The 144,179-nt window shown below is 45.6% G+C and overlaps 2 protein-coding genes across 8 annotated transcripts; both read left to right on the forward strand.

Annotated features, from left to right (window-relative positions):
- Positions 1–8,874: 8,874 nt before the first annotated feature.
- RNF135 (ring finger protein 135) lies at positions 8,875–27,015 on the forward strand. Its single transcript, XM_056126515.1, has 5 exons — positions 8,875–9,337; positions 14,477–14,620; positions 16,727–16,847; positions 24,786–24,875; positions 26,483–27,015. Exons 1-5 carry the CDS (start codon positions 8,888–8,890, stop codon positions 27,010–27,012), a joined length of 1,335 nt encoding a protein of 444 aa, XP_055982490.1. The 5' UTR covers positions 8,875–8,887; the 3' UTR covers positions 27,013–27,015.
- Positions 27,016–40,335: 13,320 nt separating this feature from the next.
- RHOT1 (ras homolog family member T1) lies at positions 40,336–111,184 on the forward strand. Of its 7 annotated transcripts, none has more exons than XM_056126941.1 (22): positions 40,336–40,549; positions 61,581–61,635; positions 66,564–66,645; positions 68,178–68,221; positions 68,632–68,685; positions 68,837–68,889; positions 71,043–71,151; positions 71,460–71,561; positions 75,068–75,166; positions 75,906–76,014; positions 77,206–77,326; positions 78,648–78,732; positions 79,081–79,226; positions 81,325–81,425; positions 84,490–84,620; positions 87,198–87,281; positions 91,105–91,224; positions 92,644–92,846; positions 93,888–93,968; positions 95,583–95,705; positions 108,328–108,471; positions 110,063–111,184. In XM_056126941.1, the coding sequence occupies exons 2-22, from the start codon at positions 61,603–61,605 to the stop codon at positions 110,178–110,180; spliced, it is 2,142 nt and encodes a 713-aa protein (XP_055982916.1). In that variant the 5' UTR covers positions 40,336–40,549; positions 61,581–61,602; the 3' UTR covers positions 110,181–111,184. The 7 variants fall into 7 exon arrangements, with proteins under 7 accessions (XP_055982916.1, XP_055982909.1, XP_055982910.1 ...); XM_056126934.1 differs by having other exon boundaries at positions 40,344–40,549; positions 61,577–61,635; XM_056126935.1 differs by lacking the exon at positions 93,888–93,968 and having other exon boundaries at positions 40,344–40,549; positions 61,577–61,635.
- The last annotated feature ends 32,995 nt before the right edge of the window (positions 111,185–144,179 follow it).

A 144,179-nucleotide genomic window follows, 5' to 3' on the forward strand; every position in this document is an offset into this window, starting at 1 on the left:
GATGTTCACTCCTCATGAAAAGGGGTGAAAGGAAGGTAGGAATCCCTCAAAGGGACCAAGTAAGGACCCCAGAGACACATGCCTCAGGCGTGGCCCTGGGTTTGATCCCTGGCACCATGAATTCAGAGCAAACAGACCAGGGCTAGAGAGACAGAACAAGGATTAAAGGGCTTGTCTTGCCTTGGACCCATCCAAGCTCAATCCACGGCACCCCACTTGGTCCCCCTAGCTCTGCCAGGAGCGATCCCTGAGTGCAGAGCCAGGAGTAAGCCCTGAGCACAGTACCCCCCCCCCCCCCCACTGCCAACACAGCTCTAATTTATGCATCATCAGAGTTCCAGGAAAAGAAGAAAAACTGCAGACAAAAATGTATTAGAAAACATATTGAAACCTTTCTAAGTTTGGTGAAGACGGGCAGAGAGTCAGGAAACTCAGTAACTGTGAAGGTGGATTAATATAAAGAAACCCACACCAAGTGGTTATTTTCAATCCGTTGCAAATCCAAGATAAAGATACTGAAAGCAGCCAGAGGGAAAGGATACATTGCACACAAGGGAATATTGTTTCTCCTGGGAAACAAGGAAAGAATGATAGCTTTGAAGTGCTGGGAATGTGGCTGAGGGTTGGAGCACATGCCTCACGTGCTTAAGTGTGAAAGGACAGAAAAAAGACCTCTAGAGGAAAATCACTTTCAAAAATAAAGATAGCATATGCAATAAAGATAGTTAATATGCGATAAATAAACAGAAGCATCAAACAAGGAATAGAAGCAAGTTGCCACTGAATTATATCATTAAAATGTCAAATTTTTGTTTATGTATATATGTTTTGCTTTGCTGTTTTTTGCCCACATCTGGGGTGGTCTGGGGCTAATCCCAGCTCCATGCTGGGGGACTCTGTGGTGCCGGGATGGGACCTTGGCCTCTTGCAGACAAAGCAAGCACTTAGTCTGTTGTCTCTCTGGTGTTTTAATTTTACCACAATAAAAAAACACCCAAAAAGGAGGTTTTGTTCAAGGCAACAATATTTCCAGATAAACAAAGATTATCAGTCTTGCTGCAGAACTGCAATATTAAGAAATGCCTTGTAGCTGGGGCCAGAGCAATAATATAGCGTATAGCGGATAGGTCACTTGCCTTGCATGTGACCAACACAGGTTTGATCCTCGCTTTCCAAATGGTCTCACAAAAACCACCAGGAGTGATCCCTGAGTACAGAGAGAATTAAGCCCTGAGCATTGCTGGGTGTCCCCCCACCAAAACAAACAAACAAACAAACAAACAATAAAAAACCTAAATGGGGGCCAGGGATGTAGCTCAGAAAAGAAAACAAAGTTATGCTAAACAAAGTTCTTTGGGGTAAAGAGAAATTACTCCAGGTATGAAGTCTAATCTGACCTTTGGGAACAAGGAAATGTAATAGTGAGCATAAGCATATAAGTAAATATAGAAGACTATTTTACTCTTAACTTATTGGGGCCGGTGTGATAGTTCAGTGGGTAGGGCATTTGCCATGCACATGACCGACCTGGGTTCAATCCCCAGCACCTGAGATGGTCCCCTGAGCACCACCAGGAATAATTCCTGAGTGCAGAGTCAGGAGTAAGCTGAGCATCACCAAGTGTGACTTAAAAAAGAAAAAAAAATTTAATTAAGGGACCAGAGCAATAGAGCAGCAGTAAGGTGTTTGCCTTGCACATGGCTGACTGGCTTCAATCCCCGGCATCCCATATAGCTCCCTGAGCACCTCCAGGAGTGATTCCTGAGTGCAGAGCCAGGACTGATCCTTAAGCACCACCAGATGTGACTCAAAAACCAAAACAAAAAAAATTTTGATTAAGTAACTAATTTTTGTGTTGTTGGAGCTCAAACTCAGGGCGTTGATTGTGCAAGGCAAGTGCTCTGCCACTGAACTACAACTATTTTAAAACAAGAATTACATGTAGTTGTAATTTATAGCATAGTAATTGACTCACCTAGACAAAGGCAGGAAAAGAAGGACAAATTAATAAAAAAAATAATAATATGGGGGAGGGGCTAGAGAGATGGTGCATTGGGTAGGGCACTTACCTAGCTTGTTGCTAACTTGATCCTTAGCACCACATGTGGTCTCCTGAGCCCCACAAGGAGTGACCCCTGTGTGCTTCTGAGTAAGCCCTGAGTACAGCGTATGGCTCCAAGCAACACACACACAAACAAACAAAAAAGATGGGATAAATTGAAAATAGAGAGCAATTCTAAATTGCCAGAATGGATATGGATAACTCAGAGTTAGATAAGGGCTCAATTCCACCTTGTTTAGTAGGTATATTTGAAATCCAAGGACATTGATAAATTGAAGGAAAAAGCATTAAGACATAAATAGACTATATGTAGTAATTAGAAGAAGGCTAGTGGGGGCGGAATGATAGTACAGCAGACTGATAGGACAGCAGGGAGGGCATCTACCTTACATGCGTCCTACCTGGGTTCGATCCCCAGCATTCCATATGGTTCCTGGAGCACCACCAGGAACAATTCCTGAGTGCAGAACCAGGAGTAACTGCTGAGCACCTTTGGGTGTGACTCAGAAAACAAAAGAAGAAGGAGGAGAAGGAGGAGGAGGAAGAGGAAAGAGGAGGAGGAGGAAGAGGAGCAAAGATTTTTTTTAAATTGGGGAGGGGGGATACATTCAGCAGTGTTCAGGGGTTACTTCCAGTTTTTTTGCTCAGGGATTGCTCCCTCCTGTACGGGAGACCATACATGGTGTCAGTATGGAATCAAGGTTGACTGGATGCAAGGCAAAAGCACCCTATCTGCTGTACTATCTCTCTGGCACCAGTTGAAATATTTTTTGAGGCAAAGAGTATTAATAGAAATAGAGTGTTTTAATACAATGAAATGTATCACTGGTCAAAAGATAAAATGACTAGACTGGGGATAGTGCAGGCATCTAGGAGGGGCATATGGCGTGTTAGATTGGGCCCTGGTACCACATGGCCCCAGAGCAGCACCAGGAGGAGCCCTGGAGGTCCCTAAGTACCTGGGAGTGGCCCTGGTTCTCTCCAGCACTGCAGGGACTCGGAAGCCTCGCATCCTTGGTCCTAGCATTCAGTTTCCTGGGAGAGACCCCCAAGTCCTCAAGGAGCACTGTGTAGGAGGATCCTCTGCCAATAAAGATAAAAGCCATTGTTTATGTACCTAGTTTCCGAACTCCCAAGTACATAAGCAAAACTTGACAACATTTAAGAAAGAAATAGAGGCCAGGGGGCTGGAGTGATAGCACAGCAGGTAGGGCGTTTGCCTTGCACGCAACTGACCCGGGTTTGATTTCCAACATCCCATATGGTCCCCCGAGCACCACCAGGAGTAATTCCTGATTGCATGAGACAGGAGTAACCCCTGTGCATCGCCGGGTGTGACCCAAAAAGAAAAAAAAAAAAGAAGAAAGAAAGAACGAAATAGAAACCAGGATGTAAGTCAGGTCCAACACTTGTCTCGCATATGGAAATCCTGGTTTTGATCGCTGGCATCTCCCCAACACAAAAAGGAGGAAAGGAGTGGAGAAGAGAGGGAGACAAATAACCATGGAAGGGGAAGAAGGAGATCATAGGGGGGATTAGAAATATGTGTAACCAAATGATAATGAACATGGACTACATCAAAATTTAAATGATGCAAGGCCAAGGCCCTGTCTCAGGTGTAATTTGTACCTCGCATGTGTAAAAACCCTGGATTGGATCCTCAGCACTTCAAAACAAAACAAATTTAAATAACACAGTTAAAGAATTTCAGGCAGGGCCAGAATGATAGTATAGCAGGTAGGGCATTTGCCTCGGGCACAGCCGACTTGGGTTTGATCTGCAGCATCCCTGAGCACTGCCAGGAGTAATTCCTGAGTAATTCCAGGAATAATTCCTGAGTGCAGAGCCAGGAATAACCCCTGAGCGTCGCTGGGTGTGACTCAAAAAGTAGCACTATAGCACTGTAGCACTGTCCTCCCGTTGTTCATCGATTTGCTCGAGCAGGCACCAGTAACATCTCCATTGTGAGACTTGTTACTGTTTTTGGCATATCAAATATGCCATGGGGAGCTTGCCGGCTCTGCCGTGCAAGCGGATACTCTCGATAGCTTGCCGGGCTCTCCGAGAGGGATGGAGGACTCGAACCCGGGTTGACCGCATGCAAGGCAAACGCCCTACCCGATGTGCTTTTGTTCCAGACCCAAAAAGTGGGGAAAAAAAATCAAGGGCCAGAGAGACAAGGTCCAATAAGGTCTAGGTTAGGGTCCAGTAAGATCCTAGCCTGATCCCAGTTTGATCCCCAGTACTGCATCACCCAGCCAGGAGTGATCCCTGAGCACAGAGCCAGGAGTGGTGTCCAGGTGTGGTCCAGAAACTAAAGCCAATAAAAACAACAAAGAGGTTAAAAAAAAAAGTGATTACTGAGGAGATAAAGGGTTAGAGCTTGTTCTTTGCATATGGGAGGCCTAAGTTCCACCCCAATGCCATATTCTGAGTACCAGGAGCAATCTTTGAGTACCAAAAGAGAAGTACCCCAAGAGAGAGAGAGGAAAAAAAGAATTAAAGAGAAAGGCATAAGAATCAAGCTGTATTGATTTTAGTAATTACTTCTTGTTGCCAGATTATCATTGAACTTTGAATTATGATCAATGCAGGTGAGAAAATGAATTTTAAATTTTTATTAATCTGATATCATGACCATCCTGTTGTTCGTCGATTTCCTTGAGCAGGCCACAGTAACGTCTCCTTCGTCCTAGCCCTGAGATTTTTAAAAAGTGCCATATTCAAGGCTCTTTCAGACTTAGGAGAATGAGACCCATCACTGTTACTGGTATTTGGCATATTGGGTATACCACGGGGAGTTTGCCAGACTCTGCCGTGTGGGCAGGTTACATTCGTTAGCCTGCCAGGTTGTCCAAAGTAAGAATGAGATAAGATGTCTGCTGCGCTGCTCTCTTCCGGGAGCTGGGTTTTATAGTCTCTGGATCTTGGCCTCTTGGCCGTTGATGGGATTATACAGCGCCAGGGGGCCAGTTGGTGGGTGTGACCCCTGCCTACTGGAAGGTGGAGGATCTGGGTGGAGGATGCTCAGCCCCGATCCAAGCAGGCTTGGAGATCTCAGCCCCGGGACCCGCATGCCTTTGTTCCTCTGCCAGTACCTTCATGCGTGTGGAGAGTGGTCTTAGCATGGTTATGGCTGGTTCTGGAGGTCTTCGGCTGCCGGAGCTCTGGTCAGGAAGGGGAGGGAAACTCAACCCGCCCCCCTCCAAGGGGCCCCAGCGAGGACAGCTAGGCGCGGGGGCAGGAGACTCTTATATAGATTTTATTGATTTATGGTACTTAATTTTGTTGGGGCTTTTAACTTTTTGTTTATTTTTGAACACACCCAGTGATGCTCAGAGGTTACTCCTGACTCTGCCCTCAGAAATTACTTTTGGCGGACCCAGGGGTTATATGGGTTATCAGGGAACTGAAATTGGATCGGTTGTGTGCAAACTATTGCTCACCTCAGGAGGGATCTGCTCATTTTAGCCACTCAGAGACCCAAGAATTTACCCACTCCCTGGGAATCAACCCAAGGCCACACACATGAAAGAAATATGCTCTCTCACGGAACTATACATTTGGCCCCAAGAGCACACACTTTTGTGGTGGTGCTGGGGAAATCACAAATGGCTCTGCTGCTAGAAGACACTTATCAGAGGTTCCAGAAGGTATCTGTCCTTTCAGACCCCTTATGGAGGGTGCCAGAGTCTCTTCTGATTGGTCAGCTTCTAGGCACCCTGACCTTGCTCAAATCTTCTGATTGGTTACACTCAGAGTGCAGCTCACTCACTCACTTTAGTTCTCAAGTGATGGTGCCCAGGTGTTAAGCTTTCCATCTGTGTTTCTCTCTTTCTTTCTTTCTTTCTTTCTTTCTTCCTTCCTTCCTTCCTTCCTTCCTTCCTTCCTTCCTTTCTTTCTTTCTTTCTTTCTGTTTTTTGGGTCACACCCAGCGACCTAAAGGGGTTACTCCTGGCTCTGCACTCAGGAATTATTCCTGGCAGTGCTTGGGGGGCCGAATGAGAAGCTAGGGATCCAGCCTGGGTCAGCCTCGTGCAAGGCAAGTACCCTACCCGCTCCAGCTCCGGCTGGTTTTTAAGGGGTGTGTGTGAAGCGGTATCTCCCAGTTGATGTTGAGGGTCTCCTGAACACCCCACCAACAATCCTCAACGGATTAACGCAGAACCCGAGCATGCAGTGCTGTTTGGGTTCAGCGGGGATCACCCAGGGCGCACTAGCCTTGTTCGGGGGACCTTCAGAGCTACACCCGGCATATGCCTGGGATGGGGCTAAGCAGATGGGGCGGGGGGTCTAACAGGGTCTGGCACATGGTAGAAAACGACCTAGCCGCTGTACAACCTCCAGGCCCCTAAGTTTTGCCCTTAAAACACGCGGTCATCATTCATGAACTATTTCCGTCCTAGTGCTTACAGGGTAATATCGCGGACGGCCAGCAGAAAGCGCTAAGGAGAACGCAACACCGTCTGTCTGCAGATCAGGGATGTTCAAAGCCTAGGTCCCACGCTGAACTCTGGCTGAGCCTTAGAATCACCTGGGTCCGGTTTTTAAAACCTTGTGGCAAACAAGAAAATCCAGCTGTTGGCGCGGAGCGGCACAGTGATTTATTACTGGAAACTTGCTTCCCACGTTGCACATGGGAAGCCTTAGAGGAACAGGCTGAGCTCATTTGCATAAAGGACGCTGGAGTTTAATCCTATTTTCTTTTTCTGCTTTTTTTTTTTGAGCCACAATAGACTGTGTTGAGGGCTGACAGTGCTCAGGAATCAACCCTGGCAGTGCTCTGTGAACTGGGTGACTGCAGACAAGCACCCTATCTCATATACTTACTACCTTTCTAACCCTAATCCTACTCCCCTCTCCAATTTTTAAAATTTTAATATTTTTGTTTGTTGGTCACACCTGGTGATGCTCAGGGGTTACTCTCTGCACTTAGGAATCACTCTTGGATGGTGCTCAGGGGACCAAATGGGACGCTGGAAGTAGAACTTGGGCTGACTGCGCACAAGGCAAGTGCCCTACCCATTGTACTATCATCATTCTGGCCACCATCTTAATCCTATTCTCATTTCTTTTGAAGTTGGTGAGCCCTCATGGGTAGCTTATGTGAGGTGGAGAGGAGAGAGATGGCCACTTTCTCCCCATCCACTTTGGCCACCCAGGACCGGCTGAGAAAGTTCGCCATGAGCCCCTGTGCGGCATGGCCCAGAGCCCCACCAGCCCCACCAGGTGGTCGGCAAGCCACACCTGAAACCCACTTGACCTTCTTGCAAAGCAATTAATCCCCACCACCCGATTTCTTGGGGAATCATGGACTCAGGTTAGAGCGAGGAATTGCTTTTTGCAGGAAAGGAGAAGTCAGTCCTTTCACCCACGCCTCCAGGGTCTTTGTCCTTCTTACAGAAAAGAATTTCAGGATATAAGCAGAGAAGTAAAAACAACTTTTATTTGGAGGCTTTGGGGTAGGGAAAGGAGGGGGGGGAAAGGGAGAAAGTAATGTGCTCAAGAGAGAATGTGGGCTTCTCCAAAGGTAGAGAGTGCCCCTGCACACATCTCAAGAGGGGAGATGCAGGCGACACATGTGCTGAGACCACACAAGAGCTCTGTCACGTGAGGACAGAGCACTGGTAAGCGGGGAGGGTGTTTGCCGTGCACACGGCCGACTCGGGTTCAATTCCCGGCATCCCATATGGCCCCCCAAGAACCACCAGGAGTGATTCCTGAGTGCAGAGCCAGGAGTAACCCCTGAGCATCCTTGGGTGTGACCCAAAAAGGAAAAAAAAAAAGTTCTCTCGCATGGGCACAAGCACCACATGAGCTCAGGCAACATATGCACATTCTTCCTTTTTAAGAGGGTTTTCCCCAAACTGCCCCACGTGGGGCCTTCTAGCTAGGTAAGAGTCTATTGCTAGGGGTGGTTACCAAGGGTGTTAGAGAGTTGGGATGGTTTTCTTTGAAATTCCTTTGACCTTTGTTCCCCTGGCTTCTCTTAGAGGGTGTGTCTAGCCCTCTCTGCTCTGAGCTAGCTCCAGATAAATGCCCAGTCAGGTTTTAGTTGCTGTAGTCACAAGGTGGGTCTGGAGGCCCTTAGTGCTAGGTGATTGCCATGGGGGCGCTTCCCTAATCTGCCCGCCTACCTCTCTTTCTCCTAAGGGTTCTTTTTTTCTTTTTGGGTCACACCCGGTAACGCTCAGGGGTTACTACTGGCTCTGAATTACTCCTGGTGATGCTTGGAGGGCCATATGGGATGCCGGGGATCGAACCCAGGTTGGCCGCGTGCAAGGCAAATGCCCTACCTACTGTGCTATCACAGTGACCTAACCGCTCTACTAGTAGTGCTCTGGCCCCTCCTAAGGGTTCTTGAGGTTGCCTGTTAATGAGGTGGTATCAGGGAGACATCAAGTTAAAGGAAACTGGGTCCAAGGTTGGCAGATTCTTAGTGCCTGGGGCAAGCTGATTTCCTGAGGGGTGGGGGATGGAGAGGGAGGAAGAGGAAGAAAGAAAGTGAAGGGGAGAGGGAAGCGGAGAGGAAGGGGAGAGGTAGAGGGGAGGGGGAGAGGAGAGAGAAGGTGGGGTGAGGAAAAGAGAGGGGGAAGAAGGGAGGACGAGGGGTAGGGGAGAGGGAGGGAGAAAAAGGGGAAGGAAAGGGAAGGAGAAAGGGGGGAGAGAGGAGGGGAGAGACAGAGGGGAGGGAGAGGAGGGAGGAGGGGAGTGAGAGGCGAAAGAAGGGGAGAGGGAGGGGGAGGGAGAGAAGAGGGAGGGCGGGGGAGGGCGGAGCCGCCGCCGCCGCCGACTTCCCGCTTCCGCGCCGGGCGGCCCGTGGCCATGGCGGGCGTGGGCTGGGGCCCGGTGCCCGTGTGGCTGGCCGAGGAGGACCTGGGCTGCGTCATCTGCCAGGAGCTGCTCAAAGGGCCCACCACGCTGCCCTGCGGGCACAGCTTCTGCCGGGACTGCCTGCGGGAGCTGTGGGCGAAGGGGCGGGGCGCGGGGGCCCGTCCGAGCTGGTGCCCCACCTGCCGCGACGACTGGCCGGCCCCGCTGGCGCTGCGCAAGAACCCGCTGCTGCAGGAGCTCACGGACAAGTACCGCCGCGCGGGGCCCCCGCCCGCCGCGCCGCCCGCGCCGGTAGGGACGCGCCCGCCGCACGCTGCCCGCCGCCCGCTGCTGCCCGCTGCCCACGGCCCGCCGCGCCCGCGCGCGTGCCCCGCCTCCTCGCCCCCGCCGCTTCCTGCCTCCGCCCACTTGTTAGACGCCCCCTCGACCGCCTCCAGCGAAGCCGGGAAGCCCCGTCCCTCCCCGCCTCTCCCCCCCCAACGCTGCCCACCTGCTGCCCCGCGGTTTCTGGCTCGCGGCTCCTTTCCTACGCCTCCCCGGGGGGCCCTCGCTCGCTCGGAGCACGGTTTGCCACGTAGGGATCACTCCTGGACGCGCTTGGGGGACCCTAGTCGGAGGGCGCCAGGAATCAAAGCCTCCTGCGTGACAAGCGCCCTAACCGCTCTACTAGTAGTGCTCCAGCCCCGGCTTTTTTTTTTTTCTTAGCATGATCATTTCACGAATATTTTGGTTCGTTTTATATCATACGATGACACAACGACTGCATCCGTTGTTATGCTTTTTCCCGTTTTTCTGGCTGAATCATTTTGCATTGTTCCGGCATCCCCCAGTCGGGGGATTTGAATTATTTCCACCTCTTGGTTCCTGTAATATTGGACATTGATAGCTTAGTATTCCAGCCCCCTATTTTCGATTCTTTGGATAAATACTGGGCCCGCTCGAGCAAATCGATGATCAACGGGAGGGCCTTTACTTTTTACTTTTACTGGATAAATACTGAGGGCTGGAATTGCTTGGCCAGAGGGGAATTCTGTTTAGCTTAACAAGACTAGCTAAACTGTTGTTCATAGCTTGCTTTATTTATTTACTTATTTGTTTGGTGTTTGAGTCACTCCCAGCCATGCTCCAGGCTTACTCCTGACTCTGCACTTAGGGATCACTCCCGCTGGCTCAGGGGATCATATGGGATGCTGGAGATTGAACCCCAGTCAGGTTCATGCAAGGCAAGCACTCCACTAACTGTCCTATCACTCTGGCACATGTGTTCTTAATTGTAGTCCCTTTGTTTGGTGACATAGTCAAACTCTTCTTGCGAAGACTATTCCTTGTCATGCGTGTGTAGCCACTGATGTCTCTCTCTTCCTTGCTTTGGTTTAGCTAGTTGATGACAGAAATTTTCTTAATGGTAAGAACTGAAAAATAAGCAAAACGTCCTTCTCTCAAATCTCTGCAGATTTGCAACGTGCTGGGTCCCCCTTCAACACTTATCTGGGATTATACTAAGGCGAGGAGTTAGCCCAAAGTTCCACTGGGTGCAGCTCCCCCTAGGATTCATATGTACTTAAATAACATCTTTAAAGTATTTTGCTGAACTTGTATCATTTTGGTTTTGGGGTCACATCAGTGGTGCTTAGGGCTTACTCCTGGCTCTGCACTCAGGAATCGCTCCTGGCAGTGCTCAGGGGACCATATGGGATGCTGGGGGTTGAACCTTTGTTGTCCGCATGCAAGGCAAGCACTCTGTCTGCTGTAGTCTCTCTCCAGCCCCAGGGGCTTCTCTTCTTTTTTTTTTTTTTCTTTTTGGGTCACACCCGGCAATGCTCAGGGGTTACTTCTGGCTCGTGCACTCAGGAATTACTCCTGGCAGTGCTTGGGGGACCTTATGGGATGCTGGGAATCGAACCTGGATCGGCCATGTTGGCTGCATGTAAGGCAAACACCCTACCCGCTGTGCTATTGCTCCAGCCCCAGGGCTTCACTTCTTTATGCTGCTTGCACAGGTGCTCACAGGGTCATGCTCTTGACTTGCAATGTTCACGAACTTTTTGGTTATAGAGCTCAACCAGAGGTCACTGCAGTGCTCACACACCCTCCTTAAAAGTAAAAATTCCTGGCTGTGGGGCCCACACATTTTTTTAGTGGTGTTTGTCAGGCATCAGTGCCCTTTAGTTGGATAGTCACACACAATTGGGCAGAAATTACCTGGAGATCAGAAACAGCAGAGCTATCAGGATTGTGCTTGGAGCATGGGGGGTACTGGGGACTGAACTCATGGGCTTACACTTACCAGATAGGTATTTTATAAACCACTGTATTATTCCTCTAGGCCCCCACATCCCTCTTTAAAAAGAGCACGATTTGGGGCTGGAGAGATAGTACAGTGGGTAGGGCATTTGCCTTGCAAGTGGCCAACCAGGATCCCTGGAATCCCATCTGGTCCCCCAAGTCATTCCTGAGTATAGAACCAGGAATAAGCCCTGAGCATTCCTAGGTATGGCCCCATAACTAAAATAACAGATAAAATAGTGTGATTATAGTTCCTAAAGCACCTGTAATACTGGGGCCTGAGAGGTAGTGTAGGGGTTATGTTTTTTGCCTTGCATGTGGCCAACCCCAAATCAATCCCCAGCACTACCTGTGGTCCCCTAAGCACCACCAGGAGTAAGCAGAGCACCACCAGGTGTGACCCAATCACCCCTTTGCCCCCTCCTCCAATAATTTAAAAAAACCTACTGTTTTTTTTTTTAATGATGTAGGAGTACTGCTGTTTACTCAGCCATTGATTAAACTGATTGAATTGGGCATGATCTCCACATTAATTTTTTTCATTCATAATGTTAATTTTATTTATTATTATTTTCTCCCCTTTTTATTGATTCACCGTGAGATACACAGTTTTCATGTTTGAGCTTCAGCCATACAGTCATCAGACACCCATCCCTTCACCAGTGCGCATTTTCCACCACCAAAATTCCCAGTAACCCCCCCACCCGCCCCGTTCCAACTCTTCCCCTGCCTGTGTGGCAGACAATTCCCCCATACTCTCTCTCTCTACTTTGGTTACATTCGATATTTCCAGATCAGTCCCACACACCACTCAAACCTGCCGAAAAGGCAGTGCTAGACGATTTGTTTTGTATTGCTTGTTATGGGTAGAATATAATGTTCAGGAAATTCTGTTGTCATTCTCTTCCGGGAGCAGCTTTAGTTTATAGTCTCTGGATCTTGGCCTTTGATGAGATTACATGGTGTGGGCAGGGGGGGCGGGGGGACACAGTTTGTGGGTGTGACTGCCAAGCTTCTGGAAAACTGGGGGCCTATGAAGAGGAGGCCCAGTCCCTATCCTAGTGGACCTGGAGATCTCAGTCATGAGTTCTCGCTTACCTTCATGCCACTGACACTAACTGCATCTTTTGATCTCTTTCGAGATATATGGGTCTCTGAAATAAGGCCAGTAAGTGAGCTTATATAGCTGAGCCCGATGGAGGTGGCTTGTGGGTGTGGCTCTCACATACCTAACTTTTGACGGTTTAATTTCTTGGTAAACTTGGCCCCAAGTTGTTGGGGTCTGGCCAAGGCACAGCAGCAATTTTGGGGTATCTAGAAATCTGAAGGCACCATCAAGCTGCTGATGCACTCGCCCTGCAGGTACGGGTTGACCTGCTGGCAGCACCATATCCCCAAACCTACAGTTTTGAGGAATATCATAGGTTTTTAGAAAGGAATAAGATCCTGGGTCATTTGAGCTTTTGAGGTACCAGCATAAATACAAAATGAAATATGGTTATAGAGACTGGCTTATTGTGGGGTTAATGGTAACCATCTATTTCTGTGATTCCACACAAGACCCCAGTAGGAGACAGTATCAGATTCTCCCTGGGGATCGGGTTTAACCTGCCTCTGCTGAGAGTTCCTAGGTCTGAGGTGGTTGTTGCCAGAATATATAGGTGGCAGCACCTACTCCCTCTCCCCCTCAGGCAACTGAGCAGATTAAGCTCTTTAGTGGAGGGCCAGAGCCATAGTATAGGAGGCAGGCAGGGCACTTGTAGCGTATGATCCCCTAAGCGGTACTTGAGCACAGATCCCTGAGCATAGCTGGGTGTGGCCCAGAAACCAAAAACTGTTAGCTCTTTAAGTGGAATTGTTTGCACTCTGAGCAGAAAATGTCCTCACTGAGGAGGCTGTCCATATAAAGGGCTTGCATCCACGAAGTCCCTTTCTTTCTTTCTTTCTTTCTTTCTTTCTTTCTTTCTTTCTTTCTTTCTTTCTCTCTCTCTCTTTTTTTCATTATTTCTCTCTCTTTCCTTCTTTCTTTTTCTTTCTTTCTCTTTCTTTTTTTCATTATTTCTTTCTCTTTCTTTCTCTCTTATTGAATCAACATGAGATACAGTTACAAATCTTTAATTTTTGAGTTTTAGTCATACAATGATTGAACACCCATTCCTCCACCAGTGCTAATTTTCCACCACCAGTGTTCCCAGTATCTTCCCCCACCCATCCCAACCCTCCTCCTGCCTCCATGGCAGACAATTTCGCCCATACTCTGTCTCTACTTCTGGGCATTATGGTTTGCAATATAGATACTGAGAGGCTATCATGTTTAGTCCTTTATCTACTTTTAGTACACATCTCCCATCCCAAGCGATCCCACCAACCATCATTGACTTAGTGATCCCGTCTCTATTCCAGCTGCCTTCTCCCCGAGCTCATTAGGGCAGGCTTCCAACCATGGAACAATATTCCTAATCCTTGGGTCTACTGTCCTTGGGTATCAGTCTCAAATTATGTTATTTTATATTCCACAAATGAGTGAAATATATGTCTGTCCCTTCTATGTCTGTCCCTCCCTGACTCATTTCACTTAGCGTGATACTCTCCATGACCATCCACTTATAAACAAAGTCTGTTTCAAGTCTCCAAGATCCTTTCAGAAGGGGCAGTAGGGAAATCCTTCATGACTGAAGCAGGAAGGAGAGACCATCTCTTGTATAAGCCAGAGACACTTGCCTTCTCAGCCTCTGCACTGCCAAACCTCCGGGCTCTCCTCTCTCTTCCCTCAGGATCCAGGTCCTGGCTCTAAAGGGCTAGAGCATATTTTGCATTTGGAAACCCAGTGATCAAGCCCCAGCACTACGTGGGCTCTTGAGCACCATACTGGGAGCATCACCGAGTTTGCCCCACAAGGAAACAAACGTGAATAAAAAGTGATGCTCAGGGGTACTCCTGGCTCTGCACTCAGAAAAAACACACACCCCTGACAATGCTTGGGGGACAATCTGGGATGCCAGGGATTGAATTCGGAGATTGAACTCAGGTCGGCTGCATGCAAGGCACCCTCCCCGCTGTACTATTTGAGCTTAAGTCTAGACGCAGAGCAGTTGAGGGAAGCAGGTGTGGTATGGGGTTTGTCCTTGCCTTTATTCAGTGTTTACTGCTCCCCCTGGCTATCCCTAGTTGCATTTTATTGTTTCTGCTGTGCTGGGTATCAGTCTCAGGGCCTTCCCAGCGCCAAGCATGCTCTCTCCCACGAATCTTCATTCCTTGTCTCTGCTTTGCTTTTTTTTTTTTTTTTTTCCAAAGCCAGTGGCCCAGCAGAGCAATTCTACGGTCGGTCTGGAGCTGACAGAGTTGGTGGAACAGCTTATAGATATTTCCAGGAACCTTCAAAAGGAGGCACAATACCTACAACCTGGACCAGAGGATGAACCAAACCCCCTGGACGTGGTGAGCCTCCGGGGGAGGGCAAGGGGCAGCTTCCCTGGGAGCTCCAAGGATGAGCTGCTAAGTAGACTATAGACCAAACATGATGGCCACTTAATACTTCTATTGCAAACCACAACGCCTCAAAAGAGAGAAAGAGCAAAAGGCAATGCCCTGCCACGGGATGGGGTGGAGGGGACAGGGTGGGAGGTGGTGTGAGGGATGCTGGGACCATTAATGGTGGAAAATGGACACGGGTGGAGGGATGGGTCATTGTATGACTGAAACGCAAGCACGGAAGTTTGTAAGCCTGTAACTGTGCCTCATGGTAATTCACTAATTAAAAACAAAAAATTTAAAAAATTAAAAAAAGAAAAAGGATGAGCTGCTAGTGGGAAGATGCAATGTCCTAATCTCTCTCCAGTCTCTTTCCTGAGGCAGGGGCTTCAGAAAGTGAAGTGAGGAGAGAAGTTTAAGTCTGGGTTATCTCAGCTCCTATCTGGCTTATTTATTTTGTAAACCCTTATTTTATGGACTTATGGGTGGAGTGATAGCCCTACACCACTTAAGCCCTATAGTGGGTAGGGCATTTGCCTTGCACGTGGCTGACCCGGGTTCGATTCCTTCGTCCCTCTCAGAGAGCCAGGCAAGCTACCGAGAGTATCCCGCCTGCATTCCATATGCCAAAAACAGTATTCGATATGCCAAAAACAGTAACAAATCACCTCACCTCACTTTCAGTATGCCAAAAAACAGTAACAACAAGTCTCACAATGGAGACGTGACTGGTGCCTGCTCGAGCAAATCAATGAACAATGGAAGGACAGTGCTACAGTGCTATCTTATAGACTTATCTCCCCCAGCCCTAGATTTGGGTCATTACTAGTGCTCATCCCATCCCTGCAGTGCTAGGGGCATGAGCTGGGAGTGGGGATGGGACTTGAGGGTGACACTGGCACTAGGCCTTCATCTGGGGGTGTTCAATGGGCCATGCATGAGGGACTGGGGATAGAACTCAGGGACTCAGGCAGATTAAGCGAGCACTTGACTGCTTGAACCATATTCCCAGTCTTAGATTTTAAATATTTTAAATATCTTTTATTGTCTAAGAAATAAATAGTTTACATATCTCACAAGAAACTACATAGCAATTTCAAGAAAATAAATGAAAATCATCCATAATTCTACCACACATCTGCAAATAAGTAGTCTTTGATATTTTGACTATGCTCTGCAAGATTCCAGATTGCTTTAGTCTGAATTATGAGGGCCTATTTATGTTTTTAAAACTTTTGGGGGGGCCAGCACAGGGGGTACGGTGTTTGCCTTACTAGCAGGTGACCCAGGTTCAATCCCTGGCACTCCACATAGCCCCCCTGAGTCTTCTAGGAGTGATTTCTGAGTGCAGAGCCAAGAGTAAACCCTGAATACTACTGGGTATGAGCTCTCCTCCCCGCCAAATAAAAACTTTGTTAGGGAAATAAGTGGAAAATTATAGTTGCATGTAGTTGTGTGGTAGAAATGGGATGTACTATTAGATATATTCTCTCTGTGTGTCTCTTTCTCTCTTTTGGTTTTTAGGCCCCACAGAGTTGCTCAGAAATTACACGTGGTGGTGCTTTGGGGATCAGATGGGTTGCTAGGGATAAAATCTGCGTCTGCCTCATGCAAGGCAAGCACCCTATCCACTGAAGTATCGCTGTATGATGCTTTTGTTTGTTTCTGGGCCACACCTGGCAGTGCTCAGGGGTTGACTTCTGGTTCTGGTGAGCTCAGGGGACCATATGGGATGCTGGGGATTGAACCTAGGTCTCCCGCACGAAAAGAAGCACCCGACCCACTGTACTATCACCCTGGCCCCTATCTGATTCAATATTTTTCCCCCTTCTTTGGATCATACCTGATGATGCTCAGGGATTTACTCCTGGCTTTACACTCAGTAATCACTCCTGGCAGTGCTGAACATATGGATGCTGGGGATCAAACCCAGGTTGGTCACGTGCAAGGCCACTGTACTATCACTCGGTTCCCATTGATTCAACTTTAGGAGACTTTCATGTGTCGATGTTTTATGTGATGAATCAGTAAGATTTTTCTGATGGCATTGACCTTCCCTTGACCTCTCCAAAGCAAGACACTTTTGAGACACGTGGAAAGAAATTGCAGTTTTATGTGCACCAACTGGAAGAGATCCAGGGGAAATTACAAGAGAACTTCAAGCGCAAGGAGACCTTTGAAGAACAACCTGTTGGTGAGCTGTTGTTACTTGGTGGAGAAGGATTGGGGGAATAGGGTAACTTGATTTTGAACGAGTCCGGATTTCTTCCTGCATTATCCTTGTGGGGTTCCCTATGGAGTTATGAAGGTGGCAGGAGTCAGCACAAGTATTTTTGTGGCAGGATGTGGTTGGATGTGGCTGGAGGTGTGAAGTATCACTGGGCTCTTCATCCTTTGATGCTTTCTGCTAAGGCCCATAAGCCCAGAATGAACACTGAATTTGCTAACTCGTTGCTTATCTGAGTTATCTGCTAAGCAATATTTATTTTATTTTTGGGTCACCTGCCTACCATTGTTCATCGATTTGCTCAAGCGGGCCCAGTAACGTCTCCATTGTGAGACTTGTTGTTACTGTGTTTGGCATATCAAATACGTCACGGGTAGCTTGCCAGGCTTTGCCGTGCAGGTGAGATACTCTCGGTAGTTTGATGGGCTCTCCGAGAGGGGCAGAGGAATCGAACCCGGGTCACCCGGGCCAGCCGCATGCAAGACGAACACCCTACCGCTGTGCTATTGCTCCAGCCCTAGTTTAGTTTTAGTTTTTTTATTTTCTTTTTGGGTCACACCCGGTGATGCTCACAGGTTGCTCCTGGCTCTGCACTCGAATTATTCCTGGCAGTTCTTGGGGCACCAAATGAGATGCCAGAAATTGAACCCAGATAGGCCAAGTGAAAAACAATCGCCCTCTCCACAGTACTATCACTGGGCCCCCTTCAGCCTCTATTTTAGCCATTGCTTTACCAAATAAACTTTGTCATATGACTATGAGTATAGCCCATGTGAGTGACTTGGTCTCAATCATGTTAATGCATGCAAGTGTTTGAGTACAAACACTATTGACATTATTGACATTTTCTTTAATATATCTTGAAACCTTTGGAAATAGTATTTTAAGTGCTTTCTCTTTTACAGCTGCATACTATTCTTTTTTTTCTTTTTTTGGGTCACACCCGGCAAGGCACAGGGGCTACTCCTGGCTTTGCACCCAGGAATTACTCCATGGCGGTGCTCGGGGGCCCATATAGGATGCTGGGATGCTGGGAATTGAGCCCAGGTCAGCTGCATGCAAGGCAAATGCCCTACCTGCGGTACTATTGCTTCAGCCCTGCATACTAGTCTAACTTAGGACTTTGCCAACGTTTATTTACCTAGTCTTATACTGATAAATACATGTCTGTTGTCAACTGCTTTCAATTACAATGTTAAAGTCAATAACTTGTACATGTATCATTTTAAATGGGTGCAGATGAAATTTAGGTAAGAACAGGGAAATGTAAAACATACATAAAATACTGAAAATAAATAAATAGGGGATTAGAGAGATAGTACAGTGGGTAGGGCATTTGTCTCATATGTGGCTGATCTGGGTTTAATCCCTGGCACCCCTTATCATCTCTTCAACACTGCCAGGAATGATCCCTGAGTGCAGAGCCAAGAGTAAGCCCTGAGCATTGATGGTTGTTGGCCCCAATAACAAAATAAATAAACTGGAGGCCGGAATGATAGTACAGCGGATAGGACTTTTGCCTTGCACAGGGTCGACCTGGGTTCAGTCCGCAGCATCCCATATAATCCCCCAAACACCGCCAGGAGTGATTCCTGAGTGCAGAGCCAGGAGTAACCCCTGAGCATCTCTGGGTGTGACCCAAAAACCAAACAAAGAAAATTAAATTAAAATAAATAAATAAATAAACTGCTGATAAGGTTGCTGAGTCATAATATAAATTCATTTGTAATATTATTTGGTTTTGTAATTCCAGTGGTTGATCCCAGGGTCTCACAAAGGCAAAGTATGCAACTTTACCACTGAGCCACATCCATGACCCACCTCATTTGTAATTTTTGTTTTACATCACACACTTGGTGGTATTCAGGGGGTCCTTCATGGAAATATTTTGGGGACCATATGCAGTGCTGGGGATTGAATGGGGAATCTCCTGCTTACAAGGCAGGTGCTTTACCCCCTGTACTAGTTCTTTGGCCCCTCTTTGTAATTTTGTTTGTTTTTGGTTTCTGGGCCGTACCTACCTGTGCTCAGGACTCCTGGCTCTGTGCTCAGGGATTAGTCCTGGTGAGTTCAAGGGACCTCATGGGTTTTGGGGATTGAACCCAGGTTGGTGGCTTGCAAGGCAAGTATCCCACTTGCTATACTATTGCTCTGACCCCTCTCATAATTAAAATTTAAATTAACATAATTTTAATGTTTGATGCCATATTACCCACGAGGTGGGTTGTATCAGTTTACACTCTCACAAGAGAAATGTGTGTTCTCAGAGTCCGCCACCTGGGTACTCTGTCAAATGTTTTTATATGTGTGATAATCTAATGGGATGAAAAGCGATATTTGAGTATTCCATACCTTAAATTCCATACATTTAATTCCATAATATTCCATACATTTGAGTATTTCATACTTTTAATCTACATGCCTCCATGAATTATCTGTTTAAAGCTTATGTGTGGGTCCTTTGAAATTATTATTTTATATTATTATCTGTCACACCTGGCAATGCTCAGGGGCTACTCTTGGCTCTGAACTCAGGAATTTGGGGCTGGATCGATAGTACAGTGGGTAGAGCATTTGCCTTGTACGTGGCCAACCCAGGTTCGATCCCTGGCATCCCATAGGGACCCTAAGCACGGCCAGGAGTAAATCCTGAGTGCCAAAACAAGAGTAACTCCTGAGTATCACCCAGTGCAGCCCCAAAACAAAGAAATTATTCCTGGCAGTTCTCGGGGGACCTTATGGAGTGCTGGATATCAAACCCAGGTCTGATGTGTACAAGGCAAGTGCCCTACCCTCTATACTTTCTTTCCAGTCACATGTTTTGCTTTTATTTGTGTCCAGCTTTTATTTTTTAAAATAAAAGATTTGTATATCTATCCCTATTTCCTGAAACAAAGTTCCCTGTAGTCTTCAGAGGATTGTTTTTAAGACAGTTGTTTAGTTATTCCCCAGAACAGAACCTCAACAGTTGCCAACAGTCTGATTGCCTCTTCACAATGATTTTCTTTGATCCCTGTAAGTCCAGGCCACAGCTGCTGCGGAAATCACACAGCCTGAACAGAATAGTGTTTTCAAGGTGTGGCTGAGAACACTCATTGCTAAGAACAATGCAGAATTGAGGGCCCATTGCCCAGCTGCAGAGCTAGCAACTTTGAAAATAAGTCTCAAGGGGGCCAGAGAGATAGCTCATTGGGGGCCCTACCCCAAAACAAAAAGGGAGCTGAAGAGATAGTATAACAGGTAGGGCTGTTGCCTTACACGTAACCAGCAGGGATTGATCCCTGGCACCCAATATGGTCCCCTGAGCCCTGAGCATAGAGTCAAGAGTAAACCTTGGCACAACTGGGTGTGGCTTCCACCCCTCAAAAAACTGAGCAAACAAAAATTAATGGGTTGAGGGGCTGGAGTGATAGTACGGCAGGTAGGGCACTTTCCTTGCACATGGCCAATGTGCATAATTTTCAGTTGGGTTCAATCCCCAGCATCCCATATGATTCCCCAAGCACCATCAGGAGTAATTCCTGAGTGCAGAGGCAGGAGTAACCCTTGAGCATTGCTGGGTGTGACCCCCCAAAAAAGCATCCTACCCCTAAAATTATTGGGTTGAGCACAAGTTTTGCATTCAGTAAGTTCAGGTGTGATCCTCTGTAATGCATGGTCCCAAAGCACTCCAGGAGTGGCCCCTGAGCCCTGAGTCAGGAGTAGCTTCCTAGCAGCACTAAAAGAAACAAAAAAAAAAAAAAGAAAAGAAAGGATGCAGAGAGATAGTATAGAAGTTAAGGCACTTGCTTGCATGCGGCCAACCACAATTTGATTCTCGGCTTTGCACATGGTCCTCTGAGCACCACCAGAAGTGATCCCTGAGTGCAAAGTCAAGAGTAAAGTGTGAGCACCACTGGGTGTGATGCCAAAAACAAAAAAGTGAGGGCTGGAGCAATAGCACAGCGGGTAGGGTGTTTGCCTTGCATGTAGTCAACCCGGGTTCGATTTCCAGCATCCCATATGGTCCCCTAAGCACCGCCAGGGGTAATTCCTGAGTGCAGGAGTAACCCCTGTGCCCTGTGCGTCACTGGGTGTGACCCCCCAAAAAAAAGCGAAAAAAACTATCACAAACAGTTGATAAGCAATCAGCTTCATACTCAGAAAGCTGAACATTGGGGCCAGAGCAATAGTGCAGTGGATAGGGTTCTTGCCTTGCATGCTGCCAACTGGGTTCGATCCCCAGCGTCCTATACGGTCCACTGAGCACTGTCAGTTAGTGATGAGTTCAGAGCTACGAGAAACCCCTGAGTACCTCTGGGTGTGACCCAAAAAAACAAAAAGAAAGTTGAATGTAGCACAGTATTCCTCTGTAATAGTTACTAATGTTTTATTTAATAGTTACTAACATTTTATTATTTTTTTTGTAGGAGTACTGCTATTTATTCAGCCACTGATTAGCTGATTGAATTGTGCATGAACTCCACCTTACTTTTTTTTTCCACTTTTTATAATTTTATTTATTGAATCCCCGTGAGAGCAGTTACAAAGCTTTTGGATCTAAGTCTCAGTCATACAATGAAACACCCGTACCTTCACCAGTGACCATTCTCCACCACCAAAAATCCCAGTATATCCCCATCCCACACCCTCCCCCTGCCTGTGGGGCAGATGATTTCCACATTATTCTCTCTCTACTTTGATGACATTCACTATTTTGACATCAGACCCACCATTATTTGAGATTTTACACCAACACTCAGATCTGCTGAAAAGGCAACAATAGACAATTTGTGTTCTATTGCTGGTTATGAATAACATATGATGTGGTGTGGCTGTAGTAGGGCCATGTGGTTTTGAAATTCCGAAATTTTAACACTTAAATCTGGAGGGATTTCTGCCAAAAGCCACTGGGTTTCGAGATCTGCTCCTGAGTCTCTGGGATCATGGCCGTTGAGCAGCTTGATGAGGAGCCAGAGAGGCCGTTTGTGGGCGATGACTTGGGGTCTTGTTGGGGTGGGGGGGAGGACAGACCCGGCTCCCCCCTCCCCCCCATCCCGTGAGGCCCAACAAGTTTCATCACTGCGGGCCCAAGCCTGACTGCCCAATGGCCTTTGGAGGATGACAGCCACCAAGTCGCCAAGAGGGAGCAGGCGTAGGGACAACACTCTTTCCTCCCTGGGGTGGCCCGGCGACAGTAACGTACTGTGGAGTCTGGATGCATTTCTGCCAAAAGCCACTGGGTTTTGAGATTTGTTTCTGAGTCTCTGGGATCATGGCTGTTAAACAGCTTGATCAGGAGCCAGAGAGGCCATTCGTGGGCGATGACTTGGGGTCTCGTTGGGGTGGGGAGGACAAGCCCGGTTCCACCCCCATCCCGTGAGGCCCTGTGTGTCTCATCACTGGCGGCCCAAATGTGAATATCCAGTGGCCTCAGACGGATGGCGGCCACTGGGCCGCCAGGGGAACAAGCCAAGGCACGAAACCTATTCCCACCTGGGTTGGCCCAGCACCGGTAGCCTACTGCAGAGACCAGACGCATTTCTACCTAAAGCCACTGGGTTCTGAGATTCGTTTCTGAGTCTCTGGGATCATGTCCATTAAGCAATTCAATCAGGAACCAAAGAGGCCTTGCCTCCAATTATATAGCTGAGCCGGAGGTGGTTTGTGGGTGTGTTTCCCACATACCTAACTTTTGGCCGTTTACTTTCTTGGTAAACTTTGCCCCAAGTTTTTGGGGTCTGGCCAAAGGCACAGCAGCAATTTTGGGGTATCTGGAAGTCTGAAAGCACCATGAGGCTGCTGATGCACTCGCCTCACAGGTACAGATTGACCTGCTGGTGGCACCATGCCCCTGTTACTAACATTTTAATAAACATCATTCGTCATTTCCCCCCTAAGTATAGTAAAGAACCATGATCACGATCACAACCATCCTGTTGTTTGTCGATTGCCTCGAGCAGGCCCCAGTAACGTCTCCTTCATCCTAGCCCAGAGATTCAAGGCTCATTCAGGGTTAGGAGAATGAGACCCATCATTGTTACTGGTATTTGGCATATTGGGTACACCACAGGGAGTTTGCCAGACTCTGCCGTGTGGGCAGGTTACATTTGGTAGGCTGCCATTTTGTCCAAAGTAAGAATGGAATAAAGAACCAATCAAGTTTAAATTATTTTTCCCAACAATAAAAGAAATCTTGGATTAGCTAAAAAGTTAGAGGACAAAGAAGAGGAAGACAGGAAGAAAGAGAAAATTAGTAGGTCTTCCAAATATTTTTAAAAACTGTGAAGAACTGGAGATACACTACAGGGTGTAAGGCACTTGCCTTTCATTGGCAGGATCCCAGTTTGATCCCTGGCACCACATGTAGCTCACTGAGCACTGCCAGGCATGATTCCTGAGCACTAATCCAGATGTAACCTCTGAGCACCATCAGGTATTGACCCCAAACCAAATAATTTGACAAACAACTGTGATTAATGATTAACAGTAAATAAATATTGTATGAGCTCACTAGAAGAACAGTAAGAACAGTGGTACCCACTGAATTTATTATTTTCTTGAGGGGGGAACTACACTCATGGGACTCAGGGAAAACTCCTGGCTTTGTATTCAGGGATAACTCTTGGTGAGGGTGTGGGGGATGCTCGGTGGTGCTGGGGACAGAATGGGGTCAGCCACATGCAAAGCAAGTGCCCTATATCCACTGTACTATCTTTCTGTCCCACATGTGGTTTTTCTTTTTTTGCTTTTTGGGTCATACCCCAAAAGAGATGCTCAGAGGTTACTCCTGGCTCTGCACTCAGGGATTACTCCTGGCAATGCTTCGGGGACCATATGGGATGGTGGTGATCAAACCCGTGTCAGCTGTGTGTAAGACAAACATCTTACCCACTGACTATCACTCTGGTTCGTGTGGTTTCTTGAAGTAAACTCATTTGCTCATGGGACTGAAGTGTCCTGCCCAGAGTGTGTTTCATGTTTCTCAGTCAACTCTTAAGGTTCATTTATTTGGTTATCACTTTAAGATCCAAATGGGGGAAGAGGATTGGAACGACATTATGGCAGTAAGGTGCTTGCCTTGCTTGTGGCTGACCCAGGCTCAAGCCCCGGCAACCCATGTTGAGTCCTGAACCCAGCCAGGAGTGATTCCTGAGCACAGAAGCAGAGTAAGCCCTGACCATGGCTGGGTGTGACTCGGTTCCAAAAAGAAAAACAAGAAAAAAAGCAAAAACAAGTGGGGGAAGAGTGCAGACTCTGGAACTCCTTTTATGTGTTTGGCTGCTACCCAGGACCAAACAGTCACACAGTAACTGTAACGACTCAACTGTAGTAAATTGTGATGAAATTAGGAGGTTTCAACAGTTATGATGAATTTCACAATATCGCCAGGGGGTGTCACTCAAGTCATGTTTTGTTTTGTTTGTTTGTTTTTCTGGCCTTGACCGCACAGTGGGGCTGGAGTGATAGCACAGGGGGTAGGACGTTTGCCTTGCAAGCAGCCAACATGGCCAACCTGAGTTCAATTCCTCTGCCCCTCTTGGAGAGCCTGGCAAGCTACCGAGAGTATCTCGCCCGCACGGCAAAGCCTGGCAAGCTACTCGTGATGTATTTGATATGCCAAACACAGTAGCAACAAAGTCTCCGATGGAGACTGGGCCCGCTCGAGAAAATCGATGAACAACAGGAGGACAGTGACAGTGACAGTGACCGCACAGTGATCAGAGCTCCGTGCTCATGGATCACTCCTGGGGAACTTGGGGGTCCAAAGCGGGGTGGCTGGACTCAAACCCATGTTAACTGGGTGCCCCAGATAAGGAAGATCTTCCTCAAGATAAGGAAGCCCCCTATTTCCTGTACTCTGGCCCCTAATTGCTTTTTTCCGCCCTAAACTTTCTCCTCCTCTTAATTCTGTTTATTTCTCAGGGAAACTCCCAGCAACGCCATCTTCCACTTCATGTCCACTTCCTGACCAGAAGAACTCTGCACCTAAGAGGGCCTCCTGCTTTGCTCAACGTAAGTGAAGAGTGTGCCCAGCCTGCTGCAGAGAGGGGCTGCAAGAACTTGCCCATCTCTGCTGCTCACAACCCCAGTTCTCCCTCCCTAGCTCCTTACTTGCAGAACTGCTTACAAAGATAAAGGGGGAATTGGAGTGATTTTATAGCATGTAGGGGGCTTGCCTTGCATACAGTTGACCTGGGTTTGATCCCAGTCTCCCCAGAAGGCCCCCTAATCCCCACCAGGATCCACCCCCACTGGAATGTCCGACTTCTGAGGGAATAAGCCACTGGGTGTGTCCCCCCACTCAAAAACAAACAAAAGACAAAGGAGATTGGAGACACCCACCCTGCTATCTAAGTTGAAAACATGAGCACCCAGAGCTCAGGCATCCATCATGGAGCTACTGCTAACACCAACTGCCACTCCCAGTCCTGGGGAGGTACTTTGTGTTGCTGCCCCTGTCTGGACTCATTCTTGAGGGCAAGGGTCTTTGCACCTTGAATCAGCTTGCTTGGATTTGCCTCCTAGTTCCTTTGCTTTCTATTCTGCAGTCTTGCAGGAATCACACACCCTTTCGCAGGTTCTGTGTCCTATTCTAGAAGTTCAAGATAAAAGTAGTATTTCCCTCTCTCATGGAATTGTCACCAGAGTTCGATGCATAAATGGGTACCTGTGTGCCTAGAGTAGTAAGTGTTCTATGAGTGTTAGCAATTTTTTTTTTTTGCTTTGTGTCACACCCTGCGATGCACAGGTGTTACTCCTGGCTCTTCACTCAGGAATTACTCCTGGCAGTGCTCAGGGGACCATATGGGATGCTGAGACTCGAACCAGGGTCGACTGCATGCAAGGCAAACGCCCTACCCACTGTGCTATCGCTCCAGCCCCAGTGTTAGCAATTATTGACCCCCCTCATAGGAAACAGTAGAAAGATAAATCAGAAGTTTATGTTTTACTTGAAAGATCTAAATAAACTGGTCATCAATCACAATACTATTGTATTAGTAGAAGATGGCAGGTATCATCAGAGAATAGAGAAAAAAACTAAGAATCTTGGGAAGAAAATTGTTTTTTTTTTTGGGGGGGGCCACACTCAGCAGCACTAAGGGGTTAATTTGCACTCAGGAATCACTCCGGGCGGACTCAGAGATTATATAAAATGCTGAGGATGAAACCTGGGTCGGTCACATGCAAGGCTAGCACCCAGCCCGCTGTACTCTCTCTCCGGCCCCAAGAATTGATCTTTTGAGAGTTAGATAGTACAAGGGTTAGGATGCTTTCCTTACACACCAGGTTTGGTTGGGGTTTGACCCCCAACACCACCTATGCTTCCTTAAGCACTGCCAAGAGTGATCCCTGAGCACAGAGCTAGGAGTAAGCCCTGAGAACTTCCAGGTGTTGTCCAAAGATAAAGGAAATTGATTTTTTTGTTGGGTGAAATTTAGAGGGACTAAAAGAGGGTCAATGGTTGGGTAAGTAGAGAAATAAAATTAATGGAATGTTGACATTCCCATTTAATGCACTATCAGCAACACATGATCACAGCCAAGATACAAAGGTACTCTGTGAGGGCCTCTTAGCAAGTGGGTTCAAAGTTGGCAAGCTGTGTCCTTGTTTTTCCCCAGATGCCGTTCATCTAACCTTCGACTACAAGAGCCTCTGCGACTGCCTGCAGGTGTCTGAGGATGGCCGGACCCTGATGGTGTCTAAGTACCGGATGCCCTATCCCCGGGGTCCTGAGAGGTTCACAGTCTGCCAGGCGTTCTGTTCCCAGGCCTTCACGTCCGGACAGCAGTATTGGGAAGTGGATACTCAGCACTGCAGCAACTGGAGTGTCGGGGTGGCTTCTAGGGGGATGAGCCGTAATGAGACCTTGGGAAGGACCCTGGATTCCTGGTGTGTCGAGTGGAAGGGAACCAACCAGCTGTCTGGGTGGTGCATGCAAAAGCAGACAGTCCTTGGCTCAGACAGACCCAGCGTGGTGGGCATCTGGCTGGACCTGGAGGAATGTAAGCTTGCCTTCTATTCAGTAGCTGATCAGGAGAAACTTCTGTATGAATGTCCCATCTCCCCCTTATATACTCTGCACCCTGCCTTCTGGCTATATGGCTTAGAGACTGAAAAGTTCCTCACTCTAAGGCCAGTGGAAATGTAAAGATTCCTCTGGGGTCAAAACATGGTTTCTCTATCTTTCTCTCTACTTCAAAGAAGGTAGAAACTTTACTCACAACAAAACAATAAAAGGAGGATCAATCTTGGGGGCGAGGGAAATAGAACAGAAGTTTAAGGTGTATTCCTTATATGTGGCTGGCCCAGATTTGATTCCTGAACCAAAGTGGAGTAGGACTCTTGCTTTGCATGCAGCTGACCCAGGTTCGATCCCTAGTGTCCCGTATACTTCTTTGATCCTACTGATGTCGGTGGGCCCCATGGGTGGCTCATGTGAAGTAGAGAGGTGAAAGACAGTCACTTTCTCCTGATCTGCCTCTGCCATCTGGGACCCAGGGTTACTGGGTTCTTCTCTGGCCTCGCAGAAAGGAATTTCAGGAGTAGATGAGCAGTGAAATTACAGTTTTATTTGGAGGTTTTGAAGGGAAAGAGGAAAAGAAAGTGGGAGAGAGTGGAGAATAATGTGCTCAAGAGAGAACCTGCTCCAAGGGCGGAGAGAGCGCCTATACACATCCCAGCATTAGACATGAAAGTATGAAAGTACACACTTCAAAAGGGGAGATACGGGCTACATGTGTGCTCAGGCACCACATGTGCTCGGCCACGTGGGAGCCAGCAGCATATGGACTTGGGCAGCATATGTGCGCCCTTCCTTTGTTCAAGGTTGGTTTTTATAGGGTTGTTGCTAAGTGGGTAGAATTGGGTTCAGATTTTGAAACTCCTTATCTTGATATTTTGGTCCTGCTGGATCCTCTCTGTGCTGAATAATTGGATAGGGGAGAGGTCTGAGGGTTTTCAGGGGACTTCATGGGAAGTGGTCCAATCTCCTCAGGGTCTACTGAAGGTCTTATCAGGTCTTTGTTTTCCATATCCACAGGGTGGATCAGCCTTACAATTTTCCTTCCCAGAAGTTTTGTTGACCTAAGTTTCATTGCCCAGGGCCTTTCCCTGTCTACCTGCCTACATTACTACAAGGAGTGATCCCTGAGTGCAGAACCAGGAGTAAGCGCTGAATACACCGACAGATGTGGCCCAAAAACCAAAAGGGAGAAGCTGGAGCGATAGCACAGTGGGTAGGGCGTTCGATTCCCAGCATCCCATATGGTCCCCCGAGCACCACCAGGAGTAATTCCTAAGTGCAGAGCCAGGAGTAACCCCTGAGCATTGCCGGGTGTGAGCCCAAAAAAAGCAAAAAATAATTAAAAATAAAAAAATAAATTAAAAAAAGAAAAATAAAATAAAAATATAATAATAAAATAAAATAAAATAATATAATATAATAATATAATAAAATAAAAATAAAATAAAAATAAAAAGAAGAAAGAATCCAAGTTGTGGGCCAGGGAGATAGTACAGTGGGTAAAGAACTACCTTTCATGCAGCTGACCCCAGTTTAACCATTGGTACTATAAACAGGCCCCTCAGCACTGCCAGGAGCGGTCCCTGTGTGACTACAGAAGTCCCTGAGTGAGGAGAGAGGAGTATCTCTTCCTACTGCAAGAGCCAGGAGTAAAACCCTGAACACAGCTGGGTGTGCCTTAAAACAAAACCCAAAAAGAAGAATCAAAGTTGTGGGCTAGAGGTTAAGGTGTGTATCTTGTCATGTGCTGACCAGACTTGATCCCTGGAACTGCATATGTTCCCCTGAGCACCACCAGGGGTCACTCCTGAGCAAAAAGCCAGGATTAGCCTTTGAGCACTGCTTGGTTCGACATCCCCGACCCTGCTTTCCCCGCCCCCTGCCCCCAAAAAGAATTCAACTTCTGAAATTCAGGGATACATGGTAAAACGCTAATTTAGCAAACTTAGGGCCAGAGAGATAGTACAAGGGGCACTTGCTATACATGCAGCTGACCCAAATTTGATCCCTGGTACTACAAGGTTGCCTGAGCACTCTGCCTGAAGCAACCTCTGAGCACAGAGTCGGGAGTAGTCCCCCAGCATCGCCAGATTTGGCTTAATGCTCCCCACCCTCCCTAAATATTAGCAGGCTTGGGACGTTCAAATATAGCAAATTCCTGCCCTGGCTCCTAGAGATGACTTCTAAGACCTTGGCTTCTGCTGACCGATAGGTGCGCCTGTGTTTACCTAGGGCCTTTGCTGTGTGCTCTCAGCCTGACCTCTGGAGACTGGAGATCAAAGTGAGCCACATGGGTGATGAATTCTGCCTCCATGTCCAACCCTCAAAGTCCTGGACACTGAGACTTAGATGAACTTCCCTCGCTGGCAGGACATGCCCTGCATGTGGGCATATCTCCGTGCTGGGAGAATTGGGCATTCCCCGGACTCCAGTAGGAGAGGAGAATGATGTAGCCCAGTCCCTGCCCTGTGCACCTCTTTCTATTGCTGATTGTAATCCAGATCCTTTCACAATCATAAACTGCAACTCAGAGCAGAAATATCTTCGTTAGGGTCTGTGAGTCCTTCCAGTCTTCCTGGAAAGAAGTGGCTTAGTGGATCTGAGAATGGTTTTAGGGACCCCCATCTGTGAAGGGCATGTTGTCAATTACTGTGTCATGATCTGAATTGCTTGATCATGATCTGAATGGTTTTCAAAATCACATGTTTGTTCTCTCACAGTGCCTGGACCCAGGGCACAGCCTTGCTGAGGCCTTTGGTTTGGAGGGTCTCAAGCTACAAGTGAGGTATGAGCTGGTGCCACACTTGACATTTGAGATGCTGCTAGGGAAAGGTCTGCTTGCAAATGCCCGCGGGGGTTAGCAGTGATCATTTCCCCGTGGCTGTCAGCCTGAGTCCTTCTGGGAGCCAGCCTCTGTTCCTTACCACATGAGGCTTTGTAATGCCTTTGCTCTCACTACAAACAAAGAAGGCAAGAAGGGAGAGAAGTTTCCGTTCAACTCTACTTTTGTTTTAGGTGGTTTCCTTTTCTTTTTTTTTTTGCTTTTTGGGCCACACCTGGCAATGCTCAGAGTTTACTCTTGGCTCTGCACTCAGGAGTTACTCTTGGTGGTGCACGGGGGACCATTTAGGATGTCAGGGATTGAAGCACAGTTAGTCAGATACAAAGCAAGTGCCTTACCCATGTACTATCACACCAGCCTCAACTTTTTTTTTCTTGTTTGTCTTGGGGCCACACCTGGTGGTACCCAGGTTTGACTACTCTCTCTTTGCTCAGGTATTACTCCTGGTGGGGTTCGAGGGACCATATGGAATGCTGGGGATTAACTAGGTGAACCAGGCGTAAGGCAAGCCCCCTACCTGCTATGCTCTCTCAAGTTGAAGTCCAGCTTGGGACTTCAACTCTTATATGATGTAATGACTTGGACATAGAGTCACCCTCAGCAGTGGCACACTCTGGAGCAGTCCTGGGGAACCTAGGACTTCACACAAGAAAGACATGCTCTGTCACTGAGCCACACCCCCACATTTCAGAAATAGTCATCCACTTCCTTTTATTTCTTGAGCATTTTAGCACCCAAATATGCATGAGTTTCAGTTTGCCCATTAAAACAGCAATGTGCCTTTTTCTTAACGGTTTTGCTGAGATTTAATTGGCATACTATAAAAGTGTTTCATTTACATACTATTTAAAGTGTGTAAAATTTAAAGTGTGTAAATCAGTGGGGTTTTTCTTTAGTATATTTGAGTTGTGAAGCCATTGCCATAATCTAATTTTAGAGCATTTTTATCACTCCCAGAAAGAGACCTCACCCCACTGAAAGTTGGTATTTGCGGGGAGGGGCTCCCAAGTGGTGCTCAGGAGACTTGGGGGCCCTTCTGGCATCCAACTGACTTGAAGTACACAGACTGGGGACAACCCAGGCCACCCAGATGGTGCTCCAGGGCCACACCTAGTGGTGTTGGGGGTCGCGTGGAGAGCAGCCTCTAGGGCTGCATTCCATAGTGATGGTTGGAGGACCATATGGTATTGGGCACTAAAATGGGGTCTGGAGAAATAGTACAGAGGTTGAGGCACTTGACTTGGATGCTACTAACCTTAGTTTGATCCCCAGCATCACCTTTGGTCCCTGAGCACTGCTAGGAGTGATCCCTGAGTACAGAGCCAGAAGTAAAGTCTGAGCACTGCTGGGTATGGCCGCCCCTCCCAAAAAAGTATGTAAATGGGACTGACATGGTTCAAGTGGTGGAGGCCCTCAAGTCAGTCCCTGACACTGCATGGCCCCGGGAATGACAAACAGCAAAAAGTTCTTTGTAAATCGAAGCCAGGAAGTCAGGTTCATGTGTCTTAATAAAATGGTAATCCCTATGTGTACCCTGAACTGGAGGCTGGTACCAGTGTGCCCCTCTCTCTCTCTCTCTCTCTCTCTCTCTCTCTCTCTCTCTCTCTCTCTCTGTCTCTCCCTCTCACTCTCTCTACCCTCCTAGATTATTAGGTGTTAAAAACTGACTGAGGCATTCGCCTAGACTTAATCAGGGTGGAACAATAGAACAAAAGGGGAAAATATCCTTCCCGGATTTATGTCTTGTCACTTTCTCTATTTGCCTCTTGTTCTTCCCCTTTGATGTACTTGGTTCTGGGGCCGGAGAGATAGTGCAAGGGTTAAGGTACTTATCTTGTCTGCAGCCAACCTGAGTTCAATCCCCAGTATCACATAGGGTCCCCCAAGCACTGCCAGGAGTGATCTTTGAGCACAGAGATAGCAGTCGGCTCTGATCACAGCTGAGTGTCGCTCCAAACCAAAAAAACAAACAGGAATACAACAACAACAACAACAAAATTAAGGATATGTTTCTGAGAGATTAGTCTAGGGCACCAGAAAATCTCTGCCTGCCTACCTGCCTTCCCTGTTCAGTGAAAGTGCTTCAACTTTCTTTTTCACAATAGATAGACTCCAGGGAGAAAACCTTAAGGCTTTGTACCGTCTCTGGACGTAAGAGCCCAAAGGCTGCCTTAGAATCGGCTACTGTTGCACTTGGGAGATGGGACTTCCACGGAAAGAGGTTCCCTGGGTGATTCAAGTAGGTGGGGAGGAGGAGAGAGACAGCAGGGGAGTCTCCTGCTTTCTTTCTTCCTACTGGGCCACCTGGGATAGTGTGGGGAGAAAAATCTAGGGCTGATGAGTGCGTGATGAGAACCCACATGATACAGACCTGAGGTCTCACCAGTCCCACGAGTTGTTTATCAAATTGCATTTGGGTTCTGCTTCTTCTGCCCAGTGTGGGAAATAATCCCTGCCACCCGATTTCTTAGGGAAGGGGGAACTGAGGTTGCAGTGAGGAATTTCTCTTTGCAAGAAAGCCAGTCTGAAATTTTACTCAAGCTTTCCAGACCTACTGCCTTAACACACAGAAGAGAATTTTAGGAGAGGAATAGTGAAATTAAAAAAAAAAAAGTTTACTTGGGAAGGGAAGAGAAAGGAAAAGAGAGAATATGGTTTTTTTCCACAGTGGAAAAGAAAAATATACATCCCAAGCAGGGTAAAAGGTAAAAGGTAAAGGCCCTCCCATTGTTCGTCGATTTGCTCGAGCGGGCCCAGTAACGTCTCCATTGGAGACTTTGTTGTTACTGTGTCTGGCATATCGAACACATCATGGGTAGCTTGCCAGGTTCTGCCGATCCCAAGCAGGGATTCGGGCAAAAGTATCCATAGGATAAGAATAAACATATTTCAGAGGGAGATGCAAGCAAATGCATCCTACAGTAAAAAAAAAAAAAAAGTAATACACATGTCAGCCTGGCAAGCTACCCGTGATGTATTTGATATGCCAAACACAGTAACAAGAAGTCTCAAAATGGAGACGTTACTGGGCCCGCTCGAGCAAAATCAGTGAACAATGGGAGGACAGTGACAGTGACACATGTCAGGGGAAGATGTGAACAAACGTGCACCTTTTCATCTGCCAAGTTAGTTTATATACAGTTTTCCCCAAATTAACCCTCCAAAGTATGTTACTAGTATGACTGTTAAGGGGGTGAACTTATTGGTGGTCTTTGTTGCTGTCTGGGGGCCACACCCAACTGAGCTCAGGGCTTACTCCTGGCTCTGCGCTCTGGGATCACTCCTGGACGGGCTTGAGGGACCATATGGGGTGCTGGAAATCGAACCTGGGTCGGATGCATAAAAGGCAAGTGCCTTACCCACTGTCCTAGGGTTCTGATGCTTGACATTCTTAGTGTGACCTTTGGCCTAGAGATGGAGCCTCTCCTTCCAGGGAGTCCAGCCATGCCCGGGACCTGGGACTCTGCATCTCGGTTGTTTTCCAGGTCCTGGATCTTGTGTCTCATAGGTCTTTGGGCTAGTTTAGGTTCCAGACTTTTTCTCTGAATACACATTACCAGCCTCCTGTATTGGCTTGCAAGATTATCATGAGATCTTTTCTCTTTATCTTCCATAGTATTCCAGGTTCTGATACTTGATTCCACCTTCTCAAGTCATTTCAGCTTCAGCCCCTCTCCCCTCTGGCTCTCCTTTCTGGTTCAGATGCTTCTCACTTCAATTCCACTCTCTTTCTCTAGTCAGAATCTTCTCATTGTGTGAACATGAGTTTTCCGAAGCATGGAAGAGATCATTAAACCTCTCTGTTTAAAACGTTTCAAGGTTCTCCAGAGCCTATAGCAGAAATGGTCTATATTGTCTGACAATCCCCCGCTAAACTAAACGTGCTGTTCTCTGCTCTCACCTCCTATCTTTAATAGCTGTCATTTTGATGGCTGAAAAATTGTAATGGAATTATATCATGCTTAATTTAGCTGTTCTTCTACAATTGTGTTTTTGTTTTTGTGTTTGGGCCACACCAGCAATGCTCAGGGATTACTCCTGGTGGTACACAATGTATGGAATGCTGGGAATCAAACCCAGGTTGATCCCATGCAAGGCAAGTGCACTACCCACTGTACTATCTTTAAAGTCCTCCAATTGTATTTTTTCCATTGTTTTTACTACTAAGTAATGTTGCTATAAACAGAACATGTATTTATATATTTATATAAATGTACATTTCTTTTTAAAATTTATTTTCTTGGAAATTATTTAATTGTGGTATTTATTTGCAGAGTTTAGAAATGATAAATTAATTTCTATGGATTTTTGTTCTGTTTTACCAAAAGATCATGTAAACTTAAATAGCTTTCAAGCATCAGTAGTGGGCATATATAAGTCAGCAAAAGTTTTAATGTTTCTATAGTAATTAAAATTATATTAAATTCATTTTTCTTTTCAGAGTTTATTTTGGGTTGGCAGACAAGCTAATCAATTTGATCTTAGAAGGGCAATGTTACACACGTGCTAGGGGAAAAGGAAGCTCAGATACAGAAGAGAGCACCAAATAAAAGGTGTTGGGAGGATCCTCCCAGGGTGGGAGAAGCATGCTGAAAGTAGACTATAGACCAAACATGATTGCCACTCAATGCCTCTCTTGCAAAACACAGGACCCAAAAGAAGAGAGAGAACAAGGGGGAATGCCCTGCCACAGAGGCAGGGTGGGATGGGGGATGGGGGGTGGGAGGGATGCTGGGACCCGTGGTGGTGGAGGAGAATGGGCACTGGTGGAGGGATGGGTGTTCGATCATTGTATAACTGAAACCCAAGCACAAAAATTTGTAAGTCTATAACTGTACCTCATGGTGTTTCACTAATAAAAAAATAAATTAAAAAAAAAAAGAATGTTAGTCATCTAGTGAAATTCTATTTCAAAATATAGCTATTTGAAGGGCCGGAGAGGTAGTACAGTGGGTAAAGTGCTTACCTGGCATACAGCAGACCCAGGGTTCGATCCCATGTACACTGAGCACTGTTGAGTGTAGCCCCAAAACCAAAATAAATAGATAAAGCAGCTGCTCAGGATATATACATGAACTATGCATTACAAAATACGTTGCCTGGGGCCAGAGTGATAGAACAGTGGGTAAGGTGCACTTGCCTTGCACATGACAGACCCAGGTTCTGTTCCCAGCATCTCATATGATCCCCCAACAACTCCCAGGACTGTGATCCCTGAAGCTCAGAGCCAAGAATAATAAGCCCAGAGCACTGCTGGGGTAGCCCATCCCCCCCCCAAAAAAAAAGAAAGGAAGGAAGGAAGGAAAGAGAAAAAGAGAAAGGTTCTAACTACTTTATCAGTATTATTTTAATAATTCTCTAAAGAACCTCAATGAGATAGTTTCATTTTTCAGAGGGGTAAGGTAACTTGCTTACCGTTGTACAGCTAGCAAAGTCTTATAGCTGAAATATACATTCCAGAGCATACAGTCTTAACCGTTTCATAAAGAAATGCTAGCCATTCACGGAGAAGAATGTCTGGAAGCCTCAGGACCAATTATCTATTACTTGAGGGCATTTGTTTTACAATCTGTATCTGCAAGGAGCTTGAGAAAATTAAAAATAGAACTGAATGTATCCTACTCAACAGATGAGACTCTTGTCTAGAAATTTCCTTTCAACATGGTTAGTTATAATCAAATGTCTTTTAATAAGTAAATGTGGTGAGTGATGTACCTTCCGGCCAAATCACACAAACAGATTCTCTGTCCTCTAGAGACCTACTCATGTGACTGTGTAGAGGACGTGATTGTTTGAACACGGAACCAAGAGTAAGTACATTGAAAGCAAGATAAAATATGGAAGCCATTTCAAGGCATTGGCTTTCCTGCTTCACCAGAGTCAGCTTGGCAGCAAAAAGAGAAGGTTTTCTGGAAGGGACAAGAGACAAAAGTGAAGAGAGTGAAGTAAGGAATGGGAGACAAAGATGGATGCTACTCTGGGTTCAACTTGAGAGATCCAAGATAGATGGAGCAGAAACGTGGGACTGAAGCCAACCTCAGTCTTGTTTGGCCTCCTGCCCGGGTCTGTGTTTAACTCGCCAATCAGAGCCCGGCCTCTCATTCCACCCACTGCCAGTCATTAACACACACTCTATCTTCCACCCCTCAGGCCTGCCGTGTTTTCCACTGTCCTGAGTGAGACTCAGAGAAAGTTCTCGTGACAAGTCTCTCCTCAGAGAGGCAGGAAAGGTGGACCCTTCTGATCCCTGGCAGAGCACTTGGTTCAGATCTCCTAGTGTGCCCAGCACAACAGTTGAGGAGGCTTGAAGTCTGTGAGGGGAGAGCTGCTCCCTCATATTCCAGAGGAAAATTCCACCAGGACTGCCTCGATACCAATCTGTCCTCTTGGCTTTCTCCAACCTATTTTATATACAGTAATCTAGCTGTACATTCCTCACAGTGAGTCTCACTGCCAGCAGCTGCATCTTCTGGCTGATGTCTGACTGCAATATATGTGTCATTTTGTGACTCAGAAAAGCAATCATAAGTCCCTTCCTTCACAACCTATGCTATTGATCCAACATTTCGATATCACTGACCATATAACCAGACACTCTTCTAAGAGTTTTCTTGTCTCTTAACTCATTTCATCGTCACAGCAACCCCAGAGGGGTATCATTCCCTTTTGGCAGATGACACAGAGAGAGGTGGCACAATTTTTCCAATGACACACAGTAGCAAGACACAAAGCTGAGGTTTAGATGTGGGTGACTCCAGAGTTCCTGCTTTTAACCACTAAGCAAGTCTGTCTCCAGGAGAATTTGAGAGTGACCAGCTTCAGCTTTTTGCAGAAGGGCAAAAAGCTGAAGATGGAACCATAATGCCCAAAAGTAGAGAGAGAGTATGGGGAAAATTGACTGCCATAGAGGCGGGGGAGGGCGGTAGTGGGATGGGGGTGCGGATATTGGGCACATTGGTGGTGGAAAACGTGCACTGGTGGAGGGATGGGTGTTTGATCATTGTATGATTGAAACTCAAAGATGAAAGTTTTGTAATGGTATATGATTCAATTTAAAAAAAAAAGCTGAAGCTGAGGCAGGAGGCTGGAGCTTTAGAAGAAGAACTGATTAGGAAATGAAGAGGGTCTATAAAAAGAAACTGATGTGGTCTGGAAGGCACAATCAGGCATTCAGACCCCCTTCACTTTAGTTAGTGTTGGCTATTAGTACCAAGTCATTATGCTGCCAACTCAATATACTTGCTGTTGTCTCCTTTCTGTAGCCCTGAATCTGGGTTTTGGATTTTGTTTTATTTTCTCCTTTATTCAAAGAGCTTGCATGATTATCTCAGTCGTGTTCTTCCCAAATAAACTCTTCTTCCTTCTCCTTCTGTGTTTTATGATTCTGGCAAAGCTACACAGAATTACCATTGTTATCAATTGGCAATGCTGTGCAGAACTCCTGGGGACAAGATTCTCTACCAAGAATTCCTTAAAGTGGAGCTGGAGCATAATAAAATGGGTAGGGCATTTGCCTTGCATGCAGCAGACCTGGGTCTGATCCCCAGCAACCCATATGGTTCCCACCACCACCACCCCCGCCCAGCCCATCCAGGAGTAATTCTTGAGAAAAGAGTCAGGAATAAGCTCTGAGCACCTGGGGAAATGGACAGAAAACAAAGAGTTGCTTAATAATGCCCTAAGGAATTTGGGTTGGGGCTGGAGTGATAGTACAGCAGATAGGACGGTTACTTTGCACACGACCAACCTGGGTTCGATCCCCAGCATCCCATATGGCACTCTGAGCACTTCCAGGAGTAATTCCTGAATGCAGAGCCAGGAGGAACCCCTGATCATTGTCGCAGTGACCCAAAAAGCAAAATAAATAAACAAATAATAAAAATAAAATCTTTTTAAAAAAAGTTTGGCTCTATATAAAGGTGGAAAAATAAGGGGGGAAGTATGAAAGAGAAAAGATTAAAAAATATTTAAAGCATTGCATTATTTCATAGGATCCTCTACACAAGTCTATGAGGTAGAAAGCAAGAAATAAATGATAGTTTACATTTAGTAAAGGAAATTGAGGCACAGAGAGATCATGTGACTTGTGCACCAGGGCTCAAATCTTGGCTGTGCTGCCTTTTTGACAAATCATGATATTTCTTGGTCTTGCTTTTCTTACCTACAGAGTAAGGGAATTGAAATGTGTTCTCAGAAAAAAAAATCCTTCTAACAGAAACATTTCATAATATTACAGTTTGGAGGAATATTTTTCTCCAGGTAATGAAGTCTCTTGAATTTTACATTTCCATTTACCTTAACTTCACTGGGATGTGTCTGAATTATCTTCCAAGGAATAGAGGAAAGTCAGTTTTCTCACATCACAGAGTGTGTATTGGGTTTCCTACCCTATACTGATTTAACTAAAATGGAGAAGCAACTGTTATAAACAACATATTTGCCTCCAAGCCTTGGATTTCAACTTTTCCTAGAACTTGAGGATGCTGATAGCTGAGATCAGTAGAGCAGGGACTGAGTGGGCATGTGTTTGGCAAGTATCATCTAATTCTTCACAACCAACGGAACAATCATTAATGTCATGTCACAGGAAAAGGCTTGGAGAAACAAAAAATCTAAGTGAGGTTCCCATAACTCTTAAGTGATGAACTCTGGATTCACACTCAGGCAATTTTGTTTGTTTGTTTTTGGACTGACTTCAGGCAGGTATTAGAACTGTCCCCATGGTTTACAGAGTCTCCTGCCCCCATGCCAGGCTGTCCTCACCGGGGCCCCATGGAGGAGTGCGGGTTGAGTTTCCCTCTCCGCCCTGAGCAGAGCCCCAGCAGCTGAAGACCTCCGGGACCCAGCCACAGCCATGCCGAGACAACTGTCTACACGCTCGGGCGAGTCTCACACATGAGGGAACCAGCAGAGGAACCCAGGTGTGCGGGACCGGGGGCTGAGATCTCCAAGATTGCTTGGTTCGGGACTGGGCCTCCTCCACCCAGATCCTCAATCTTCCAGTAGCTAGACAGTTACACCCACCAATTGCCGTGTAACCCCATCAATGGCCAGGATCCAGAGACTATAAAACCAAGCTCCTGGAAGCGCGTGGCTGCAACCTCTTATTCTTTAGTTCTCACTCTCAGAGAACCCCGCAGGCTACAAAGAGTATCCTGCCCGCATATATGTCTGACTGGGAACACCTGTAAAGGTGATTAGAGGCTGCCCCAAAAGCCTCCATCCCTCCGGCTAGCTACCAAGAGTATCCCGCCCATATGTCAGAGCCTGGCAAGCTACCCGTGGTGTACTCGATATGCCAAAAACTAACATGATGCTCCTCATTCCTCTGACCCTGAAAGTGCCCCCAATATGCCATCGGGCTACACTAGCACGTGACAGGGACGAATGGAGATGTTACTGGCACCCAAATTTGTTCATCAAGCAAATCGATGAACAGCGGGGTGATAGTTATAGTGATAGTTTTTTTGGACCACACTAGCTGTGCTCAGGGATGCTCCTAGCAGGGCTTCAGGGGGGGGGGGGGGCATTACATGGTACTGGGGATCAAACCACTCAGGCAAGTTGTCAGCAGTTTCTAACTACTGTGCGAGATCTCACAACTTCTAGGAGAAAGAGGGATTGGCATTATGCACATTTCTTTCCCGTTGACATTTATTATGTAATATTTAAGATAGAAAAAAAAAGGTAATTATGCAGAAATTGCCCCCTCACTGGGTACCAAACACTGTTACAGCCCTTGGAATCTAAGCAATGATTTTACAAGCTGGAAAGGTAACGGAAGCAATTAAGGCTAGTTAGAAAAATCAGGGAGTGACACTAGAGCCCGCGAGGGTACTTGTCTTGCACACAGCTTAGCTGGATTCGATCCGGGGCACCTCATCTGGTCCCTGAGCATAGAGCAAGGACTCAGATCTGAACACCGCCCCCAAACAAACAAAAACCAGCTACCTTTGTGCACGGTAGCCCTCTGGCAACCTGAGAAAAGAGAAAAGAGAAGGTCTTATTAGACCTTCCCTGATGCCACAAAGAGAGAGAAGTTACTTAGGGCGCTTCAAAGATGTGTTTACACACACGACTTTGAAAAAAAAGGGGGGGGGAGAGAACCTCATTCCTTAGAATCGTGTCAATATCACAGGCAAAATGCAGTTAGCATAGTGAGCTTTGGTTAGCCGACAGGGCTAAATCCGGGTGTAATCATGCTTCAAGCGAGTATTTCTGAAGGCTAAATCTGACAAGGTGGGGATTGTGCTGAAACAGCTAGAGGTCACTGCCCTCCTGGGGCTTATCGCTTGGTGAGTCGCCCTGAGTCACCGCCCAGCTCTGGCTCTGTGACCTTGGGCAAGAAATTCCTGTCCTTTTGCTGTTCAACACCTGGAACCAGCCAAGCGGCTGCGTGGCCCCACGAACTCCGCGATCCCGAGGAGCTTACTTCGTGAGCCCTGCTTCCCGGCGCAGAGCGGCCCGGTGGGCGAGGCTCCCCGGGCCTGCGCTGCAGCACCCGGCTCGGTGGGGGCGCTGCGCGGGCCCGGAGCGCGTTCGCGTTCGGCCGGCGCGTGTCCCTCGCGGCGCCCCGTCCGCCCCGCCGCCGCCGCCGCCGCCGCCGCCGCCGCCGCCGCGCCCGCCGAGCCGGAGGAGGCGGAGCTGGCGCTGTCCGGGCTCCGGAGCTGGGGAGGCAGCCGGGGAGGCGGCCCGGGCGGGGCGGCGAGGCAGGCTGGGCGCTCCCGGCGAGAGGAGTCCGCTCCATGCGCGCGGGCCGAGCCCGGCCCCTCCGAGCCGGCGACATGAAGAAAGACGTGCGGATCCTGCTGGTGGGAGAACGTGAGTCCGCTCGCCGGCTGGGCGCCGGCCACCGCTGCCGCCGCGGGCCTGCCGGCGCCCGGGCATCCCCGCCGCCCTCCCTCCAGGCCTCGCTCGCCCTCGGCGCGGGCCCCCCGGGCTGGCCCGCATCCGCCCGGCTCCCCGGGCCCTGCCTGCACCTCCCTCTGCCCACCCCCTCCCGGCCGTGGCCCCGTTCGCCTCGGCCCGCCCGGCCCTCCGGGGAGCCGCGGCTCCGCTCCCGGAGCCCTTTCCTCCTGGGCCTCGGCCCCGGCCAGACCCTCCTCCCGTCCTGCGTGCCCGAGATTCCCCGTCCCCCGCGGGCCAGGTGCTGGGCTGACCCACGGGGATGGCGTGAGCCGCTGCCCGGGGAGCCTAGTGGGAAGGGCGCGGAAACTCTTGGACTTGTGGGCAAGGTCAGGTTTCTCCCTCTGCCTCTGTTTCTCCCTCTCTCTCCCTCTCTCCTTCCCCACCCCGCCTCTTCTCGCAGTCATTTTTTCCCCGGGGGCATTGACATTCAAGTAGGAAGCCCTTTTCTTTTTTAGCGTGGTTTTTTTTTTTTTTTGAGTTTGCATTGGATTCGTTTCTTCATCATCACACTCTGTTCCCTCCCCCCCCCCCCCCCCCCCATGGACTCTCAGCTTCAAAGTTAAGCGACTTGTCGGAATGAATGATGCTCTTCGGGAGAGGCCTGTCGCTGGGCAGTGTTTGGTGGTCCCCAAAGCGGTCTTCACCCCGGCCTCCCGTTAGTGTTTTCTTGATCGCAGAGCTGCTCGTAGGGTCAGTGATGGGGCCAGCGCGCGCGGGGGCCCACAGGGGCGCGCACACCCCGCAGCTTTGTAGATTTCTCCTTTCCCAGCCAACCCCTGGGGAAGCCCGCGCTGGCTCGGGGACGGAACAGTGGGGACTTCTTGACAGCGCTGTGCAAGTTACATGACTCAAGCGGTAGGGCTAAAATAAGAAGAAAGTGGGCTGAGCAGGATGCTATTGTTTGTTTTCGAGGTACAGTTGTTAGTGCTCTGCATTGCTCTCTTGAAGTTTCTATTCTAATCATCCAGTCCGTTCTAGAAAGACCCCTCCGCTTCCCTAGGATGGTGCCCACCCGGAGGGAAACCCTTTGTGAGTTTGAGTCTCAATAACTGTACTTTTTTTTTTTTTTTTTTTTGGTTCTGGGCCATACCTGGTGGAGGTGTTGAAGACTTCCTCCTGGGTCCGTACTCAGGGATCAGCTCTCATGGCGCTGGGGCAACTATGGGGTGCCGGGAATCACTCCTGGGCCTGCTTCGTGCAAAACAAGGGCCCGGCCAGATGTACTATCCAGCCCTGTAACTGTATCCTAATCTGAATTTTGCTGGACTTCCTTGACAAAGTTGGGGGTGGGGGGGGTGTTATTTAACATATGATTCATGCCAGAGCAGTGGGAGCATGGTAGTGAAAGTGAGTAGATTATCAGCCTTTTTTTTTTTTTTTGACTTTTTGGGTCATACCCAGTGATGCTCAGGGGTTACTCCTGGCTCTGCACTCAGGAATTACTCCTGGCAATGCTCAGGGGATCATATGGGATGCTGGTCAGTGAACCTGGGTCAGCTCAGTGCAAGGCAAACGCCTTACCTGCTTTACTATTGCTCCAGTCCCAATAACCAGCTTTTTAAAAAACATTATATTTGGGCTTAGAGCCATCACACAGTGGACACGGTTCGAACCCTGACACCCTTATTGTTCTGTAGTCTCACCAGATGTAGGAGCTCAAAGTTAGGAGTAAGCCCTGAGAGCCACTGGGGTGTGGCCTAATTACCCCCACCCCCCCAAAAAAAAAGTCCTGATTATATTTATCTGTGTCATAAAATAGTCCTATAATAATTTTAATATTTTTAAAGACAATAGTTTTACATTTGTTTTTAAATTTGAATGTAGGAAGCAGTTATATATAATCACTTTGTAAAACATGTAAATAGAAATACTATATATCTGCTAAATATATATTTAGTTTTTGGTGGTGGACTGGTTTGGGCCGTACCCCAGTAGTACTCAGGGTTTACTCCTGGCTCTGAACTCACATATCACTCTTCCTGCTGGGGATGGAACTTGGGTAGGAAAGCACCCCACCTGCTGAATTCTTGCCACCTGCCCCTAGGATGTTAAAGTTAAGATGTTATTGGTGCCTGGGATGATGTAGGGTCCTTGCCTTGCATGCAGCTGACCCAGATTTGATCATCAACAGATAGGGTCTCCCAAACCTTGACAGGAGTGAATCCAGAGCACCTCTGGCTGTGGTCCCAGAACAACAACAAAAAGGTAAAAGATTGTTGGAGATACAGTATGCTGTGTAAGGTACCTCCTTTGCACACAGCCAACCCCCATTGGATCCTCACACCTCATGTGGTCCCTCCGAGCACTTCTAGGAGTGATCCCTGAGCTCAGAGCCATGAGTAAGCCCTGAGCACTGCTAAGTGTGACACATAAACCAGAATAAAAAAATGGAAATGTTAACAGAATTACTTATTTAGATATACAGGAAAGAGTTCATAATTTGTTAGAAAAATTACAAACTGTCCCGCATTTTCTAAAATGAAAATTTTTACTTAATGTGTCCAAATTTGTCTTTTTCATTTTTTATTTTGCTCTTTGGTTCACAACTGGTGATGCTCAGGGGTTACTCCTGGCCCTGTACTTAGGAATTATTCCCGGCAGTGCTATGGGATTCTGGAGATTGAATCTGGGTTGGCTGCATGCAAGGCAAATGCTTCCCCCTCCCCCCCCACTCCCGCTGTACTATTGCTCCAGCCCCTAAATTAGTCTTTTTTATTGTGAAAGAAAGGACATGCGAAAATTTTAGGTCGTGCTTGAGCTAGAGAGATAATATAAACCTGTACACCCCTCCAAAAGAGTTATGCCAAAAGTCCAGCTATCATATGAGACTTTTCCATGTCTAAAAAATATTTTAAAGTGTTGCATTTGTTTGAAATATGCTGTATTTTATTCATTAATTTATTTTTAGCTTTTTTGGATCACACCTGATGATGCTCAGGGGTTATTCCTGGTTCTACCCTCAGGAATTACTCCTGATGGTGCTTGGGGGACCATATGGGATGCCAGGGATCGAACCCACGTCAGTTGAATGCAAGTCAAACACCCTCCCCATTGTACTATCATTTCGGTTCCTGCCGTATTATTATTTATTTGGTTCTGGTGCCCTAACTGCTAGCACTCAGGGGGCTGCTTCTGTGGTACTCAGAGGACCATGTGGTGTTGGGGACCAAACCTGGACCTCCTGCACGCAGAGCATGAACTCCAGCTGGTTGAGCTTTCTCCCTGGCTCAACTGTGTCATTTTAACATTGAGCTGTTTTGGGGGAAATGTTTGAAGCATTCCTTTTAGAGATTGAATGTAAATGTCTGACAGTAATTGTCACTCTAGTTGTTCTAAACTGACATAAATCGACAAAGACTGTGTATTGGTCTAACACGTGGATCTATCCAAAACCAGCCTTTTGGTTGTTTTATTTGGAAGGAGGCACAGGTGGTGCTCAGGAGCTACTCCCAGTGCTGTGGGCTGCTCCTGGGCCCCTGCTCAGAGGTTGCTCCCAGCTGTATTTCAGGGACCAGGTGATGCTGGGGATCAGAACCCGGCCTTCCACTTGCAAGATGTGCTCAGCCCATTGAACTATCTCCGGACTCTTAGAAGACCAGTTTTTCAGAAAAAAACAAAACAAAACAAAACAGAAAACATAGTTCCAGTAATTCGGTGGTAATTTTAAGCTGATTGGTTAACTGAGGAAAATGAGAAAGGCGAAGAGAAAGAGCATTCTTCTTTGGAATTGGATAGCCGGGTTTCTGTTTTTGTTTTTGAGGGGGAGCCACATGTGACTGTGCTTACTCCTGACTCTACTCAAGGATCTCTCCAGGCGGTTTATTTATTTATTTATTTTTGCTTTTTGGGTCACACCTGGCAATGCACAGAAGTTACTCCTGGCTCTGCACTCAGGAATTACCCCTGGCGGTGCTCAGGGGACCATATGGGATGCTGGGACTCGAACCCGGGTCGGCCGTGCAAGGCAAATGCCCTACCCGCTGTGCTATCGCTCCAGCCCCTCTCCTGGTGGTTTAAAGGATCATGTGGGGTGCCGGGTATCAATCCTGGGTCAGCTGCATGCAAGGCAAACTCCCTAGTTGCTCTACTGTCTCTGCGGCCTTCCCTTCCCTACTGCCTCTGTGGCCTGACCAGCTGGACCATCTCTGCGGCCCTCGCCTCTTTTCTCAGGATGTTTTCCTGATGCTGATGGCCTGACCCTGAAGTGGTCAGGTAGCAGCAACTTCATTCCCTGAAGCTGGAAATAGTTGTGAATTGTTTCCACAGTCTGCTGACTAAGCCTGTATTAATACTTTTTTGGGTAAAATGGATCTTTTCTGACCCACTTCTTTCTATGCTAATTGCTTAGTCTATTTAATGCTATATCAGAGAAGTTAGACTATTTATGAATTTTAAGATATTTGTTTGCAAAGAAAGCCAGAGTGTTTTAAGTATTTTTGACACCTTTATCTTAATTATTGAACATATCAAAAATCATTTACACTACCACTGAATACTCAAAAGTTGGGGCCAGAGTGATAGTACAGTGGGTAGACCACTTGCCTTGTGACACAACTGACTCAGGTTTGATACCTGGTCCCCCATTTGGCACCCCAGCACTCCCCTGAACACCACCAGGAGTGATCCCTGAGTACAGGGCCAGGAGTAACTCCTGAGCATCACTGGGACTTACCGGTTGTGACCCAAAAACTAAAACCACACACCACTGAATATGACCCCAAAACAAGAAAGTCAATCACCATTTAAAAAATAGAATTGTAAAAAATCTTTTAAAATGCCAACACGTGAGATTTAGTTTTTCAAATTATAATTTTTCAGAATCAAATTGATTGGACATAGGCCTGGAGTGATAGTAGAGTGGTTAGAGCATTTGCCTTGCATGTGGCCAACCTAGGTTTTATTCCCCCATCCCCTGTACCCCATAAGGACCCCTGAGCATCATCAGGAGTTATTCACACAGAACCAGGAGTAAGTCCTGAGCACCACCAGATGTGGCCCAAGACCAAACAAAACCTCACAGATTATTTGACCAGAATTTGTTATTAACTAGATTTTCATTTAGTCAGCTTAGAAATAACCTGTTATGATAAAATTAGATAAAATAAAATTATGATAAAAATAAAATTAAACTCGTTTCTCTAAATCATGTAGCTACGTAGAAAGAGCACACTTAGTTTAGTGAAGTCTTATTTTTGAATTAAATTGGAGGATACTGGTGTTCTGGTTGGGTTTTATTGTGAAGTGCAACTGCTACTCTCTTTGCCGTGACTCTGGCAGCTCTTTCCCAGTTTGTCTGGCTGGGATTCATTCGTTTATCATGGAAGCCTCTGCCAAACTAGTCCAAGCTCCAGGTGAATCTGGGTTTGTGTGTGTGTGTGTGTGTGAGACACCTGGCGATGCACAGGGGTTACTCCTGGCTCTGCACTCAGGAATTACCCTGGCGGTGCTCAGGGGACCACATGGGATGCTGGGAATCGAACCCGGGTCGGCCTCGTGCAAGGCAAATGCCCTACCTGCTGTGCTATTGCTCCAGCCCCTCCAGGTGAATCTGACCTGGGCTTCTGAACTATGTCTTTGGCTGGTCTCCCTGCTTTTGATTCTTTCTGTTTTTGTTTTTTCTGGGATAGCGCGAGTCATCTTAAAAAATGCTGCAGACCCTGTTACCCATTTCTAAAATTTTTGCTTTTACTGAGAATAAACTCTTAACTATTCGTGCTAGAGATCAAACCCATGGCCTTTGTCCATATGAGGCATATCCTGAGCTACTAAGCTACATGCTTGGTCCCCAAAGTCCTAACTGTTATTTATTTGTTTATTTATTTATTTTTGTTTTAGGGCCACTGATTCAGGGTGCAGGGATCACTCCTAGCAGTGCTCCGGGGACCATATGGCTTCCCAGGGATTGAACCCAGGCTGGCCACAGGCAAGGCGAACACCTATCTGCTGCACTCCTGCCCCTTATGTAATTTTTTCAGTGGAGCAAGGTGGTTTTTTTGTTTTTGTTTTTTGAGGGAAACTTGCTTAGAAAGAGATGAGAGGAGAGAAGGAAGGGAAATACGTGTTCAAGAGAAAGCACAGACTTCTCTAGAGTAGAAGTAAGCAAGCGAGATGTGTGTTCAAGGGAGAACATGGGCTTGAAGAGGAACCCCAGAATCCTGACTTAAACGTAGGCCTACCAGGTTCTTTAAAATCTGGCTCCTGCTTCAGTCTGGCTCCTGCTCTGACCTTTGTTGTTTCCTCAGAGGTGCTGACCAAGGCAGTGTTCCCACTGCCCTAAGTTTATTCACTATCCTGTCACTGGGGTTAGGGAATTTGCTTTCTGAGGCTAGGGAATTTGTCTTATTTCTATATCACTAATGCCTTGAATAGACATGACACAAACTAGGCAATCTAATAGTTGATGAGTAAATAAATCCAGCTAGTTCTGTTTATTCAAACTTTTCTGATTCCCACAACAACTAGTCTCAAGCTCTCCTTTCTTAAACCTTTTTTTTTCTTTCTTAAATCTAATGTTTATTTCGGGTATTTTTTGGGGGGACCACACCCAGCTGTACTTGCTAGAAGTTAGAATTTGAGTATGTGGCATTTAGTTTCTTGTCCCATGTCCTGAACTTTCTTTTGTCTTGGAGATTCTGTGTTCTGTCATTAAAGTAGACAAGTGACATTGCCCTTTGGTGACATTGCCCATTTCATGTCTTTGCAAGCCAGGAATTGTCCTTGCCAAAAAAAGGTCAGCTTTTCTCCTTGAAACGCCAGAGGCCATCTTAGAGATTTGAAAGGGTTGGGGAAAGAAAGACTTTTCAGGTGTAAGCTAGTATTTATTTTTTAAAAAAACTTTGCGTGATACTTTAAAAACAGTATCTCTCTCTCTCTCTCTCTCTCTCTCTCTCTCTCTCTCTCTCTCTCTCTCTCTCTCTCTCTGTGTAGCCACAGGGAACCATATGTGGTGCCAGTGATGAGCCAGACCCGTACAGGGCAAGCAACCTATGCACTGTGCTGTCACTCCGGCCCCTTGTTCAGTTTTTGTTGAAACAGTATTTGAAGATTATTTGCTCCAGTTTCAGTTATATTGAATACCTTGGTTGAAGCATCCTTGGTCCTAGACTGTTTATTCTAAGTCATCCTGATGTGTGTATTGAGACCTGTTCCTCACTTGCTTTTGAGTCCTGGTTCCAAAACTGGAGACTGGGGGGCATTAGTTTGAAGCCTGAACCCTGTTGGACGCTGGTTTGAAGGAGAGGAACAGCCTACAGCGTTTGTTTTGCAACAGTCTTTATCTTTGTATAGTTGATGGTTTTTTTTTTAAACAGAGCTCATCCGTTTCACCCAGTGCTGAAGTTTTCCACTTAAAATTATAACTCCAGCATCACTATCCTTCCTATTAATTCTCATCGTATTAATTTAGGAAGAACCAACAAGGCCTCTTAATACAGAAGCAGATAAAAACAAGAACTCTTTTCCTTTGCTGCTTGAGACAAAGGGTGTTATCATCAAGAAACACGGCCAGCGTGTTGGGAAGGTGGTCATTCCAGAGAATGTTGTTCTGCTTCATGAGTGTTAGGGATTTGTTGTCGTTGAGAGCTGGATGTTCAGAAGATGTGATGGGAAGACAAAGAAATTTTAGACAAAGACAGTTTGTTTTACCGTGATGAACTATGCTTCTCATGGATGACCTATTTAAAAGCAAGGGGCCTCAGATGGGACTATAACATGTGTCGCACTGAATCAGAGGCCTGGGGAAGACCGGGGGGATAATTGTGGCTGTGCTTTTTGTGTTTATAGTTCACTTTGATTTTGTGTCAGGCAAAATAGAGGAAACAGAGACCACTGGGAAGACCTAACAAGAGGTCATTGTCTTGACCTTTTAGTATTCATATAAAATGCATTAATATTTATATTTTATTATAAAGTTATTAAATTGTATTATAACAAGGAAGGTATATTTACATATTATTTAAACTGGTATCATAATCATACCAATTTTAGAGAAGATCTTAGAATTTTGTTTCTTTGTGGGAATCATTTTTATTTTCTGGGGCAGTTAAAAATGTGAAGTTTGTTTGTTTGTTTTTGGATGGTCACATTTTGCCATGCTCAGGGGTTACTCCTGGCCCTGCACTTAGGAATCACTCTTGGCAGTGCTCAGAGGACCATTTGGGACACCAGTGATCCAGCCTGAGTCAGCCGCGTGCAAAGCAAACGCCTTAACCACTGCACTATTGCTCTGGTCCCAAATGTGAAGTTTTTTGAGGGTCTGAGAGTGGGCTGGAGCGCATGCTTTGGGTGCAGGAGGCCCATGATTAATCTTTGGCACTGCCTGGTCCCTTGAGCACTACAGGGCGTGCCTTCCCTGCCAAAGAAAGTAGTGCCCTCCCCTCGTTCTCCCCCCATCCCCAGGACAGGAGGAGCTTCTTCACAGTGCTCAGGGAACCCAGGACCTGCTCCCTTACTCCTGTTGTTACTTGGCCCACCCGACTGCAGCTGACCTAGTGCTAGTGTGGAGTGATGTGGCAGTGCTCAGGTCCAGCTTTCTGGGGCCACCAGGGTCATACCCAGCAATGCTGGGGGAGGCAGTGCCAGGTTGGGTCACCCCCACCCATGGGCCTTTCCCCCAGAGGTTTTGTTTTTTTCCCAACTCACACCTAGCCGTGCTCAGAGATCCATGCAGTACTAGGGATAAACCGGGCCTTCCACATGATGCAAAGCATTCGAGCCCTCACCCCACTAGGGGTCTTTTGGTTTCAGGCTTATTGAAACGATTTAAAATGTAATATCTGGGCCAGAGTAATATTAAGAGGGTAAGACACGCAGCTGACCTGGGTTCAATCCCCAGCATCCACATATGTTTCCTGGGTCACCAGGAGTAACCCCTGAGCATCACCATGTGTGGCCCAAAAACCAAAACAAACAAAAAAAAAAAACCCAAACCAAGTCACTGTCACTGTTGTCCGTTGTTCATGGATTTGCTAGAGTGGGCCCAGTAACATTGTGAGATTTGTTACTGTGTTTGGCATATTGAATACATCACAGGTAGCTTGCCAGGCTTTGCTGTGCGGGCAAGATAGTCTCAGTAGCTGGGCTCTCCGAGGGGGGCAGGGGAATCGAACAAGGCGAATGCCCTACCTGCTGTGCTATTGCTCCAGTCCCCCAAACCAAGTAACATTCTAAAATGTTTTCCTTACATTTAAGTCACATTTATAGTTTACTTAAAAGGGACTAATTTTAATTTATCTGGTTTTGGGGCCACACCCTGTGGTACTCAGGACACAGTTTTAGAGTTGAATGTACTACTTTTTTGGTTGATAGCCTCGCTGGAGGTTAGGTAGGACTTAAACAAAGCAAAAAGTCAGTGAAGCTTTTATTTTTGGTCCACACTCAGTGCTCCTGATTTACTCCTGGGTCTCTGCTCAGGTGCTCAGGTCTGAACCCAGGTTAGCTGCATGCGAGGCAAGTGCCCTATCCACCATGCTATCTTTCTGGCTGAATGAAGCAATTTTTAACTAAAATATATTTATTTCATCTTTCATTAAAGTAGTTACCAGTTGACAGCTTTCCTAGAAGGAAACTAAAGTGATGCTACTGAAAATATCCCCATTTTCCCAGTTTCTGTAATCTGACTCTCTCGCTTTAATTTTGGATTTGGGGAGGAGGGGAGGGTTGGTTTTGGGACCACACCCAGCATACTCTGGGCTTACTCCAGGCCCTGTGCAAAGGGGTCACTTTTGGCATTGCTGGGGAACTGTTTGTGGTGCCTTGCTTGCCCATTACACCATCTCTCAGGCCCTGGACTTTTTTTTAAAAAGGAAGTCTCTTGGGTTTTTATGTGGGAGAGAATCATGTTGTTTTATTTTATTTGTTTTTGGACCACAACTGACTCAGGGCTTTTGAATTACTCCCAGCTCTGTGCCTGGGGCTTGCTCCTGACATTGCTTTGTGGGACCAAATGGAACTGGGGATTGGACCTGGGGCTCCCGCGTGCAAGGCATATGCTCCAGCCCTTTGAGCCACCTCCCCAGGCCCTGTGCTTTTTTGTTTTGTTTTGTTTTTGAAGAACTTGTATTACACAGTTATTTTAGAAACAGAATAATTGGATCCTTTCGTGAATGCTAAACTGCCTCAGATTCTATAAGAGACGAAGGGGAATATGGCTGAGTAAGTGAAACATCACACTCAGCCATGTTCTGTGATGTGAGTAATTCAAGTTGGATTATTCCCACTCTTTGGTGCTGCTGTCGTGCATGAGTTCGTGGTGGGAGGGAAACGAGGTGATTTAGCTATCGAGAGGCTTCCCAGCGCCGCCTGCCTTTGGGGTGTGCCCTTGCCTGTCCTCGCGCATGCCCTGTGGACACACTGGGCAGCAGGCTTGGACTTTGGAAGGAGCCTGCTGCTGCCCTGCCAGCTAGAACTGCCCTGATGACCCGACCGCTGAAGAAATCTAAATTTCCTCAGAATTTGTTGGTCTCTCTTCTGAGAATATTCTTGCAAACTCTAGGGGTTCCATGAGAAAAGCAGAAAGCGACTGAGGCCGGGAAAAGTAGTTCTGCTGAGGTTTTTCTTCCCCCCCCCCCTCTCTTTTTTTTGGGGGGTCTATCTTCCAAGTGGTGCTCAGGGAGAACAGAGATGGGGGGCAGGGGGTTGTGACCTAGTATTAGTTCGGTGCTGGGTCAGAGGATGGGGTGCTGGGGCCTCCAGGTGGCACACAGTGATGCTGACCGACCATCTGGGGATAGGGATTGGGGTCAGTCCCTACCTGGAGTCAGCTGCCTGCAAGACAAGCACCTTAAGCCCTTTATTGTCTTTTTTTCCCCCCCTAATGAGTTTTAGAAGAAATGAGAGGAGGGAAGGAGGGAGGGAAAGAGAAAGAGAGGGAGAGAGAGCGAGAGAGGGCAGAGAGATAACTCTGAGGAGAGGAGTGCATACTTGGCATGGAGCAGGGTTCCAGGTTTTTTGTTTGGACCACACCTGGCTATGCTCAGGGGTCACTCCTGGCCCTGCGCTGGGGATCAGTCCTGGGTCAGCCGCGTGCAAGGCCTTGCTCACTGTACTATTGCTTGGGCTCCAGGACTCAGCTGTACGAAAGACATTCCCTGCCCTTGTTGAGTTTCCTGTAAGTGACAGTGAAATTCTGTTCCTTAGTCTTTTGAGGTACTGGAGTGATAGCACAGCAGGCAGGACGTTTGCCTTGCATGTGGCTGACCTGGGTTCGATTCCTCCATCCCTCTCAGAGAGCCAGGCAAGTTACCGAGAGTATCCCGCCTGCATGGCAGAGCCTGCCAAGCTCCCCGTGGCATATTCGATATGCCAAAAACAGTAACAAGTCTCACCATGGAGACATTACTGGTGCCCGCTCGAGCAAATCGATAAACAGCGGGAGGACAGTGCTACAGTGCTACAGTCTTTTGGGAGATTCACGCAATAACTGGTAGGGAAGGACAGGTTTTCACCAAGGGTGCATCAGCAGTCCTTGTCCAGGTATTCTTCATTGCTGCAGTGCTGAGAGTCTCACGCCTGGCCATGCTGCATGCGTTTTCAGCTGGGACGCTTTCCAGGGTGCCCCTGTGTTGCTTGGTGCTGTGGAACTTGCACTCATACCTGGCTCCTGTTTGGTGAGCTGGAGCTTGTTGTGGCGAGGGAGCGGGTCGCAAGGACAGAGCTGCTGGATGATGGATGGTTGGTGCATTCGGGCAGCGCTGGTGGGTCCTCCTCACACCTCATGCTCGCACGGCCAGCTCATTGGAAGCACATGTCTTAATTGACTATGCATTTCCTTCTAGCGTCCAAAGCATGAGCTTTTTCATGACTCTTTTGAGACTTCTGGGAATAATTCCATCCTTTTTTCTTGCCCTTTCCTACACCCTTTTCCTTTTGGGGGAGGTGTTATTGGACCACTGCCAGAGGTGCTGGGGGACTGTTCTGGGTTCTGAACTTGGGGGATCCTGTAGTGCCAGTGGTTGATTGAACTGGAGTTAGCTGCATACAGAGCAAGTGTTCTCTCTCTCTCTCTCTCTCTCTCTCTCTCTCTCTCTCTCTCTCTCTCTCTGTCTCTCTCCATTTCCACACCCCTTTCCCTCCATTTTTTGGTACTGGAAACTCCAGTGGGAGGTGGAATACTTCTTCCTGACCGGATGCAAATTCAAGACTGCCCACAGCTTCTGCTGGTTCAGTTAATTCACTAGAATAATTCACAGAACTTGGAGCCACAGAGATGGTACAGCAGGGAGGATGCCTGCTTGCCTGGCATGTAGCTCACTTGGGATCGATTCTGGGCACTACTTTGTTGTTCCTTGAGTCCCATCAGAGGTGACCTCCAGGTGTTAGCCCAAAATCAAACCAAAAAAGGAAAAAAGCCCCACAGAACTCAGGAAAATGCTATGCTGAAGGATTATTTAAATGAACAACCACGTGAAGAGGTACCTAGAGCCAAGTCTAGAAGGAGAGCTCTGGGCCACAGGACCGACCTCTTTCTTCCTCCTTCCTTCCTTTTGCAGTACCTGGGATGGAACCCTGGGCCTCACACATGCAAGATGTGCTTTAATCACTGAACACAGGATAAAGTGCTTTTGTCCCCGTGAAGTTAGGAGGTGCCACCTTCCCAGTGCGTAGATATGTCACCAAGCTAGATGCACTGCTGCGCTTTGATTCTAGAGCTTTCATGTGGGGCCTCAGAGCACATAGGCAACGTTGTTTAAATCACTGGACACACAGTTGAGCTGAGTCTGGCAGCCTCCCTTCTCCCTGGAAGCTGTGGGATGGAGCTGAAATTTCCAACTCTTGCCCACGTTACTGATTTTTCTGGCAGCCAGGTTCCATCCTGATTTGATCTTGGCCCTCCACCGGCTCAGTGAGTCACCTTGTTAAGGTAAACTGAGGATGATTGAAGAGGCTCCCTGAGGAGAACAAAAGACACTCCCATCACTCAGGAAATTCTAAGGGATCTGTGCCCAGAGCTGGGGGAAAACCACAGGCATTTTTGGTTACCTCACACCTACTTTTAATATCAGCAATTGGCAATTTCAACTTTTTTTTTCCCCTTAGAAGCAAGATGAGCAGAAACATTTCAGAATTTTTGTTTTAAAATTTACTTTTTGTTTTGTGTTTGGGGGCCATGCCTGGTGGTGCTCAGGGCTCCCTCCAGGCTCTGTACTCGGGAGCATATGTGGTGGGAATCGAACCAAGGTCAAATGAGTATTGCGGGCAAGCGCCTTACCCTCTGGCCCCGTTTATTTACTTTGAAAATGTCCTACACCCCTCCATTGCATTGTCATGATCAGGGGTCACTCATGGGCCCAGCTGCGCTGCGATATCAGCACAAGATGTTGTGGGGCTTGCACACCCAGCTGCCTGCTCACTGAGCTGGTGCTCACACATGCTCGCCTGAGGTCTCTGCTCCTGGCCATGGCGCTCGGTGCTTCCTGGGCATCGCACCCCTTTTTGTAGTGCTTATGTAAGCCTCACTGTGGTGAGGTGGAAAATTACTCGTGATGCCAGGGATTGTAGAGCTGCCAGGATTGCCTCAGGTGCACGTGGATCATAGGCACTTGAGGTCATGACCTAGGCCCTAGATTTTTTTTCCTTTTTTTAATGGTGCCAGCTGATGATCAAACTAGGGTCAGCTGCATGCAAGGCAAAGCTCCTTACCTCCTGTACTATTTCTCTACCCTGTTCCCCTCACGGTTTATAGTTTTTTTTGGGGGGGGGGGGAGCATACCCAGGAGTGCTCAGGACTTACTCCTGACTCTGTGCTCGGGGATTATTCTTGGCATTGCTTGGGGGACCATCAGGGGTGCCAGGGATCAAATCTTGGTCAGCTCTGTGCAAGCCGGTGCCTTACCTGTTGTATCCCCTCCCCAGCTCCATTCCACAGTTTATTTATCCACTTCTCTGTTGTCGGGCATTTATATCAAATTCGCGGCACAAGAGTAGTTTAGGGAGCTGGCGTGATAACACACCGGGTAGGGCGTGTGCCTTGCATGTGGCCAACCCAGGTTCGATCCCCAGCATCCCCTATGGTCCCCTGAGCACCGCCAGGAGTAATTCCTGAGTGCAGAGCCAGGAGTAACCCCTGAGCATCGCCGGGTGTGACCCAAAAAGCAAAAAAAAAAAAGAAAAGAAAAGAAAGTAGTTTTGAAGAGGACAGGGTGGGGGCTGTAGAAGTCCCAGCATGGCTTTAGGGATGAGTTAGAATTTGAGAGGTAAAGGTAAAGGTAAAGGCCCTCCCGTTGATCGTCGATTTGCTCGAGCGGGCCCAGTAACGTCTCCATTGGAGACTTTGTTGTTACTGTGTCTGGCATATCGAATACTCTCGGTAGCTTGCCGGGCTCTCCGAGAGGGGAGGAGGAATCGAACTCGGGTCGGCCATGTTGGCCGCTTGTAAGGTGAACGCCCTACCCGCTATGCTATCGCTCCAGCCCGGAATTTGAGAGATGGTTAATATTTAGAAAAGTAGGCTGGGTAACCTATATATGATTTCTTTTCCTCTTTTGGTTTTTGGACCATGTCTGGTGGTGCTTGGGGATACTGTGGAACAATAGTGGAATCCATGAACTTTTACTTTAATATGAATTTGAAGAGAAAGTTTTTTCTTTTTTTTTTTTTTGGTTTTGAAGCCACACCCACCGATGCTCAATGGTTACTCCTGTCTACACTCAGGCATTACTCCTGGCAGGGCTCGGGGGACCATAGGGGGTGCTGGGAATGGAACCTGGGTTCGCTCTGATCCTAGAAAATTTTTTCTTATAGTATATTGGAAAGTAAGGTGAACTTAAGGAAAAGAAAACAACCCTCTCAGCTGTTGCAGTAACACTTGCTTTAGGCAAGATTGTGAGTGACTGCTGAGTGTGTTAGGCAGAGGTTTGATGACAAGTATTGTCAAATATTGTGGAAATACTTGAGCCATCTGCACATAGTCTCAAAGTATCTTCTCACAAGATACATACATACTTATTCATTAAAATGGGGAAACGATGAACTATCCAGTGAAGGCACCTAGTGGACACTACCCCCTCCAGGTGATGACAACTAACTTGGCTGCTCATGGGACAATCTGATAGCCTCTCCTTTTTGCTCTCACACGCTGAGAAGGACGCTGTTGCTTCTGTGTATTCCTGCCCAAAATGTGTAAGAGAATTGAGGAGCCTCTTCATACTGAATGAGATCCAGAAGATACAGCAGGGGTGAGGGAGGTAGATAGCTCAGAGGGCTGGGCCTGTCATCTTCAACCCCCAGCACTGCCTGGTCTCCCAGAGCACCTCAGGGTGCTGAGTTGGTGGTCGCAGCAGCACTGGGTCCAAGCTCCTCTGCCTTGCAGGCCTGAGCACTGGCCTCAACACTGCACCCTTCAGGCCTGTAATGCTGGCAGTTTCTCGATTTTGGAGGCCACACCTGGTGGAGCTCAGGGCTTTACTCTTAGCTCTGCACTTAGGGATCACTCCTGGTGGGGCTTGGATATAGACTGCCTGGGATTGAACGTGGGTCAGTCACACGCAAGCCAAGCACCTTACCCGTTGGATTATCTCTCGCCCCTAGAAGTACTCTTTTCTTTTTATTTATTTTTTTGGTCACACTTGGCGATGCTCAGGACTTACTCCTGTCTCTACACTCAGGAATTACTCCTGGTGGGCTCAGGGAATCATGTGGGATGCCAGGGATCGAACCCGGGTTGGCCGCGTGCAGACTTTTTACCCACTGGACTATTGCTCTGGCCCCCTCCAGCATTGTTCTTGTATCTTGACAGTTAATGTGTCATATAAAATCATCATGTTTTTTTCCTCTATCTTGTTAAATACTCAGCTTCTCAAAGACAAATGCTATGCCTGAAGCTTACTCTCTGATATGTTCTTTTTAGGCTGGTGGTGGGGGCTGAGAGGGTGCACGGCACACCCATCTCAATGCTCAGGTGGCTCGTGGCAGAGCTTAGGGGAATATATATGGAGCCATTGACAGAACTCAGGCCTCCTGCATGCACTCTCGCCCATTGAGCTAGCTCTCTAGGACCCTCAAATGGTTAGGATGTCTTGTTTGTTTGGGGGCCACACCAGGCAATGCTCAGGGTAACTTGTGGTTCTTTACTTGGGAAATATTCCTGGTGGTACTTGGGGGTTCAAATGGGATGCTGGGTATTGAACCTGGGCAAGCTGCTTGCAAGACAAGCGCCCTGCCTGGTGCATTATCTTTCCAGCCCCTCAAATGGTTTTAAAAACTGCATGTATGTGTAGAGAGAGGGGGTATGACAATGTAAGTGTGGCAAAATGTTAATGTGAGAAATCTGGCTAGAGGATAGACATGCGTTCTTTGTTCTGTTTGTGCAGTTTAACAGTAAATCTGAAATTTTCTCAAAATAAGCTTAAAAATTGAGTCAGAACTGTTAGATTCATCACCAGTGAATCCACGACTGTTTTAACAAACTTACATACTATTTGTACGGCCAGTGCTTCTCTTCAGTTCCTTGTTTAATAAGGGGGAGGTTTGGTAACATTCACTGGCGTGCAGAAGCTACTGCTGACAGTGCTCGGGGCACTCTGCAGTGCCAGGGAAGGAACCCAGGTCTCCAGTCTGCAGGGTATGTGCTCTCAGCCCAACACAATATATAGACAAGTGTAGACACACATTTACATGGGTGTGATTATTTACCTACATAGACACAGTCATACATTTACATGGACATTTATCCTACATCGACAGTCATACATTTACATGGATTTTATCCTACATAGACACAGTCATACATTTACATGGACATTTATTTTTCTTACACAGACATACATTTACATAGACATTTATCCTGCATAAGCACAAATGTGCATTTACATAGACATTTGTCCTACATAGACATATCTCATAGACATTTAATTATCCTGTGTAGACAGAGACATCATTTACATAGACATATTTATTTATCCTACACAGACATACACTTATATAGATATTTATCTTACATAGACACGGACATACATTTACATAGAATTTATTTATCCTACACAGACATACATTTTTATAGATGTTTACTTTTCCCACACAGAGGCATCATTTACATAGATATTCGTCCTATCCTACGCAGTCACCGGCTCATTTTACGTAGACATTTACTTGTCCCACACAGATGCAGACACATCTGCCTATCCTCCGTAGACACAGACATCATTTACATTGGTGTTTGTTTGACCCTCCCTCTGTGGTTCCAGCTGCATGCGTACTTGGCTGAGGTGTGTGCACATGCTCGCGCTCTTCATTAAGGCACCCAAGTGGTGTTTTGTGGGCCCGCTCACATGATTGTCATCAGAGAGCACTTCCCTGGCCATGGCATTTCCACATCTCTTGAAGTGACGGTGCTTGGAGGGGTTGCACCCTCTTCCCGTTTTTATTATTATTTTTTTTTACTTGAACCTCTACATGCAAAGTGTATACTCTAGTACTCTAGCCCATTGAGTTCTCTGATGGGCTTTGTATTCCCAGACATGATTGGAACTCAAGGAAATATCTTATTTTCTGCCACTTGCGAAAGGCCTTCTAAGACTGGCCAGTTGAACAGATCTGTAGAAAGGAAGAGTTCAAAGGCTCTTAAGGTCCCCAGTCTTCTCCTGCCCTGCAGGCCGGTTTAGGGGTGCAGTGCACCCTGAGGGTTGTTCCTCTCCATTGGCTGGTCCCAATGGTCTTGATTTATGTTTTCATTCACCCTTTCTGCTAGTCATTCAAGAAAGGAAAAAGAGGGGCCAGAGCCATAGTACAGTGGATAGAGAAAAGAAAAAAGAAATGTGACTCTTGGGGGCTTTGTTTCGGTGCCACACTTGGCAGGGCGTGGGGGTTCCTCCTGGCTGGGTTCCTGGGGTTCTCTCCCAGCAGGACAGGTGGATTGCTGAAGTGCTTTGAACCATCACTCCTGTCCCTGTGACTGTTTTTTTTTTTTTTTAATTTTTTGTTTGTTTGTTTTTTGTTTTGGTTTGGGGGCTATACCCAGCTATGTTCAGCACTTACTCCAGCAATGTTCGGTGCTTACTCCTGGCTCTGTGCTCAGGGATCAGTCCTGGCAGGTTCAGGGACCATAAGGGATGCCAGGTATTGAAACTGGGTTGGCTGCGTGCAAGGCAAGCTCCCTTCCCACTGTACTATAACTTCTGCCCCCTGTGCTTTTAGGCTTAGAGTTTACTTTTGAAAACTAATTAACTAATTTGCAGTTAACGTAGAGATTAATAAATAGGCAGATGGATTCTTTTCATTGAGAATCACAAAAGGATTCAGTTAATAAGCAGTATTTTTTGACAGGTATGATATGATCAAAAAATGATGGCAGTAAGAGTTTAATTTCAAAATAAAATCACCGTCCAGTGATTAAAATCAACAGTTTTTGGTCAGCTGGGACATGGTGTTCAGTGCCTGGCAACAAAGCTGTGATGCTGCTCGGGGCCTGTGGTGCTGAGGGTATTCCAGCCACCCAACGGGTGCTGGGGCCTCCAGATCAGCACCCAGCAATTTGTGGGGAAGCTTGTGGTGCGGGGAATCAGCCTGGGTCAGGAGCCACGGTGCTATCTCTTGGCCCCACCTCGAAAATATTTTTTTTAATCTATTAAAATATTGCAAGGCAGGTTTGGCTTCCCTCCCCTCCCAATTTTTTTTTTCCTTTTTGGGTCACACCCGGCGATGCACGGGGTGGGGGGAGGGGATTACTTCTGGCTCATGCACTCAGGAATTACTCCTGGCGATGCTCGGGAGACCATATGGGATGCTGGGGATCGAACCCAGGTCGGCTGCATGACAGGCAAATGCTCTACCCTCTATGCTGTTGCTCCAGGCCCCCCACCCTTTTTTTTATTTTTGGAAAAATTTTTAGAAAATATTGCAAGGTTGGGGCCAGAGAGATACTCTGTGTGTGTGTGTGTGTGTGTGTGTGTGTGTGTGTGTGTACTCTTAGTAGTTTGGGTGAGGGGCATACCCTTAAAGCAGTTTGGGATGCGGGGACACCTGGCAAATGCTCAGGGATTACTCCTGACTTTGTGCTCAAGCACGTTACCTGCTGTATGTAGAATTGAAGGACATGTTTTACTTACAGGAGCCCTGGGTTTGATCCTCAGCACTATTTGGTCTCCTGAACACCAAACAGGAGACAAAAAAAAAAAAAAGCCCAGACAGATAATCATTGCAGCATTGTTTGTAAAAGGAAAACTTGAGCAATTTTTATTGTTATAATTATAGTTAATAAATAATTGGGCCAGAGTGATAGCATAGCGGGTAGGGTGTTTGCCTTGCACACAGCCGACCCAGGTTCGATTCCTTCGCCCCTCTCAGAGAGCCAGGCAAGCTACCGAGAGTATTCCGCCCTCATAGCAAAGCCTGGCAAGCTACCCATGATGTATTTGATATGCCAAAAACAGTAACAACAACAAGTCTCACAATGGAGACATTACTGGTGCCGACACAAGCAAATCGATAAACAATGAGAGGACAGTGCTACAGTGGACAGTGCTACAGTGCTAATAAATAATTGTGGTCAGTAAAAATAATTGAGGTTAATAAATTCTGACACATCATACAAAGAATCCTTAGACAACTATAGCACTGTAGAACTGTCCTCCCGTTGTTCATCGATTTGCTCGAGCGGGCCCAGTAACGTCTCCATTGTGAGACTTGTTGTTACTGTGTTTGGCATATTGAATACGTCACGGATAGCTTGCCAGACTTTGCCGTGCAGGCGAGATATTCTCGGTAGCTTGCCAGAGGGGTGGAGGAATTGAACCCGGCTTGGCCCAGCCAGCCGCGCAAGGCAAACGTCCGACCGCTGTGCTGTTGCTCTAGCTCCTGAATATTTATTTATTTTTCTTTTTGGGTCACACCCAGTGATGCACAGGGGTTACTCCTGGCTCATGCACTCAGGAATCACTCCTGGCGGTGCTCGGGGGACCATATGGGATGCTGGGAATCGAACCCAGGTTGGCCATGTGCAAGGCAAATGCCCTACCCGCTGTGCTATCACTCCAGGCCCCCCCCCCCCCCGAATCATTATTTTTTAACGGTGATAAAACATTTTTCTTACATTTGTCAATATACAGGTCAGGGGTATTAAATGCATTGCTGTGTAATCAACATCACTTTCCAGATCTAAAACTTATTCAGCACCCCCAACAGAAGCGCTTGTAACCATTAAATAATAACTTTCCCTTTCCCTCTCTGCTGATATCCAGTGTTACCCATATGATATCAATATGATTAAAGGCACTGTCCTCCCGTTGTTCATCGATTTGCTCGAGCAGGCACCAGTAACATTTTACAACAAATTGTGAGAATTGTTGTTACTGTGTTTGGCATATTGAATACGTTACAGATAGCTTGCCAGGCTTTGCCGTGTGGGCAAGATACTCTCGGTAGCTTGCCAGGCTTTCCGGGAGGGGTGGAGGAATCGAAACTGGGTTGGCCACATTCAAGGCAAACGCCTTAACCGCTGTGCTTTCGCTTCAACCCATGATTAAAGGATAAAAAATTAAGGAAAATTCACTGTGCTCAGTTATTCTATGTGTAGGAAAACTCTAGGAGACTGTGTGTGTGTGTGTGTGTGTGTGTGTGTGTGTGTATTCTCAGTAGTTTGGGTGGAGGGCATACTCTTAAAGCAGTATGCTCTGGGATACTCCTGAGTTTGAACTCGAATCACTCCTGGAAGTGCTCAGGGGGCCACAAGGGATGCTGGGAATTAAACCTGGGTCAGCCACGTGTAAGGCAAGTACCTTACCTGCTGTACTATCCCTCTGGCCCCTTGTAATCCAATATTATTTTTTGTAATTTTTTACTATTAAAAATGTGAGCAACTTATTCTAAGGAATAAAAGGTATTTTAATGATCATACTGAAGCTTGATGGTTTGGATGCCTCAGATTGCAGCTAACAACAGATCTGTGCTTGCAGAATTTGAACTTTTGTAGAATCAAAACAGTGTTAATGATTTTTGTTCTCCCTACAGCTAGAGTTGGGAAGACGTCATTGATTATGTCTCTGGTCAGTGAAGAATTCCCAGAAGAGGTAATCATTTTTATTTCTTTCCTATATTTTAAAAAAAAAGAAAGTATCAAAATCAGGTTAACATGCAGAAGTGCTGCCCTGTTTGCAAGTGTTTCTTTCTGAGAGTTGAATTTGTGGGGGTCAGTGAGGGGGATTTCCAGACAGTCCTGTGGTGTTTGGGGGCTTGCTTTGCCAGGTATTGAATTTGGGGCCTCTGTGTGCCAGACATGTGCTCCAGCCCATTGAGCTTTCTCCCCTGTTTTGATAGTTGTAACTTTTAAAGAGGCTCACATTAGTTTATAGAAGCCATTCCTGTATGCTAATGTAGGAGTCACTGATGGTGTCAAACTGTTGTTCATCGATTTGCTCGAGCGGGCCCAGTAACGTCTCCATTGTGACAATTGTTACTGTGTTTGGCATATCAAATACGTCATGGGTAGCTTGCCAGGCTTTGCTGTGCAGGTGAGATACTCTCGGTAGCTTGCCGTGCTCTCCGAGAGGGACGGAGGAATCGAAATCGGGTTGGCCATGTTGGCCGCTTGCAAGGCAAACACATTACCCGCTGTGTTATCGCTCCAGTGACTTAAAACTGAGCTAGCTTCACCTGACTCCTTTGCTGCATAGACCTTGGCTACATCACTGAGCTGAAAGGAGTATTAGAGACTACCTTAGCTACCATCCATCCTTTCCTTCCTTCCTTCCTTCCTTCCTTCCTTCCTTCCTTCCTTCCTTCCTTCCTTCCTTCCCTCCCTCCCTCCCTCCCTCCTTCCCTCCTTCCTTCCTTCCTTTCTTCCTTCCCTTCCCTCTTTCTTTCTCTCTTCCTTCCTTCTCTCTCTCTTTCTCTCTTTCTGTCTTTCTGTCTTTCTTTCTCTCTTTTTCCTTTCTTTCTTTTCTTTCTCTTTTTTTTTAAATGTAGGAATACTGCTATTTATTCAGCCACTGATTAGCTGATTGAATTGGGCATGAACTCCACCTTACTTTTTTTTTTCCAGATTTATTTATTTATTTATTGTCTTATATTTGTTTATTGAATCACTGTGGGAAAAGTTACTAAGCTTTCAGGTTTAAGTCTCAGTCATACAATGATCAGACACCTTTCCCTTCACCAGTACTCATTTTTCCCCACCAAGAACCCCAATATGCCCCCCCACCCCTCTCAATGCCTGTGAGGCAGATGATTTCCACTTAACTCTTCTCTACATTGATTACATTCATTATTTCAACAAAAGATGCACCATTATTGTTTAGAATTTCCCCCCCAACAATCCGAATTGCTGAAAAGCCATTGTGAAATACTTTGTTTTCAATAGCTGGTTATGAGAATTATATAATGTTGCGTGGCTGCTATTGCAGCCACGCAATTTTGGATTTCTACAAAGAGCCAGATAATTGCAAGATTGGTTTCTGTGCATCTGGTGTTATGGCTGTGCCAGAGAGCTGCTCATGGGGGGCAACTCAGGACCTCGGTAGGGCGTGAAGGACGAGCCGGAGCCGCCCCCCTTCCCAAGAGACTGCAGTTGCCCAGTCACCGCCCGCTCATATCTGGCTTTCCTATAAGCTCTGAGGCTGCGGCCACCTTGCTGTGGGGGGGCGGGTGGCGGGGAGAAAAGGCGGAAGGGAGCAACACCCTAACACCCTTACACATGGTCCATTCACTTTTCTGCCGCAAGCTGCTGGGCTCTGGATTAAGTCCTTTTGCCTCTGGAGCCATGGCCTTGCATGCGGTCCAGGTGCATTTCTGCCAAAAGCCACTGGGTTTTGAGATTTGTTTCTGAGTCTCTGGGATCATGGCCATTAATCAGCTTGATCAGGAGCCAGAGAGGCCATTCGTGGGCGATGACTTGGGGTCTTGTTGGGATGGGGAGGAAAGGGTTGGTTTCATCCCCATCTGGTGAGGCCCCGTGTGTCTCGTCACTGCAGGCCCAAACCTGACTGTCCAGTGGCCTCTGGAGGATGACGGTCACCAGGCCGCCAAGGGGAACAGGCCAAGGCACGAAACCTATTCCCACCTGCAGTGGCCCAGCCCCAGTAACCTACTGCAGGAACAGGATGCATTTCTGCCAAAAGCCTTTGGGTTCCGAGATTCGTTTCTGAGTCTCTGGGATCATGGCTGTTAAGCAGTTTGATCAGGAACCAGAGAGGCCATGCCTCCGATAATATAGCTGAGCTGGAGGTGGTCTGTGGGTGTGTCTCCCACATACCTAACTTTTGGCCGTTTACTTTCTTGGTAAACTTTGCCCAAGTTTTTGGGGTCTGGCCAAAGGCACAGCAGCAATTTTGGGGTATCTGAAAGCCTGACGATGCCATGAGGCTGCTGATGCACTTGCCTCACAGGTACAGATTGACCAGCTGGCGACACCATTCTTTCTTTCTTTCTTTCTTTCTTTCTTTCTTTCTTTCTTTCTTTCTTTCTTTGATTTTTGGACCACATCTGGCAGTGTTCAGGGGTTACTCTTGGCTCTGTACTCAGGGATCACTCCTGGTGGGCTTCAGGGACCATATGGGATGCTGGGGATCAAACCCTGGTCATCTACATGCTAGTCAAGCATCCTACCTGCAAGGGCCCTCCCGGAGTACTATCACTCTGGCCCCTAATTCAGTCTTTTCAACATTTTTCTCACCATGGTCCCATTCTGACCTTATTTCTTTCCTATGAACATTTCTTCCTATCAGTTGACCCCCTAGTCTTGTGGTTTGGCATTCATATTAATATGATTTTCACCTGTGACTTAGAAGATCCTGTGGGACCACAGGGGACCATTTGGCCTGGGGTTGAGAAGTGCTGAGCTAAGCTGGTAGTTCTTTCTTAAAAATAGAATGTTACTCAGAAGTTAAACAGATGAGTATTCCTCCAGATGAAGTGAGAATAGTCTGGGTCCCCGCCTGCCTTTTCCCTGACACTCCCCAGTCTTCTTTACACACACACACACACACACACACACTTGAAAGCCTTCAATAGTATTCTCTACTTTCATCACTTTACAAATGATAAAGATAATTCATTTTGCCCTTGCCTGCATCAAAGGATTGTTATGAATCCCAGATAAGAAAAATGGAAACACAGTAGCGTGCTTCCAGAATCAAGGTGGTTTTGTACTTACTGCTGGTATATTTATGTGGGGAGTTACAGTGTGAGGGACTGCTGGTTAAAGCTTCTCAAATTTGACTATTGTTATGGGGTATGGGTCAGTACATATGCAATGAAATAATACCTTTCCTTTGTAGGGATTATTAGTGCCACTTTTTGTGCGTAACTTTTCTTTACTCTCGTTTGGATAGGAATATCTTTATAATTTTTTAGGGCTGGAGCAATGGCACAGCAGTAGGGTGTTTGCCTTGCACGCAGCCAACATGGCCGACCCAAGTTCGATTCCTTGGCCCCTCTCGGAGAGCCTGGCAAGCTACCGAGAGTATCTCGCCTGCATGGCAGAGCCTGGCAAGCTCCCCGTGACGTATTCGATATGCCAGACACAGTAACAACAAAGTCTCCAATGGAGACGTTACTGGGCCCGCTCAAGCAAATTGATGAACAACGGGAAGACAGAGACAGTGGTCTTTATAATTTCATTATTCAAGCAGGAAATTGATCTGTTGTGTGGTATAGTTCTCTGCAGTTGCAATTGCCATATGACTATTCATTGTTTTGCTCCTCCTCCTTAAATGATTAAATAAGTATTTAATATATAAAATGAAGTGTGATTTGTGAAATCAGTAACATTTTTTACAATTACTCAGGGTCCAATTCCTGTGTTGTCTTGGTTTAGAATTCTATTAGCATTGTCTTCCCAGGTGTGGGTAGGAGCATTCAGTTAATTAAGAAACCATACAGGGCTTGGAGAGTGCGTGCAAGGCATGCCTGGCACAGGGAGCCTGAGCACTGTGTGGTCTGGCCCCTGAGCACTGCTGGGAGTGACTGACCTCCTATCCCCCTCGTGATTCCCCTCCCCCAGCACAGAGCTGGGAATAGTTCCTGAGCACATTTGGATGTATCGAAACAAGCAAGCAGACAACCACCACAGGGTTGGGGTTGTGCTCTACCCAAGGGGCAGAGGTCACATACAAGGCTCCAGGCTCAGTCCCCAGCACCATATCCTCTTTCCACTCCGAAAAGTCATAGTCTTTCTGAAAAATGAAATCATTTATTCACAAGGCTTATGTGGCCAGTCAGCTTTTAGAAGGAATGGGTTTTGATAATTTATTGTTTTACTTGAGGATTGCTTTATTTATTTATTTTTTTGCTTTTTGGGTCACACCCGGCGATACACAGGGCTTACTCCTGGCTCTTCACTCAGGAATTGCTCCTGGTGGTGCTGGTGGCCATTTGGGATGCTGGGGATCGAACCTGGGTCGGCTGCGTGCAAGGCAAACACCCTACCCGCTGTGCTATCGCTCCGGCCCTGAGGATTGCTTTAGAATGAAGTAACTCATTTGTCGAGTACCTTAAGCCTTCAACAAAATAGAGTGGGAAGAGCAAATTTCCTTTTGTTTTCTGGGTGTTGGACTATACTCAGTGGTGGTAAAAGTTTACCCCTGTCTCTGCACTCAAGGATCACTCCTGGCCGGCCTTGGGGACCATGTAAGTTGCCAGGGATCAAACTGGATCGGCTGTGGACAAGCACCTGCTGTTCCATCTCTCCTGCTAAGGAATACAGCAATTTTTCAAAATCTTCTGTTTGAAACACTAAATGAAATTTTGTTTTAGGTTGAGTCATGATTGAAGTTTCTTTAATATATCCTATGCCCACGCAGATGAAAATGCACAGTTTTAAAGGTGTTTTATCATATAGTTGTAATAAATATCTGGGAAGGCACAAAAATCAGCTTTTAGAGGTATAATACCAGTAAGAATAGGTAAGGGTGAAAGGACTCACATAGATCAATTTTATGACCTGTTAAGTTTGATAGATGTTAACTTAGTTTTTTTCTTTTCTCTTTGTTTGCGACAAAAGGTTCCTCCCCGAGCGGAAGAAATCACCATTCCAGCTGATGTCACCCCTGAGAGAGTTCCAACTCACATCGTCGATTACTCTGGTAACGAATGTCCTCTTCTCTGGGCAGCTTAGGGTTCATTTAATTTGCCACAAAAGAACTTAGTGAGCTTTAAAAAGTGTTCAGGGGTCCAGAGAGATAGGACAGGAGGTAAATGCTTGTTTGCATGCAGGTGACTCAGGTTCAGTCTCCAACTCCACCTAAGATCCCAGATTGAATCCCTGACTCTGCATCAGTGCCCCTCTTAACTGCTGTATATTTTTCTGCCAACTCCTTTTGAATACTCCTCTAAAATTTCCATATTAGGGGCTTGGAGGGATAGCACAGCAGGTAGGGAGTTTGCCTTGCACGCGGCTGACCCAGGTTCGATTCCCAGCATCCCATAGGGTCCCCCGAGCACTGCCAGGAGTAATTCCTGAGTGCATGAGCCAGGAGTAACCCCTGTGCATTCTTGGGTGTGACCCAAAAAGCAAAAAAAAAAAAAAAATCCATCTTAGAGAGTTCTCTGTTCCTACTTTACTCAGTTGTGTTCCATAATGAAAAGGAGGAAGGAATACTAAATGCAAGTTGGGTCATAGATATAATACTGAAGATGAGGCACTTACCTTGCATGTGACCATTTCAGCCAGCCCTGGCTCATTCCCTGGAACTACAGATGATTCCCCAAACATTAGAGTGTATGTATATGCCTGAGGGCCACCACATCCCACCCCACCCCTGTCTCACCCTGCTTCCACCCCCACCCCAAATACTGCCAGTGATGCCTAGATAATCTCAGGGCCTGAGCAGCACTGCATCCTTGTACCCTGCATTAAACCACTGACCCAATTGGTCAGGAATCACTGCAGGTCTGGAGATGCTTATCTTAGATAAGCTCAGTGGTGCTCACGGCTTACTTCAGGGATCTCTCCTGGCAGGTTTTAGGGAATTATATAGGATGCAGTTTTCTGCAAACTGAGATCCGCTGCATACAAGGCAAGCCCCTTACCCGCTGTACTAGCTCTCTGGTCCCTGGAAAGGAATTTTTTTTTCTTTTAGGCATTAAATGTTTCTACACCAATCCCATCGCCTGTGTGAAAAGGGACTTTTGGCTCCTTATCATGTTCTCGTTCTGCTTCTGGGCCCAAGTTTCTGTTTCTCCGCTCTAGATCATAAGCTTACCCAGATTCTGAACCTGATCTTACATGTGTGTATAGCCTCTTTGTCCAGGCTTCTGACTTTTCAACACCCGATCTTCTAACTAAGGAGTTTGTTTTGTCCCTTTTCTCTGACCCTTTTAAAACTCTAGAATAGATGCCAACTTAGATCTATTACAAGATGCTGTCTGCTCTCCAGGCCTTGGTTCTTCTCATGTAGACATGTCTCAGCGTGGGGCTGGCTCCCTTCCTGTTGTCGCACACTTGCTTTCTCTGTGCTCTGGTCTCTGTCTCCTGATGTGGCAGTGTACTGGGGACAGGACATGAGGAGTGAGGGATGTTTTTAGGGATATTTTCAGGGGCGTCACGTGGAATTTTGCTTGGCCATTTTGATGAACTATTTTGAATAAACTTTTTTTTTGACTTTGTCATTTGTAGAAGCAGAACAAAGTGATGAGCAGCTTCATCAAGAAATATCACAGGTGAGTTTTTTAGAAAGTCGTTTTTTGGTTTTGGTGCAAAAACATTGGTGAGTCAGACTCTGCCTTTTTGTGTTCTCTTACTGTAACCATTCCAGCGTATGGCTCAATAACTGAGTGCTCGCCTTACGTGCGTTAGACCTTGGGTTCAGTGCCCAGCACTGATAAAGAAGAGCTTGACTGGGGATGTGGCTCAGCAGCAGAACAGAACACAGGCCTTGCATGTTGCGTGCCTGAGGCCTGGGTTTGAATTCTGGCCGCACCACCTCCCCCTCCCCACCCCATCCGCACACAAATAAGATCAATTGTGTGGTTCCTAACTTCATATATTTTTCCTCTGACCAAATATGTTACAACTGCTTCTGTTTACATCTTATTATTTAAAAATATTAATTAGCTCATTTTTCTTACAGGCAAATGTCATCTGCATAGTTTATGCTGTTAATAACAAACATTCGATTGATAAGGTATGAATTTGTAACTTTTCTCATTATATTTAGTAACATTTCAATGGGCACACTTTAATGATTGACCCTCAGTTTAGAATTCTATGAGTCCATGGATAGTAATTTTTAAAGATCTTTATCACAGTTTAATTCTTATTAACTATGATTTTAGGTAACAAGTCGATGGATTCCTCTCATAAATGAAAGGACAGACAAAGACAGCAGGTATTCTTTTTTCTCCCAGACTTTGTACCTTTAGTACTTGGAAATGTTTATTGAAAATCTGTAAACCCTTCATTCACTTAGATCCACCAATGAACATTTTGCCACATTTGCTTTAAAGGTAGGTCCATCTTAGTTTATACATACACATCTTTTTGGGGGAGGAATGATTTAAGACTGCTTATATGTTGGGGAGCAAAGCCGAAAATAGAGCTTTGATACTGTATTGATTCACAATTTCAAACATGAAGTGTCAACTCATAGCCAGTTTGATTTCTTAAAACTTCCACTAAGGTAATTTTGAAGGGCAGGGAGGTAGTACAGCAGATAAGGCACTTGACCTGGGTTTGGTCCTCAGCGCGACACCGCCCCCCAAATAACTTTGAGAAATTTATGTCATACTGTAAATATTTCTGTATCTCTAAAAGATAACGAGTGACTGTATTTTCAAATGTTATTTAGAGGTGAAGGAGATTGATCAAAGGGGTGGAGCGCTTGCGTTGCTTTTGGGAGTTACTGGGTTCCATTTCCAGCACCACAGGGTCCCCTAAGTACCACCAAGAGTGGCTCAAAAACATGTCATCAGGGGTTGGGTAGCTAGCACAGGGAGAGGGTGCTTGCTTTACATGAGTCCAGCTGGGGTTTGATCTTGGCACCCCGTGTGGTCCTCCAAGTCATAAGTCCTAAGCATTGCTGGGTGTGGCTCCAAACCTCCCATCCCCAAAGGTCACTAAATTGTGTCTTCCCCCAAGTTATAACTCGGAATGGCTTCCCACTTTACACTTAGAGCAGATGTTTTGTACCTCAGCTCTGAGTTGTTACGTGTCTGACCTGTGTTCCTCTCTTGATTTTCAAACTCCCCCTCTCTGCTCAGTACTCTCTAGCAGCTCAGACATTTTTCTATTCTTTGGATTTATGGAGACTTTTTTTCTGCCTGGGACTTTTGTACATTCTTTCCCTCCTTCTTTCCCATCTAACTCTTCCTTACTCTTCACATAGAGGGTCCCCATTGTCAGAGATTTTCCCTTGACTGAGTATTTCATTAGCCCCTCCCATATCTCATACCTTGTTTATTTCCTTCATAGCACGTGTGTGGTAGGAAATTTTCCCCCTTTGGGGGTGGGTGCCCTCCTGGTGAGTTTTTGCCTTTGGGGTTGTCTGGTTTAATGCCAGCACCCAAGAGTGTAGTTCTGCTCTGGCCTGCAGTGCCCGGGCCACTGCAGTGGTGCTCGGGGTTTCCCGGCCTGCACCCAGGAATGCTCGGGACCATGTGGTGCCAGGACTTCAAACTGGGTTCAGCTGCATGCAAGGCATGTATCTTAACCTTATACTATGTCTCTGGCCTGGGAATACCTTTTAAATTTGATTATTATACTTCGATTTTTAATGTTTTGGGGCTTTTGTGTTTTGTTTGATTTTTTTGGGCCACACAAGATGGTGCTCAGGGATCACTTCCTGGTGGGCTTGGCCATGGCAAGGCAAGCATCTTACCCCTCTGTACTATCTCTCCAGCCCCTGATGTTTTCTTTCTTTTGCCCCAATACTGGGCAGGGTGGAGGGAGGGTGCACATCTGGCTATGCTCTGGGAACTCCTGGCTCTGTGCTCAGGGATCAGTATAAGTTGGGCTTAGGGTCCATATGGGCTGCCAGAGATTGAACCTGAGTTGGTCATGTGCAAGGCAAACACCCTACCCGTTGTACTATCTGGCCCCAGGACTCTTTTTTGGGGGGGGGGGCTCACATTCGGCAGTGTACAGGGATTACTCCTGGCTCTACACTCAGGAATGACTCCTGGCAGTGCTTGGGACCATAAGGGATGCTGGGAATCTAATCCAGATCGCCCGCATGCAAGCAAATGCCCTATCTGCTGTTATTGCTCCAGCCCCAGACCCCTGATTCTTAATATCTGAATGGGCAGAGACTTTATCAGTGTTACGTTCTTAATTCCTAGAACAGTATCGGTTTACAGCAATACTCAGTGACTGTTGTTGAACATGAATGTGCTCTCTAGGAGGCTTGTGCTGACTAGATAGAGGGTCTGGGTCGGGAAGATTAAATAAAGTTTGTGAGTTCGAATGGGCTGTGATTTACATTAAATGTAAATCTAATAACATCTTTTGCCTTCCTTGTTACTCAATGTTCCCTACTCACTTCAGGCTGCCTTTGATATTGGTTGGGAACAAATCTGATCTGGTGGAATATAGTAGTATGGAGACCATCCTTCCCATTATGAACCAGTACACAGAGATAGAAACCTGTGTGGAGGTACGCCTGTTCTGTCATCTGACTCTGTACTTAATGTTGTTGAACTCTCAGTAAGTGACTGTTTAGAATAGGTGGGAAGGTGTGGGATTGCGTATGTGTCCTTCCGTTGGGGAAGTCATGTAAACTAAGTAGAACAGAACTTGGAGTTGATCTCTAAGCTCTCGAAACATAAGTATTGTGAGAGCCACAAAGAAAAATGCACTTTTTAGTTTCTTCAAATGATGTTTTTAATACTGTATGTTGCTATTTGAATAATTTTTAACTCTCATATATCATGGTATAAAGCTTTTGACTTTTTTTTTTTTCAGTGCTCCGCAAAAAACCTGAAGAACATATCAGAGCTATTTTATTATGCACAGAAAGCTGTGCTTCATCCTACAGTGCCCCTGTACTGCCCGGAGGAGAAGGAGGTAGGCACTCACCCTCACCCCACGCCCTTTGGGGCTATGTCAGTGGGGACTGGGATGTGTCACTAATTTTAGTATGATGGTCATTTGTATGAGAATTTACTAACACTGAAGAATTCTTTGTTGCTGTTGTTTGGGCCATGGACACCCAGTGCTCGGTCTGTTCCTGGCTCTGTTCTCCAGGGTTAATCCTGTTAGGGCTCAGGCAGTGCTGGGGATCAGACCTGGTCCTCCGGCACGCAAACCCTGCATCTGTCATTGATCTGCCTCTTGGCTCCCAGGTCTCTTCCTCTGTGTTTGTACAGGATTGCTTTTGTGCTCCGGAGGCAAAGTGCTCTCCTGTGGCACCTGTCTTTTTTTACTGCTGTACACTGCGACTTGCATGAATGTTTGTTTTACTTGTATTTTGTTTTTTGTTTGGGCACCTCATCTGACAGTGCTCAGGTGTTCACTCCCCGGCAGTGCTGGAGGTGGATCCAGGCCTCCCATGTGCTTTGCACCTGCACAACTCCTTTGTTCTAGGTCTGACCCCTAATACAGTTACTCAAACTCATTGACAGCATCTCAGATATCATGTTTATCATGTAATAGGATATTTTAATTTTGTTTTTCTTTTAATTTTGGGACACACCCGGCAATGCCTAGGTATTAATCCTTACTCCTGGCAGTGTTCGGGGGGACCACATGGGGTGCAGGGATCAACTCGGGGTTGGCCATATGCAGGGCCTTAAACTGCCATATTACCTGGCCCCTGGTTTTGGTTTTGGGATTTTTTTTGTTTTGTTCTGTTCTGTTTTTTGGGTCCATAACCAGTGATGCTCTGTGATTACTCCTGGCTCTGCTGAGAGATCGATCACTCCTCATGGTGCTTGGGGGACCATTTGCCAGGGATCGAACCCAGGTCCTCTGCATGCAAGGCAAGCACCCTACCTGCTGTGCTATATCTCCTGCCCCTAATTTTTTTGTTTTGGGACTATACCTGGCAATGCTCAGGGCTTACTCCTGCACTCAGAAGTTCCTCCTAGTGGTGATTGGGGGACCATATGGAATTCAGGGATTGAATCCAGATCAGCAGCCTGCATGGGTACCCACTGTACTATATCGCTCCAGCTACCTTTTTTATTACAAGTACACAACCAAACAGGAAAAGAAGCAGATTTTTATATAATTTTTTTTGTTTGCTTTGCACTGTTAGAATCAAAGCTAGGGCCTCACACATGCAAGGCAAACACTGTGCCACTGGGCCATATCCCTGGCCCAAAATTAGATTTTTTTGAGGGGGGGGAAATGATGAGGGGGCTATATATCTGAATGTGCTTAGGGCTTACTTTAGACTCTGTGCTCAGGGATCATTTCTACCTGTGCTCAGAGAACTTTATATGGTACCAGGCATCAAATCTGAGTCAGCCACCTGCAAAGCAAGCACCTACTCGCTGTACTATCTGTAACCCAAAAGCGCATTTTCATAGTTTTAGTTGGCAAAGCAGGTAGATTTTCTCAGCTCATACTATAGTTCTAGTATCAGATTTTTATACCTCACTGCAGGTGAAAAGCACAGTTCCGTATTCTATAATGAATTTGACTGCTGTTCAGGAATTTCCACCTACAGTTCAATTGGAAGTTAATAATTTTCAGTGCAATGATATACTGAGTCCAAATATCAAAAAGAGATTTTAAGTATTTTCTAAGAACTGAATGTGCTCAATTAAAATCATATGTATATGATTTATCAGTATTGACAGTGTATATATAACATATATGTATATATGCCAAATGACTTTTTCAAGCATGAAATATAAAATACGTAAAATCTCATTTTAGATAAATATTTGCAGTAATTTTCACAATAAAGAACCCTGATTTTACCTTCTTTAAGAATACTTTGAACCCCTATTTTATTTATTTTTGTTTTTTTGGGTCACAACCAGTGATCCTCAGCGAGCCTCTTGGCTCTGCACTCTGAAATTACTCCTGGCTGTTCTTGGGGGACCATCAGGGATGCTGGGGATTGAACCTGGTCGGTCGTGTGCAAGACAAACGCCCTGCCTGCTGTGCTATCACTCCGGCCCCCATTAAATACTTATTAAGCAAAATATTCTTCTTCCAAAAATTATATTCTCCTTCCAAAAATTATATTCTCCTTAGTGGACCTGTGTAGAAAATTCGTACAGAATTATGTTTTTAAATTCATTAGTTAAAACTTTTTGGAAATTTGGTTCTCAGTTGCTCTATAAATATCTACATGATACCCCTCATTTTGTCACTTGGCCCTCAGAGCCCAGTATATTTGCTGCATGACCCTTACTAGTAGTGCCGAGTGTGAATAATCAGTCTGAGTTGTCTCTTTATGTGACCCTTTCTTGTTCTTCCTTAATCCTGGCTTACCATTCTTTAATTGAATTGCTGCTTTCCAACTTGCTGTTCATTCAGTATGTCCTCGTTTGCCTCACAGTAGTTACTAAGAGTATTTGTTCAAAGCACGGCTCCATTTTGATTCAGCCAGGGGTTGTATCTTATCAAGAGAATTTGGATAACAGTCTCTAGCTCTGAGTTCCAGCCTGGTGAACACCAAATCCTCTGTTAGTTTACAGTTAATTCTTTTTTCTTAGGCCTATTATTAGTTCTGCTGATCTGGTAATCACTCCCCACCCACCTCTGGTCTCTAATCCTGTAAGATGAAAACATCCGCCACCACCTGTCATTTGTTCCTTAAATGAACCTGCCAGGGGTAAAAAAAAAAAAAATCTTGAATTTTTAGATACTATACCTTGCATTACAAAAGTTCATGCTTTCGGGGTAAGCCTGTAGCAGAATCTTCTGGAAAACTAGATACGCTTTCTGTACATATTTGAGTTGAATTCAGAAAAAAAAATTATGCTACAATCTAAAGTCTTCGGAGATGAGGTGAAGACAGACTCGAGTAACAGAAGGGTAGTGAGGTGCAGAAAGGTTGTACATCCAGGCCATAAACCTTAGCACTATTATGACCGGGTTACCTAAACTATAGTGATAATACAAAATGAAAACAAGGGCCAATCTAAAGTGTGGTCATGACCATCTGTTGTCCGGAGTCCTCTGCTCACCTCACCATCTGTACTAGTTGTGCTTGTGGAATAATAAAGTTCAGGTGACTCATTTGCCATCTGAATTTGATAACTAAAAGCCAAAATCAAAAAAATCAACCTTTTTTACAGAGGCCGGAGAAATAGTTCAGGAGGTAGGGCTTTTGCTTGGCATACAGATGCTTCAGCTACAACCCTGATTTGATTCCTGGCACCACACCACTTATGGTCCCCCAAGCATCTCCAAGGGTCACCCTTGATCACTGTGAGGTTTGGCCCAACTTCCATCTCCCACCATCCCGAAGGCTTACGTATACAAGGAAATAACTTGTGGCTTGTTTTTTTAACGTTGATTGTATTTGCGTTGCGTATCTGATCGTGAAAACAATTATTCTGAATGCTATGAAAGTGTTCATTAAAACCATTGTTTTTCTTAATGTTCTGTAGATGAAGCCAGCTTGTATAAAAGCCCTTACTCGTATATTTAAAATATCGGATCAGGATAATGATGGTACTCTCAATGATGCTGAACTCAACTTTTTCCAGGTAGCCGACTTTTATTTCAGACTTCTGCTGTCTTGGCCTTTTTGTGTGTGAGAAAAGCTGTACAAATGTATTCATTTAGGTAGTAAGTTGGTAAATGTGTGTCTTTTTTCATGTCAAACTATCTTTTACATCAGTCTTTTCAGTCTTTACTTAGGGTATAAAACTTATGCATAGGAAATGAGAGAATTCTTTGATGTTATTTCTTGTCTACTACACTGGGGTCTATTAAGATATTAAGGAAAGCTTAGTCTGAACTCTGAGTTATTGTCCTTTCTTATTTTGTTTACCATAGCTATACAAAGAGCTCTGTTTTAGAAAAATTGTGGGGGAGGTGGGAAAAGTTTATTTCTAAGTATAGCATGTTTTACTTTAACACAGCGGTAGGAGAATAGAATATCCTAACTTTAAAAAATTTTTTTTAATGCTTTAATAACTGCTTTTAAATTTTTTTAAATTTTACTTTGTTTTTTTTTTTTTTTTTGGAGGGGGGTTGCATTCCTGGCAATATTCAGGGGTTACTCCTGCCTCTGCACTCAGATCTATCACTCCTGGCAGTGCTCTGGGATACCATATAGGATGCCAGGGATTGAACCCATATTGGTCTTGTACAAGGCAGGCGCCCTACCTATTCTATTATTGCTCTGACCCCTAATAGTGCTTTTTAGATAAATGTTTTATTTGTGGGTTTAGTGCTGCTTTTAAAATATGTTTTGTTTGTCTATCTATTTTCTTTTGTTAGAGAATTTGTTTCAACACTCCATTAGCTCCTCAAGGTCTGGAAGATGTCAAGAATGTAGTTCGAAAACATATAAGCGATGGCGTGGCTGACAGCGGGTTGACACTGAAAGGTGGGCAAAGGGGGCTTCCTCCCTTTTGAACATTACGTTTTCAGATTTTGCAGGAGGTAACGGGCCTTGTTTCATTATTTGTACTTCAGGGAAATGTTAATGTATACAAATATGCCAGAAATCTAATTTGAAGAATTAAGAACTGAAAGAAACAGGTCTTTGGTGAGAATTATTATCCTTACTTTCAGCATGAATTAGAAATTGGTCAATTGATCGTACATAGAAGTTCATCTGAGGAAAAGAGATTCCTTAAACAAATTTATCTTTAAAGGCTTTCCCTTCATAAGCATCCTTTAAATAGAAATTATTTTTAGGGAAGATATTTTATCAACCCATCAGGTTTTAGCAAGTTCAAAACGTTCCCTGTGGAATAGATTATAGAGCCATAGTGATATAAGAAATGATATTGAGAACCAGGATTTTCTAATAGAAGTGCAGAAGACTTCTTTTGCTTTTTTTGGGGGGGGGTCACACCCAGCGATGCATAGGAATTACTCCTGGCTTTGCACTCAGGAATTACTCGGAGGACCACTATATGGGATGCTGGGAATCCACCATGTGCAAGGCTAATGCCCTACCTGCTATATTATCACTCCAGCCCCTTCTTTTGTTTTTTATAACTTTGTGAATGTCAGTGTAATCATTGGGATGTCTTTAGCCCTTTCATCCCACTAGTCTTGCTGACCTTGCATATAGGTGTTGACTGTTTTGTTGAGACACTAGTAAATTTTGTTTCCTTTTGAATTTTCAAATTGCAATTAGTATAGATCCATTCCTGAATGAAACTTCTGTCCTTGTATGTTATACATTTCTAGGTATGTTAGGCAAAAGAGACATTGTACTTTTTTCTTTCTTAATGTATTGAATCACTGTGGGAAAAGTTACAAAGCTTTCAGGTTTAAGTCTCCATCATGCAATGATCAAACACCTTTCCCTTCACCAGTACTCATTCTTCACCAACAAGAACCCCAATATACCCCACTCCCACCCCTCCCAATGCCTGTGAGGCAGATGATTTCCACTTAACTCTCTGTCTGCTTTGAATACATTCATTATTTCGACAAAAGATGCACCATTATTGTTTAGAGTTTACACCCAACAATCAGAATTGCTGAAAAGGCATTGTGAAATAATTTGTTTTCTACATGTACTTTTTAACAGTAGTTATATTTACTATTTATTTTATTTCAGGTTTTCTTTTTTTACACACACTTTTTATCCAGAGAGGGAGACATGAAACCACGTGGACTGTGCTCCGACGATTTGGTTATGATGATGATCTGGACTTGACACCTGAATATTTATTCCCCTTGTATGTACATTTGAATTTCTGATTGATTTTACTTGTCAGGTACTATTCATTTTTATTTGGCACATAGGTTAGGTAGGTAGTCTTTGAGTTACTCAGTCTGGTGTATAGATGTGTACAGGGGTTTGCAGAAGTGTGTCTGGTCTTCAGCCCTGTTGGCTGGATGATTGCTGTGGAGTCTGTCCTGTGCATTAGGATGTTCAGCACATCATTAGAGGCAGCAACACCTCCTCCCCCAGTTGTGATAACTGAAGATGTCTCGAGAAAACGCCAAATGTTGAAGCAAAATCATCCCCAGTTGATTTATAACATGACTCAGACTTTTCCATGTTTCCTTGTGGGGAGTATAAGGACATTTTCAAATTTCTTTTTGCTGAGGAAGAAGAGACAAAATGCCTGATAAATTTGGAGCAAAAACTCATATACTTATTAGTATTTTTCTTTTTATCATTCCGTCTCTTTACTGAGGTTTGTTTTTTGTGGTATATTTTTTTTCCTTAAATTTTTATTAGTGAAACACCATGAGGTACAGTTGTAGACTTACAAATTTTTGTGCTTGGGTTTCAGTTATACAATGATCGAATACCCATCCCTCCACCAGTGCCTGTTCTCCACCACCTCTGATCCCAGTATCCCTCCCACCCCCCATTCCCCCATCCCACCCTACCTCTGTAGCAGGGCATTCCCTTTTTTTTTGTGGTATTTTTGTTGTTGTTGTTGTTGTTGTTGGAGGAGGAGGAGAGGAGTCACACCAGGCTTACTCCTAGCTCTGCACTCAGTAATTCCTCCTGGCGGTGCTCAGGGGACTATATGGGTGTTGGGAATCAGACCCAGGTCTGTCGTGTGCAAGGCAAATGCCCTCCCCACCGTACTATCACCTCAGCCCTGTTTCTCCCTTTCTAATTGATGCTTTATTAATCAAATCTCAGTCCTGGCAACTGTGTCTCCAGCAGTCCCGGCACCTTCTCAGCCCAGGCTAGCGACGTTCCCTCTTGACTCCCCACTACCCTCAGCTCACCCACACTGAGCATTTGTCCTGTTTTGTTGCCTTAGCGAGGTTATTTATTTGTGTGCTGTCTCCTGCTTGTTAGTGATTCGTTAGATACAGAGCGTCTCTGTCACTTTGGAATAAGCATTATGACAACTCTTCGAAGGAGAGCCTTATCATCTGGTGATTTCCTGGGAAAAGTCTAAATGACTCCAGAAAAAGTTATTTTGCAAGTAATACTGTCCCACAAAAAGACTTCATTGTAGTTTTATATTCCTATCTTAAAGTTTAATATTTGATTAATGATTTATTATTCTCAAAATTTTTAATCAACAGGCTAAAAATACCTCCTGATTGCACTACTGAATTAAATCATCATGCATATTTGTTTCTCCAAAGTACCTTTGACAAGCATGATTTGGTAAGCTTTTAGATGCAGTTTCCATGACAAATGGTGAAATGTTTTTCTGTGAGTGATTTAACTCGATTCCCTTCACTTTGGGCTGCTTATGTTATATATAGTCAAAAACTGCTCAAATTCTTTTTAAAAAGACTAGCAATAATTTTTTTTTTGGTGTTTTCTTTAAAAAAAAGTCCTAGTTTCTCTTAAGCTCTTGCATAGAATTTCTCATGTTTGAAGGAACTTTGGTCATGAAATGTGAAATTTCTTCGATTTCAGAAGCATAGATTTACTTGACTAGGTAGGTTGGGTTTGGGAATCTTTCTTTCAGATGTCTAATTTCTTGTCAACTCCCTTGTGTACTTGCAGGATAGAGACTGTGCTCTGTCCCCTGATGAGCTCAAAGATTTATTTAAAGTTTTCCCTTACATACCTTGGGGGCCAGATGTGAATAATACAGTTTGTACAAATGAAAAAGGCTGGATAACCTACCAGGGATTCCTTTCCCAGTGGACGTGAGTACGGAGTTCACCTTTTTCCTTTAGAGCTATGGCCGGCTTAGAATGATGGCACATCTTGCATTCATTACTTTGTAAGCATGGCAGAGTTTATGAAATGTTTCAGTCATAACTCTCTGTAAGCAGGAATTAAAATAATGCTATCTCTAAGATCGCTGTCACTGTCCTCCCATTGTTCATCGATTTGCTCGAGCAGGCCCAATAACGTCTCCATTGTGACAACTGTTACTGTGTTTGGCATATCAAATACGTCACGGTTAGCTTGCCAGGCTTTGCCGTGCGAGTGAGATACTCTTGGTAGCTTGCTGGGCTCTTTGCGAGGGGCGGAGGAATCGAACCTGGGTTGGCCAGGTCAGCCACGTGCAAGGCAAACGCCCTACCCACTGTGCTGTCGCTCCAACCCATCTCTAAGATGAACTTTTTATTTATTTATTTTTGGGGGGCCACACCTGGTGATGCTCAGGGACTGTTCCTGGCTCTGCACTCAGGAATTACTCCTGGTGATGCTCAGGGGACCATGTGGGATGCCGGGGATCAAACCCGAGTTGGCTGTGGGCAAGGCAGCAAGTGCCTTGCCCACTGTACTAGTTGTCTGGCCGCTCTTAAGATGAACTCAGGTATTCATAAATTTATTAAGCACTATTTGCTTTGGATTATATATGGGAGAACAACATAAAGTCAAGAATCAATTCCTTTTGTTTCCCCCTGGTGGTAGGGGTAGTGCCACACCCTGCTGTACTCAGGGCTTACTCCTGGTTCTATGCTCAAATAACACCTGGCAGTGTTTGGGGGCCTGTAGGTGGTGCTGGGTTTCAGATTTGTAAAGCCTTACCCACTGTATTGTCTTTCCAGCCCCAAACTGAACTAAATTCTAATACTTCTTTTGATGAAGGGAATTAGAAATTTCACTACAGTTGTGTAATTCTTATGATTGCAATATATAGGCAGAATATGTTTTTTTCTTGACTCTACAGACTTAATTTGCATTTGCGTTTTCATTGTTTCAGTGCTCCATTAGACTTAGCAAAGGTTTGTCCACAGCCTTGTTACAGCGTAATTGACAGTATATTGGTGGTGCTACGAAAATCCTATGGTTATATGTGATAAGAGGATGATTGGGGCCTGAGCCATAGTATAGCAGGTAGGGCACTTGCCCTCACACAGCTCACCTGAGTTCATCCCTTTGCATCTCATATCGTCCCCTGAGCACTGCCAAGACTAATTCCTCGGTGCTGAGCCAGGAGTAGTCTCTGAGCATCACTAGGTGTGCCCCCCACCCTCCCTTAAAAAAAAAAGGAGTTACTTGAGATTAGCTTTCTCAGCACTACTATCAGTTCAGTTTTCAGATCATAACTTAGGTGCTGAGGAGCTAGTACAGAGGGTAAAGCTCTTTTTTTTGCTTGCCACCACACATGGATCCACTGAGCACTGCCAAGCTCACTCCTGAGCACTGCCAAGCTCACTCCTGAGCACTGCCGAGTGTGGCCCAGAGGACTCTCCCCTCCTGCCCCCCAGAAAAGACAGACAAATTTAGGGCTGGAAAGAGGAGCCAACGTACATGGTTTTCTTATTATGTTTTTTAAAAAAAAAGCCTGCTTTTAACTGTTCCTCTGTGTGTTTTGTCCTCTTTAGGCAGGACGAGTAGGATTGGGAGCCCTATTTCCACCACCCCCCCCATACATTCTCCATTCTTGTTCTTGCCATTAGAATAGTGTTCCAGAACTCAGGAGAGAGTAGAGGAGTAGAGGAGATAAGACCCCCTGCCTTCCGTGTGGCTGTGGTGTTCATGACCTTCGTTTGAGCCATGTAAGGTCCCCTGAGCACTACCGCCATGTGACCCAACCTCCCCATCCCACCCCCATCCCCCGACAAACAGGGAGTGACAGGATAGGACTCGAGGGATAGTGCAGCAATTAAGGAGCTCGCCTTGCACGGCCCCAGATAGAAAGAGCCGTGATGAACACCTGGTGAAATTAAAGCAATCTGACAGAAACTCCATGGAGTTTGGTTGTGTAGTTCTGTGAACTGTTGAAATTTTCTTCTAGAAATGTTTCCTAAGGAACTTCTTTCCAATGTGCACTCTGTACTTTCCTAGGCTCACCACCTATTTAGATGTGCAGCGGTGCCTGGAGTATTTGGGCTATCTCGGTTACTCAATATTGACCGAGCAGGAGTCTCAAGCTTCAGCCATTACAGGTAACATCCGAATCATATTCAGCTCTGTGTTAGAAACTCTTTTTAAGTTTAGCTCATCTTCATTGGGCTTCCATGTTTAAACTCAATTCTCCTAAGACTTGGCAGTTTCTTTTTAGTTAACTGCTTGCTTTTCTTTTTTTTTTAATTTTATTTGTTTTTAATTAAATTTATTTATGGCTTTTTGGGTCATACCCGGCAATGCTCATGGGTTACTCCTGGCTCTGCACTCAGGAATTTCTCCTGGCAATCCTCGGACTACCACATGAGATGCTGGGGATCAACACGGGTCGACCGTGTGCAAGGCAAACACCCTACCTGCTGTGCTATGGCTCAGGCACCCTTTGTTTTTATTTTTACTGTGGGGGGTTTTGGGTCACACCTGGTGGTTCTCAGGGCTTACTCCTGACTCTGTGCTCAAAGATTACTCCTGGCAAGCTCAGGGGATTATATGGGGTACCAGGGATCAAGCCCAGGTAGGCCATTCACAGGCAAGCACCCTACCCAGAGTACTATCTCTCCGGCCTCAAGATATTTGATTTTATTAGATAGAGGTCTCGGAAATAGTGCAGCAGTTAGGACACAAGCCTAGTAAGCATCTGACTCGACATCACATTGCCCCAGAGGCATCACCAGGTGTAGTGCTGGAGGCTTCCCTGGGGCAGCCCTGGTTTCCTGGGCACTGCTGCAGGAGTCCATGCTCTGGACCTTGACTAAACTGCCTGACCCAGTGGCTGTGAACTGCCAGTGGGACCTCTGGGCCTCCTGAACACTGCTCGGAAGGACCCTCAGCTCCCCGGAATAACAATCAAGCTTTTATTTATTTGTTCAATTTTTGCCATACCTGGCAGTGCTCAGTTTTACTCCTGGCTCTGTGCTCAGGAATCACTCCTTTGCAGGCTTGGGGGACCATGTGGGATGCAGGGAATCAAACCTGGGTCAACAGCATGCAAGGCAAGTACTTTACCTGCTGTTCTATCTATCCAGCCCCAGGTTACTTCTTTTTTATCTCTCAAATTACCCACTGATAAAAATTGGAAAGGGCTGTGGGTAGTAAGAGTATTTCCTAACCTGAAAAATACTGCCTGTGGGGCTGGAGCAATAGTACACAGGCAGGTGTTTACCTTGGGCAGGGCAGACCCAGGTTTGATCCCCGGCATCCCATAAGGTCCCCCAAGTCTGCGAGCAGTGACCCCGATTGCAGAGCCAGTAGTAATCCTAAGCACTGACTAGTGTGGCCCCAAAACAAAAGGTTAACAAAAACCAGTACTGCCTGTTTGCACATGTTGAGTTAATTGTATAGCTCTCAACTTTGTAACCATTTCCACATTAAAAAATTTTTCACAGATCTTCTAATGTTGGCCAGGCATTCTTGTCAAGTATTGGGCATTCCTTAGTGGAAACCAATAGGGACTGGAGAGATAGTATAACTGGTAGGATGCTTGCCTTGCATGCAGCCAACCCTGGTTCAATCCCTGGCATCTCATATGGTCCCCCAGACATCACCAGGAGTTAATTCCTGAGTGCAGAGCCAAACTAACCCCTGAGTATTTCGGCATATGATCCCCTCTCCCACAGAAAAGAACACAAGTAGATATGTAAGTGACAAATTGGGAACTGATAACTGATCATTTTAAGAGTCTTAATAACCTGGAGCCCAAAGAGATAGTAGAGCAGGTAGGATGCTTGCTTTTGCATACACCTAACCCAGGTTCGATCCTGGGCATCCCATATTGTCCCCTGAGCACCACCAGGAGTAATTCCTGAGTGCAGACCCATGAGTAACCACTGAGCATTGCCAGCCAGGTGTGATCCAAAAACTTTAAAAAGTTTTTAAAGGCTAACAGCCTCATTTGCGTATGTGTTGTATGGGGGGGAGAGGGGCGGCGGGCAGGGGGGTGGGTAAATTGGTCATCAGCCAGTGCCTTTAAAGTACTCAACCAGTTTGGCGATATTGAATTCAGTACCAAAGAGCAGGACATCATCGCTTGCCCACATGAAATTCTTTCACTCAATATTGTGAATCTCTGTATCAGTAAATACTTTTATGTATCTTTAAGGCTAAGTAATGTATCACTTAAATAGGTATCACTATATCTATGTCCTGTAACTGTCCCATAGTTATTGTGTTTTTGTTTTTTTCTTTTATAATTTTTAGTTTTTGTTTTTCTGTTTGTTTTTGAGTTACACCTAGCGATACTCAGGGGTTACTCCTGGCTCTGCACTCAGGATTTACTCCTGGCAGTGCTGAGGGACTGTATTGGATGCTGGGATTGAACCCTGGTCAGCCACATTCAAGGCCTACCTGCTTTACTGTCGCTCTGGCCCCTATTATTTTTAGGGGTTTTTTGTTTGTTTTTTTTGTTTTTGCTATCTTATTTTAGGGCTCCAGTGAACTTTGTTGTTATTGAATCTCTAGGTACCTCTGTTTTTGTTTTTATTTGTTTTGTTTTGCTTTTTGGCTTTGGGGCCATACCTGACAGTGTTCGAGGGTTACTCCTGGCTCTGCATTCAGGAATCACTTCTTGCAGGACTTGGGGAGCCATATGGTGTGCCAGGAATCAAATCCAGATTGGACATGTACAGGGTACACTGTACACTGTACTATATCTGGCCCAAATTTAGTCATTTTCATTATGAAAATATGCTACTTATTTATTTTATGATGAAATAAATGATGGACTACTAGAAGTTCACTTTGTGGCAACCTTTTAAAAAAATGTATCTTTGGGCCAGAGCGATAGCATAGCAGATAGGGCGTTTGCCTTGCATGTGGCTGACCCGAGTTCAATTGTCAACATCTCTTTTGTTCCCCCTACACTGCCAGGAGTGATTCCTGAGTGCATGAGCCAGGAGTAACCCCTGTGCATCACTGGGTATGACACACGAAAAAAGGCATCTTTACCACTAAGACAGGCCAGTTTGTATTGTGTTTAGTATTCTATTTCTCATGCAGCTTGACTGCAAACAGTATGTTTATTAAATATATAAAGTGATAAGCAGCAGTCCTCTGTTCAGTTGAAAGTGAAGTCAAGGCTCAGTATGTCTGTTTTTTCCCCTTTTGCAGTGACAAGAGATAAAAAGATAGACCTTCAGAAAAAACAAACCCAAAGAAATGTGTTCAGATGTAATGTCATTGGGATGAAAGGCTGTGGCAAAAGTGGAGTTCTTCAGGCTCTTCTTGGAAGAAACTTAATGGTGAGACCTCAAAACATAGAACTTTGTGCAACAAATAATAAATAAGTAAAACCTTTATGGTCATAATTTGGTTTTTGCCCACACCCGGCTGTCCTCAGGGTTTACTCCTGCTTTTGTGCTCAGGAATCACTCCTGGTGGACCAAATGAGGTGTCAGGGACAGGACCCAGGTTGTTGCATGCAAGACAAGTGCCTTGCCTGCTGTAATGTCTCTCTGGCCCCAGCTATCATATCTTTGGCGGTGGGGTTGGGGTGGGGTGGGTTTGTGCCATACCCATTGTTACTCTTGGGCCATTCCCAGCTTGGTGCTCTGGGGAACATGAGGTGGTGGGAATGAGACCAGGAATCCCACTGGCGCAGCATGTGCCCTAGTTTTCTGAACCACCTCACTTACCCTCATTTATCCTTCTTTTTATTTTTCCTCTAGTTTTTGGCCCACTCTTGGCTGTGCTCAGGGCTTACTCCTGGTTCTGTATTCAGGGGTCACACCTGGCGGTGCTCAGAAGTTCCATCTATGGGTGCCAGTGATTGAACCAGGTTTTACCATGCGCAAGGCAGACACTCTGCCCTCTCTATGATCTCTTTCTTTTTTTTTTTTTTTCTGCTTTTTGGATCAGACCCAGCGATGCCCAGAGGTTACTTCTGGCTCTGCACTCAGGAATTACTCCTGGCATTGCCCAGGGGACCGTATGGGATGCTGGGAATCGAACCTGGGTTGGCCACATGCAAGGCAAACGCACTACCCGCTGTTCTATCGCTCCAGCCCCTCTCTATGATTTCTTGCAGAAATCATAGATAAAAGCTTCACATTTTATCTTTTTTAAAAAATGTGTTTAAATGCAGATTAAATTAATACACATATGAAAACACTTGACCTGAAAACTGTAGACATACATACTGCATTGAATGCATGATTAGTAGTTCAGGTATTTGAAAGTTACAGATATGTAAATGTTTTCTGATAGCTAATTCTTCTGCTGCTCCCTTAAGTAAGGTAGTTAATGTATTTTTATTTATTTATTTTTTTAATTTTTATTAGTGAAACACCATGAGGTACAGTTGTAGACTTATAGATTTTTGTGCTGTGGGTTTCAGTTATACAATGATCGAGTACCCATCCCTCCACCAGTGCCCATTCTTCACCACCACTGATCCCAGTATCCCTCCCACCCTCCGTTTCCCCATCCCACCCTGCCTCTGTGGCAGGGCATTCCCTTTTGTTCTCTCTCTCCTTTTGGGTGCTGTGGTTTGCAAAAGAGGCTTTGAGTGGCAATCATGTTTGGTCTATAGTCTACTTTCAGCATGCATCTCCCATCCTGGGAGGATCCTCCCAACACCCTTTATTCGGTGCTCCCTTTTCTATCTGAGCTGCCTTTTCCCCTAGCGTGTGTGGCTGGCCTCCAAGCCGTGGAGTAAATCTCCTGGTACTTATCTCGGCTATTCTTGGGTGTTAGTCTCCTATTTTGTTACTTTATATTCCCCAGATGAATGCAATCTTTCTATGTCTGTCCCTCTTTCTGACTCATTTTGCTTAGCATGATACTTTCCATGTAGAACAGCGGTAGGACGTTTGCCTTGCACGCAGCCAACAACTCGGGCCGACCCGAGTTTGATTCCTCCACCCCTCTTGGAGAGCCTGGCAAGCTACCGAGAGTATCTTGCCCGCACGGCAGAGCCTGGCAAGCTACCTGTGATGTATTCGATATGCCAAACACAGTAACAACAAGTCTCATGATGGAGACGTTACTGGGCCCGCTCGAGCAAATCGATGAATAACGGGAGGACCGTGATGACCATGACCACTTGTATGTAAATTTCATGACTTCATCCTTTCTAACAGCTACATAGCACTCCATTGTGTAGATGTACCAAAGTTTCTTTAACCAGTCATCTGTTCTCGGGCACTCAGGTTTTTTCCAGATTCTAGCTATTGTAAACAATGCTGCAATGAACGAACAAGTGCAGATGTCACTTCGACTATACTTTTTTGCCTCTCTGGGATATATTCCCAGGAGTGGTATTGCTGGGTCAAATGGGAGCTCAATTTCTAATTTTTTGAGAATCGTCCATAGTTAATGTATTTTTAGGTGAGTCTGATATTAAATTGTAGTATATTGAGAATTGCCAGCAGGTGGCTCTGGAATACTTTCAATAATACCATTTTCTTCCTTTCAGCTACTACTTTCAACTATATGTGAAACAAATGCTTTCTTTTTCCTAGAACTTAACTAAAATATATGTATATATAAAATCAATATTCCCTTAATAAACAACACATAGTATAAGGGATTTTTTTTTAAATTTCTTTTGGTGGGACCAGTGTATATTGTCCATCCCCAGAATTGTCCACTCAGAGGCTCTGAGCTAATGGGTTACTCCTTGCACTGCTCAGAGGCTGGACTTCAAATGGGTCATTGCATGCATAGCTGGGTCAGTTGCATGCATAGCTAGTACTACCTCCCTGGCCTGAAGATTGCCCCATTATTTAAAATATCATTGCATGTACATAGGGTGTGCGTAGTGTGGAAACTAATAACTTATTTCTTACAGTAAATATTGAGAATTTTTGTATTTTCAGAGGCAAAAGAAAATTCGTGATGATCATAAATCCTACTATGCAATCAACACTGTTTATGTGTATGGACAGGAGAAATATTTGTTGGTAAGAAATCCTCTGGCCTTTAAGGATTATGAATTACTGTGAACCTTTTCAAAAAACTTTGAAAACAGTGGGGGTTAATTTAATGGTTGTATATAGAACTTTTTGGTGAGTTCTTTCACCTAATTCATTCATTTGAATTAATCTTTGTCCCCTTGATTTGTGTATGGTGATAACATGGGAGTAGATATAAGCAAAAATTCATCTATTTGCCTGCTTAATTGTATGTTATTATATGCTTAATTGTACGTTATACCATAAGAAAGTCAAAGACTCATTCTTTGCTTCCCATACTGCAACTGGCAATATATATTCACTCTCTCTTTCTTTCTCTCCCTCCCTGACTCTCCCTTCATTTATCTAAATACAGCTATTTTACTTCAAAAATAAAACAAAACTAAGGATATGACTCAGTGGTGGAGTGCATGCCTCACGTGTTTAAAATCGGGAGTTCAATCCCTTGCACCACAAAGGGGAAAAAAAAGTTAGGGGGCCAGAGCAATAGTACAGTGAGCAGGGTGCTTGCCTTGGATATGGCCAGCCCAAGTTCGATTCCTAGTAGCCCATATGGTCACCCCAAGTCCGAGAGGAGTAATTCCTGAGTGCAGAGCCAGGAGTAACCCCTGAGCATTGCTGGGTGACCCAAAAAGCCAAAAACAAAACAAACTCCGGCTTGCTCTTCAAGCCCATGTTCTCTCTTGAATGTGTCTTGCTCATTTCTGTATCTCTTTGCTTGCTTACTTTTTCAGGCTGTTTTCTCTTAAACACATACTCCTTTCCTTCTCTCCCCTCACATCATATATATACACACAAACACATACACACACGCACACATACATATAAACATACACACACACATATACACATATATAGTGTGTGTATATTTATATACACATAAACTCTTTTCTACTCCTTTCATTTCTTTAAAAAGTGATCTGCTATTGACCAGAAATTAATGTTAATACCTTGGTACAATTGTTGAGTCAGGCTTTATTTAGCAAGGAGAGGAATATAGCCAACCAATGTGTTAGCCTTAAAAATGAGTGAAAAAAAGAGAATGACTGAAGAAAATCACTGTGATACATAGGTTGAAGAGATTATGTATCTGTTTTTTTGTTTCTTTGGGCCATCCCTGGCCATACTCAGGACTTACTCCTGGTTCTGCACTCAGGGATCACTCCTGGAAGGGCCTTATGGAATGCCGGGGATCAAACCTGGGTCAGCCGTGTGCATGGCTCACACTCCACCCACTGTACTGTGTTCAGCCCGAGATTGTATATTCTCCTTAAATCCAGTCAGGTTGACGTGTGAACCCTGAGCTGTGTGAGCTTGGCCAGTAGACCTAATGTCTCTGAATCCAAGTTTCTTAAATTAGCTAATCTGAAAAGCTCCTACCTGTCAAATGCTACGTACCAGAAAAGTTCATTTTCTCTTACTTTTTGGAAATCATGATGTTTACATTGAATTTTATGCACATTTACTTCTTTTTTTTTTTTTTTTTTTTTTTCCCCCTTTATTTTATTTTTTTTTTTTTAAAGTTGTAGATTTACAATTTTTTGTGCTTTGGTTTCAATTATACAATGATCAGATACCCATCCCTCCACCAGTGCCCATTTTCCACCACCATGGATAATATCCCTCCCACCCCCATCCCCCCATCCCCCCGTCTCTGTGGCAGGGCAATCCCCTGTGTTCTCTCTCTCCTTTTGGGTGTTGTGGTCTGCAAAAGAGGCATTGAGTGGCAAACATGTTCAGTCCATAGTCTACTTGCACATTTACTTCTTTATAACGGTTTTTTACAGTTTTATGTTAAACCTTGTTTACCAACATTCTTCTCCTCTAAATGTACTTTGACCTTTTATATCTTTAGCAAATATTGCTGGCTTAATTTTCCTGTTTTTATTCTTGCATATTGCTGTCTCTCATGTTTCTCGATATTCAGGCTTTGGTAATATTTTGATATTTATTAAACTAAGATAGCACAGCGGGTAGGGTGTTTGCCTTGCAAGCCGCCAGCCCAGCCGAGCCGGGTTTGATTCTTCCACCCCTCTCGGAGAGCCCGGCAAGCTACCAAGAGTATTTCGCCCGCATGGCAAAGCCTGGCAAGCTACCCGGGATGTATTTGATATGCCAAACACAGTAACAACAAACCTCACAATGGAGAAGTTACTGGGCCCCTCGGGCAAATTGATGAACAATGGGAGGACAGTGCTACAATGCTACTAAGTATTTCAATATCTAGTCACTTCTAACTAGACTTTTCCTTCTCAGTGGAGATACACTATCTTAGTATAACTCACTGCTGTGCTTTACTCATATTGCATATCCTAAGTGGAGTTTTTCTTCAGAAGGTTTTTTATAATACACAGTGGAGGGTTTTTTTGTTTGTTTGTTTTGAGCCATACCTGGGAGTGCCCAGGACCCATATGCTGTCCTGGTAATCGGCCGAGCCTTCTGCAGGCAAAGCATTGCTCTAGCTCATTGAGCTTTCTCTCTAGTCCCATGTAGTAAACATTGAAAAAAGAGTAGGTAGTGGAGGGGCTGGAGCGATAGCACAGCGGGTAGGGCGTTTGCCTTGCACGCTGCTGACCCGGGTTCGATTCCCAGCATCCCATATGGTCCCCCAAGCACTGCAAGGGGTTATTTCTGAGTGCATGAGCCAGGAGTAACCCCTGTGCATTGCCGGGTGTGACGCAAAAAGCCAAAAAAATAAATTAAAAAAAGAGTAGGTAGTGGAATAGAACAAAGTGACCTTAGCGTAAGAGTTCTTTGCCTTGTGCTTTTGATTGGTGGAAAGGAAAAGCTGATGTTAGAGTAAGAAAGTAGACCTTGGAATCATATCAGAGTTTGGTCTGATGATTTATTGGATACGTTAGATTTGTTCTCTTAGGCAATGAACGAATCTGTTTAGGCTGTTGACTTAATATGTTCTCACGTATGTGTATGAGGTGTAGCACTGTAGCACTGTCCTCCTGTTGTCCATCAGTTTGCTGGAGTGGGCACCAGTAGCATCTCACAACAAATTGTGAAACTTGTTACTGTTTTTGGCATATTAGATACGTCACAGGTAGCTTGCCAGGCTTTGCCGTGTGGGTGAGACACTCTCAGTAGCTTGCCGGGCTCTCCGAGAAGGGCAGAGGAATCGAACATGGATTGGCCACATGTAAGGCAAACGCCCTACACCTGCTGTGCTATCGCTCCAGCCCATGTGAGAATCAAGATAGTTTATATTGGAACTTATTTAGAAAGATGTGAGGGGAGAGAAAGAGAGAAGAACATGTTTGAGAGAGAACACATGCTTCTCCAGAGTGGAAACAGTAAGCAAGTGAGAGACGTGTTCAAGGGAGAACACAGACTTTAAGAGCAAGCCGTACACCCAGCTGTGCTCAGGCCCTGTAGCTGGTTCTGCACTTAGGAACACTTGCTCCTGGCAGGCTCAGGGGGCCATATAGGATGCCAGGAATCAAACCCAGCTTGATTGTATGCAAGGCAAGCATCCTACGTGCTTTACCGTCTCTTGGCTTGACTTGATATGTTTCATATGTCTTCTTCCCTATAGAACAGAGAGAACTGGTGCTTTACATGCATTACTAAGTTGGCTTCTCTAGGTCTTTAGGCATCATCATTTTTAATTCACATAAGTAAGAATTAAGTTGTTTAGTTATATTTTTTACTTGTTTAGCTATATTTTTTACTTCTGAAAATAGTATGAAGTTATCCTTAACTGTATTTTTTAAAGGCCCAAAAAAAAAACAAGGTAAGTAATAAAATTATAAAATGATTCCATGATATTTATCTTTCTTACTATGTTTTTCTTTTTTTCAAGTTGCATGATATCTCAGAATCGGAGTTTCTAACTGAGGCTGAGATCATTTGTGATGTAGTGTGCCTGGTATATGATGTCAGTAACCCCAAATCCTTTGAATACTGTGCCAGGATCTTTAAGGTTTGTTGTTCATCTGGTTTGTAACAAAGTTTAACTGTATGTGGGGGTTAATGGAATTACAATGATGTTTCTAACCAGAGAAATACAAGGAAATAATTTAACATTTATTAAGCCCGTTAACATTTATTTTAGTTTTGGGGGTGTTTTTGGTGTGTGTGTGGGGGTGGGGGTCATGTGCAGTGACATCCATGGACTCTTCCAGGCTCTGTACTCAGGGGTCTCTCTCTGCAGGTACTTGGGGGACCATATGTTGCCAAGGATTGAAGTTGGGTCTCCCGCATGCAGAGCTGTGCTTAGTCCATTGAGCCATCTCTCTGGCCCCTCTGGAGCAGGGCCGCAGAGATAGCCCAAAGGGCCAGTGCAGAAGCTTTGCAAGTTTAAGACTAAGTTCTTTCCTGGCATTATTTGTTCTCCGTGCACTGCCACAAGTCACCTCTGAGCACCAAGCCTGGAGTAGCTCCTGAGCACCACCATAAAGCATGTGTCTATATGTGAGCCCGAACACAGAATAAAGATGTATTCTGTTTTTTCATACTGAGGTCGGAGAATCCCAGACATCTGTATTTTAAAAAACAACTTTTTCCCCCTCTTGACTAATGTTCATTCTTTCAGTTAAAAAAAAAATTGGACCATACCTGCCAGTGATTGGGGTCTACCACTCCTAACATAGTGCTCAGGGCTTGCTCCTGGCAATACAACAAGAGTGGTGAGGTGCCAGGGATCACAAACCTAGGGCTTCTGCATATAAATCATGCCCTTGAGGGGTCCAGAGAGATAGTATAGTGGCTGGCCGACTCACCTTGCATGTGGCCAACTTGGGTTCGCGCCCCAGCATCCCATATTGTCTCCAAGCACCACCCAGAATAATTCCTGAACACCAGGTGTGGCCCAGAACCAAAATAAACAAAAATATTAATAATGGTGATGTCCACCATGTCGGCAAGTATGTAAAGACAGGCATATATGTGTGTGTATATATATATATGTATATATATATATGTGCAAGTACTAAGGATTCTTGTATGAAAATAGTACATTTTAGGATGGACTTTATTACTCCATTTCAAGTACGTGTCTTTGCGGGGAGGTGGGGAGATCAAACCCAGGACCTCATCAATCAAGTATTACCTATTTCAGTTCCAAAAAAGTTTTTTAATTATAGTGGATCTGAAGATCTATAATTTGTATTGTTAGCAGCATTAGGAAAGCAGCCTGACCTTGTGAAACAGACCCTGGTCACTACCGGTCTTTGCTACTCAGTCCACCTTTTCCTGCAGAGTCTCCTTCAAACTGGATACTTTTGCCTCGCTAAGAAACCTTTTGGTGCACATTTACTTAAACTTGGTAAATTTTGAATTCATCATCAAATATTGATGGTTTTCAGGTTTTTTGTTTTTTGTTTTTTTGTGTATTCCATAGCAACACTTTATGGACAGCAGAATACCTTGTTTAATCATAGCTGCAAAGTCAGACCTGCATGAAGTTAAACAAGAATATAGTATTTCACCTACCGATTTCTGCAGGAAACACAAAATGCCTCCACCACAAGCCTTCACTTGCAATACTGCTGATGCACCCAATAAAGACATCTTTGTTAAACTGACAACGATGGCCATGTACCCGTAAGTACTTGCTCTGCCTTCGATTTCCTGTGCATGTTTCATAATTACATTGCATGCCATTTTTAGCCATGAAGGGTAGCATCTTTGTCACATTGAAGTTGTTCAGCAACAGAAAGACACTTTGTAATGAGAAGGAACAAATTTGAGCAAATGCTAGATTGGTTTGGATACCCAGTAAAAACTAACCAGGTCTGACAATTTGTGTAATTTTGAGCAAGCTATAACTTAGTAACAAGAAATTTCAGTCCTTCAGCCAGCATTAAGGAACCTGCAGTTATTTACTGCAGTGAAATGGAATTGGCATCATGTTGCTCTATACTTATAGAGTATTTCTATAAGTAACCAAAAATTTTATTTTTAGACTTATTTTGGTTGATAATTGACCTTGAATATATGAAGGACACTAACCTCTTTCAGAGATTTTTGTTAGAATCTGGGAATGTATTCAAGTTCAAAATGTAATGTCTTTTAAGTGCTGTAAAAAAGTAGTTGCAATTGGAATTCCCACCATGTAAATGTTTTATATTATCTTACAAGCCACATGTTTTATGTACATTTATACTATATCTACACATGCATATGCACTAGCATATAACTGTGGTCGTTTTTGTAGTTTACTAATCACCTTCAAATTGCATGGTTCTTTATGGCATTCTTCAGTACTGTTTATAAATTCTGTTTGTAACAGAATAGTTCTTCAGGCAGTGCGTTTCTTAGGAATTTGCTCAATAGTTCATTACTATGTTAGTCTCTAAATTATTTTTCTTTTTATAAAAGCTGCAGTTTAGAATATAGTAATGGGCATTGCTGTAAGCTGGGGTTTTTCAGAAACATATTGATTTGTAGATTTTTCAAATCAGAGTTAACAACTTTACTGCTATTCTATTACAAATATTTTTTTAAATGCAGTAATCAAACCCCTTGAAATTCTATTTGTATTGGAAGTCAGATCATTCCTATGAATATAAGTGCAACCTTACTTATGTCTTACCTTTGCTTTAAAACTCTCACGTATGTTATCTACAGAGAGCATCCTTACAGAAACAGACTCTCCCGAGACATGGGCAACACTGATAGAATAGAGCATTTGAGAAAAATCTGGGTCTTTCTAAAAACTGCTTTGTAAGTTAATTTTTCTTTATGACTTTTGTGGCATTTTGTTGATATTTTCTTGTAGGATGACCAAATCTCCTTTCTTAACATAATTTAGTACAGAAACGCACTGCTTGATCCAGCTTTACAGCCCTACTGTATATTATGGTGTCTTTTGTTTTCTTTTTCACTATATAAGTGCGCTATTTAAATAATTGCAACTATGCTTTTAGATTTGCATCTTTAACACTCTACTGCAATTCTTACCAATGTGTGTGTGTATGTGTGTGTGTATATGATAAATGTACATACATGGACACATGTTTATACAGTTAACCCCAAACCACTTCTCATGAAGCATCTCCCTGTTGCTCAGCAAACTTTCCACCCCTCCCCTTTGGTGGGCGGAGCCTGTGTATGTTGACGAGTCAGGTTCCATTTATAAAATAACAAATGGATTCCAGTATGACAGCTGGCAATGACTTAGCAGTGATATATGTTCATCATCACAAGTTTTTGAAAGGAATATCTTGAGCCTACATAGTTTTTTGGGGGAAAAAATTAATTCTTGTTTTTCTTCATGTTGGCAATTAGGCCTTATTGGGATGCTGCTAATCTCCACAACCATGCCACCGAGTGTTGTGATCTCATCAGATCTCACAAACTAAACCAAGTCAGACTGGGCCAGTCCCTTGACTGAGAAACCTCTATAAATTGTTCAGGAGTTTCAGGAAGTGATGGCATTGATGCTGAGTGGGTTCTGCGCCAGTTCCTCTTCAGGGGTGATGTGATGGCTTTGTAGGTCTGAGTGACTCTGGCCATGGTCAGTCACTGGAGACCCCCTACTTTGGTTGTTAGGGCACAGGTGAAACGGGCTACCCCATGTGCCCTTATCAATTAATGCAACTCCATTCAGTCAGAAAGGAGTCAGAAAGCCTCCGGAAATCTCAGACCTCATATCCATTGGGTCCATTGTTTATTTTTGCATCCTTACCGGGAGTTTCATTCTGTCATAACTTAGCTGCTGTGTTTTGGTAGCCGATGAAATTGACCCTACATTTTGCTCAAGTGGAAATTTATGAAGCACTTTGATTTCCTTTGGGAGCCAGGGTGCTTGATGAATTAAAGACGATGTTGTTCATATCTGATCAGGGTTGAATATACTCGTCTTTGACTCTTGTGTATTTGTCACTCTTCTCCTTCCTGGTTTCCAGGCATGTATGTATGCTAAGGGAGGAAGAGGAGGAGGAGGCGGGAATAATTGTTTAAATGCTAGCAAACTTTGTCCTTTTGGTGGGTGCTGTGGCTTACTCCATTTTTCTTTTTATTCAGATGAGGGTGCCTTCTATTGCTGTGCACATTTATTCCACTAAAACTCTTATAATTCCATCCCCCCTCCCAGAAAAGCAAATATGTGTTAGCATATTTTCTCTGGATTTTCCATAAGGAGGGAGTAGGGAGATATTGCTGTTTGTTTTGTATCTTGGTGAATGTGGAACTCTGCACAGCTTTAGCATGCCCCACGATATTCTTTTCCTTAGTGTTGCTTATGCCTAGATTTTTTTTTTTTAAGTCGGCACACCCTGACTGGTGCCATATCTGTAAGTAAGAACTCAACACTTGTCCTTCTGTGTGTTTTCGCAGCCATGCCCGGTTACGCTGTATGTGCACCTGCAACAGGTGTACATTTTGCATCTGTCAGAACTTCCTCAACTCAGACTTGCTGCAATCTGTAAAGAACAAAATCTTCACTGCAGTTCTTAACAGGTTCTTAACTTTATTTACTGGGTACCAGGCATTCTGTTAAAATACAAAAGAAAAAAAAGTGGATGACTCTATGATACAGACACTCAATGCAGAGACGACAAACTGGCCGATGCCCAACTAACCGCCACTAAAACTCTCCCTCTGGTGACGATTTGTAGTTTTCATTCTTAGTCCTCTAAAATTCATAAGACTCGTTGAGGGTTCTAGAAATTAGTATTTTGAATTTTTTTTCCTTTAAGAAAGTTTTTTTTTTCCTTTAAGAAAGTTATCCAAATTAGAGGCTAATATGTACAGGGAGATGTAAAGCTTTTAGTTCACAGAAAAAGATCAGAACTGTTATCTATTAATATAGATATAGAAATAGATAAGAACTGTCATCATAGGAAAAGAGACTTTGATCCCAGATGTTCTACTGTGTTCAGCTGACATTCAAGTGGTCCGAATTATCAAAGCCCCACTATCATGAATAAAATATTCATTTGAAATTTTTCCCTATTGGATTGGGATGCTCAGCCATAGCGTGTGAGCCTTGCATGTGGGAGGCTCTGGATTCAGTCCCCAGCACCACCAAAAATTCTGTTATTGAAACCACTTATAATTTAAATACCGCTAATGGTGTTGGTTTTGGTTTTTAAAAACATAGTTTCTTGAAATGAGGGTAACAGCCAACTTTTAAGACTGTACAGGAACATGCAAAACACGGAAAAATTAGTGGCACTAGGTTTTTTAAGTCTTTGTAATAGAACCCAGAACATGAAAAAGAAAATAACAGGCTTTTAAAAGATAAAGAAAAACAGTAGCAACAAAACACAGGCATATATACATTCCCTCAAAGCATTGAACTTAGGTTGTGTTCTTATTCTGGTCGTGTTGCCTTTGTTTCAGTTGATCTAACGTTTTGTGAGTATTTAAGCATTCCTGTAATATTTAGTTTATACCCAGTGTCAAATTTCATGCAAGAATGAATTGGGTGTTTTTAGTCATTCAAATATCACTGGGAGCTGAGCTTGAGTAAGACTGATGGATTAATCAGTGGTGCAAGAAGGACAGTATAGCAGGTAGCATGTTTGCCTTGCATGCCACTGACCCCGGTTTAGTCCCCAGCACCACATATGGTCCCCTTAGGCTGCCTGGAGTGATCTCTGAGTGCGGAGCCAGCATTGAGCTCTGAGTACCACCAGTTACCGGGTGGGATGGGGGGAGGAACTGGTGATCAAATTAAGTAATAGATTTTGTTTGGAAATGAGTCTGTTGTTTGGTTATACTTGTGTGATCAGTGTGTCCATCAGCACGTAGTGCATGTGTCTAGTAGTGATGAATCCAGATCGCTTCAGTGAGTTGGAAGCAACATGAAAGGCATCCTGAAAGAGTTTCGGTGATTTTCACCACCAGCAGCACTGAATGCAGCCATCAAAGGTGACTGACTACTTTGAAGGGATTGCCAGTTTGGTAGTAAAGGTTCGCCTCTGTTCTTTGACACCTTATAAAGTAGGAACAGACATAGCTTCTCCCTTGGTCAGAGTGTGCCAGGCTGTTCCAAGCCAGACAGTGTTCAGGAGCTCCTGTGCTGGGAAAGTTAGTTGGAAAAGAGTCTAGAATTCCTCTGACCCAGCGTCCCATTAGAATGCCTTCCTGAGAGTTATTATTTGCTGATGGCTTTCCTCATTGTAGAGGGTTTTTGCTTTGGCTTTTTTATTTATTTAATTTTTTAACTATAATGACTTCCCTATAACTTTCCTTTAGTTTTAGTTCTGCCCTTTAAAACACACGACCATTCTACTCCCTCTTCAGCATAGCACTCCTTCAGATATTTGAAGGCGACCCTCATGTCTTCCCTAATTTTCTCTTCTTCTGGTAGAACATTCCCATTTCTTTCAGCCTTTTCCTGAATTAGAAAGTTTCATAGCCTCACTGTTCCTGTTGCCCTTACCCGAAAGTCTCTCGGGTTTTCCGATTACTGCTTGGAAGAACAGGCATTCTCCTAGGCGTGGAGAACAGAATGCCCAGGTGTGCTGTGGCCAGTCCAGAATTGTGTGGAGCTGTGTTTCGGTTAGGACACCCACTGCCTACTGCATGGATTAACTTATGGCAACCCTGGCCCCCTGCTCATGTCTGTAAATCTTGGGGTACATTGAAGTCAATTTTTCCCCCATATGAAGTGCTTTTTTTTTCTGGGTCACACCCGGCGATGCTCAGGGATTACTCCTCGCTCATGCACTCAGTAATTACTCCTGGCGGTGCTCTGGGGACCATATGGGATGCTGGGAATCAAACCTGAGTCGGCCATGTTGGCTGCGTGCAAGGCAAACACCCTACCTGCTGTGCTATCGCTCCAGCCCCATATGAAGTGCTCTTAAAGTAAATCTCTCCTCTCTCATATGCTTGGTAGTTCTAGTTGACTTTTGGAATTAAAATGCAGATCCATATGTACTTCTATTGAATGCCATTTCTTCTTTTTTGAATTCATGTGTTCTAGATCAGTTATTTCAAACATTATTTTTGTCATTTGTCCCATATTTGCAAATTTGGTAGACGTGTCTTCATTATCTTTCAAGTTACTCATAAAAAATAGTATTGAATACCTAGAGAGAGCTAGATGAAGTAACTCTTTATGTTTTTCTTTGCTCTGGATCCTCACCCACCAGTCCTGGGGAGCTGCTCCCAGCCCTGCAGTCGGGGATCACTCCAGCAGCCCTGGGGGCACTGCTGTGCCGGAAAGTCAGATCCAGGCTTCCTGTGTGCAGAGCACGATGAGCTCAGCCTTTTTAGCTGTCTCTGTGACCCTCAAATTTTGTATTTGTTTATTTTTAATTTCAGGCACCGTCATTAGCCATTCTATTAATGATAGAGTTCCATGAATCACACAGTCCGGCACCACTCCCTCCCCCAGAAAATCTACTTTGCTCCACCACTGTCCCAATGTGTCCCCTTCCCCTCCCCCCGTTGTAAGCTTTCTACTGAAGGCCAGTTCGAAACTGAGTAAGTCTCCATTGGAGAATTCTTATCACTGACACAGGTTTAGAGTTCTTGTGGAAACATTATTCTATCAATTTTTTAAAAAAAGGAATTAATGTGACTTGAAAGATAGTACAGTGGGTACCTTTGCCTTACACGCAACTGATCCAGGTTCAATTTCCAGAGCCCTGTATGGTCCCCCAAGTCCCACCAGGAGTGATCTCTGAGCGCAAGGCCAGGATCCTGCTGGGTGAGGCGCTCTCAAAAAATTATTATGGAGGTGGAGAGATAGTGCAGGGACAAGGCATTTGTCTTGAATGCAGCCAACCCAGGTTCAGTCTTTGGCAGCTCATATGATCCTCTGAGTACCACTGGGTGCGGCTGAAAAACCAAACAAAATTCAGGCTGGAGAGGTACAACGGGTCGGGCACTGGCCTGAATTCTATCCCCAGCATCCCATTTGGCCCCTGAGCCCACCAAGGAGTGATCCCTAGTGCACAGTCAGGAGTAATCTCTGAGTATAGCCAGGCGTGGCCCAAATTTCAACAGTAACAATAAAAGAAACCTAAAGCAGGTTACTGGAGAGAGAGTACACTGGGAAGGTGCTTGCCTTGCATGCAGCCAACCTGGGTTTGATCCCCAGCATCCTGCATGTTCCCCTGAGCACTGCCAGGAGATAATCCTGAGTGCAAAGCCAGGAGTAACCCCTAAACATCCCCAGGTATCGCCCCCAAACAAACAGCAAAACAGGCCAGAGTGATAGTATAGAAGGTAAGCGCTTGCCTTGCACGCTTGTAGTCTCCTGAGCACACCAGGAGGGATTTCTGAGTGCTGACCAGGAGTAAACCCTGAGCACCAGGTGTGGCCCCTCCCCCTAGAAAGAACCCTCCCCCCCCCCCCAAAGAAAAAAAAACGCAAAAAGCTCACAAAATTCAGGTTGGAGCGATAGCTTAGTGAGTAGGGCATTTGCCTTGCACGCAGCCGACCCAGGTTCGATTCCCAGCATCCCATATGGTTCCCTGAGCACTACCAGGGGTAATTCCTGAGTGCAGAGCCAGGAGTAACCCCTGTGCATTGCCAGGTGTAACCCAAAAAGCAAAGAAAAAAAAACGCAAAATTCTACAGCCTTCTACAGCCTGTTTTTTTACTTGGGCTGGAGCACTAGCACAGCGGGTAGGGCTTTTGCCTTGCACGCAGCCAACATGGCCAACCCGAGTTCGATTCCTCCGCCCCTCTCGGAGAGCTCGGCAAGCTACCAAGCTACCGAGAGTATCTCGCCCGCACGGCAGAGCCTGGCAAGCTACCCGTGACGTATTTGATATGCCAAACACAGTAACAACCAAGTCTCACAATCGAAATGTTACTGGGCCCGCTCGAGCAAATCGATGAACAACGGGAGGACAGTGACAGTGACAGTTTTTTTACTTAATATCTTGCAGGATGTTTAATAGAGGACTTTTTAAAAACTGTCAAATAATTTCTCTGGTCTACCAGTGTAGTGATTTTATCTAAATGGGAAGTTATGTCTGTTTGATATCCTTGTCACTGTGGGCCTACAAGCTGTCAATTTGATTTATTCTAAAGACTGGGTTATTTATAATTACAGAGCACTCCAGTATCTACATCTGTAGGGACAGCTTCCGTATTGGGTCAGTTTAGTCAGCTTTCAGATAAAATAGGTTGGGTGTACATTAACAGAAGAGAGCACACTCATTCAGTCACTTTCTACAACAGTCCTTGGTTGGGGGGACACGCAGGATATTTTGTCACTTATAAACTAAATGTGATTATTAATGGAAATGTCAGCCTACATCACTGACAGCACATGATCAGAAATAAAAAGAATGAAAGAGATGAGCAGGGAACCATCATGCCTTTCTGTGAACTTCCTTTATGGTCCCAGGTAGAGCAGCAGTTTATTTTATAGAAACAGAGTGGGAATTTAGTTCTTTTTGAAGTTTCTTCTTGTATACCAAAGAATGGGGGGGGCGGGGCTGGAGAAATAGTCCAGAGCAGATAGAGCACTTGGCCTTGCACATGGCCAACCCAATTCGTTTCCATATGGTCCCCCAAGTATTGCCAGGAATAATTCCTAAAGTGCAGAGCCAGGAGTAACCCTGAGCATCTCCAGGTGGGTGACCCCAAACCAAAAAAAAAAAAAAAGCAACATAAAAAAGAATAATAATAAGGTAGATGAGTATAGGGATCCAAAACTCAAGTGCCTTTAGGGTCTAGATAAATTTAAGGCCAGGGGCCATGTTTAAGAAGAAAATGGGCAGCCAAGGCAATAGTACAGGGTGTAGAGTGCTGACCTTGCACACAACTGACCTGGGTTTGATCCCTGACATCGTATATACTCCCTCAGCCCTCCAGGAGTGATCCCTGAGTTTGAGCTATTAGGAGGCCCAGAGAACCATCTGGAAGGGAGGGAGGGAGGGAGGGAGGGAAACAGAGAGAGAGGGAAAGAGGAAGGTGGTTCGATCCCTGGCATTCCATGTAATCCCCAGCCTGCCATATTGGTAATAGAAGTTATCTCAAGCTAGCGTACTATTTTACTGTGCTTTTGTTCATGGAAGTAGGGATTACATCTGGAGAGAGTACGTGTTTGAGACTTGGCTCTCAGGTTAAACCCAGCCCATCTCCCTGAACCTCCTCTTAGACTTTTTCATTCCACACTGCTTTAAGAATCTGCTTTTAAAAAAAAAAAAATTTATTAGTGAAATACCATGAGGTACAATTGTAGACATACAAATTTTTGTGCTTGGGTTTCAGTTATACAATGATTGAGTACCCATCCCTCCACCAGTGCCCATTCTCCACCTCCAATGCTTCCAGTATTTCACCGCACCCCTGTGGCAGGGCATTCTCTTTTGTTTTCTCTGTCCTTTTGGGTGCTGTGGTTTGCAAAAGAGGCATTGAGTGGCAGTCATGTTTGGCCTATGGTCTACTTTCAGCATGCATCTCTCATCCTGGAAGGATTCTCCCAACACCCTTTTTTGGAGCTCCCTTCTCTATGAGATGAATCTGGTTTAGAAAGGAGTCCACTGTGAGCTGGGTGAAGTGGGACCACGGTGAATATGTGGACCTGCTTTTTTGGGGGTTTTTTTGTGTATTTTTTTAAGTATCTTTTAAAACAGCCCGTTAAAATTTCTTCTTGAAACTTGGCTTACATTATCAGTGACCTCAGTCCTTCTTGCTAATAAAATTATTTAATTTATACGTAGCTAGTTTCAACAGATTTATTTCTGTCATGTTTCATTTTTTCTCTTGCTATCTTTAGCCAAAAATATATTATCTTCTATTAGCATATTACTGATTCTACATATTTTAAGTAGAAGGTAGTGAAAGATTTTTTCTTTTCAGTTTAATTGAATGCATATTTAACACATGAGATGTGTTAAAGTACATGTCTAACATGTAGCTTTATTCTTTTTGTCATTATGCTTTTTCCCTTCTGATCTAGATAAGCTTGGGTTTTTTTTTACAGTAATTTATGAATAACTGGAAATAATATATATACCTTTGGACGATGATTACTGTGTGGTCAAATGACTAATTTTGGTTGCTGATTTTTATTTGGGGGGGCACACCCTCCTATGCTCAGGGGTTACTCCTGGCCCTGTGCTCAGGAGTTATTCCTGACAGTGCTCAGGAAACCATATGGGATGCCAGGTCTACCGTGTGCAAGGCAAGCTCCCTACCCAATATACTACCTCTCTGGCCTGAAATCTATCAAATTTCTATTAAATCCTAAAATCCTTTGGCTTTAGGATGTCTAAGCCAAAGGATTTTAGGATTTAATAGAATTTTTTGTTTACCATTAGTTGCATCAACCGTATAACTTATTTGTTCATGTCAATTCTTAAGTTTGATTCCCAGCATTTTACTTTAGTTACAAAGGACGGGCATAGTTCAGACTTGAATATTTACAAAGACCTACCTAATAGTGTGTTGACACTCAACATTTACCATTGTATCTTTCCCCCTATTTTTAATGTATTTTAATTGATTATATGATGTATTTATTTTAAGCCATTCCTTAATGACTTTACTTCATTTGTTGCATTGCTCTAGCAGTCACCTAAATTCTTAAAGCAGTTTAAAATCTTTTTTTAACATAGGAGTGCTTTTTTGAAGAAAGGATTTACTGTCAGCAGACCAAAATGAACTGTCTTTTCAGAGAATAACCTTCTAAAGAAGTAGATTCCTGGACAGCTTAATGTTACAGAGATTCTGTAAGGATTACGCATTCTCAGTCTGTTATGTTTTAGTAAAATACTGTATCTAAGGAAGATCTGTGTTCTCTATATATATAAGGAAGAAGTTACACAAGAAACTTCTACTTACCATATGTGAAGGTCCTTATAAAGCCTTTCTTTGAGCTTCAGTACATAGTCCTACAATTAAAACTCATACAAAAATTTGTGCTAAGTTGCTGCTTGCAATTTTTTGAAAATTGAAAAAAATATTAAATTTATGAAAGGACATAACCAGGTGAAATTTGCTTGCTCTGATATTTAAGTATTGTTCTGTGGAGTGTTTCCCCTGTGTCTAAGAGCATCTGTAAATTTTGATTCTCTGAATGCTTGTTGAAGTGTCGGTGACATTGATATACATGGGTGTCCTTCTTTCCAAGGTACCCTGCCACTTGGGCTTGCACATTTAACAATTTCCTTATTTGTTTACCAAGTCATTTGGGGTGGACACTATATGTTCATGTCTTGACCTAGTTTGAGAAGTATCTTATTAAAGTATTTCTGCCTTCTAATTCAGATAATTACCATTATTAAAATTGTTATCAATAATGAATTATTGAAAATCAAGTTTTAAAAAATACTTTAGCAAAAATATTTGAGACGATAAAAGTAGGAACGTTGGGGCTGTAAAGTAGCACTCATAAGGTGTTTGTCTTGCATATGACTGAGCTGAGTTTAACTCTGAGTACCACATGTGGTCTTCTGAGCCCTTCCAAGGGTGATCTCTGAGCACAGAACCAGGAGTACGTTCTGAACACTGTCTGGTGTGGCCACTGAACAGAACCAAACAAATTAAAGTGTTGACTGAGGGTCAGGGAGATAGCTTACAATTCCACCACTAGAAGTAAGCCCTGAGCACTCCCCCCATCCCCCACAAAAAAAGACAGGAAGGTCTGTAAGACTATTTTAAAAATCAGAATATTGTTTCAGAGAGATAGTTGAGGAGGTAAAGGCACTTCTCTTCCTCGTGGCCAATCCACATTCTATCTTGCTACTGCACATGACCCCTCTGAAAGCCCTGAGAATTGCTCTATGGCCCCAGTACCAAAATCCATAAAATAAAATGTAACACTGTAGCACTGTCTGTAGCACTGTGGTCCCGTTGTTCATCTATTTACTGGAGCGGGCACCAGTAGCATCTCCATTGTGAAACTTGTTGTTACTGTTTCTGGCATATGGAATATACCATGGGTAGCTTGCCAGGCTCTGCCTTGTCGACAGGATACTCTCGGTAGCTTGCCAGGCTCTTTGAGAGGGACAGAGGAATCGAACCTGGGTTGGCTGCGTGCATGGCAAATGCCCTGCCCACTGTGCTATTGCATATTTAAAAAGAGAAAACTATTATTTTGGAGATCTTGGTACTAGTTTTCAACTTAAGATATGTGAAGTGTGAGTAGGAAAATTTTATATTTGAGGGGGCTCGGGAGATAAGCCAAAAGACCAAAGCACATGCTTTGCATGCAGGAGCCCTAGCTAGACCCCAGAACCAAACAATGTAAAAGTTACTCAGGGCCAGAGCGATGGTGCATCAAGTAGGGCACTTGCCTTGCATGTGACCAACCTGGGTTCCATTCCTGGTACCCCATAAGGTTTCCCATGCACTGCCAGAATGATCTCTGAGTGCAGAGTCAGGAGTAAGCCCTGAGCACTGCCGAATCTCGCCCACATATCCCCCCCCCCCCAAAAAAAAAGTTATGTTTGGTGAGGGCTGGTGGGATAAGTGGTAAGTCCTTACATGCAGCTTACCTGGGTTTGATCCCCAGCAAGCCATATGGTTCCCCAATCACCACCAGGCATAAGCACTAATCACCACCTGTCTTGGGCTCCCCCAACCCCACCCCATCAAAAAAAAAAGTTATAGGGGCTGGAGCAATAGCACTGTGGGTAGGGCGTTTGCCTTGCATACAGCCAACCCGAGTTCGATTCCCGGCATCCCATATGGTCCCCTGAGCACCTCCAGGGGTGATTCCTGAGTGCAGAGCCAGGAGTAACCCCTGTGCATCGCTGGGTGTGACCCAAAAAGCCAAAAAAAAAAAGTTATATATAATACCTGTTAGTTCTGGTTACTTTAGGTTGCACCTATTATATGCTTAAATAGGCTTCTTTGGACTAGGGTGATAGTTAAGCAGGTAGGACTATTTTTTGGAGGGGCGGGTTTGATTTTTGGGTCACACCCAGCGATGCAGGGTTACTCCTGGCTCTGCACTCAGGAGTTACTCCTGGCGGTGCTCAGGGGACCATATGGGATCCTGGTAATTGAACCCGGGTCGGTTGCGTGCCAGGCAAACGCCCTACCCGTTGTGCTATATCTCCAGCCCCAGAGAGTAGGACTTTTGCCTGGCATGCAACCGACCAGGTTTGAGTCCCAGTATCCCAGATGGTCCCTTGAGCACCACCAGGAGTGATTCCTGAGTGCAGAGATAGGAGTCACCCCTGTGCATTGCCGTGCATGACCTCAAAAAAATAAGGGAAAAAAATTTAAGTCTGAAGTAATAAACCCATGTGTTAATTATAAAGTGCAAGAACATTTGTGTTCTTGCATGTGTATACCTTGGTGTTGTGTTTGAAAAAGATAAAGTTGTGATATGAAAAATAGGAATTTCACATTTATTTCAGAGAAATTGTATGGTGGGAGGGGAAATAAAGGTGGTAGTTGGGTCTTTCAACAGTATCTAGCCTGTAATTTAAGGCCAGGTTAATTGATAATTGGGCCATTCTGTATTCTACCTCTTCAAATTCTAATTATTACAGACTTTTGAGTCTCTGCAGTAGAGTTTTATGATCAAGATATAAAATTACCCTATTTGGAAACAGCTAGGATAAGTTAGACTTTAAAAGATGATTATTTTGTGTTTGAAATGTGGTAATATTCTTGGGCTTGGTTAAATTTTTGGTTTGGTGGGGAGCCACACCTGATGGTGCTCAAGGTCAAGGTCTTCTCCTGGCTTTGTGCTTGGTTATCACTCCCAGCCATGCTAACACCGTGGTGTTATATAATAATGTTATATAATAACACATTATTTTAAATAATAGCCTCATTGTTATACACATGGCGGTGCCAGAAATCAGCCCCGGACCTCCCACATGCAAAGCATGCACTCGGCCTCTTGAGCTCTCTCTCCAGCCCCATGATTTTTGGTTGAGTATATTGAACCAATAAAAAAAGCTTTTTTAAAATAGTCGCTATAAATTGCAGAGTTAAGCCAAGTATCTCGTGTGCTCATGAGGCATTCTGTGCAAAAATACATAGATTTTGGTTACCCCGGTCTATCCCTTGTGTAACTATCCACAGAACCAGTTCTAAAACTGACTTTTTTTTTCTTTGCTGAAATATGAAACATTTTTCTCTATTAATGAACAGCCTTAGTAAGGGCCATATCAGAAGACTGCTCATCCAGCGACTCCACACTCAGCACCGCTAAGCCCGAAATCCACTACCCTACACATAGTTTTCCTCCAAAGAACCACGGAGTCTTGACACGCTTTAAATGCTTAACTTAGATTATTTTCTAGTATTTAGTCATCATTTCTGATGTTCTATAAAGAGGTGCTGCTGAAGCTAAATTATCTTACTCCACACAGAATAGAAAAATGTGGCTCTGGTTTATCAGTAGGTTTTTGTTTGTTTTAAAAAAAAAGAAAATTTTACACATATACATTGGGTTTTTTGGGGTTTTTTTTTTGGTTTTTATTTGTTTTGGGTCACACCTGACAGTGCTCAGGGGCTACTGCTGACTTAGTTTTCAGAGGGCCACGTGGTGCCCAGATTTGACCCCAAGGCTCCCGCATGCCCTTCAGCCCTTTGGCTGTCTCCCCGGCCCCACTTCCTATGTTTTACTAGGTGAGAAGAAAATAAAATTTAAGAAGAAAAAGTAGTATTTTGGTACTATAATTTTTTTGATTCAGATTGAAAATAATGCTCTTGAATTGTGAATTAGTTTTGCTTGAGTTTAGAATGCTAAGAAGCAACTTTGTGAAATTGCTGTTTCACTTGAGACCTGAAATGCAGAAGGGGCTCAGTTCTTGATGCTCAGGGAATGCAGTTCAGATCTCACTATTCTTTGTCAAGAGTGTCTGTTAGCCAAGCAGTGGCCATCCTAATTGCATTCTCTTTTATGTGGAGCCTGACCTATGCAGCTATTAAGTGCATATGGTAAAGGCATAAAATAGTTCTCTAACTTTTCATATCTAAAAGCATAGTTTCCCATATCGAAATATGATCTCCTGAGCCAGAGAGCTATTAGTACAGGGGCTCAGGCACTTGTCTGGCATCCCTCCAGCGCTGCTTTGAATCCTTGTACCGCCAGGGGTCACTCCTGAGCACAGGGCCAGGAATAGCCCCTAAGCCCGAGGTACGGCTCAAACCCCCTTCCTCCCAGACCAAATTAAAACATGTATGTCTATGTGTACTGCTATTCTGTAGGCTACTTCTTGGGGGAAATGAGAACTACTTTTATGAAATGCAAAGGAAAATTTAGCACATATGTCAGAATATATTATTTCATGAATGGTAATACTGTCTTAAAATACAGCAAAAGAGCTGTGAGGAACAGATTCCATGCTTGAAAAATATCAGCAATTATTTTGATTGTAGTGTGATTATAAACTAGCTGGGTTTTTATTTTATTTTGTGAGGGCCTTGTTGGGTCCCATCCAGCTATGCTCAGGGATTACTCGTGGTAGGGGACCATATGAGGTGCTGGGGTTGAAACAGGCATCAGTCACGTGCAAGGCCAGTTCCTTAACCTCTGTCCTTTGTACTAACTCTTCAGCCCCAATTACATCTTAAATCCCAACCTCTTTCTTCCCATAAGTTAGGAGGGAAAATAATACAGAAAAATTCATCCTGAGTGAGTAAAGATCCATGGAAATTAGAGACCAAAATCTGTGTTCTCACTTTAAATTCTGTTGACATGAGCACATGAACTTTGAAGTTCTCAACATAGGTCCTTGATGGTCTGTGAATTTAGGATGTTGGACTCAGATTTTCTGGCATGCATGTGATATCATTGAGTAGTCGGGATTTAGCAACAGCTACAAACTTATGGGCCTCATCTTGAATGATCACCAGATACTGTCAGGTATTGCTGAGGATTCAGGTTTCGAGGGCTTTGTTTAGTCTCCTGTATGCCAAGTTAGATCTCCAAAGGGATCTGCAGACCCACGTTTGTGATGTGACTGGCAGCCTCAGCCTTTTTTCCTTGATGTATATTTTACAAGAGTACATACAGGCAGTTTTAAGTTTGTCAATCTGCTGTAGAATATGTTTATTTGAAATGCGAGAAAGCATGAGATGGCTTCGTACAGGGGAGCCACTCAGCTGTGTGTGGGGTATGTAATTGAGAGACGTTATTTTCAGTTCTTGTGTGAGCTCTGCTGTGAACCGCAAACTGTGTGCATGTGTATAAAAGGTTAAGAGCCCAGGTAGCCGAGTGGGGTGCCATGCTGTTAGCAGACGCCGAGGGCAGTATTACCCACCAGGTGCACGCCGTCAACTCCGTCGAAGAGTCCATCTTCATGGAGTCATCTCGTGGTCCACTTTTTCTTGAAGCCAGGTAACATTTCCCACGAGCAGTGCTTGGCCTTGGTGGAGTTTTTCCTCTTGGAAAAGCTGAAACCCAGCATTCTCTTCCCTAACTTTAAAAAAAAAAATGAGCAAAAAACCCTTTGCCTGCTGGAAGAACTAACTCACAAGGTGGAATGAACCTGTTATCACTTTGCTTTGTAAAATAATCATTATATAAAGGAGTGGCTCTTTTTAAAAAATTTAAGTGGGGAGACTAATTGGAGTGTGCTGTATGTCGTCTTGCCATGGTGAGCAGCATGGAGCACCCTGGCTTGTGTTCCAGACGTGTTTCTAGGGGGTTTGTGACAACTAATCTGACTTTCACTCTTTAAGTATGACCAAGGCAAGCTAGTTTGGTATAGTTGATATTCTTGGCTCTTAACTCTTTTGCCTATGTCAGTGTGTGGCTCTTAATGATGTCTGACTTCTGCTCTAATTTTATTTAACACAGTTACAAAATAACTCAAAAGAGTTTCCATAAACACTTAATTCTGTGCTTTTTCTACACCACCTCAATTGCATTCACGTAACTAAAACATCAGTGCCACTCAAGTACAGTGTTCCAACCTTTGCTTTAAAGCTTTTTCCTCTTCATGGTAAGCTGTCATACTTGAGACTCTCGAGGGGGCTTAGCAGTATTATATCTGCGCATGCTCACGGACTCTGTGGTACAGACTGTCCCTGTTCGTGTCATACATGATACAGCTGCTTTTATGTCACTGATCTTCAGTCATCCTGTTACATTGTATCCTTGGTTGGTACCATTATCACCTCCTGTCTAACTAACGCCAGGGTTTGGTGTATACTTGTTCTCTTTTTGTTCTTTCATCATCAGTAACCAAATTAATATAAACTTGGTAAATCTTACTCCTCCCCCTTTGGGATATTTTTGGTGAACTTTAATGGGGATTGATGTTTCCAAAATTCACTTTAAGCATTACTCTTAGAAAAGTATTATCACTTGTCACTTCATTGCTTACAACATACCTTGTAGTTCCTTGGGATTGAACATTGCTCATTGAGGTCCTGAAATTGCCCTCACATTGTAAGATCTCAGCTCACCTCATTTGATAGAATTTGGTGGTCTTACAGAGAGTAGTGGGTTGATTTGTCTACATCCCCCTGTTTCCCATGTGAAGAAAATATATAAAAATTTAGATGCTATTGGGGCTGGAAAGATAATACAGCAGGTAAGGTGCTTGCCTTGCATGCAGCTGACCTGGGTTCAATTTTCAGGGTCCCATATGGTCCCTTAAGTGCAGAACTGTGAATGATTCTTGAATGCAGAGCCAGGAGTAAGCCCTGAGCGCAGGCTGGCTGTGGCCAAAAAAAAAAAAAAAAAAAAAAAGATGTTATTAACTCCCAAGTTGTAGCATTGTCAGTAAAGACATTTGTCTCTGTTAATGCCTACGTGTAAGTAATGTATAGGTTAGGTGTCTCTCTTGATCATTTTTTGTAAGCATTATTGTATGCAATTAGCCTGACAAGTGTGTTAATACTTCCCTAAAAGTACACTGCTTTATAACTGGTGTTTTAATACTAACCATGTTTTAAATATTAATTGTATTTTCTGACTACAGGCACGTGACACAAGCTGACCTCAAGAGCTCCACGTTTTGGCTTCGAGCAAGTTTTGGTGCTACTGTTTTTGCAGTCTTGGGCTTTGCTATGTACAAAGCTTTATTGAAACAGCGATGATTAAAAAAAAAATTACTGGCCCTACCAAAAAATAAAGCAAATAATTTTGTGTACATTCTGAATGCTTTAAATTCTGCTAGAAATATTGAGATATTTATACATGCAGAGTTACTTTATTAATATTTGTAATTCATGCATAAGAGTATTTTAATGATAGTTATAACTGCAGTATTGGCTAGCATATGGAAAGAAAACAGCTTAACAGCCAAACTAAAATGGCTAAATTTCAGAGGCCAAAAGGGAATATTTTGTAAATAATGTACATATTCAAGCAAGATACGGTCTCCCAGACTGAGTTCTAGAAAGGATGTTTCCAGATGTTTCTACATGGCATTGTCAGTGCTCAGTTGGCTCACTCTCCTAGGTTTAAGTCCGCTCGGAGATTGTATTTACTCATGGATTGCTTATTTATTTCACATTTACGCTAAACGATCCTTTGGGTTCTTTAAGTACATGAGGCGCAATTTGCCATTTTCTCTCCATTTTTAAAAATAAATGAGTCAGTGTCCACTTACCAACACAGTTTTCTTTTAGTCACTTATGGTAGGCCAGCCACGAAGCCAGAAGCCAGGGAGCCGGGACCAGCGGGAGCCGGGCCAGGCTCTCCCTTCAGGAAGGAGCAAGCCCCGGCCCTTAGCAGTGGTGTCACCTAGGAGATTATGTTGCTTCCTTTATCAGTATGTTGACTTTTATAACCCTTTCAATCAAATGAGGAAAAAAAACAATTTGTATATTATCAATGTTTTTAGTTTAAATAAACAGTCATCATTACGACTATTAAATTTCTTCCCAAAGTGTAAAATCCTTCTATAATGGCTGTGTCTATGATAGCATATCACAGTAACTGCATGTGTTATGAAGTGTTCTCTCTGGCTAGGATAACCTAGAAGCAGCACTTTTTTTAATGGTAAAATAAATCTAACGAATATAAACTCATGATAAACCTATTTTTTCCATCATTGACCTTTTCAAGTATTTAAATAAATAATTGCTGTGTACTGTGATCTGGAGTTTCTGTCTTGCAAAGTAAATGCTTCTGTACATGTGTGAGTTCATCCCTGGTCTCTGTCCTCCTGACCTTGAAAATCCCCTTGGAATTGCCACACTCAGCAGTGCCCAGGGCTGCTGGTTCCAGGCTGCTCCTGGTGGTATCCAGGGGACCATGTGATGTTAAGGGATCAAGCCTGCGGCTCCCGCATTCAGAGCTGGTGCATGTGCTGCAGCCCTTAGAGCCATCTCCCCAGCCTTGAGAGGTTTTTTTTTTTTTTAAATAAAACGGTAATACTCATTATGAAAGTAGACCAGGATGATTTGTATGAATGAGAGGAAATCTGGGCCAGAGTGACAGTGCAGTGGGTAGGAGGCACTCGCTTTGCACGAGACCGACCCAGATTCGATCCCTGGCATCCTCCTGTGGTCCTAGCAGCCCTCCAGGATTGACCCCTGAGGATCACCGGGTGTGGCCCCGTGAACAATAAATAAAATTCTGGGAAATCTGTCTTCAGAAAGCAATTGTTTTCCCTACACTAATATGGTATCTGCATGATGTTCACATTTATTTTCTCCTTAAGCATGAATTATTTTTCCCCTTTTATTATTATAAGCGACACTTTCTCAGAAGGTTACATTCTTCAAGCAGCTAGTAGCAGCATAATTTCACTAGCTAAAAATGTGTAATATGTTTTATTTACGTGTATACTTTGTTTCTCTTCTCCCCGATTTTCTTTATACATTTGAAGAAAAGGAAAAAAAGCAAAAAATCTGTGGGCTGGGCTGGAGTAATGGTCCCAGCGTAGGGCTCTTGCCTTGTACACGGCCTACCTGGATTCCATCCCTGGCACCCCATATGGTCCTCTGAGCATCGCTAGGTGTGTCCGATCGTTCCACCCCCCCACCCCCCCACAAAGCCTGGATCAGCCCCATGCAAGGCCTTACCCTCCATACTATCTCTCTGGCCTGGTAGTTTCACTCTTTACTGAGTTTCCTATTTCCTGATATATGCATCACTTCTACAGTTTCTAATGACAGTTCATTCTTGCCTTCCTGTGCAAACTGTTATTTTAGATGAGTAGGCCTAAAGTTTTGTTTGTGAGTACATGCTCTTGGCCTACATGCAGTGCCCCCTGGTTTAATCCCTGAAACTACGTAGTATCTGTAGCCCCTGAGTACCAACAGGTATTGCCCCAGTACTCCTCTCAAAACAAGTCATGTGTTTCTTTTCCCCTTTTTTGGCCACACCCAATAGTGTGTAAACACGTAAAGGGGCCGGCAAAGGGATGGCAGAGGCCTATCTCTCCCACCGCCCGCTTTTGGTAGTCTCAGGCCGTTTCCCCACTCCAGGGAGGTCGATGGCGATGGGCAGGGGAAGGAAGGAAACGAGGGCCAGACTGGTTGGTCTTAGTAGCAGTTTATTACAAGGAAGAAACCTATGTCATGGAGAGCCCAGGATCTCTCAAGCATGTGTTCTCCAGGTACTCTCTGGCCTGTGTTCCCCATTCTCTCAGTTCTCTCAAACATGTGTCCCCCAAAGAGCCCCGAAAGTCTCCTTATATAGATCATGGTACCTCTAAAGGGGCAATACAGTGATGTCATCAAAAGGAGTTACAGAAGGAACATTGAGGCGGCAAAACATACATTGTTTCTTTACATCTGCAGGCCAGTTAATTATTGGCCTCTGGAAAGAAGATACAAAATCAAGACTGAAACCTTTCACAAGCACTTTCACAACGGGCCCAGTAATGTCTCCATTGGAGTCTTTGTTGTTACTGTGTCTGGTAGCTTGCCGGCTATAAGCATTTGGATTTGCATCCCAAAGACTAGCCTAGCTAGAGCTGGGAATCTACATCCCAAAGATCAGGCCTGGCTAGCATCTGAGATCTGCATATCTAAAACCAGCTAGGTTTCTGTGAGAAATGGAAAACTGCTTCTTACAATATACTGAAATTATTTACTGAAGGCAGTTTGAAGGGGAGAAATGTTCAGCCTCATCCAAACTCCAAACTCGTCAGGACACTCGGAAAAGCCGCTTCTAGGACAGATTCTCATTTAGCAGATCAACCCACCTTAGAACGGAATCCCCTGGGTTTTGTTTCTCCTCTCCTTGTCCAACAAATATATAAGCATACATAATATAAGTTATTTTGTGTGGACACAATAAGAAATACTTAAGCTTATAGAATTGCTCTCCTAGGGCCATCTCGATCTCAGACTGCAGTGTTCAGGCCAGATAGTCTTTCCTATCCCTAGCAGGGTCCTAGTCTCACTGTTGGATCATGACATCATTTGTCTATGATCAAACTCCTAATTTATAGTTAAGAATCGTGGAGCTTTGGCCTGGCCCATCTTGATGCCAGGGTAGCACATAGCTTACCTGTTTGCCCTGGTTCCATCCAGTCCCCCTTTGGGGTGCTAGAAAGTGAGGGCACCTGAGGCTTAAGCCGAGAAAGCAGATGCCCAGGAGTGAATAATATTCAAAGCCAATTAAATCCTAAATTACAAAGCATAATATTAACGGTCTTCCTGTATCTATACTAAAAAGGACATTGCATTAAAGTAAACTATTCAAAAGACATAAGGAGAGGAGAAAGGCAATATTAATTTACAAGTTCAGTGTCCTAGAAGGATCTGACCTTACAAAATAACAGATTCTGATTAGGGGAAAAGCTGATTAACTGGTTGGGGAAGAGAGCATAAGGAAGTGGTTACAGATAAACAAAGTAATGGGAATGACTCAGGAGTACTGTGATGGGTGCAACCTGATAAACCTAAACTCCTTGTTTTCCAACACAATAGTGTTGGCTTTGTATTCAGGAATCACTCTTGGCAGGCTTAGGAAACCATTTGTGATGCTGGGGATTGAACCTGGGTCTGCTGGTCTGCAAGGCAAGCACCCTACCTGCTGTATTATCTCTCCGGCCCAACAAGTGATGTATTTCTATGTGTGGATTTTATCTATCTTTTCTTTTTTTGTTTTTGTTTGGGTTTTTTTGGGGGGGGTGGGGACACCAGGCGGTGCTCAGCTCTAACTCCTGACTCTGTGCTCAGCGATCACTCCTAGCAGAGCTCAGGGGACCCTATGCAATGCTGGAGATTGAACCTGGTCAGCCACATCCAAGGCAAGAGCCCTCCTTGCTGTCCTATGACTCTGGCCCCGCATCTTTGCATTAAAAACTAGTGTCAAGTCACAAGCAGCCCTGCTCTCTCACCAGCTCCAGCTGGACCTGGCCACCTCCCTCTGTTGGATTCAATCAGGTCAGGAGCAGGGAGAATATGGTGTGACTCACTGATTCTCTGTGTCCAGGCACATGAGATCATTTATCTCATCCCTTTTAGGGATGAATGAGTGTAGGAAAATAAATGCATAGATACAGTGACCAACTTTTTACATTATAGTCAGAAGGAGCCAGTACTTTGAGAATCTTAAGGATTAAAAGGAAATCTTTCACACAGCTCCCACTGTATGACCTTTTATTTATTTAGGCTCTTTGGGTCATACCTGGAGATGCTCAGGGGTTACTCCTGGCTCTGCACTCAGGTTTTACTCCTAGCAGGGACCATAAGGGATGCTGGGGTTCGAACCTGGGTGGGCCACATGCTAGGCAAATGCTCTACCCACTGAACTATCGATCCAGCCCCTGTATGGCTTTTAAATGCTCCGTTCTGAAATCATTTTGTTGGGATGTTCTCATGACCAATGAGACCACCAGAGGAAAAGGGGTGTGGGCCTGCGTGATTGCCAAAGAACAACCTTGTTCAACCAGAGGCTGGAGCTGCTTGCCAACAGTAGGTTTAGTTTGGTTTGGTTTGGTTTGGGGTTTGGTTTTGGTTTGAGCACCTGGTAGTGTTCAGGAGTTACTCCTGGCTCTGCGCTCGGAGATCAATTCTGGTGGGCTCAGGAGACCATATGGGGGGCCAAGGATCAACCTGTGTCAACCACATGCAAGGCAAGCACTCTACCTGCTGTATTGTCATTCCAGTCCCACTTGCCAGCAGTATGTCTTAACATTTCACGGGTGACAGCAGCTGAACACCACCCCACATTGTCAGAGCCTGTAGGCGCAGCTGTGGGGGTCTGTTGGATAGCAGCATAACCATCCTGGAAAACCTCATGAAGGATGGCTGGGAGGTCTGTGTGAGTATCTACGCATCACCATCAGGGAAAGGTACCATAGAGGAAGTGTGCAGCTTTCTAGAGGTGAGCATCCTTTACAGTCCCCTGAGCCCCACCAGGAGTGACCCCCGAGCACTACCAGGTATGGCCCCAAACCCAAAATAAAGAAAAATTAAAATGTAGAAATTATTCATCATATTTAGGCCATTGGCCAGATAACCAGTAAGAGATAAAAGTGAGTAGTTAAAAATACACCCCTGATTGTTTTGGGATTTGTGAAAGTGTAATACTGGGGGAAAGAAAACCTTAAAACTGCTGTAGTCAGGCTTTATCTTTAGGGAAACTAAGATGGGAGGAGGTATGAGCATTGTCCCAATTTTTTCCTTAGTTTTTGGGCCACATCCTGTGGTGCTCAGGGCCTCTTCCTGGCTTGGTGTTCAGGAGTGATGCCTGGGGGTGCATCACTGGGGACTGGGACTTCAACCAGTATTGTGGTTGACGCAGCCACATGCCAGCCAAGTGCTTTCCCACTGTACTGTCTCTCCAGCCCGAATTGTTCACTTTTACTGCCGATGTTGTACCTGGGCCCGGCAAGTATTTCGCCCATACGGCAAAGCCTGGCAAGCTACCCGTGAGGTATTCGATATGCCAAACACAGTAACAAGTCTCACAATGTTACTGGGCCCGCTCGAGCAAATCGATGGACAACGGGAGGACAGTGACAGTTGTGCCTGGGATGGTACCTGTGCCCAGGGCTCCTGTCAGGTTGCTTTTCAACAGTTCTCCCCGCTGCTGGCACTCACCCAGAGCTATTCTACTACTTGACCTATGTTTATTTTCCGTTTGCCTGCTTTGATAGTTGGTGACCCTGGAAGGTAATAGAGTTTGACAAGAATGTTTAGTTTGGGGCCGGAGAAATAGTAAAGCAAAGAGGTCAAGTGCTTGCCTGCCTTGCACGCAGCTGACTCAGGTTCAATCCCAGGTGCCCCCTAGGGTCCCCTGAGCACAGCTAGGAGTGATACCTGAGCACAGAGCCAGGAGTAGCCCCAGACCACCACTGGGTATGGCCCCAACTCCTAAGAGTTCCATTTGGGGTCAGGGATGTAGCCTAACGGTCTAGCACATGCCTCACATGTGTGAAGGCCTGGGTGAGATCCCAGGCACTAGGGGAAAAAATAAAAAAGAAGGTGTTTTATTTGAATTTACTAGATTCCAAGCAGTGTTTCTAAACCAAGGGCCATATGCCATGCTCCAGTGAGTCCCCCGGATATTCCAAGGGGGACACAGGTGAGAGCTGTAAATAGGGGCTAAATGGTAGAACAGAGAAGAGAGGGTCAAGGGAGGGAACAGGCTGGAAGGGCCCCCGTGTGGTTGAGGAAGGGTGAAGGCACAGAAGCTCGACAGGAGACGCCAGTGTGCCAAGGTGCGCATGATGGTGTGAGAATGCATTTTCTTTCAGCCTCAGAACTCACAACTTCGGGGTTGGAGCAACAAGACAGCAAATAGGGCATTTGTCTTGCACACAGACAACCCAGATTTGATCTCCAGCATCCCATGTGCCCCCAGCCCTACCAGGAGCACAAAGCCAGAAGTAAGCCCTGAGCACTGCTGGATGTGGCCAAAACCAACCCCATCCCTCCCCCCAAACATTTTTAAGGCTTTAGTTATACCGGTGATATGAGTGAGGGATATGGTCACATGTCCGAAACACAGACTCAACAACACTGAAAACATGAGATCTAAGCTGAGGCCACTGGGACCCATCAAGTTGTTGACAAGCGGAGGTGGGGTGGGGGCTGGGGTGGGGAGGGAATACGGGGACACTGGTGGGGGGGAGTTGACACTGGTGATGGGATTGGTGTTGAAATATATGTTAAAACTCAACTGTCAATAACTTTGTAAGTTATAGTTTTTTAATTAAATAAAAGGAATACCTCAAGGGGAAAAAAAATGGAAAAATTGGGCTGGAGCGATAGTACAGCGGGTGGGGCGTTTGCCTTGCACTCACCCAACCCGGGTTTGATCCTTGGCATTCCCATATGATCCTCCAGCACCGCCATGAGTGATTCCTGGGTGCAGAACCAGGAATAAACCCTGAGCACTGCTGGCTGTGGCCCCCAAAATAAAACAATAAAAAAATAACATAAAACCAGGGGCCGGAGCAATAGTAGAGTGGGTAGGGCATTGACCTTGCCCGCAGCTGACCCGGGTTCAGCCCCTGCCATCCCATATGGTCCCCCCAGCACCGTGAGGAGTTATCCCGAAGTGCAGAGCCAGAAGTAACCCCTTAGCATTGCTGGGTGTGACCCAAAAAGAAAAAGAGAAAAAAATGGAAAAAGTAATCGAGAACAAAGAAAGGTGTGTGGAAGGGTGCAGTGGGAAGATAAACAGAGTAAAAAATTCTTACAGGGGCTGGAGATATAGTACAGCAGGTAAGGCGCTTGCCTTGCACGGTTCACCCGGATTTGAGTTCTGCATCCCATATGGTCCCTTCAGAGCATCACTGGCTTTGCCCCACCCCCCCCAAAAAAAGGTTTTTGTACATATATGGAGCCATAGACATAACTCAATGGTCTGAGCTCATGTTTCATGTGCAGAAGGCCCAGACTTGGTCCCCAGCATCACATGGTCCCCTGAGCCCCATCAGGAATGATCTCTGAGGGGCTGGAATGATAGTATGATGGGCAGGACGCTTGCCTTGCATGCAGCCAACCCAGTTCAATCCCCGGGGTCTCAGATGGTTCCCTAAGCACTGCCAGGAGTAACTCCTGTGTGCAGAGCCAGGAATAAGCCATGAGTATCGCTGGGTGTGGCCAAAAAGAGGAATAACCCCTGAGAACAGTGCTGAGAGTAGCCCTCAGCTGAGCCCTGCTAGATGTGGGCCACACACAAGAGAATTTTGACATTTGCTGGCCAGGAGATGGCTTAAAGGGCCGGAAGCGCAGACTTCACATGAGGGAGCACAGGTTCCATCCTCACCCCACATGGTCACTCGGAACAATGCCTGAGCACTGCTGGGTATATGCAAAAAGAAAAACAAAAAAGGTATTGACATTTCTGCCACTGAAAGGGGTTAAAGTTGGCAAAGCAAGTTTTCTGAGAATCTGTCAGCGTCACGGGCTTCATGCCTTCACTTCCACACTGTCGCCAGGTAACGACGGGTCTATTTGGAGCCGTGCAGGCTCTGCGGGGAGGGTTATTCCAGGGGCAAGTGAGGACAGAACCACTCTAAAAAACAGAATTTTAAAAAAATGTTCTTAAGTTTTTCAGTTTTGAAAAAATAACTTTCGCATTTTATTTATAAAAGGAAAAATACCTTGGAACCGAGACTTTAGCAGAAAGGAAAACTAGGATAATGAAAGCTTTATCACTCAAGGATTGTTGTTACACTTCTCTCATCGGCCTCTGGGATTTCTAGCATTCAAGCCTCCCCCTTTCTAGCCACTTCTGAATATCATCTAAAGCCTTGATTTTCTCTTTGGCTTTGGGGGCACATCAGGTGATACTTGGGTAACCATTAACTTATCAACATTTTTTATTTTTATTTTTTTGGTTTGGGGGCTACATCCTGTGTTGCTCAGGGCTTTAATCCTGGCTCTGTGCTCAACAATCACGCCAAGTGGTGCTCAAGGGACAGAGTGTGGTGTGGGGGATCGAACCAGGGTCCACTGCATGCAAGACAAGTGCCTTAACACCCTGTTTTATCTCTCTGGACGCTTGTCACCATATTTTATTTATTTATTTATTTGGCTTTTTCGGTCACATCCAGCGATGCTCAGGGGTTTCTCTTGGCTCTACATTCAAGAATTACTCCTGGTGGTGCTTGGGGGACCATATGGGATGCTGGGAATTGAACCCAGGTCAGCCGTGTGCAAGGCAAACGCCCTACCTGCTCCAGCCCCACTTGTCACCATATTTTAATCAGACTTTAAATTTTGCCAAACGACTTTTTTGGGGGGAAGGGGGGAAATCTGGGGGGAGTGGATTGGGTCATAACTGGCAGTGCACAGGTCTTACTCCTGGCTCTGTGCTCAGGGATCAGTCCTCGTGTTCAGGGGATAATATGGGTTGCTGGGAATGGAACCTGGCTTGGTCACTTGCAAGGCAAGTGCCCTGTCCACTGTACTTTTTTCTCTCCAGCCCCCAACTTGGTCCTTGCCCTTGCGCTATGAGCCATTTTTTCTGAGTGGGTTTTGATTTTTTAGTGGTGGTTGGGGGAGCTGCTTCCAGTTCAGTACTCAGAGGACCCTGAGGTGCCAGGGATGGATCCCAGGCCTCCAGCCCTTTGAGTTACCTCCTAGCCCAAAAGCCAGAGATATTTTATTTTTATTTTGGGTTTTTTGGGGGGGCACCCCCAGTGGTGCTCAGAAGTCAATCCTGGAAGATTCAGGGGACCACACATAGGGAGCCAGGTATCGTACCCAGGTCAGCCTTGTACAAGGCAAGCACCCTACTGTACTCTCACTCCGAACCAAGCAATTTTTTTTACCTTTTTTTGTGGGGAGGGTCACACCTGGTGATGCTCAGGGGTTATTCCTAGCTCTGTACTCAGTAATTACTCCTGCCAGTGCTGGGGGACCATATGGGATGCCGGGGATTGAACCCAGGTTAACTGCATGCAAGGCAAACACGCTACCCACTGTGCTATCACTTCGGCCCAGCCAGGGAAATTTTTAACTGATCTCACCCATCCTGTTGGGTGACCTGTTCTCGATTTCAGGTTCCTTCCCTGCTTTCCTTTATTTCTGGAATTCTGAGTGCTATCCTGGTTGTCGTTTCCACACATCATTATTAAGGGAGAGATAGAGAAACATTCCCATGGTAACAGTTTCATCTCAAAATATCTGAATGCTATTAGCTGCCTTCCCACTCCAGGGAAAAGACTAGATTCTTTTTTTTTTTTTCTCCTTTATCCTCAGAGTGCAGTTGACAGATTCTCTCGGCAGTGCAGGGAGGCCTCCCGGATGGGGGAGAGACAGGAAAACCCAGAGAGCTGGAGTCGTTTCTTAGCTGACTTCACTTTCTGAACAAGTTGGATGCATTTCAAAAACTCAGAATTCTATGGCTCTCACACTAGTCGCTGGTGGAAACGGGTCCGAGGACTGGAGCGAGAGCACAGCAGGTAGGGTGCTTGCCTAGCCCACGGCAGACTTAGATTAGATCCCCAGCATCCTATATGGTACCCCCAAGCCCTGCCAGGAGTGATCTTCGAGTGCAGAGCCAAAAGAAAGCCCCATGCAGAGCTGGGTGTGGCTCTCCCCAAAACAAAACAAACAAACAAAAAGGTCCCCAGTCCTGGGGGGTGGGGTGGGGGGAGCATTGTACCTGAATGCCTGGTGTGGGCAGGCACAGAGGGGGTTCCCAGCCTCCCCCCAGGCCACACTCTCTTACTAGAGTGCAGTGTGGTTGGAGCAAATTCTGGTGTTTGCCCCCATCATTGCCAGAGACACGATGGGGCAAGAAAGCCTTTAACTTTGTAGTCAGGTCATGCTTTATGGCTGCCAAGGGACCGTGCACATGGAAACAGAATGACATTTGTCATAAGCGCGGGCATGGTTATCTATCTCTGTCTGCTAACAAATGACGCCAACTCTGGGCAGCTTCAGATAACAAAGATTTCTCATCTCTCCATTTGCCTGTGTCAAAGTTGGGGGCTATTTGGCTGACTGGCTCAGGATTCTGGAGAGGCTGCCATGAGACTGTCAGCAGGGGCTTGGGGGGGTGCACAGTCATCTGAAAGCCTGCCTGAAGCCAGGAGGTTCCCTTCCAACACCTTTTGCCTGCCTGGCTATTGTCTGGAGCTGCTGTTCCTCGCCAAGAGGCCTCTCCCCAGAGGGCGGCTTGAGTACATCTCAGGGCACATTCAAAATATCTGGGAATCTCAGAGAAGTTTCATGTAACTTAATGGTACTAGCATGCCCAGAAGCAAAAAACAGCCGAAGGGGTCCAGACAGGCTAATAGTATGACAAGGCTAAGTGTTTGCCTTGCATGCGGCCAACCCAAGTTTGATCCCCAGCATCCTATATGGTCCCCCATGCCCCACTGGAGAGCGCAGAGCCAGGAGTTAGTCATGAGCACTGTTGGATGTGGCCAAAAAACCCAAACCAAACAAAATTTAAGTTAAAACAACCAGGTACAGGGGCTGGAGCAATAGCACAGCGGGTAGGGCGTTTGCCTTGCACACGGCCAACCCAGGTTCGATTCCCAGAATTCCATATGGTCCCCTGAGCACCACCAGGAGTAATTCCTGAGTGCATGAGCCAGGAGTAAACCCTGTGCAATTCCGGGTGTGGCCCAAAAAGCAAAAAAATAAAATAAAATAAAATAAAACAACCAGGTACAGCAGGTAGGGTGCCTGCCTTGCACGCTGCCAACCCACGCTGTTCGATCCCTGGCATCCTATATGGTCCCATGAGCACTACTAGGGGTAATTCCTCAGCACAGAGCCAGGAATGATACCTGAGTATTGCTGGGAATGACTCAAAAAAAAAAAAAAAGCAGCCTACCAACTCTATCAACTTATACTAAATACCAGTGCTCACCTTTCAGATAGCAGGAAGAGAGCTCAGAGCACTGCAGCACAAACCTGGAGTGCATACGGCCCTGGTTCAATCCCTGGTAAAATATGCCCTCCTGAGCTTTGCCAAATATAGTACCTATCACTGGCCTCTAGCCCCACTGGAAAATCGAGTTCGCCCCCCCCCAAAAAAATTAGTAAGGGTAATTCATAGTCTGATTACTTGCTCCTTGTCGGAAAGGGGATTTGCCCATGTTTTCTCTTTCCTGAGTTGTCTTTCACTTTCCTCAAGGTGGCCTTTCAGGCAGATGACGTTTTTATTTTGATGAATTTGGGTGTTTGCCTTGCATGCGGCTGACACGGCTGACCCGAGTTCGATTCCTCCGCCCCTCTCGGAGAGCCCAGCAAGCTACTGAGAGTATCTCGCCTGCACAGCGAAGCATGGCAAGCTACCCTGAAGTATTCGATATGCCAAACACAGAAATAAGTCTCACAATATTACTGGGCCTGCTTGAGCAAATCGATGAACAATGGAAGGACAGTGACAGTGACAGTGTTTTCTTTTATTGTAACGGTGTTATAGCTAAGAAATTGATGTCTAATCCAAAGTTACCTAGATTTATACCTGCGTGTAGCTTTGGCTTTTGGATCACACCTGGAGGTGCAGCTGGGTGGGAAGGGGCTGCTTTGCCGTCAGTGCTTTGGGGACCACAGGGTGCTGTGCTGGGGTTGAACCCACGCGAGCCTCCTGCCAGCAAAGCACATGCTGCAGCCTCTTAGGCGACCTCCCCACCTTTAAACTGAATTTCCCTGCCTTTTATTTGGGCCACACCTGGAGGTGCTCAGGACTTACTCCTGGTTCTGTGTTCAGAGATCACTCCTGGCGGGGCTTGGGGGACTATATGCGACGCCAGGAATTGAATTCGGGTCGGCCACATACAAGGTAAGTGCCCTACCCACAATACCATCTCTCTGGCTCCAACACCTGTGTTTTCTTTTAAGTTTTCACTTTTCCTTTTAGGTCTTGGCACCATTGTGAGCTAATTTATACGTTATGTAAGCTAAGGGCCTACATTCCTCTGCTGTGTGTGTTGTTTTCCCAGCACCTTTTGATGGAAAGATTATCTTTTGGTTATTGAATATATTTGGTCCACTTTTGAAAATCAATTTGCCATAAATATAAAAGCTTATGGACTGACAGGACAGCCGATAGGGCATTTTCCTTGCACGTGGATGACCTGGGTTCGATCCCTGGCATCCCATCTGGAATGTAAAATTTTAAGTCTGGACATTGTGAGTCCTCTCATTTTGTCCTCTCCCAGCCCAAGATTGCTTTTGCCACTCCAAGGCCTTTTATTTCCATACAAATTTTAAGATTAGCTTGTCAGTTTCTGCAAGAAAGAAAGAAAAAAAAAAGAAAAATCAAATCAGGTTTCAATAGGCATTGCTTTGAATCTGTGGATCAGTTAGGGACATATCGCCACCAACAATGCTGTCTTATTTTTTTGTTTTTGTTCAGGAAGGAAGGAAGGAAGGAAAAGCAAGCAAGCAAGCAAGCAAACTTCTTCTAGCTGTTGTCAATACATCAACCCCTGAAAGTTTTTATCATGAATAGATGTTGAATTTGTCAGATGCTTTCTTGTAGCTATTGAGATTATATATTTTTGGTGTTGATGAGGTAAATTATTCATCTTCAAATGTTAAAACCAAGTTTGTCTTAATGGAATTAACCTCTTATATATCTGATATATTGTCCTTTACATATGTGTTGGTTTGTTTGCCAAAATTTTAACATTTTTGGGGGGGGGCACACCCTGAATGTGATCAGGGCTTACTTCTGTCAGGGTTCAGGGGATCCTATGGGGTGACAGGGATTGAACTTGGTCAGCTGCCTGCAAGGCAAGACCTTACCTGCCACCCCCCTCTCCAGTCCTCTACAATTTTAGCTATGTTTAATTCTGTTCTCACAAAAGATATCAGTGTGGGGTCTAGAGCAATAGTACAGCAGGTAGGGCACTTGCCTTGCATGCAGCCAACTTTGCTTCAATTCCTGGCACCCATATGGTCCCCTGAGTCTGCCAGGAGTGATCTCTGAGCCCAGATCCAGGAGCAAGCTCTGAGCACCACTGGGTTTGGCCCCTCTTAAAAAGAGAAAGAAATATATGGCTATGGAGGTCAGGAGAAAGTACAGTTTAGGGTTCATATGAGTCCAGTTTGTATTTTTTGTTGGTTTGTGGTGGGGGTCACACCCACCAACTGGCCCCCTGGCGCCGTGTAATCCCATCAACGGCCATGACTCAGAAACTATAAAACCCAGCTCCCAGAACCCACGGCCGCATTTGCAGCTGCGCAACATATTTTTATGACATCTTATTATCTCATTCCTACTTTGGACAAACTGGCAGGCTACCGAATGTAACCTGCCCACATGGCAGAGTCTGGCAAACTCCCCGTGGTGTACCCACCATGTCAAATACCAGTAACAATGATGGGTCTCATTCTCCTAAAGAGCCTTGAATATAGCACTTTCTTAAAAATCTCAGGGCTAGGATGAAGGAGACGTTACTGGGGCCTGCTCGAGGCAATTGACGAATAACAGGATGGTCGTGATTCGTGATTTGTGGTGTGGGTGAGATTGGTAAGCCTCCACAATGCCCAGGGCTTACTCTTTCCACTGTGCTCAGAGATCACTCCTGGTGGTACTTGGAGGTCCATTGTGGTTCCAGGGAAAGAACCAGGATTGGGCCATAGGTCAGGCAAGTCCTTTACCTGCTGTACTATCTCCTAGCCCCAGGAAATTGTTCTGTTTTGGTTTTGTTTGGGGCGCACACCCAACAGAGTTCAGAGCTTAATCCTGGGGCCGCACTCAGGGATCACTCCCAGTGGGGCTCAGGGGATCATATGGAGTTCTGGGAATTGCATGGTCCCACTGGAAAATTGTTCATCTTTTTAAATCATTTAAAAGGCTCATACATTCTTTTATGATGTTGTTTATATCCTTGTCTAGAATCAGATTTCTAATTGATATCATTTTTCTTCTTTAGAAGATAACGTTTCTTAGAGGCAGGTCTGCTGGTGATAAACTTTTATGTGTCTGAAAAGTTTTATTCTACTAGCAGTTTTGAAAAACCATTTTACTGGGAAAGAATTCTAGGGTTGGGGCCAGCAATAATATAGCCGGTAAGGTACTTGCCTTGCCACTCGGCTGATCTGGCTCAATCCCCAGCATCCCATGGTCCCCTGAGCCCCGCCAGAAGTGAGCACAGAGCACAGAGCCAGGAGCCAGTCCGAAGCACTGCCAGGTGTGGCCCCCACTAAGAAGAACAAAAGATTTTTTTCTGTGCTGAGGTGGGCACAGGTTTGACCCATACCCACACTCCACGGCTATCCTGGTTTCCGTTCAGCAGTGACTGCAGTGCTGGGGGACATTTGCGGTGCTGGGGATCAAACCACTTGCCAGGGTCTGGCCACATACCTAAACCCTTCTGCTCTCTCTCTCTTCCGGCTCCTTTCAGCATTGTGTGGCTTGCATTGTTTCTAAAGGTGAGTCTTTTTTTTTTTTTTTGGGCCTCATTCGGTGGTGCTCAGGGGTTACTCCAAGCTCTGCGCTCAGGAATCACTTCTGGCAGTGCTTGGGGGACCAAATAGAATGCCCTGGATCGAACCCACCTTGGCCTCGTACATCTCACGGTAAATCTGCCCTCTTGTTCCTTTGTGTGTGACCTGGACTCGGGAATAGCCTCTTTATCACCACCTTTATTCTACTGGATTACGTTTTTTTTTCTCCTATTTCTTTTCTTTTGGGGTCACACCTGCCTATACTCAGGGTTTACTCCTAGCTCTGCACTCAGGAATCACTGCTGGCAGTGCTCAGGGGACCATATTAGATGCCGGGGATGGAGCCAGGGTCAACTTTGTGCAAGGCTCATTTGTGGAGTATGAAACAACATAACAGGAGGCTGACACCTAAGAATAGTAGATACACAGGGCCAGGAAGATTGTTCCATAGCTGGAAGCCTGCCTCCTGAGCAAAGGGGAGAAGGCAGCTGGAATAGAGAAGGGATCACTAAAAAATTGATGGCTGGAGCAACCGGTCGGGTTGGGAGATGTGGGCAGAAAGTAGATAAAGAATCAAACTTGATAACTTCTCAGAGGCTGTATTGCAAATCGTAATGCCCAAAAGTAGAGAAAGAGTATGGGGAATATTGTCTGCCATGGAGGCGGGGGGAGGGTGGGAAAAGGGGGGTATACCGGGGATATTGGTGGTGGGGAATGTGCACTGGTGGAGGGATGGGTGTTTGATCATTGTGTGATTGTAACCCAAACATGAAAGCGTGTAACTGTCTCACGGTGATTCAATAAAATTAATTAAAAAAACAAAAAACTTCATGCAAGGCAAGCTCCCTCCCCGTTGCACTATTGCTCTAGTCCCTCTTTCTATTTCTTTCTCTTTTTCCTATCTTGTTGGGTATCACTGGGGTTCTTAGGCTGATGCACTTATAATTTTCATTAAATTTAGAAACTGTGATCATTATTTCTTCATTTATTCAAATATTTCTTCAGTTATTCAAATATTTTTCTATTCCCCATGTATGCTATGATTTCATCTAATAGGAGTATATATGCATATGCCTGAGACTGTGCCACTGCTCACTGGTATGTTATTACTTTTTTAAGCCTTATTTTCTTCTTCATAGTTAATTTTTAATTTTCTGTTTTGTTTGGTCTTATTATTTGGGGAGTGTTCCCAAGAAATGCTTAGGGGGCTAAGGGCCACTCCTAGTGATACTCATTCAATTGGGCCAGGTGGTTCCATGCTCAAGGCTAGCAGTGCTGGGGACCCCCCGGGTCACCCCCAGAGATGTTTGAGGATCTGCAAGGTTACACTGTGCAGTGCTGAAGGGCATACAGTGTTAGGGATCAAACTCGGGTACTTGTGTATGCAAGGCATACACCCCTGACCTAGCTCTCCAGCCCGTCAGTCTTTAATTTTAGATAGTTTTGATTTTTGTGTCTCGAAATTCACTAATCGTTTCTACTGTTAATCCTATCCGGAGTATTACTCACCTAAATATGGTGTTTTTCATCTCTACTAATTCAATTTATGTCTTTTAAAAATCCTTTTTCTCAACACAACAGCATAATCCTAATAAAAAGTGGAGTTCAAAGAGAATAGCAGTAGGCTGCAGTGCATGCAGGAGGCCTGGATGGGTCCTGACATTGCAATAGTGTCCTCCAAGCAGTGCCTGTAGTGACCCTTGAGCACTAAGGCAGGTGCTGAGTATTGCCAACTGTGGCCTAAAAGACACACACACACACACACACACACACACACACACACACACACACACCATGCTGTTTCTTGAGAGAACTTTATTTTTTTTAATAATTTTATTTTTTTTATACTTCTTTTTGGGTCACACCCAGCAATGCTCAAGGGTTACTGCTAGCTCTGCACTCAGGAATCACTCCTGGCAGTGCTCGGGGGACCATATGGGATGCTGGGGATCGAACTCAGGTTGGCTGCTTGCAAGGCAAACATCCTACCCACTGTTCTGTCGCTCCGGCCCCTCCTTGAGAGAACTTTCCAGTGGCTTTTCTTCTTACAAAATTTTACAAGTGACAGATGAGGCCCTATATGACTTCATCGATCCTCATCCTCTGCCTCTCTGATTTTCTCCTCCCCTCATTTCCCGCCAGCTGCTCTGCTCACCTTCTATTCCTGGAAGGTGTGAGATTTGCTTTCACTCCAGGACCTCTGCACTTGCCTTTAACTCTACCAGAAACTTTCATCTCCCGAATATTCACATGCCTTATCCCTCACTTGCAATTCTTGATTGTTTTGTTGTTGTTGTTTGAAGCAAGATAGTTTATTTTTTCCCTTCATTTAAACACAGTGGTTGACAAAGTTGTTCACAATATAGTTGTTACTGGCATTCAATGTTCCAGCACTAATCCCACCACCAGTGTGACCTTCCCTTCACCAATGTCCATAGTTTCCCACCCACCCCCCAAGCCTGCCCCCTTAGCAGGCACAAAATAATTTATTTTATTTTAATCGTAAGTAAAAGTAAAAAGTAAAGGCCCTCCCGTTGATCATCGATTTGCTCGAGCGGGCCCAGTAACGTCTCCATTGGAGACTTTGTTATTACTGTGTCTGGCATATCAAATACTCTCGGTAGCTTGCCGGGCTCTCCGAGAGGGGCGGAGGAATTGAACTCGGGTCGGCCATGTTGGCTGCGTGCAAGGCAAACGCCCTACCGCTGTGCTATCACTCCAGCCCTTTTTATAATTTATTTTAAATTGCTTGTTACAACTAAGTGGCTAATGGAGTTATAAAAAAAAAGAAGTAAAAGAAAATTTGTGAAAATTGTTACATCTCGCTGTGGGTCTTAAGTCCTTGTCTGAGGGTTTACTAAGATGTCTATTGCTAGCTGAGCCTTTTCTTTTTTTGTTTATTGAGCTTTATTGCCTTCCATGTTACTTTCTCATCTAATTTGGTGTGCTCCAACTGGGATGTCAGTATTGTGGAATTTGAAGGTGCATATGCAAACACAAGCCCCAGGAACTTCAGGATCTGTAAAACTGGCTGTGAATTTACATGGCAGCAGCTGTGGGCTGTGAGTGTGGCTGCCGGGGCTTCCGGAAGTAAAGAGAGGGGGAGGCTGCCTGCCGCCACTCCAAGAAGACCCCAGAGTTCTCAGCTTAAAAACTGGTCTATTTGGACTTTTCATTGGGAGTAACCCCTGAACATTTCTGGATATGGCCCAAAAAACATGAATGAATTAATTAAATTTTTAGCCAGGGGCCAGAGAGGTGGTATAGCACACCTTGCTACATGTAATGCCAGGAGTCATCACTAAGTGCAAAACCAAGAATCAGTCCAAAGCATAGTCCAATGTGGCCAAAACAGGTTTTTTTTAATCTTTTAACTAAATAAAAAGAAGTATCTTTAGCCAGGGATATAAATCATAGGCAGAGTACATGCTCCATATTTATGAGACCCCGGATTCCATCCTGGCACCAAAGGAAAAACATTTAACTGTTACTCGTATAAGCAAGTCTCACAAGTCTCACAATTGAGACGTTACTGTTGCCCACTAGAGCAAATCTATGAACAATGGGAGGACGGCACTACTCCTATAAGCATTTCTTATCCTGAATCCTTACTTAATTTTTCTCTATCATTCTTAGCATCACCTTACATACTCTTTTCTTTAATATAATTTTTTGGGGGGTGAGAGGAGTGTGGGAGTGGTTTGGGGCCACGTCCAGCAATGCTCAGGGTTTACTTTCTGACTCTGCACTCAGGGATTACTTCTGGTGGTGCCCAGGGGACCACATGGGATGCCGGGATCAAATAGGGTTGACTGCATGCAAGGCAAGAATCTTACCTTCTGTACTAGCACTTTGGCTCCTGACAGAATTGTTTTTTCTTAGTTTCAAGTCTCCCTAATACTGTCAGCAATTTGAGGGCAGAATTTCTGTCTGTTTTGTCCACTGTTTTACTTTCAGCACCTAGCACGAGACCTGATGCGCAGCAAACACTAATGTCTGTCCAAATGTCTGTTTGCTTGTTTTTTGAAGGGGTGGGGCCACATCTGGTAGTGCTCAGGGGTCACTTCTGGCAATGCTTGGGGACCATACGCAGTTCTGCGATAGGACTGTGGTCTGCTGTGTGCAAGGCAAGTGCTTCATCCCCTGCACTGTCTCTCTGGCTCACACTCAGTGTCTGAGTGAATGTGTTAGCTGAGATCCTATTGACACAGGAAACGGGGGAGGGGGTGTAACAAAAAGTAGAGAGAGGGGAGTAGGGGAAGAACATGGTTCATTTCATGAGTGTTTTCCAAACCCTATTCACACATTTGAGGGCTGGAAAGATAGTACAGTGGGCAGGGTGTTCGCCTTGAACACAGCCAGCCCAGATTTGGTTCTTGGCTTTTCATATGGTTCCGACTCCCTCAAGGAGAGAACCCTGAGCAAAAAGCTAAAACTGCTGTCATGCCCCCCCCAAAACAAACAAACAAACAAACAAACAAAACCCCTATCCACACATTTCATTCTCACAGCCAAGATGTAGAGTATTACCGTCCTCCTCGTTAGAGATGGAACAGAACCGAATCTCAAGGGGGCTGAGTAACAGTCACAGACCCAGCTAAGTGGGAGGCCTGAAACTTCTCCTGTGACCTGTCCCAGCTGCTAGGAGGAAGGTGAGTCCTAGTCAGCACAGCTCTAAGAGAGGCAGGAGCCCTTCTCAGCTGCAGTTCTGCTCAAAACCAATTCTCGAGGGACAGCGCCAGGCTTCTGCTCTGGACTGGGTACAAGCAGTTCCAGGCTCTCCGTTCCGGCAGCCAGAGAAAACCCCAGCATGGTAGCGCGAATGCCCCACCCGCTCATGCCCAGGAGAGCCGGCGACTTATTTTTAGCCAGAATAGGAAAAGTGCCCAATATCTTCCAGGAGCGCTGGCAGCTGGCGGGCAGCTGATCCAGCTGTGCGTCTGTAAGCCTGAGCAGAGGGCAGGAGGAGGGTTACGACGGAGGCGGGAGGTGCTGAGTTCACCTAAGCTGTGGGCACACTCAGGGCCTTTTCCAAGGAAGTTGCAGGATAAGAATTAGTGCTGACCCTACTTAAAATTTTAGAATTTCTGGAGCATGTCATACTTTATGCCACTGATATACCAAGAGTAGCACACCACGTTTGATGAGGTATAAAGTAGAAGGCAATTGATCTTGATTAAATACACATATAGCACAGCGGTAGGGCATTTGCCTTGCACGCAGCCAACATGGCCGACCCGAGTTCGATTCCTCCACCCCTCTCGGAGAGCCCGGCAAGCTACAGAGAGTATCTCGCCCGCACGGCAGAGCCTGGCAAGCTCCCCGTGACGTATTTGATATGCCAAACACAGTAACAACAAAGTCTCCAGTGGAGACGTTACTGGGCCTGCTCGAGCAAATCGATGAACAACGGGAGGACAGTGACAGTGATATATGTATGTGTGTGTGTATATATATATATATACACACACACACACACACCATATACACACACACAAGGCTCAACCTGTAACAACATGTTGGTGATCTCTTATACAGGGGCTTAATGGCTCCAAGGTGAGAGTCAACATTTTCCCCACACTTTCCTCTAAAGAAACCTTTTCGGATCATTTTTAGTGGATTATTCATAACAAGAAATACAAAATAAATTATTTAGTATCTGCCTTGGGTCAGGCTTGGGTGGTGATGGTGGGAACATTCAAAATAATGGTGGTGGGAAGGTGTAATGGTGGTGAGATTGGTGTTGAAATATTAAATGTCATAAATTATTGTGAACAACTTTATAAAAATAAAAATAAAAAAGAATTAATGCTGAGGGGCCGGAGCAATAGTACAGCGGGGAGGGCATTTGCCTTGCAGATGGTTAACCCAGGTTTGATCATCCCATATGGTACTGGAGCACCTTCAAGAGTAATTCCTGAGTGCAGAGCCAGGAGTAACCCCTGAGCATTGCTGGGTGTGACTCAAAAAGACCAAAACATTTTTAAAAATTAGTGCTGAGGGTCTGGAGAGGTAGTAAAAGAGCTAAGCTACTTGCTTTGCACACAGACAAACTGGGTTGGATCCCTGGCACCACATATGTTCCCTGAGCACTGCCAGGAGTGATCCCTGAGCACACTGCTGACTGTGGTCCCAGAACCAACCAAACAAAAAGAATTAGTGGTGAAGAAAGTTGTGCAAATAATCAAAGTATGTGTGCCCATGAATCCTTTCATCTACCCACTAACTTCTTTTCTCTTTCCAGGCCCCACCTTTTCCCAGGAGTAAATAAATGGGGCACTTGAATGGGGCAACTTTTGGGGCTGAAGAGATAACACAAGGACTGGAGCACAGGCTTTCTATGCAGGAGCCCTAGGTTCGGTCTCCAGCATCACATGATCCCCTGAGCCCTATATAAGCAATCCCTGAGCACTGATATGAGAGTAGTTCAAGTACCTCTAATCATAATTAAATCAAAAAAAAGTGCAGCTTCAAAGCCCTGAAATCTATCTGATTTTGACCATGTTTCTCATCTGTACCAAGGGAAAGCAACCTATTACCAAGACTGTCAAATATTGGGCACCTGGGACCAGAACTATAATACAGGGGGTAAGGTGTTTGCCTTGCATGTAAGCAGACCCAGGTCCAATCCCCGGGACCCCATCTGGTCACCCAAACCTATCAGGAGTGATCCCTGAGCACAAAGTCATGAGTAAACCCTTTGGGGGCCACTGGGTATGACCCCAAACAAAAAACAAATAGTGGACTCCAAGTTTTCTCTCAGAAGCAACAGATTAAAGCTTTCAAGCAGGACATCTGTGGGCTCTCAAGGAGAATCAAGGTAGACCTTTGTCTACTAGGGATTTTCTTTTTACTTGAGAGTGTTCAAATCTCTACGAAAGTAAAACTAATGGTATAATGAAGCCTCATGTAGCTCTCACTAGCTTCAACAATTATCAACACATCTGTCTCGTTTCATCTATTCTTAAATTTACTCTGAAATTATTTTGACCGAATCCTAGACAGCATATTATGTTTCTGAAAACATTCCAGTATATACTCTGAAATACCGGGAAGCATAGGGAATCCAAGGGCTGGGAAGGGCTCAGTGGCTAACATACTGGAACCTACAAATTCGAATCCCTAGTGCCACTGTTCATGCTGGATGGGGTTCAGGAAGCTCTGCTGTTTGTGAGCCCTGATGCTGTGAGTAGTTTACAGCTGCACCAGATGTGCTCCCACACCCCAACTAAAGGCACTGTGGAGGGATGCACCATCACCAAGCTTGTGTGCAATCCCTGATGCCTTGGCATCAAAAGATGGAAGAGAAAGGGGTGTGTGTAGCTGAAATACATAGAAGAATCTCTCAAAAGTTAAATAGTCACACTAGCAACTTTACACTTGAAGCAAAGAAATGAATCACTCCTGGGCCAGAGAGATGCTGCAAGGGTTAAGGTGCTCACCTTCTGTGTTTGGTTCCTGGTTCTGCATGTTCCCCTGAGCACTGCTGTGAGCAACCTTCAAGCACAGATCTGAGCTTAGTGCCTAGCACTGCAGGGTTTCACTCAAACTCTCCCCCCCTTGCAAAAAAGAATGACTTCCTTCTAGGGGGAGGTGTCTTCCAAGTGCTCAGGAGTCCTGGGGACCCCTCCCAGCCATTCTCAGTCTAGACTTCAATACAAGGGTCCAAGGGTATGGTGCCTCTAGGGCCCGTGTAAGGGTTTTTTGGGGATTGAACTGGTGTCAGTCACACTGAGACATGTGCTTAGCCCCTGCTCTATCTCTCTGGGTCTCAAAATTAGCCATATTTTTAGAGGCTTGGGGGCCACCCCTGCCAGTGTTCAAGACTGACTCCTAATTCTGTGCTCAGGAATCGCTCCTGGCAGTGCTCAGAGAACCTTAGGCAGTGCTGGTGGTTGAATCAGGATTGGCCATGTGCAAAAAGCAAAGGCCTTAACCCTTATACTACACCCAATGGTGCTCAGGGCTTACTCCTGGCTCTGTGCCCAAGGATAAGTCCTGGTGTTGGCTAGGGGTCCATAGAGTGCCAGGGATTGAACCTGAGTCAGCAGTGTAAGGCAAATGGCTTACCCACTGTAATATCACTCTGGAACCAAGATCATATTTTGTTGTTGTTTTTTGTTTGGGGGCCATATCCAGTGATACTCAGGGCTTACTCCTAGCTCTGCATTCAAGAATCACTCCTGGCAGTGCTCGGCAGACTATATGGGATGTTAGAGATTGAACCAGATCATACAGCAAGGCAAGAGCCCTACCTGCTGTACTATAGCTCCGGCCCCAAGATCATATATATTTTTAAATATCATATATATAGGCTGGAGCGATAGCACACCAGGTAGGGCGTTTGCCTTGCACGCAGCCAACATGGCCAACCGAAGTTTGATTCCTCCACCTCTCTTGGAGAGCCCGGCAAGCTACCGAGAGTATCTCACCCGCACGGCAAAGCCTGGCAAGCTGCCCGTGACGTATTCGATATGCCAAACACAGTAACAAATCTCACAATGTTACTGGACCCGCTTGAGCAAATCGATGAACAACAGGAGGACAGTGATACAGTGATTGATATATATATATCACGATCACGATCATCCTGTTGTTCGTCGATTGCCACGAGCAGGCACCAATAACGTCTCCTTCTCCCTAGCCCTGAGATTTTCAAAAGTGCCATATTCAAGGCTCTTTCAGGGTTAGGAGAATGAGACCCATCATTGTTACTGGTATTTGGCATATTGGGTACACCAGGGGGAGTTTGCCAGACTCTGCCGTGTGGGCAGGTTATATTCGGTAGCCTGCCAGGTAGTCCAAAGTAAGAATGAGATAATAAGATGTCGCGCGGCCGCAAATGCTCAGCCCCAATCTGAGCAGGCTTGGAGATCTCAGCCCCGGGACCCACATTCCTTTGTTCCTCTGCCAGTACCTTCATGTGTGTGGAGAGTGGTCTCAGCATGGTTGTGGTTGGTTCTGGAGGTCTTCGGCTGCTGGGGCTCTGCTTGGGGCGGGGAGGGAAACTCAACCCACCCCCTCCAAGGGGCCCCAGAGAGGACAGCCAGGAGCGGGGGCAGGAGACTCTGCGCTGTTCTCTTCCAGGAGCTGGGTTTTATAGTCTCTGGGTCTTGGCTGTTGATGGGATTACACGGTGCCGGCGGTAGGGGGGGGTAAGGGGGAGGGCGGTTGGTGGGTGTGACCCCTGCCTACTAGAAGATGGAGGATCTGGGTGGAGGATGCTCAGCCCTGATCTGAGCAGGCTTGGAGATCTCAGCACCGGGACCCACATGCCTTTGTTCCTTCTGCCGGTACCTTCATGCGTGTGGAGAGTGGTCTCAGCATGGTTGTGGCTGGTTCTGGAGGTCTTCGGCCTATATATACATATACAAATTTCAGTCTTCTATAACTGAATTTCTCCATATTTCAGTTGAGGAAAATATAGTTGGAGGGTTTTGTTTATTTGGTTCACATTGTTTAAATCAGGATCATCGAAAGATCCATCCCTTCCCTCTCCTTTGCAATTTCTATAAAGAAACCTGGACATTTGTCTTTCCTGTAGAGTTGGCCACAATCTGGGTTTTCCTGATCACATTCCTTTGGTGTCATTCAATCTTTTCCTCTGTGAACTCACTTACTTGTTAGCCATTAATTTATTCCCTGTAAAATGACAGTTGAATGGAGAGACTTGATCAGATTCAGATTCAGCTCCATAGCAAATGTACCTCCTTCCACAGGACAAACGTCTGCCTTTCTTCAGGGAGGTTGGCAGCCTGGAGGTATCGTCCAAACCCTGTTCCAGAATGTAAAGAATTTGAAGGAAACAACATGGTTACAAGTGAGCAAGGAGCTCGGGATAGGGTGGTGTGTGTGTGTGTGTGTGTGTGTGTGTGTGTGTGTGCATATGTGTGCGTGGGTGTGCATGTGTGTTGTGTGTGCGTGAGTGTGTGTGTGTGTGTGTGTGTGTGTGTGTGTGTGTGTGTGTCCTTTCCTAGGCATGAAGGCCATGCCTGCCAGTCTGCCGGCCTGGGCTTTGTCTTCCTGGGCTTACTCTGTGGGGTGTTATAACCAATCTTCCTCGCTAGAGGACACTGTGGTTTCAGGACTTTGTGTTTCCATGAAGTGTGTGTGTGTGTGTGTGTGTGTGTGTGTGTGTGTGTGTGCGCGCGCGCACGCACACGCTTGCCTGGTTTGTTGAGACCACAACCAGAGGTATTCAGGCCTCACTCTTGGCGCTGTGCTCATAGCAGGGCTGGGGGGTAGGGGGGGCCCTGGGTTAGCCACATGAAAGGCAAGCAACTCCTAGGGCTCTCAGAAACCCAGCCATTTGGTGTGCACTTATTAGGCACCATGAGTGTTTCTCTGTGTCAAAGGGAAGAGGCCAAGGAGGTCAAGCACCAAATCCTCTGGCATTGTTTTCCATGGTCTATGGTCACTTCTTTGTATTCTTCTTTAAAAGTAAATTTTAAAAGGTGGGGGCGTGGCCAGAGCCATAGCACAGTGAGTGGGTAGGGCATTTGCCTTGCATGCAGTCAACCCGGGTCAATCCCCGGCATCCCATATGATCCCCAAGCAACACCAAGAGTAATTTCTGAGTGCAGAGCAAGGAATAAGTAACCCATGAGCATCACTGGGTGTAACCCAAAAAGCAATAAATAAATAAATAATAGTAAATAGGGAACGTGGGGAGGCAACTTAGCACATACTTAACCTATGCTATGCCCCAGCACCCTTTGCTTCCCTTAGTGCAGCTAAGAACAGCTCCTATGAACACAGAATCAGGCACCATGACTTGTGGCCCCCAAATCCCCTACACCAGCACCTCCCAGGAAAAAGGTAAATAGGAAAGGATAGGTAGCTGGTGAAGAGTATACTTTGCATATGTGAGGCCCTGGATTTGATTCCCAGCACCACACAAACACACACACAAACACACACATACACACACACAAGTACATATATCTTTGTTGGAAACCAGGTAAGCTTACCACAGGGCAGGTATTCCTGCTATAAACTGCTAATTTGGCTACTTAGTTGGGTTAAAAACACAAAACACTGCAATATCTGGACATTTTGTAATGTGAACGTACCAAAGAAAGTTTCCATAGTATATACACCTCTGCAATGATTTCTCTTTTCAGCACCATTGGAGTGTCTGGTGTTGAGGGAGAAGGGGAAAATGGTATTTACTGAGAGCTTTTCTGTGCCAAGTGCCGTCCTGTCTGTTTTCATTTACATTCTAGCAAGATGTGTCATAATTGCCACTTTTTTTTTTTTTTTGGTTTTGATTTTGAGCCACAGCTTGGTTGTGCTCAGGACTCTGTGATCCTGACTCTGTGCTCAGGGATCACTCCTGGTGGGTTCAGGGCACCATACGGGATGCGGGGATCGAAGCTGGATTGACCACATGCAAGGCAAACGCCCTACACACTGCTATCATTCTCGCCCCATTTGCCACATTTTAGTCCAGGAAAATTGAGGCTCTCTGAGTCTCATTGGCCTCACTTGCTGAAGGTCATTCTGCCAGCTGCAAACAGAGATCTACAGGAATCAATCGGTGGATCCTCCACTCCACCCCAGGATTCTGTGCTTATGGCGTGGTCTAGAGAAGCGAAAGTGATGCTGCTCCAAAGGCAACACATCCTCCTGGTCCAGCACGGAAGTTACAGCAACAGTTACAGGTGCCCTGGAAGTGGGTCTCCCGTGCATGCAGTTTCCAATGCTGCTCTGACACTGACTGCACGTGCAGTGGACTTCTTAAGGGAGCACCGCTGGGGCTTTGTGATGGTGTAGATGACCCACTCCAGCCTCCACCCTCCTTCATGATCAAGATGGTGGGGCATCTGCGTGACTCAGGCTGTAACCACAAAACCACCCAGAATCCATGGCAAAGCCAAGCCAGACAGAGCTAGAGTCACATGTGGCAGAGTCCATACGGATGACTCCCGGTTCTGTGGTCCAGGGTCACTCCCAGCAGTGTTGAGGGCCCATGGGTGCCAGAGATAGAACCCAATCTGCAAAGCATGCATGTACTCCAGCCTTCTGAGCTCTCTTACTGGTGCCCACCCACCATCCACAGTCTCACGGAGAAAGACAAGGGCAAAAATACAGGCCACCGTGCAGAAGCGTTGAGTTCTGACATGTCTGTGTCCGTGCCGCAAATCAGTCCAAGTGCCCTTCCAGGAGTCTCATTTTCAAACCCACAAGCCTCCTCCTGGACTCCTCCTTCTTTCCTCCTCCCTCAGCTCTGGCAACCCCGCACAACTCACCTCACCACTGTGGGGAGCCTGGGCTGTGTAATTAACTCAGTGCGGTCAGGTACATTATGGAGAGAGAATGACAGCTGGCTGGCCATTGAGAGAATGAATTAACTGGCGTCAGCCTGGAGAGGAGGTACAGGTGGTAGGTGTTTCAAGAAGCAGAGCTAGGAGTGCTTGGAGATCCCCTCCTAGCAGGTCCTTCAACCTCAGGCAATCTCAGCTTCAAGGTTTCGGGAAGAAAGGACAAGCGTGGGTGTGTTCCAAGTCGCCAACCTCCTCCAGACGAGCCCCCGATAATGAATGAGCCTCAGCCAGTGCCTCTGCTCTCCGCTGGAAGGACCTCCCTTTGCAGACAGACGAGCCCTCTGCAAATATAATTGTGTCCCAGGAACCATCTGGCAAATGTGCCCCTTCCTCCAGTGTTTCTGGTATTTCCCTGACTTGCGGTTCCTTTTCCTTGTTGCAGCAAGCCAGACCAACAGAAGGCTTACCAGCACCTCACGCGCTTTTCCCTCAGCCTGGTTAACCCCGTGGCTTGCAGCCGATGAGGCTGTTCACAGCTAATGGGTATCTTGGATGTGTGCGTTCCTCCTCGCCGCTACTCTGGTGTATTTTCGAGTATGCAGAGCAGACGCGGGAGCTGCAGACCAGAACTGCAGCAGTCAGATCGAGAAGTGTGTGTGTGGGGGGATGGGGGGGAGCACATTTCCATTGTAGGACGCCCTTCATGGAGAAGGGGCAGGTTAACTCCATCCCTCTGCAGAGGACGTGGACAGCTCCCCAGGAGCCACACAGGCCTCCACAACTGGAGGACAGATCACCCAGAAGAGTGGCCAGCACACCCAGCTGCCCACACATCAGCCCCCTGCTGGGCTGCTTCTTGGACAAAGCCACGTTCCTCCTCTGACCCAACTTGCTGGTGGGCAAAGCTGGAGAATTAGGGGTCACCTTGGGGGCCACCTGAGCCAGCCCCTAGTTTCTAGCCTGATTCACGAATTCTAATTCAGGGATCTGCTAAGAGCAGGAGAGGGAAGGGAAGAATCTTGTTAGTCTCCTGTCTCTTTGAAATGTGCTTCATGGACAGGGAGACCAGGCTGAACCCTCAACACACACACACACACACACGCACGCACACACACACACGCACACACACACACACACATGCACACCGGGAAGTGTTAGATTGTTCTAAAGAGGTAGGAAGAAACAGCCAATGCAGAGATGCACAGAATGTCACCATCACCCTAACAACGAGCCAGCCAGCAAGCTGGGCAGTTTCTATGCAGATTTGCACCTTCCTGCCGTGGCTTGCGCTGTTTCTTCTGTCTGGACGGCTTCGCCCCTCATCCAACCGGCGGACTCTAACGTGCTCTTTCAAGATGCAGCTCTGCCATCTCCTCAAGACCCCTTTCTGCTCCCACTTGCTCGGTCTGTCTCTGCCCAGTACCAGTCTGTGCATATCTGAGGGGATTGTTGAGTCCATCTTCATTTTTTTTTCTTTTTGGGTCATACCCACCAATGCATAGGGCTCATGCATCCAGGAATTACTCCTGGCGGTGCTCAGGGGATCAAATGGGATGCTGGGAATTGAACCTGGGTCTGCTGTGTGCAAGGCAAACGCCCTACCCACTGTGCTATTGCTCCAGCCCCATTGAACCCATCTTCAGCAGTGCAGAGCCTGAGCAACAATGGGTATGACCCCAAAAGCAAAAAAAAGAAAGAAAGAAAAAAAAACCACAAAACAAATTGTCACTATTTAGCCATAGGACCCTGTGCTTGGCTCAGACTCCCTGACAAACAGGCCCGGACTCCTCCAGCGCTGGGTGGAGACTCTGAATATGTCTCAGGGTCATGTTTGAAAGGAGAAATCCAAGACCGCAGAGGACTCTCCTGTTGAAACCCGAGTCCCCCTCACTTGTTTCCCAAAAGGCAAAACTGACATTAGGAAATTGCCTTCCCCAGAGCCAGGATGTGGGCTGGCAGTAGCACACTTGCCTTGTATGTGTGAGGCTCTAGGTTTGATCCCTAGTATCACAAAAAGAGAAGTGAAGGAGATGAGGAAGAAGAGGAGGAGGGAGTGGAAGAGTGGGAGGAAGAGGAGGAGGGAGAGAAGGAGGAGCCTTTGCCAGGGTCCTATGGCTAAATGGTGACAATTTGTTTTGTGGGTTTTTTTTTTTTTTTTGCTTTTGCTTTTGGGGTCATACCCAGTGATGTTCAGGATCTGCACTCAGGAATTATTCCTGACCGTGCTTGGGGGACCATATGGGATGCCTGGGATGGAACCCAGGTTGGCCACATGCAAGGGCTCTCCCCACTGTACTATCTCTCCAGCCCCAAATAGTGGCAGTTTGGACAGGAGCCAGTGCTTCCTCACCTCAGTGTTCTGCTCTCCGGTACCCAGAAACAGCATCCAAATCTGAATTTCCCCGGCCAGCCTGCAGGAAGGGCTGGGCAGGAAGGAACGTGCTTCTGAGCCTCAGCAGGTCTCACACCCATCCGTGGTTGGGGGCAGGGGACGGGGGATGCCACTGTTCTTATTGTGCTTGGAGACCATCTAGTGTTGGGCACTAAAACTAAGCCTCCTGCATCAAAGCATGCGCTCAGCCCACTGAGCTATTTCACCGGCCCTGCAGTGAATTGTTAAATGGGAGACACCCCCAGTGGTGCTGAAGGGGACTGCATTATTGGGTTCAAAATCAGGAACTTCCCAGGCCTGAGAGATAATACAGCTGACCCTAGTTCAATCTGCAGTACCACACCTGGTCCTCCAAGCACAAACCAGAAGTAACCCTTGGGCATGGAGCCAGGAATAATCTTTGAGCAGATCTAGGTGTGACAATAAAACAACAAAATAACGGTTAAAAATCAAGGGCCAAAAAGGCACATGAAAAAATGCTCTTCATCATTAATCATCAGGGAGATGCAGATCAAAACAACTATGAGATATCATCTCACACCACAGAGACTGGCACACATCCAAAAGAACAAAAGCAACCAGTGTTGACTTAGATGTAGGGAGAAAGGGACTCTCCTTCACTATTGATGGGAATGCTGACTGTCTAGCCTTTTTGGAAAACAATATGACGTTTCTCAAAAAACTAGAAATTGAGCTCCTATTTGACCCAGCAATACCACCCCTGGGAATATACCCTGGGGCCAAAGAACACACAACAGAAACACCATCTGCACTCCTGTGTTCATTGCAGCACTATTCACCATAAGCAGACTCTGGGAACAACCTGAGTGCCCAAGAACAGACAAATGGATGAAGAAACTATGGCACATCTACACAATGGAATACTATGCAGCTGTCAGGAAAAATAAAGTCATGAAATTTGCCTATAAATGGAGGCACATGGACAATATCAGGCTGAGTGAAATGAGTCAAAAGGAAAGGGACAGATATAGAGTGACTGCATTCATTTGTCGTATATAAAAAATATATATAAAGTAGAAGAATAATGGGCTGGAGTGATAGCACAGCGGGTAGTACGTTTGCCTTGAACACGGCCGACCCAGGTCGGCCCCTTCAGAGAGCCCAGCAAGCTACTGAGAGTACCCCACCCGTATGGCAGAGCCTGGCAAGCTACCCATGACATATTCATGCCAAAAATAATAACTACAGGTCTCACAAGGGATATGTTACTGGTGCCCGCTTGAGCAAATCGATGAACAATGGGAGGACAGTGCAGTGCTACAGAAGAATAATATCCAGAGCCAGGGAAAATAGGGGTTAGGAGGACTGGTCAGTAGTTGGAACTAACCACAAGTGTGTGGGGAACGGAAGGTAGGTAAGATAGAGAAGAGACCAGTATGACAATAATAGCTGGGAATGTTTACCCTGGACAAGATCTGAGGGTTAAAAGTATTTAAGGAATATTCTTGATAACCTTTCAGTATCAATATTGCAAACCACAATGCCCAAAAGGAGAGGGAGGGAGGGAGAGAGAGAGAGAGAGAGAGAGAGAGAGAGAGAGAGAGAGAGAGAGAGAGAGAGAGAGAGAGATACACAGACAGAGACAGAGACAGAGAAGAAAAGCGCCTGCCATAGAGGCAGGCGTGTGGTGGGGGAAGGAGGGTGATGGGAGGGGACCTGGGACACTGGTGCTGGGAAATGTACACTGGTGGAGGGATGGGTGTCAGAATACCATATGACTAAAACTTAATCATGCAAAGTTTTGTAAGGATCTATCTCACAGTAATTTAAAAAAAAGACTTTTTGTAATGAATTAAAAAAAATCAAGGGCAAAGAGATATAGTAAGCAGGCATGGTGCTTGCCATGCATGTTGGCAGACCCAGGTTAGATTCTTGTTGCCACATATGCTCGCCAAAGCACACCAGGAGAGATCCCTGAGCACAGCCCCCCCAAAGCTCACTTGTGGTGCTGGACTGATAGTACAGTGAGGAGGGCATTTGCCTTGTACGCGGCTGATCTGGGTTCAATTTCTGGCATCCCATATTGTTCCCCGAGCACCACCAGGAGTAATTTCTGAGTTAGAGCCGGGAGTAAACCCTGAATATCGCAATATCGCCGGGTGTGACCCAAAAAACCAAAAAAAAAAAAAAGAAAGAAAAAGAAAAAGATAAAGAGCTCACTTGCTTACTTGTGCTATATTATATCTCCAGCACAACTGCATTTTGGGTGGGAGGAGTACAACTGTTGATGCTCAAAGGCTACTTCTGCTTCAGCACTTGAGGGCTACCCCCAAGCCATTCTTGGGAGACCATGCGGTGCTGGAAACCAAACCTCCCACAAGCAAAGTACAACAGCCAGCACTTTGGACCCTCTCCCTGCCCCCAGTTAAAGTTTTGAGTTGACAAGGATGTCATAGGACCACTGGGCTGACCTCTGCACTTGCTCCAGGGTTGGGGCTGGGCCTAGAACCTGGCAGTGAGCTGAGGTAGCAGGAACAGAGAACTCATCCTGAGGCCCAGGCCTGGGCTCTTCTCTGACTGCCAGATGTCCGGGGGCGGAAGTGGACCTCTCCACTCCCCAGAGCGGTGCTGACCAAGGCATCTGACCAGCCCGTCTCTGAGGACAGGTCCCCAGTGGGGCAGGGACTCTGCCTGGCTGTGCCTTCCCTCCCCTGGCGGCTGCACACTTAAGTAGGGTTCGTGCTGCATCGATAATCAAGAATGCTTCCCTTGCAGGGAGGCTGGCCGGGCCTGGGCAGGCAGTGTGACAGATGGTATTTACAATGTGCTGAGTTCTCACAGCCTCTCTTTGGTTGCGGGGCTGGGAGATGGAGGAAGCCGAGTGCCCACCGTCTCTCTCCTCTGCCTGCGCTCCCCACAGCCACTGCCGCTGGCTTCTGTTCAGGACCGTCTCCCTCTTGCTGGGCTCCTCATGCCACCGTGGATTTGGAGCTCCAGGATGTTCTCAGGCTGCTCCTGCATGCTCCTCGTCATGTGCGCCCCCAAAGCATTCTTCAGATCCCCTCACTAGCAGAGGTGCTGATGAAAGGACGTTCTTCCCAAGGCAGGCCCAGGAGGTCAGTGAAGTCAGAGGCTGGGCAGACCCCCCATGAGTGCTGACCCCTGGGAGACCTGGCCTAAACCTGCAAAATCTAACCAGGAAAATAGCTGCAAGGGCTAGAGTGAGCACTGTGCATGAGGGAAACCTGGGTGTCATCCTTGGCACTGCATGGTCCCCTGAGTACCAACCTAGGAGTAATCCCTGAGCACTGCCAGGTATGACCCTCCAACAAAACAAAAACCAGCAATAGGAAAGATTCATTCATTGTGCAAATACTTTTATATGCTGAGAATCATTCTACGAGAGATTGCTATTAAAAAACAAAACCCAAAGGGGCGAACAGATAGCACAGTAGGTAAAGCGTTTGCCATGCATGTGGCCAGACCTGATTTGATCCCTGGCACCAGATGTAGTTTCCCAAGCACCGCCAGGAGTGATCCCTGAGAATAGAGCCAGGGGGCTGGAGCGATAGTACAGCAGATGTTTGCCTTGCATGTGACCGATCCAGGTTTGATCCCCAGCATACCATGTATGTGATCCTCTGAGTACCACCAGGAATAATTCCTGAGTGCAGAGAGTCAAGAGTAACCCCTGAGCATTACTGGGTGTGACCCAAAAAGCCAAAGAGAGAGAGAAACAGAGAGAGAGAGAGAGAGAGAGAGAGAGAGAGAGAGAGAGAGAGAGAAGAGAGAGAGAATAAATCCAGGAGATAGCAGAGTGTGGCCCCAAAACCAAATTATATCAAAGCAAAATCAAGATTCTGTGGGCTGGGGTATAACTCAACAGGTCAGAGGATAGGATTTACATATAGGAACCCCAGGTTTCATCCCTAGCACTGCATGGTCCCCCAAGCACTGCCAGGAGCAACCTCCAAGCACAGAGCCAAGAATAGCCCCTGAACACTGTCCAGTATGTCCCCCTTCACATAACCCCCCCCAAAAAAAAAACATTTGGTGAGACTCAAATCTCTGAGTTCAGTGATGTTCAGTGAGTTCAGTACTGTCTCTGTTTGTCAAATGGAGACATTGGTACCTGACCAGCTTATCTTGAAAGGTCACCTGCCTTTTTGAGGGTGAAGTGAAATGACAAATGTG

This window comes from Sorex fumeus, unplaced genomic scaffold (genome assembly GCF_029834395.1).
Source record: "Sorex fumeus unplaced genomic scaffold, SorFum_2.1 ptg000063l, whole genome shotgun sequence".
Taxonomy (NCBI): Eukaryota; Metazoa; Chordata; class Mammalia; order Eulipotyphla; family Soricidae; genus Sorex; species Sorex fumeus.

Excerpts from the sequence above, each read along its gene's own strand:
- RNF135 (XM_056126515.1), top strand. The coding sequence starts at position 8,888 with ATGGCGGGCGTGGGCTGGGGCCCGGTGCCCGTGTGGCTGGCCGAGGAG. Across the intron at positions 9,338-14,476 it reads CCTCGACCGCCTCCAGCGAA|CCAGTGGCCCAGCAGAGCAA; the intron begins GCCGGGAAGCCC and ends TTTTTTCCAAAG. Across the intron at positions 14,621-16,726 it reads AACCAAACCCCCTGGACGTG|CAAGACACTTTTGAGACACG; the intron begins GTGAGCCTCCGG and ends ACCTCTCCAAAG.
- RHOT1 (XM_056126934.1), top strand. The coding sequence starts at position 40,474 with ATGCGCGCGGGCCGAGCCCGGCCCCTCCGAGCCGGCGACATGAAGAAA. Across the intron at positions 66,646-68,177 it reads TCACATCGTCGATTACTCTG|AAGCAGAACAAAGTGATGAG; the intron begins GTAACGAATGTC and ends TGTCATTTGTAG. Across the intron at positions 81,426-84,489 it reads TCAAGCTTCAGCCATTACAG|TGACAAGAGATAAAAAGATA; the intron begins GTAACATCCGAA and ends CCCCTTTTGCAG.